Genomic DNA, 144179 nt, shown 5'->3' with positions numbered 1-144179 from the left:
CGTCACCCCGCCATCTTGCTGGACTCTCAAGCCGAGGGGGAATTGGGGTTTTTATAGGGGAGAGTCCCCTGCGGGTTCCCTGCAGTTTTTGGTGCTCTCCCTCAAACCCCCTGCCCTCCAGTTGCCTCTAATTATGCCCTATGTTGCCATTGATTTCAATGGCCCATAGGGTATAATGGTGGGATAGGGGACCCCGTGGCCCAATATTTTTGGGACTTGGAGGGTTTGTAGGGGAGAGTCCCTTGAAGGTCCCCTGCAAATTTGGGGGCTCTCCCTCAAACCCCCTCCCCTCCAGGTGGCTTCCAATATACCCTATTTTGCCATCGATTTCAATGGCCATAGGGTATAATGGGGCCGTATATTCGGAAATAGCCGCGCATCTACCGTATATACGGCTATTCCGAGTACGGTAATAGGAAATACACGGTATTCCGTATCTTTTTGGCCCCGTGTATTTCCGAATCCGTGTAATTCTGTTGGGGTTTTTTTTGCACACCCCTATTGCCCACCCCTAAGTTCAAGAGCTCTCAGATTGCCATACCCTAAATTGGCACTTACCATTCAGCCACTTCTGGGAGGTCATGTTGATGGTATCAAAATAGACTAAAAAATAAAGGTAGGGAAGAACCTTCCTCTTCAGGAAGGTATATTCATAGTGAGGCTCAGGAAGGTTCACAAATTCATCCAGGGCCTTCTGGCCCATCAGCCAAAGAGGAGGCAAGCAGGTCTCTCTCTCTCGGCTTGGCTTCGCGAACAAGATTTAAGAAGGGTGCAATAGTCCACGTCTACTGCAGGCTCGCTGGTGGCTGACAAGACCAATGCGGACAGGCAGGTCCGGCCACAGCGGCTGCAGGGAAAAGTCTGGTTAGGGTTGGTGCTGTAGCAATGCGATTCTTCCTCAATCTCCTTTTGTCCTCAAGACCAGCTATGCGTGCGTCCTCAAAGGAAGAGACAGCCTGGTGAATGGTGTGCCTCCATGCTTTGCGATCTGAGGCTAGGTCAGACCACTGGTGATGGTTGATGTGACAGGTGCCAAGAGATTTCTTCAAGGAGTCCTTGTACCTCTTCTTTGGTGCCCCCCTATTTCGATGGCCGGTGGAGAGTTCGCCATACAGGGCAATCTTGGGAAGGCGGTGGTTCTCCATCCTAGAAATATGCCCTGCCCAGCACAGCTGCGTCTTCAACAGCAGTGCCTCGATGCTGGTAACCTCCGCCCTCTTGAGGACTTCAGTGTTGGTCACAAAGTCACTCCAGTGGATGTTGAGGATGGTGCGAAGGCAGCGATGATGAAAGCGCTCAAGGAGTCGCAGGTGATGACGGTATAAAACCCATGATTCGGAGCCGTAGATAAGGGTTGTCATCACAACCGCTTTGTAAACATTGATCTTTGTGCCTTTTTTCAGATGCTTGTTGCTCCACACTTGTGCAGTCGGCCAAATGCACGGTTTGCCTTTGCCAGCCTGTTGTCAATCTCCTTGTCGATCTTGGCATCTGAGGAGATGATGCACCCCAGGTAGCTGAACTGCTGGACTGTCTTCAGAACTGATTCACCCACAGTGATGCAGGGAGGGTGATAATCTTCCTGGGGTGCAGGCTGGTGGAGAACTTCTGTCTTCTTCAGACTAACTTCTAGGCCGAATAGCTTGGCAGCCTCTCCAAAGCAGGACGTCATATGGTGCAGAGCTGATACCGAGTGGGAGACGAGTGCAGCATCATCAGCAAACAGTAGCTCTCGGATGAGTTTTTCCATTGTCTTGGAGTGGGCCTTTAGTCGCCTCAGGTTGAACAGGCTGCCATCGGTGCAATAGCGGATGTAGACACCATCGTCATCATCTAGATGTACTGCGGCTCTTTGAAGCATCATGCTAAAGAAGATCGTAAAGAGAGTCGGCGCGAGAACGCAGCCTTGCTTTACACCTGTGCCTATTGGGAAGGGCTCCAAGAGGTCGTTGCAGTGTCTGACTTGGCCTCGCTGGTCTTCGTGTAGCTGGATGATCATGCTGAGGAACCTTGGGGGACATCCTAAACGTTCCAAGATTTGCCACAGGCCTTTCCTGCTAACGGTATCGAAAGCTTTGGTAAGGTCGACAAAAGTTACATACAGAGCCTTGTTCTGTTCCCTGCATTTCTCTTGGAGCTGCCTGAGAACAAATACCATGTCGGTGGTGCTCCTGTTAGCTCTGAAGCCGCACTGGCTCTCTGGGAGGAGTTCTTCTGCAATGGTGGGCACCAGTCTGTTCAGGAGTATTCTGGCAAGGATTTTGCCAGCGATGGAGAGCAGGGTTATCCCCCGGTAGTTGGAGCAGTCTGACTTTTCCCCTTTGTTCTTGTATAGGGTGATGATGATTGCATCGCGAAAGTCCTGTGGTAATTTGCCTTGTTCCCAGCAGGTGACAAGTACTTTGTGAAGTGAGCTATGTAGTACTGTGCCCCCATGCTTCCAGATCTCTGGTGGAATTCCATCAGCTCCCACTGCCTTGCCACTTTTCAGTTGCTTGATGGCTTTAACAGTCTCTTCTAGGGTGGGGATCTCATCCAACTCTGTTTTCACTGGTTGAAGTGGGGTGAGGTGGATTGCTGAATCTTGAACTACGCGGTTGGCACTGAAGAGAACCTGAAAATACTCCGACCACCAGTTCAGTATGGATGCCTTGTCTGTGAGGAGCGCTTGGCTGTCTGCACTATGCAAGGGACTCTGAGCCTGATATGATGGACCATATACTGCCTTCAGGGCTTCGTAGGACCCTCTTAAATCACCAGTGTCTGCACACAGCTGGGTTCTCTCTGCAAGCTTGGTCCACCACTCGTTCTGAATGTCTCGAAGCTTGCGCTGGAGGTTGCTACATGCAGCGCGAAAGGTTGCTTTTTTCCCAGGACAGGAGGGCTGAGCAAGATGTGCTTGGTAGGCAGATCTCTTTTTCGCCAGTAAATCTTGGATCTCTTGATTGTTCTCATCAAACCAGTCCTTGTTTTTCCTTGTGGAGAACCCGAGGACTTCTTTAGAGATCTGCAGGACGGTAGTTTTTAGGTGTTCCCAGAGTGCTTCTGGAGAAGGGTCTGTGGGGCAACTGGGGTCCTCAATTCTTGACTGGAGTTTTGTCTGGAAGGCAGCTTTAACTTCGGCTGACTGGAGGCTGCCAACTTGAAACTTCCTCCGAGGGATACCTCCTCTCCTGGGTGTGGGTTTAAAGTGAAGATGGAGATTGCAGCTTACAAGACGATGATCCGTATGACATTCTGCACTGGGCATTACTCGGGTGTGTAAGACATCTCGAAGGTCTCTCTGGCACACCAGAATGTAGTCGATAAGGTGCCAGTGCTTGGACCGTGGGTGCATCCAGGTTGTCTTCAGACTGTTCTTCTGCTGGAAGATAGTGTTGGTGATGGTGAGCTGGTGCTCCATGCAGAATTCTAGCAGGAGGCGCCCGTTGTCATTGCAGTTGCCAGTGCCGTGTTTGCCAAGTACTCCTTTCCAGGCTTCCGAGTCTTTACCTACTCTGGCATTGAAGTCGCCAAGGATGATCACCTTGTCCTCTGTAGGGGTCTTCCGTACGAGGTTGCGTAGATCATCATAGAACTTGTTCTTTTCTGCAGGATCTGCTTGAAGGGTTGGGTCATACACACTGAAGAGTGTTGCATGCTGCTTGTTTTGAAGTGGGAGGCGCATGGACATGATGCGATCTGAGTGACCTGTTGGAAGGTTTTCGAGTTTGGAGGCAATGGAGTTCCTGACCATGAAGCCAACGCCAGAAAGGCGGCTCTCAGTCTTTGACTTACCCGACCAGTAGAGGGTATAGCCAGCACCGTGTTCTTGAAGACTACCTTCCTCAGGGAAACGGACCTCACTGAGAGCTGCTATGTCGATATTCAACCTGAGAAGTTCGTGGGCAACTAGAGCAGAGCGTCGTTCAGGGCGACCACTGCCTACTGTGTCAAGCATGGTTCTGATGTTCCAACACGCAAGCTTTAGTCTTTGCACACTTTGTGAGGCAGGTGCATGCCTTTTCTTTGTTGTTATTTTTTGACCGCAAGTAAGGATGCCCGTTGACCGCGGCTAGCCAACTGGGGGGGAGGAGACGAGCTTTGTTTAGGCCACCTTTTCTAGGCCCCTCTCCGTGTGGAGCAAGCAGTGCTGTCCCTAGATAAGGCTGCTTGGTCGTTCAGGGTGCTGCCGAAAAATGCTTTCGTCTCCGGGTTAGCATCAGGCGACCAATACCCTGAACCGCCTACATGCAGGATCGGGACTGTGGCTTCCAGTGGCACCTTCCACCTGCCGTTTCGCCCCTTGCCCATCGCTGCAGGACTTGATGCGTTGTGGGTTGTGTATGTGGATATGCCCTTCAGGCCTGCGCAGAGGAAATTTTTAGGTGAAGCGCAGTGTGCGCGGTACTGGCTCCACCCTTTCACCTGGGGGTCATCTGCCATGGCTCAGTAAGCCGGGACGCCGGCAGCGAGTCCTCCAGGTGGTAGGTGTTACATTAACGAGCTCTATCTGCCCGGGTTTGATGTTAGAGTTTTCCTTCTCTTAGGCTGGCGAGGTTGGTGGGCCCAGCCTGCCCATCCGGTTATACTGCCAGACAATTCGGTCGCACCATGACGTAGCAAACTCTGTGAAAACGGGGGGGGGGGGGGGGACCAGAGAGAAGGTGTTGCTACGGATGCAGTAATGCAGGAGAGGCCATTGCAGTGACCATCTGCCAGGCATAGCCAGACAGTGACCACGCGGCGTTCACTACACCGGGAGAGGAGAGGCTATGTATTGCGCATACACTTTCCCTGGGGGGGTAGGATTCCCAGAGGGAGCCCACCCCCCCCCCCCAGGCAAGCAGGTAGCAAAGAGGAAAAGGACAAGAGGATGCGTATCCTAGTAGGCTGTTGGATCTTTTCCCTGGACGTTGCTTGCCAGTGTCTCCTGCCAGAGGTGAGAGATTTCCTGCCTCTTGCTGCCGACAGAGAAGAATCATCCACCACCCCCTCCAAAGCTCTGCTGCAGTTGCTTCCCAGAGGAATGGCACACTGAAGACTCCCTGTGCTTTTGAACATCTGCCCAATTCCCTTGGGGCTAAATCACAGGTGCAGGTGGTGACAAACCCATTTAGCATAATCATCCCACACCCTCAGAGAAGGAGCCAAGAAGGAGCTTCTTGCCTCTTGGTAGGACTTTGACATTCAGGAAATTGTAAAGCCATTAGAGAATAGTGGCTAGGATAGGACTAGGATCAGGGAGATCCGAGTTCAAATTGCCCCTCTACCATGAACACTTACTGGGTGGCCTGGGTCTAGTCACACTCTCTCAGCCCACCCTACCCTACAGGGCTGCTTCAAAAATAAAACAGAAGCAGGAAATTTTGAATTTTTTGAGCAGTCAAGAATCTTCCTTCTAATAAAATGTAAAAAATGGTATTGATTTCTTTTTTTTTTCTTTTTTGTAATCAATCAATCAATTCTTTATTACAGTCCAAGGACCAGCCAGTTTGGAGCAAACAGAAAGCAGGTTTGTAAATGTACATAAAAATAAATTCTAAGTCAGTTACATTCCCTTAATCACACAGTTCCTTTTCCTAAGAGCTAATACACAGAATTTTGCTACTACTTGTGTTACCCGTTTCTGGCTATCCCTTAACAAGAATGTCTGCAATATGTCATGTCTGAGGTCAATATAGTCTTGCAAAGGTTTAAATTTAGAGAGTAGTGGGATAAGTATTTGACATCTCTCATCCTGATAGAGGGTACAGTGTAAAAGTATGTGTGATAGTCTCAATCGCATTACTCGAACAAGGGAAACAGTGCTGTTGGATAGGCAAGTTGGAAAATCTACCGCTTAGAACGGCAGAAGGAAAGGCATTAAAGCGGGCTCTTGAAAAAGTCCATCTGTGCCTCGCTTGAGTACCTTTTTTGTGGTCTTAGATGCTAAATATATTAACTGACTATTAGCAATAAAATATTTTTTCCTATTCTTTATCCTTTATCTTTTCAGTGGTATAAGTTTTGAAAATAGGCATTTCAATTCATATAACTTAGATTCCCCTTTTCCTCCTTTTAATGCATTTTAGTAAATTATTATTGATTGTGTTAAACATTTTTGTTGTTATATATTTATACATAGTTGATAGACAGATGATAGACATTTGAAATATTTGATATAGTCTAACATACATTGTAGCCAAAGCAATGATATTCCCAGTGGTATGGCTGTGAGCGTTGGACCATAAGGAAGGCCAAGCACAGAAGAATAGATGCTTTTGATCTGTGGTCCTGGAGAAGACTCTTGAGAGTCTCTTAGACTGCAAAAAGATCAAATCAGTCAGTCCTAAGGGAAATCAATCCTTTCTGAGGGTCCCCCCTCCTCTTTCCCACCTACCTACCTTTCCATTGAATAGTAGGTGCAGCTGCATAACAATCCCTGGATGAGCTCCACCACCTATTTTTCTACAAAATGACCCCTGCCTGGAGGGATCTGGTTTTATCCTTCTATGTCCCTTCACCTTTACAGCTTCAGGTAGAACAACATGGCTGATAGTGTGCATGATGGGTAAAAGAGTGCTGTACCTTGTGAGGAGAAACAAGAAGATAGAAAATAGAAGATATTGGATTTATATCCCGCCATCCACTCCAAAGAGTCTCAGAGCGGCTCACAATCTCCTTTCCCTTCCTCCCCCACAACAGACACCCTGTGAGGTGGGTGGGGCTGGAGAGGGCTCTCACAGCAGCTGCCCTTTCAAGGACAACCTCTGCCAGAGCTATGGCTGACCCAAGGCCATTCCAGCAGGTGCAAGTGGAGGAGAGGGGAATCAAACTCGGTTCTCCCCAGATAAGAGTCCGCACACTTAACCACTACACCAAACTGGCTCTCAATGACAAAAGTCGTTGCTGTTTCTTAACACAATTAACAATTAAAATCTTCACATACGGTTGTGCTAACTTCTGATGGCTAGTATAGTTTTCCAAAACAACTGAATCTCTTTCTCCCCAGATAAGAAATAATGATTTTAACACAGTTCACAGTGAGGAGGCACAAAGGCCTCAGGAATTCTCAGCGTCTCCTCCTGTTTCCAGGATGTTTTGGACTAGCACACAAAGACTTCGGGGAACTCGGTCTTTCAGGAGCTGGTGAAACTGGTAAATGTGGTTCATTCTGATTTTCCTGACTGCTTGCTTAATGGTTTACAGGATTTTTTGCCTCCTAGGCATATGTGTAGAAGAAATACCCTTGGTATTTGTTTTGGGGAACTAGAAGTATGTCAATGTGTCATTCTTTCATGGAGCTGCAGCGGGCTTTTCCAGTCACTGAAGTGTGCAGGACCAACTTTGCCTGGATGCTTCAATCACTCAACCTTTTTGGCAACCAAAGATGTTTTCTGTCTCTCTTTTGTGCATTGATATCCTGTCCTCCCTTCAAGGAATTCAGAGCAACATAGGTGGTTCTCCTCTTCCCATTGCATGCAGAGAACTGAACTACATATAGAAAACTTGCAGTATTATTATTATTATTGGAATTCTAGCAGGAGCTCCCTTGCACATTAGGCTACACACCCCTGATGTAGCCAATCCCCCAAGAGCTTATAAAAAAGAGCCTTGTAAACCCTTGAAGAATTGGCTACATCAGGGGTGTGTGGCCTAATATGCAAAGGAGCTCCTGCTAGAATTGCACCCCTGATAATGATGATGATGATGGCTTTTTTGTAGCACGAAATTTTTTTGCATATTAGGCTACACCCCCCTGATGTAGCCAGTCCTCCAAGAGCTGACAGTAGGCTCTGTAAGAAGAATATGTAAAGGAGTTCCTGATTTTAAAAAAATCCATCATTATTATTGTTATTGTTAGTGTTGTTCATAAAAACTCCATCAGTCTACAAGGGCTTGAGAAAGAGCAAATGGAGAAACACAGATCCATAGGGCCGGGGGTAGGGCTGGGGTGTGGTAAGATCTCCTTGGGGAGGGGCTGATTTCCAGGGCCACTGTTTCTGCCCAATCTACCTCCGCATGTCTGTACACAAGGGGATTGGATTGTTCCTAAATAGCACACATGAATTACATATTCCACAAGTTTATGGCCACAAGCAGTGGAATTAGGCAGTTATATCTTGAGGTTGGTAAAACTGGCTGCATCAAGTCAAGTCGTAGGGCAAGAGGTCAGTGCTTCATGTAAATATATATATATTGGGGAACTGTGTCCTGAGGAATGTGATATGAAGCCCACTGACCTTGTCTCTAATTATAATAAACCATGTTGGTCTCATCCCCACTTATGCATCTTTGCCTGAAACAGAGACCATATCAATTCAATATATGGTCTCCATGTATGTGGAGACCATCCCTACAGTCTGGAATACATTCTAGATACTCTCAATGACTGTGCCATGGACCAGATCTGAGGTGGCCAAACTGTGACTCAGGAGCCACATGTGGCTCTTTCACACATTTCTTGTGGCTCTTGAAGCCCGCCCCCCCCACCTCATCAGCCATATTGGAGAAAACATTTGTCTGTTTAAATCACTTCTTCAAGCCAAACCAGTTTAGAGAATGCTTTTCAAATTAAAGCTGCTTTCTTTCCAACTGTCTCTCCCTCTCCCATCTTCCTTCCTCCCTTCCTTCCTTCCTTCCTTCCTTCCTTCCTTCCTTCCTTCCTTCCTTCCTTCCTTCCTTCCTTCCTTCCTTCCTTCCTTCCTTCCTTCCTTCCTTCCTTCCTTCCTCCCTCCCTCCCTCCCTCCCTCCCTCCCTCCCTCCCTCCCTCCCTTCCTTCCTTCCTTCCTTCCTTCCTTCCTTCCTTCCTTCCTTCCTTCCTTCCTTCCTTCCTTCCTTCCTTCCTTCTCTCAAACATCTGACATTCATGTCTTGCGGCTCTCAAACATGTGACATTTATTCTATGTGGCTCTTATGTTAAGTAAGTTTGCCCAACCCTGGACCAGATGGTTACAGAAACTACCAGGGAAGGGGTGGTCCTGGACTTGGTCCTAAGTAATACTCAAGACCTGGTGAGAGGTGTAAATGTGATAGCACCTGTTGGGAACAGTGACCATAACATTATTGTCCAACATTTTTATAAATAAGGAGTTGCTCAAAACTACCAGCACAACCACTTTTAACAGCAATGGAACAGCACATGATCTGGCACTTTCATACCCTCCATTCACCCCCAGGAGACATGTGAAAGCTGAAATTATGCTTTCCGCCATCTTGAAAATTGTATTGCTTTATTTTTCTATGTTCTGTGTTATGTTCTATGCATATTATTGCTGGTTTATTTATTGTATATACCTTTGTTGTAATCTGCCCTGAGAAGGGCAGCCTTTAAAAAAAATCCAAATAAATAAATAAAATAAATGAACCAAAAACATAAGATAAGGGATCGAAAAGAGCTCCTAAAATATCCAGGAATTTCCCCACCTGGTGTAGGCAACCCTATCATTTTCCCTTTATCTCCCCCTCTGACTTCAGTTTTCATTCTCCTCCCCCTCCCTGCAGCCTCTACCTAGGAAAAGTACTGCCTTTCTTCACAGTGTGGAGGAAGCAGCTTACATCATTCTTCTCTCCTCCCTTTGATCTGAAAAACAACCCTGTGAGGCAAGTTATGCTGAAAATCTGTGACTAGTCCAAAATCACCCAGTCAGCTTCCACAGCAAGGACCTGGGTCTGGCAGACCCCACTCTGAAGCCCTAACTTCTATACCATCCTCAAACTCCACCATAAAATCTCCAGGAATTTCCTACCAACCTGGAAATGGCATCCCTAGTCAGGACTGGCCCCAATGAGTTCTTCCTCAAAGGCCGTTAGTGATACCTTTCAGACCATGCCCCGCCCCCGATAACATTGTTGGTATTAAGCATAGTACTTTATTCTCTCTGACAGACAACATTTATTGGCATGTCAAAAGTTATAAACTACTATAAAAACAGTACAAAAAATGGACAGAATTTGAGAGCAATTGGGCTGAGACATCTGTCACCCCCTTTATCACCAGGGCTGATTTGGCTGATCTGACTGGCTAGGTGGGTGTCCCCTACCTCCCTCACAACTCCATGTGTGTCCCTCCCGAAACTGCATAGGTGGTGGAAGAGGATGACCATCCCAGAAGGAGTGTACTGTTCTTTGGTCAAGGGTATACGATAACTGTGCTCCCCTGCTAGAACCTTCTGTCTCTCCCCCCCCCCCCCTCTCTTTCTTTGTATCTGGTCTGCTGCCACTGGACACCATTCTCCCCATGTCTGGCAGTTTCCAGCAAGCTTTCATTGCAGAGGGGTGATCTGAACTTGGCTCTCCCAGATTCTATCCTGACACGGTAGCTACTGCACTATAATGGTTAGAAGCTTTCCTCAGAACCCTACGAAAAGCCAAGAAGTTCTTTTTGGCTCCTTGTCTTAGTGTGTGGGCTGATTTAGGTAAATGGGGGGTTGTTTTGTCACTACTTGTACCTGTGATTAAGCACAGGGAGTCTTCAGTGTGCTTTGGAAAGCAACTGCAGCAGAGCTTTGGAGGGGGTTGTGGATGGTTCTTCTCTGTCGGCAGCAAGAGGCAGGAAATCTCTCACCTCTGGCAGGAGACACTGGCAAGCAACGTCCAGGGAAAAGATCCAACAGCCTACTAGGATATGCATCTGAAGACTCCCTGCTTGCCTCCTGTTTGGCTAGATGAATTTGTGAACTTTCCTGACCCTCACTATGAATATACCTTCCAGAAGAATTGGGCTCTGCCCTTATTTTTGTTTCCAGGCTGTATTGATATGATCAACATAACCTTCCAGAAGTGGCTAAATGGCAAGTGCCAATTTAGGGTGTGGCAATCATAACGGAATATGGAACAATTGATTGGTTTAGAATAGGAAAAGGAGTTCAACAAGGATGTATATTGTCACCCTGCTTATTTAATTTATATGCAGAATCTGCAGGGCCATCTTGCCCACTAGGCAGACTAGGTGGTTGCCTAGGGTGCCAGGATGGGGGGTGCCGAATTGGGCTTTCCCCCTCCCAGTGCCCAAGACAACTGTGTCTCTTCCCTACCACCACTGCTCCTGCAGCTGCCACCGCCACTACCAAGCTCTCCCTTCCACTGCACTTCCTGCCTGAAGCTCACTGCAATGAGGCTACTGGCTTTGAGGCAGCTGCGCATTTTTTGAAGCTAGCCCCGGAGGAGACTTTGCTCCCCTTCACTTCCAGTTCCAGGAAGGAGGGGGGAGAAGTCTCCTCCTGTGCTGGCTTCAAAAACGTATGGCTGCCTGAAAGCCGATAGGGCCCAGTCTCATCGCGGTGAGCGTCGGGAAGGGCACACACACAATGGAGGGCGGGCAGGGGATGAGGCACTGGGCAGGGTGTCTGCCTAGGGCGCCATGTGCCCTAGGGCTGGCAACGGCAATCTGACAGTTCTTGGACCGGGGACAGGGGGAAGGGCACCAGGACTGACTTCACAAAAGGCACTGAGAACCAAAAGTGTTATATATCTGTTGTTTGAGGCCTACAAAGCTATTTGCAACCTTTGTCTACAAGTGGAAACAGACACAAAGGTGTTATATTCTGGATGATTTCTGAGATTATTCTGAGCTGCCATGTAGTTGGGGGAAGGGGAACAAAGCAATATGTAAACTTTCTGCAAACCTGGGACTTCCTTCAGCTTTCTAGAGAAATTCCCAGTTTTCCCTACCTCTATATTGCTTATTTACTAATCCAAACTCTATGACCCCATTATTAGATAATACTGACATGCACGAACCCTTTAGAAACTCACACTTAACTCCCTTAACTGATTCCTACTTTGTCCTCTGGATTCTAAAATATGTCTCCAACATTTACCTGTTATTTTTTTTCTGTTGTCAACTCTTCTTCCCACCTGTTTCTTCAGCATTCTTCTCTCCTCCACTTCCCCTTGGTCACCTACTGCCCCCTCATTACTCACTCCACCCTCCCACCTCCTCTTCCTGCTACTTAACAGTTATGTCTTGAAACATAAGCTAATGTACCACAGGGCGATCGCTACAGAGGCGACCCAGGGAAACCCACGGGTCCCCGGATGTAGCTCGCTAGACGCCCCGCCCATCAAGATCTGTGGCGGGAAGTTTAACTGGCCAGGATTGGACTGGTCAGACAGGGGGCAGTTCTGGGGAATGTATATAAGTGGGACCCGGTCCGCGTGTTCTCCCTCTTGTAATGTACCACCGAATAAAGCATGTTGCCTTCAACCCGTCTCGCAACTCAGTACATTACATTAACAATCTGCCCACACAAATTTGACCACTCCTCCTCTTCCATGACTCTCAGTCTGGCCACGCCCCTAACAGCTCACTCTGCTGAAAAACTGTCATCACCTCCTTTCTGAAGCGGTTTCCCCTCTGTCAAGCATGTGTAATTCTGATCTATAATCAATGGGTTTAGGGCCTTCCAAAAGCTGGGTCTGGAGAATATCAGAGGAGACTGGGTCCTGTGTGTTTGTTATTCCTTCTTGTTTATTACCCTACTATAACCATTAGTTTGATGTAGTGAGAAGGGAGCAAGGTAATCAGTGCCTTCCCAGGAAACTTCTAAAGGGAGTATCAGCCATATGTATGGACTGGTAATTTCCATTCCATGGTATCTGAAGAAGCCTGCATTCACAGAAAAGATTATATATTCAGTAAAACATTGTCATTCTTAAAGGTGCTACAGGACTCAAACTTTCTTCACCTGCTACATGTCTTACTGTCCTTGGGCGCCATTTCTTTTTCACTGAGAGGTTCTATTTTTTCCCACTAGTTTTTCCAGTCTGCTACTAGCTTAAGGACTGTTTTATCGATATCCTTTTAGGCTGTAGCATGTTTTAAAAGCTGTTGCTGCTATGCCCCAACCTTGTGTTTCTGGCTTGTTAATTTCCCTGTTGGTAATTCTTATGTTTCTGTTGATGTGTTTTTACTTTTGATCAGCATTGAAGTCGTCTCCGGAGAGACACTATATCAGTTCTCTAAAGGAATAATAAGTCGAACTCGGAGATTATGCGTGATATTCAGACGCCAGTCAAGAAAAAAGTCATTTCCCATTCCTCATACGGGTGGAGACAGGAAAGAAACATCTGTAAAGGTGCCCATTTTGTGATGTCATGTGACTGTGCTGACATATGCTGTGAAAGTTGACTTCCACCATTGCATTCCCTGCAGGCTGCCATTGTATTCTTATGGCCATTATGTGTTACCTCAAAGACAGCAGAAAACATGCAATGGTCCACTTAGATACATACAGTGGCCCAGAGTGTTTCAAGTTTTTTTGTCCCCTGTTTCTTTCAGGAACGGCTTTTTTTGTAGCAGGAACTCCTTTGCATATTAGGCCACGTACCCCTGATGGAGCCAATTCTCCTTCAGCTTACAGTAGGCCTTATATTAAGAGCCCTGTAAGCTCTTGGAGGATTGGCTCCATCAGGGGTTTTGTGGCCTAATATGCAAAGAAGTTCCTGCTACAAAAAAAGCGCTGGGATCCTTATCCAAAACACTAGTCATGACATTATAATGAGATTTATGACTGACATTTCAATCCTATTTAGGCACTGCACTTAAACTATGAAGCACATGTTGAATGCGCTTCACATATTTCTTACAATGTCTGAGGCGGTAAACCAGAGCTTTCTCTCTCTCTTTTTTGAGCAGGAACACACAGGAACTCATTTCCAGCTGGCTTGGTGTCAGGAGTGTGACCTAATATGCAAATTATTCCTGCTGGACTTTTCTACAAAAAAGGCCCTGCGGTAAACTAAGCCTCAGTCTATCTGGAATGGTACTTTTTTAAATGGCTGAGGTTCTCACATTAATAGATCTTAATGGCTGTCATCAAATAGCCCATGAGGGCTGTAGGGTTGGACTGCTTGCCCCTTGAGAAAATGTGGCCTGGGTAACAAGCCCTTTACTCTTCCTCTTGAACCTGCTTCTTTCTGTACCTCCCATTTCCCATCTTTTACCATGTCCAATGGCACCAGCTGTAATTTTGTAAATGTTATGCAAAGAAAACCTTTATTGAATATATGAATGGGAAACAGAGAAGCAGTAACAGAAGCAATTACTTGATGGGAATTTTGGTTTATTATTCGTATAACATGCAGTAGAAGATAGGTCATAACTTTTTCGCAAGGAGGCACTAAGAAAAGGCGCTAAACTCAGAAAGATGCGAAGATGGCTGCCTGAGTACAGGTGTGTTTGAGCTGGAATTGGAACTTTGGCCCTGTGTTGAAGCTTCGGATGGGAAAGTTTTGCTCTGCTTCTTGCTGTGTTGTGGACTTCAAGACAACTGAAGGCCAAAGAGCTCTGTGAGACTTATGAGTCGTTCACCCTACAGAATCCTTTACTTGCAAATTGCAGCTAAGTATGGCCTAATTCACAATAGAGACGAAGTATGAGAGGAAGTTGAAAACTTATCTGCTATCCATTGTTGTAGAGTCCATTGTTTCCTAGGACTGGGACTGTTCTGCTTGCATCTTATGTTTACCTCAGTAGGGTAAATGGCAGTCCTTTCTCAGTAGATTAAATGGGGTGGGGGGCTAGAATTGGGATTATTAAAATGGAATGGGAATGAGGGCCCCTCCAAACCATATCAATCTACTAATAAAATGTGGTAGAGATATCTAATCACGGATCTTCTAGCATTCTACCAAGTTCTGCCTTTACCCAAGATGGGGGTCCAAGAGGCAGGAAGGACAGGGCATTGCCTAGAAAGCTGTCTTTGGAGGTGAGAAATACAGATTCAAATTCCTGCGCAGCTATTGCACCAACTGAATTTGAGGGAAGTTTTGCCCTCTCTCTGACTCTCACAGCCTAAGTCACCTCTCAGTTAATAGAACAATGTAAATTTGTTTGATTTTTATCCCATCCACTCTCCCAAGAACTCTGCCAATATGCATAGCTGGCCTTCCAATTGTTATCCTCACAAAATAATCCCTGAAGTAGTGAAGGGGTGTGGGAGGTGACTGGCCCACAATGAGCCAGTTTGCTTCGGAACCAAGTGAGGAATTCAGTGTTATAATCACTAGAACACATCGGCTGATTTTGCTTTAGAACCAACTTGGCTGCCTTGCATCACTCGATCTAGAAAGAAAAGGTTTGTTTTCTACATCGCTTAAGCTACGGAGCTGATTACCCCCACCAATTCCTTCTTATGAAACATAAATTGCTTCATCCATGTTCCGTGGAGGCTGTCAGACCAGTGTACCGCGGCATCCATCTCCATTGCAGTCAGAGCATGGGAAAGTGTCCGGCATGATGAGCATTTCTGACGTTACAATCATCTTTGTAGGGTACACAACCTGTAGGTAAAATTGCAGATTTGTTTAGCATGTTTCATTACAAAGGCTATTACGGATGTGTGGGAATGGGGTGGTGGTAGAAAGTGCCATCAAGTTGCAGCAGACTTATGACGACCTTGTAGGGGTTTCATGGTCAGAGATGGTCAGTGGAGGTTAGTCGTTGCCTGCCTGTGCATAGCAATATTGGACTTCCTTTGTAGTTGCCCATCCAAGTATTAACCAGGGCTGACCCTGCTTAGCTTTCTAGATTCCATGAGATTAGGCTAGCCTGGGCCATCCATGTCAGGGTATAGGAATGGATTATGGGCTCATAAACCTAATTCTACCAAACCCTTTGCAAGTATGGAAACTATATGATTAACGAAGCCTTGAGCCCTCTAGGCTTGATAGGAACCTGGAAGTTAGATAGTGAAAAGTGATGGAGTAAGCCAAGAACAGAAGATAAACCCTGCTGGATCATACCACTAGTCCATACCACTTTTGAGAATGCTACCATTGGGGTCCTGGCCTTTAACTTCCTGCCTAGTAACCTATTTTTTTCTCCCAGGACTTCACGTCTACATTACCCAACGTTATTGGTGCCAGCACACACTTTGACTGCTGAATCCTCCCCAGCACTATTTATTGACCTATGTAGACAGCATGTGATTTCCACAGCCTTCGTACCCGGCAGGCACCATGTGGTCAAAATGTCTGTCACCGATGCCACTCTCTAGATTCCTACCAATTTAATTAACTGCTACCAAAACCCACCCAACCTCAACCTCAGAGAGGATATTGGTCCATCTTTTAAGAAAGAGGTCCCTTCCAAAGGATAAAATCCCCCCTCCTCAGATTGATGCCCTCCGAACTATACGGCTGAGGACCTGTCTACCTTAGGGACTGTCTCTCCCCAGAGGGTACTCAGATCAGGAACCCAAAAATGGCTATTGATCCCCAGGCTGAGAGGTAAGATTCAAAACAACTCAAGAAAGAGCCTTCTCAATTGCTGCCAGGGGTCCTCTCTTGCTCCCCACTCAAGCAGAAGCCTCTCCCATCAGAGCCCTATGCCTCTAATGCCCTCACCAAAAGCTGTGCTTTACATCATCCTAGTTCTCTTTTGGTTCAAGCCAAACAGAAACTGATCCATGGTTACCCATGTGCAAAACTAAACAATGTTTTCCCTATGCCCTTAGCAGTTTTAGGATCATGCAAGATCGTGCACAGCCAAAGGCAGAGAAAAGGCAAACAGTGAGATACTTACTTGAAGGAAGAAAGCTCTCCATCCTTTTGCTGGCATTGACATTTCTTTCCTATAAAGATGTCTTTCCTGCACAAAGATCACAGAGAACAGACAACATCTCTTTACTATAAGAAAGAGCTGATTCTGTGAACTTAGGCAGATCATGGCCTAAGTTCACATCAGTGCTTGCATTCACATCAGGGTTGCATCAGTGCTTAGTTCTTGTGGCCCTTTCTTACACATCCAGGGAAATGCTGGTTGCCACTTTGTGGTCAGGCAGCAATTTTTCCTCAGTTCAGATCATCCAGGGATCTTGTTTTGTTTTTTGCCATCTTCTGGGTGGGCATGGAACAGGGGTCACTTAGTGTGTATGTGGTTTTTTTTTTTGGGAGGGGGTAGTTGTGAATATCCTGCACTGTGTGGCGGATTAGACTAGATGACCCTGGAGGTCCCATCCAATTCTATGATTCCATCCGAACATTTTTCTAGGAAGCTTAAAAGTTCCATAAGATGCAACTCTAAAACATGAACATAGCAGCTTGATAGGTAGCAATCTAAAACCCAACTGTGAAGCTACTACTTTTTTGTCTGCCAAGAACGTACAAGCAAAGGCAAAGTATAGGAAAATCCTTTTTCCACCTCCTTAACTTTGTGGGCTTATTTCTTTAACTAGTAATAAGGCCCTGTTGTGGGGAGAAATACAATGGGCACTAGAAATTTGCTGTGGGTGAGTGTCCTTGGTGGTGTTGGTGGAGCTGGGAAGGGAAGGGCATGATAGAGAGAGGCAAGGTAAGTCAAGAAAGCAGCTGTTGGGAAGGGGAATGGAGAAAGTGAGGAAATGTGGGGTAGGTTATCAGAGAAGGGGGTATCTTCAGAAAGAAGGGATGGGGGGCAAAAGAGATGGGGTAGATTGGTTTCCATCTCCACCCCACCCTGCAGCCTCTACCAAGGAAAAGTGCAGTCTTTCTCTACAGAGGGGAGCAAAGCAACTTACATCAGTCTCGTCTCTCCCTTTTAATCTGCACAGCAAGCCCCTGTGAAGCAGGTTAGCTGAAAGTCTGTGATTGGTCTGAAAATATCCAGTCAGCTTCCACAGCAAGAAGGTGTGTCTGAAAGACCTTGCTCTGAAGTGCCAACTGCTATGCCACATGCACGCACACACAAATACATATACACACTCAAAAAGCAGCCAAAATAACAGCACACAAACACTTTTGTGATCTCACTGGGACAAATTACTTATGGGAGCTGATATAGTGCCTCTCCAGAGAACTCTTCAATGTTGGTCAAAAGTATTTCAAACAACTTCTTCAGACTAACAGGAAAAGAAAAGCAGAGTAGCTTTGGGGGGGGGGGGGTGGACTCTGTGTTTCTCTTCCTTTTACATATTCACCAGGAAGATCCATGTGGCTCTGTCTGCTGTTTGGTTTCTCAAACGGGGGTGGGTGGAGCCCTCATTGAATTGAGGGAGGGCTTTCTGTGACTGTTTCCATCCTCCTCCCTCCCTCAGCCAATGGAGGGAAGGCTTTCTTTCTCTCCTCTGTCAAACAGTGCCTCAATACTCAGCCTATGGAATGTGACAGACCTTGAGTGGCAATTGATGGACCAAAGGTTGATTGAGTGCACACCACAGCTGATGAGGGAGCTGGAAAGTGCCACAAACATAGGGCTTGTAAATATATAAGATATGCCATGGAAAAGTGAAAAATAGTTTTGTGGGGCTTTCTGCCTGCCTTTCCTTGAGCCTGTCAAAGAGTGATGAGAGTGGCCATGCTGCAGTGTAGATTTAGAGATTATTTGGGGATTGCAAATAAGAAAAAGCAAGCTTATTCTCCCCAATCTTCCCAGTTCAGCAGCCCAAGTCACACAGCTATTAGCACACATAAATGACACCATCCCAAGGATGAAATTCCCAGGGATGGAAAGAGCTCCAGGTAAGGGGAGAAAAGTGAAAGACCTCGACCACCTGTTGTTTCCACTTATATTTGGTGGGTTCCAAGCTGTCATCTCAGCTGTCTCCACTGACACTCCCTGGTCCCAAATCAATAAGCCAGGTCAAGGAACAGATACTCACTGTTTCCCTCAATTCAGTCTGGATCCATTTTACAGGGTTGTTTTTAGAAGAGTTGCCAGCTGCTATCTCCATCCTGAAGTCTCGCCTAGGAATGAGAAAGGAAGAATAGGTTGTGTGTTATCTGCTGAGACAAATATTTGTCAGAGATTAAATACCACACTTTAATGTGGCTGGAAGAACCCTACCTGGTACCCCCAACTGTGTCAGCATGATAAGAATAGACTCTGTAGACATTGTAGGTACGTAGAATGATAGTCCCACTGGTGTTTGTCTAGAAAGAGAGGAGGACACCAGTAAGGAGAAATCAAAGATCTGTCCACATTTTAGAAGCTGAGCCTTTCTAGAAGGCTTGGCATGCCAAGATGGCTTGGTGATCTGGGTACTAGACTAGGACCTGGAAGTCCAGGTTAAAATATTCACTCAGCCATGAAGCTTACAGTTTGACCTTGGGCCCATCACCTTCTCTAACCCATCTCACAGAGTGGTCTGTGTGTGTCTATGTGCGGGGAACACTATCACTGTATACTTGAGCTCCTTCGAGCAAAAGCAGGACAAAGATGCAACAGTTGGTCCACAGGCTACAGGAAAGTCCCATAGCAGGCATGGGCAGTCATTTCAGAGGGTTTTGCGTGGGTAACCTCAAACAGAAAGATATGGCTTGTGTAGGGCCAACATAATCTCTTGTAAACTATGGGAAGCACTTTAAACAAAAACCAGACTACCCCAGACAAACACTATGCAGAACCATGGAGAGTAACAGCTTGAGCTCAGCAGATAGAGTAGCAGAGTAGCTTGCGGGGGGCAGGGGGTGGATTCTGCTGTGTCTCTTCCTTTACATACTCACCAGGAAGACCCAGGTGGCTCTGTCTACTGTTTGGTTCCTGGGCTTTTACCAGAACTTCCAAGTGACAGTGACCTGTATTCTACCACTTCTGAGGCCCATCTCCCGCCTAAAGAGTTTTCCTTGAGTGTAAGAACCCTAGATTGAAGAAGGCTTCTGCTGCCTAATGGAGGATTCCAGGGGTCATTTTGTAGAAAAATAGTCGTTAGCATAACTCATTAGCATATGCCCCACCATCCAAAAGATACCCAATGCAAGAAAGGAGAACCCCAGATGAGCAACGCCTGCGTGGGCTGGCTAGAGATCCAACCAGCCCAAGAAGGCCTTGCTTGCCTAGGGCACTCCTGGGCCGCTCCCCACCCCCCCAGTCAAAAGGCCAGCAAGCCACCTGCCACCCAAAATCACATAAGAATTGGAGAAAGGGTGGCGTGGGCTTCTCCAGGGGTTAATGAGGGCTGCTGGGGGTGTGGCAAAGCCCCTGGTGGCTGGCTGGCTGCGCACTCTCCTAATCCAGAGATTGTTATACAGCTGCATGTACTATTCAATGGATAATGTAGGTGGGGAGGAAGAGGGGGAACCCTCAGAAAGGTTCAGAAGCTGTGCTTCTGTGAGCTCCTGCTGAATCTGAGGTCTGGAGGATACTGATCAGTTTACTTAACCATGCATTGGAAGGATTTTCGGGAATAGCTAGTACCATCATCATTATATGCTGCTGAATGAGAAAGTTCTTGTCTAGGGAGTATGCACATTGAAAATTTTCAGATCCATTTGTGATCCAGATTTCAGGAATAGTGTGCTTTTCATCACCTTGAACTTTTGGGACCATTTTAACAATTCTTCCCCAATTCCCTCCAAGGGGCAGCAGGTGTATAGAGAGAGGAAGCTGGTCTCTCCAAACACCTGTTTGGCTGCATCACACTTCTCTTAAATTTTAAAGGCCATTATTTTCTGTGGAATTTTTGAGGCCAGGAGTGTATTTTTGCTTTGGAGAAGAGAGACCTTGGACAAGAAGCAAACAGGCACCAGGAAACCCAACTGCAGTCACCTTGGCACCTATTGGCATGCTCACTGATGAAAGTGATACAACTGCACAGGGCTTTTATTGTAGAAATAGTAGGGCAGCAAAAGGAATCTACAAAGCGACTATCAGATTCCTGCCTACATCTTTTTGCAAATGATTATTATGTAGGTATTTGGATCACCATTTTTATCTCCCAGGAGACTTTGGGAAGTCGATCCTTTTTGTATACCAATTTGACGTAGAAGGGAAGGATGAATGACAGGAGTTGTTCTTTTCCTTGAAACCCATAATCAGAGTTTGGCCAGATTCTGGAAAGGAACAGTTAAAAAAATATAGATATGAATCACTTCATTGCTAAGGTTCAAATAAATTGATCTTCCCTCCAGATTATATGTATTTTTGGGGTCTCTTCTCCCTTCTACCCCCACATTTATATCTTTATAACAGATAAGATCTCTACCCACCTGCGGCACACATTAATCATCCAGAGGCCTCAAAATTAGCCACTGGCTTCACATTGACAGTGAGAATTTGTTGGAATATTTGCAAGTTGTCAACAGTTCAGCCATGATAGGGTTAAAACTGATATTGTGTGTAAACAGCATGTTACGTAGTTAACCTAAGACCAATTAAAATTAGAGAAAGTTTTCCTGGACTACAGCGGGAAGTGTGTTTAGTATAATGCTGTGATCTTTAGTATATATTTGAAGATGTGCTTTTATTAACGCACTAATTTGCTTGACGTTTTATAGCAGAATTATCTGGATATAAGCTGGATTCAGGTAGCTGGCTCAAGGTTGTCTCAGCCTTCCATTTTTCCGTGGTCGGTAAAATGAGTACCCAGCTTGCTGGGGGGGAAAGTGTAGATGATTGGGGAAGGCAATGGCAAACCACCCCGTAAAAAGTCTGCCGTGAAAACGTCGTAATACGACCTCACCCCAGAGTTGGAAACGACTGGTGCTTGCACAGGGGACATTTCCTTTCCTTTTCCTTCCCCCTTTTATCAGTAGTCAAGGAGTTTGCTGGAGAAAAAAAAACCCACTGCCAGCCACCGCTTAAAATATTTAATGAAAGTCAATGCTGAGCACTTGGCTGGAGAGGGGGGAAGTGGAAATGTCAGTGCTTTGCAGCCTGAGTTTCACCCCATTGTTATTTAGAAATAACAAAAGGGGAAGATGATGGACCAGACTTTTTTTTTTAAAAAAGGCTGCTGCTGCCTGCACAAAGTAGGTTCCACAGCATTAGTCTCACCTATGAAATGTTTGTGGTCAGAGTCAATTTAAAAGGAAACCTTCCCCCCACCTCAAATACAAAATAGCCCAGCATCTTAACCAACCAAGCTAACTTACTTTTCTAATCTCCTATTTCAAAAGACATGCACAGTGTGAAACTGACCAATAAGAACAGACCAATTAGCCTGCCTGAGAAGGGGGGGGAGAAAGTTTGAGGAAATGTTTCTGCTTTTAAAGGCTTGGAAGTGAATTAAGAGGAAGAGGGGGAAATACTGCTCTGAAAAACCACTCTTGGAAACTACGGAGATACAGAGAAGTGACAACAGAATGCTGGGGAAAGGATGTGGAAGGAATTTCAAAATCCGATGGGAGAGTGAGGTGAGTGCACAAGTGAATAGGGAAGTGGTTTTTTAAAGTGACGGAGGTGGGTGGTGAGAGCCGTAGTAAACACAAAAGCAGAAAGGACCTGTGTAGCTATCTTTTAGCTTTTAACTGTGTGGCTGTTAAGATATAGCTTCAGTAAACTAGACTGCATTTCTTGTTTTCTCCAACATATACCCTTCCTATTTTCTGTTTTCTAGATAAACTTTCTGTCATTTAAAGCTCATCACAATATGGCAATATGACAATATGGCACTCCAGCCTCATTTTGGGCAGGAGCTCACAGAAGCGGAGCTCCAGAACCTCTACGTTTTACTGTGCTCTTTCTTTCTTTCTTTCTTTCTTTCTTTCTTTCTTTCTTTCTTTCTTTCTTTCTTTCTTTCTTTCTTTCTTTCTTTCTTTCTTTCTTTCTTTCTTTCTTTCTTTCTTTCTTTCCTCCCTTCCCCCCAAAAAACTTACTTCTGGGCTCAACCCCCCTTTGGAAATTTTTGCTGAACTCTTAAGATTTGACAAATTTGCTAATATTTCCCCCCACAAAAAAGGGGGAAAATAACCAAAACATATAAAGTAGACAGATGGAAATCATCCTGCCTCTCCTATTTCAAAGTAACACGGGTTATTGAGGAAGACTCAGCATGGGTTCTGCAAGGGAAGATCTTGCCTCACTAACCTGTTACATTTCTTTGAGGGGGTGAACAAACATGTGGACAAAGGAGACCCGATAGATGTTGTTTACCTTGATTTCCAGAAAGCTTTTGATAAAGTTCCTCATCAAAGGCTCCTTAGAAAGCTTGAGAGTCATGGAGTAAAAGGACAGGTCCTCTTGTGGATCAAAAACTGGCTGAGTAATAGGAAGCAGAGAGTGAGTATAAATGGGCAGTCTTCGCAGTGGAGGACGGTAAGCAGTGGGGTGCCGCAGGGCTCGGTACTGGGTCCCATGCTCTTTAACTTGTTCATAAATGATTTAGAGTTGGGAGTGAGCAGTGAAGTGGCCAAATTTGCGGATGACACTAAATTGTTCAGGGTGGTGAGAACCAGAGAGGATTGTGAGGAACTCCAAAGGGATCTGTTGAGGCTGGGTGAGTGGGCGTCAACGTGGCAGATGCGGTTCAATGTGGCCAAGTGCAAAGTAATGCACATTGGGGCCAAGAATCCCAGCTACAAATACAAGTTGATGGGGGTGTGAACTGGCAGAGACTGACCAAGAGAGAGATCTTGGGGTCGTGGTAGATAACTCACTGAAAATGTCAAGACAGTGTGCGTTTGCAATAAAAAAGGCCAACGCCATGCTGGGAATTATTAGGAAGGGAATTGAAAACAAATCAGCCAGTATCATAATGCCCCTGTATAAATCGATGGTGCGGTCTCATTTGGAGTACTGTGTGCAGTTCTGGTCACCGCACCTCAAAAAAGATATTATAGCATTGGAGAAAGTCCAGAGAAGGGCAACTAGAATGATTAAAGGGCTGGAGCACTTTCCCTATGAAGAAAGGTTGAAACGCTTGGGACTCTTTAGCTTGGAGAAACGTCGACTGCGGGGTGACATGATAGAAGTTTACAAGATAATGCATGGGATGGAGAAAGTAGAGAAAGAAGTACTTTTCTCCCTTTCTCACAATACAAGAACTCGTGGGCATTCGATGAAATTGCTGAGCAGACAGGTTAAAACCGATACAAGGAAGTACTTCTTCACCCAAAGGGTGATTAACATGTGGAATTCACTGCCACAGGAGGTGGTGGCGGCCACAAGTATAGCCACCTTCAAGAGGGGTTTAGATAAAAATATGGAGCACAGGTCCATCAGTGGCTATTAGCCACAGTGTATGTGTGTATATAAATTTTTTTGCCACTATGTGACACAGAGTGTTGGACTTGATGGGCCGTTGTCCTGATCCAACATGGCTTCTCTTATGTTCTTATGTTCTTAAGAAGTATGGTGGGAGTAAGGTTTTATTAGGACAACTGTAATTCAAGAAGCCTTTTAAGATAGATGCTGAGCTGATACAATTTAGTACACCTTCCAGTGATGTCACGGGTGTGTGGCATATGCAAATTTGTTATGCTAATGAGATGTGTTAATGCGCTCCAGCACCTCTTTTTCTACTAAATGACTCTTGATGGCTCTCATTTATTTCCTTTGCACTCCTTAATTAACTGAATAGAATTCCAACGCAAAACAAAAGGAACCAAACCATCCTGGCATACATGAACATCACTGCCATTTGCAATGGAAGCAAACAGGGATCATTTCATAGAAAAAGAGGTGCCGGAGCTTGTTAGCACAACTCAATGGCATCTGCTACAAACCCCTGACATCACTGGAAGGTGTACTGAATTATGTCAGCTCAGCATCTACCTTAAAAGGCTTCTGGAATTATAATTGTCAGAATAAAACCTTCTTCCCATCATACTTTTTAAATGACTTTTTCCTATATGGCCACAGTGGTATGAGGAAGATTTCCATCTGTCTGCTTGATGTGTTTTGGTTATTTCCCCATTTTTGTGGGGGGAAATGTTAAGAAGTTTGTCAAATCTTAGAGTTCAGCAAAATTCTCTCAGGAAGTTCGAACAGTGGAGCCCAGAAGCAAGCAACAATACAATTTAGAGGTTCCAAAGCTCTGCTCCTGTGAGCTCCTGCCCAAAATGAGGTCTGCTCACAAAAACAAACAAATAGAAAAAGTGTAGGCAGTGCAGAGAAGCCGGGTAGAAAATGTCTCCTCTAAGAAAAGGCACAGGGGGATTAACTACTTCCCTAACTAGTCAGAACTGTACCGGTTAGCAGGGCTTTTATTGTAGAAAAAGTCCAGCAGGAATTCATTTGCATATTAGGTCACACCCTGGGTGCCAAGCCATCCGGTACTGCGTTCCTGTCCATTCCTGCTCAAAAAAACCCCCTGCCGGTTAGCATTTTGGACTGGGAGCAATCATATCCGGGTTCAAGCCCCTGCTCCATTCAGGATGCTTGCTTGGTGATTTTGATCCAGTCACACATCCTTAGCTTGACCCTACCTCACAGGGGTTTTGTGAGGGTTAAATAGAGGAGATGAGAACAATGTAAGGAAGTTAAACAGGTTAATCCTGTTACGCTAATGATTAATTTGCTGCCACGAAAACATATACGCGGCTAAGGAAGAGGTTCAACAGTACTCAACAGACACCGCCCTTATGATACCACTATTTGTCACTCCTGGGTTTTCTCTATCAGGCAGGCTGTGGGATATCTTATTGAGAGGCAGGCGGCTTGCTTGATATCTCAGGATCCACCCACATGCTTTGCCAATGCTCCTTCATCTATAATCAATAAATCAGGGGTGTGGAACTCATTTGTTATGAGGGCCGAATCTAACATAAGTGAGAGACCTTGTTGGGCTGGCCATGTTGGGTTGGGCCATGTGTGTACCTATTTACAATTAGGTAGCAGAAATATACACTTTATAAAGGACACAGTTTTTTTTTTTTTAAACCCTCTTAAAATATGCTTAAAACATTAGCACTCATTGGTCTTAAAGGTGCTTTCTTTCTATTTCTCTCATGGGATCCAGGGAACTGGGCAAAGCAAGCTCTGGTTCTTTCCTTCCTTCCCCAGGGGACTAGGAGGGAGAGGAGCCTCAGCCAATAGAAGGAAGAGAGGCTTGGCTCAGAAGCAAGCTCTCCCTCCCCCCTTCCTCCCCAAGGGAGAAGCCTCAGCCAATGGAGAAAATAGAGATTTTGCTCTGTAGCTCCTGTGTGATTGAGCAAGCCTTGCAAAGCAAGCTGTAATGCAGAAGGAAGCAAGAGAGAGGGAGAAGGAAGCAGACAATAGCCAGTTGCTCAGGGGCCTGATGGGAACCCTCTGGGAGCCTGATTTGGCCCCCAGACTGCATGTTTGACACCCCTGCAATAAATGCTGTGGTCTGCTCTGACCTGGATGGCCCAGGCAAGCCTGATCTCAGCAGATCTTGGCAGCTAAGCAGGGTTAACTCTGGCAAATTCTTGGGAGACCTCCTTGGAATATCAGAGTTGGGAAGCAGGGGCAGGCTTCATTCAGGCACCCCTCTAAATATCCTCCAGGCCCCCGGCAGGGGTCTGTCACCAGAGGTCACCATGGCTTCCAGGTACACACACGCACAAATGCACATGCATATAAAAATACAAAAATAATGTTGTGGCCTGTCTTATTCCAAACATTTGGAGTTGTGAGTTTTTGTGACTCTCTGCAAGACCTCCCCTTGCCAAGCCCTGGGCCTGCAATGCTAGAGTGGCTTTTGTGGAATGGTTGCTGTTGATCAGTAGCCAGTAACCTAGCCAGGGTCAATTATGTAAGTTTCATAGAAGCAAGTCATGTGCAGTTGCTGTTGAGCTTGGATCTGATGAGTCCTCTCTGAAAGGCCGAAAATATAATTTCGTGGGATTTTTGCCATTCCTACAACTTCTATTATTTAGAAACAGGAAGGAAAAGTAGAACGTATTTTTGGAGTATAAACTTACTGAAGATATTTTGTACCTTCCAGTTGAGAAAAGTAATAACGTGAGTTGTCAGGCGGGAAGAACTCATCCCCTGATAAAATGATTATGTTCTTGGCTGTGTCTGCGTATTGCTCATTGTAGGCTAAAAGGGAAAATCCAAAGGTTAATTTCATGGAAAGTGCATGAAGAGTCCCACTCCAATCTCAACTCCAGATGAGCAGAATGGAAAAAGAGCCGTTGCACAAGACCGAAGGAGGTGCTGCTCTTTGCATCACGGATAGATTTAAATATGCTAAATAAACTCATGTATATATTCTCTGTGTTGATTTATGTATATAGTCTCTTAACAGTATAAATACCACTAATAAAAATATCATATGCTTTCATCCAACTCACTAGTACAAAAATTCATGCAAATTTTCTTACCAATATTACAAACTTCCACAGTGCACAATATCAAGCAAATTCATTCAACAATATAACCATCTATTAACATCCATCCGAAATGTGCTACGAGCCTAAACAGTCTCTTTCCAAAAATATAATTGGTACCTATAACGACGAAATGTAGAAGACAGTGCTTATAACAAGTATAATATTCCTCCCGACAGATTTATTAACTGCACAATCCTAACAATACCAAAAACTAATGTGCCAAAATAAACAGAACCAAAATCAAAGCAGAGAATCTCTGTAATGGGAATTGAAAGGGGGACATTTTTTCAAACTCAGTACTGCCCTGAGCCAGCTTTGGTGTGGAGGGTGGAATATAAATCAAATAAATAAATAAAATAAACAATCAGTTGCAGTGAATAGAATGCTCAGCAGAACAAGTGCTACTATGGCAATACCAGCAAAAACGGACTAATGTCAAACCAGAGAATCTCCACAGTAGAAACTAAAGATGAGGGCCATTTTTGCAAGTTTCAATGGACAGAATGTCCAGCAGAAGCAGTGCAAGCTTAACAGAACTGATGCCAGTCTTCAAAGCACAGACTTGCAACAAATTCAAATAGGGAACGAGGATTTTGCAAGCCAGCCTCAACCAGCTGCAATGTGCAGAAAGCCCAGCAGAACCCAGTGCCACTGTGTCACTGCAAGCTTAAAAGAACTAATCTTAAAGGAAAGATCCAGGCAAAGGGGAGAGATTTTGCAAGCTCTGAGCAAAAAAATGGGAAAGAACACAAAGGAACCGGGACAAAAGGGGGGGGGGGACCCTCTTGAAAATGACTCATTTGGAATTGACAAAAGCGGCATGGAAGCCCATGGAAATGCTTGATATACAGAAACAAGTTCAGGGGGAAAAAAAGGGAAAACAAAAACAGTCCTTGAGAGCCTGCAAATGCTTTCTACCAATGTTTCTAGTAATTCCCAGATATTTCCCAGATATTATCCCAATTATTTCTAGGATTCTTTTATTCCTAACTTAAGAACATAAGAGAAGCCATGTTGGATCATGCCAATGGCCCATCCAGTCCAACACTCTGTGTCACACAGTGGACAAAAAATTATACACACACACACACACACGCACATATATACACACACACTGAAGGAAGTTTTAGCTTGGATTGATTTAAATAATTGTTTTATGTCTCATTTTTATTGCTGTTTTATCTTATTTGGTCATTGTTTGACCCTAACCTGTGAGCCACCCTGAGCCTGCCTTTGGTAGAGAGGGTGCGATATAAATTAAATTAAATAAATAAAATAAAATAAAACAGTAATCAAATTGATTTAAAGAAAATATTCTTCTTATGTAATGTGGTTTCAATTAAATTTCTTATCTGAAGGCACTGAAAGAATGTTAAGGGGCTACTGTCAGTCTCATACTGAAGTTCTGAAAAAGATTTTACATTTTGGCCAATAGATTAAATGGCATACTATATACTTATATTGATATGGATCAAATATAAGGATGCATAAGGGCTTGGAACATCAGAAGGTTGTTTAATTTAATAAACCTTTCTGAAGATGTATGCCCACAATTTTTTTTCATTGACACAGAAAAGGCATTTGATAAAATAGATTGGGCCTTTATGGGAAATATTACAATTGATCACCTTGGCTTTTTTTGTAGCATGAACACATTTGCATATTAGGCTAATCCACCAAATACTTCTTAGTCTTGTAACTGAAATTTTGAGAACCAGTTTTGTGTAGTGGTTAAGTGTGCGGACTCTTATCTGGGAGAACCGGGTTTGATTCCCCACTCCTCCACTTGCACCTGCTAGTATGGCCTTGGGTCAGTCATAGTCCTGGCAGAGGTTGTCCTTGAAAGGGCAGCTGCTGTGAGAGCCCTCTCCAGCCCCACCCACCTCAAAGGGTGTCTGTTGTGGGGGAGGAAGGTAAAGGAGATTGTGAGCCGCTCTGAAACTCTTTGGAGTGGAGGGTGGGATATAAATCCAATATCTTCTTCTTCTTCTTCTTCTTCTTCTTCTTCTTCTTCTTCTTCTTCTTCTTCTTCTTCTTCTTCTTCTTCTTCTTCTTCTTCTTCTAGCATTGCTATATGACAACATCAAGTTATTAAAGACATTAATTGCCAACAAAACACCACTAATCTGGTATAGTAATATGATAATAATATTGTTATTACAAAAAAAGATTCTCAGATTTCCGCTCAGGATTGAAACAAGTTGAAAAAGGAGTTTGGTGCAGATTCCGGGGGAGGAAAATGTCAAGCTGAGCTGTCTCTCATAACGGGAGCTGGCTGGAACTTCTGTTCAGGGTAGTGGAGGTCAAATTAATGTCTACTGCCTACTTTTCTCAGACATTAGTCCAAGGCATGCAAGGGAAACTTTAACGAGATTTACCTTGGCTTAAAGAGAGCCCCGGAGGGGACTCTTTTGAGGCTTTGAGGGGTCTCAGGGGAAGTTGCATAGTCATCATCTTCAGAAGTATCCAGAATCATTCATTTGACATAAGCTCATCAAGATCCTAAACTTCTTGGACATTTTAAAACAGCTAAAGCTTGGAATGACCAGTGGAAACTTGGATAATCGGAAGAAAAAGTACAGAAGATTATTTTTTCAATCCGGAGCTATTTATAGCTTAAAGGGACAAAGTTAAAAGGTGGGAAAAGGGAATATAGAAAGCTTGGAAGAAGAGGGAAGGAAGAGGCAACATTTGGATTTTATAACTATAATGGACAGTGTGAAAAACTGCTAAAAAGTGGGAAGGAATTTATTGTTTTGTCTACTTGCGGTTTTGGAAAGAAAAGCAACATCGTCATACTGGAACAGACCTGCAGCACGTCTGAGAGAGACAGGAAGTACGTCAAGTATCGTGAGATCTTCTTGTGACTTTGTAGTAACCAGAACAGGAAGTAGTGAAAAGAAAACAAAAGAAAAGAAACAGCTATGAAAGTGCAGGAAGTAGAAGGGAAAATGAAAGTTTATGATGCCACCTTGTTGAAAATTCAAGAAAAAGTGACAATCCATGACTGCAAAATGATGGAAACTCAGATACGTTTGAGAGGAGTACCTGAAGTGGAGAATGGTGACTTGAAAGGATATATAATAAAAATAATTGCAGAATTCTTAGAGGAAGATCCTGAAGAGACTAAAAATATGTATGATTATATGTACAGAGTGAATTCACTTTTTGCCAGGAAAAATATTCTACCAAGAGATGTTGTTGTAAGATATATGACAAAAGAAATGGTGGGAAGGATCATGAATAAAATTTTTGAAAAGGCACTGATAGTGGGAGGCAGTAAAGTGAGAATCATGAAGGAGCTACCAAGGCTAGTGATAAATGATAGGAGAACATATAAAAAATTGACAGAAAACTGAGGGAAATTGGCACAAGATTCAAATGGATTATACCTGAAGGCTTGAGCTTTGAACTCCAGGGGAAAAGAGTCACACTTACAAATGCTCAGGAGTTGCGTAGATTTTTTGAAGAAAATAAAGAATTTGCACTATGATGGATTACAAATTATTGTCTTGGACTGTTAATGGACTAAATTCACCACAAAAAAGAAGGGCAACATTTCATTGGATTAAGAAACAAAATTGTAATATAATATGTTTGCATGAAGTACATATTAAACAAAAGGATTATAAATTTTTATGGAACAAACAATAGGGAGTAAATTTTTTTTTAATTAGCAGAACAGAAGAAAAGGGGAGTGGTTTTATATGTTAAACAAGAATTGGAGCCAAAATTAGTGTTTAAAGATAAAGATGAAAGATTTGTAGCAGTGGAGACAACTTTAAATGGAAAAAAGACATTGTTATTGGGACTGTATGCGCCTAATGGTGCAAAGGACGCTTTTTTAAAAGACATTACACAAAAACTTGATGAATTGACCTATGATCAAGTATTTTTAATGGGAGATTTCAATGGAACAGTTAAGAACTTATTGGATAGATCTAGAGGGAAAAAAATGATGGGAAGGAAGGGAAATTGCCGAAGTCTTTCTTTGAGTTGGTTAAACAAGAACATTTAGAAGATATATGGAGGAAATTTAACCCTGAAATGTGGGACTATACTTTTTTTTCAGCAAGACATAAAACCTTTTCTAGAATTGACATGCTGTGGGGAACTAAAGACTTAAGTCTTATAACAAAGAAGATAAAGATTTTACCTAAAATTGGGGCTGATCATAACCCAATAATGTGGATTACAAAATTGTCCAAGAAATTGAGAAGATGGAGATTGAATGAGGATTTGCTGCAGAATAAGGAAACAGTGACATATCTAGAAAAAGAAACTAAAGCTTTTTTCCAAGTGAATGATAGGGAAGATATTGAGTTTCAGATGGTCTGGGATGCTTATAAAGCAGTAATGAGAGGATTGTTGATTACCTTGAACAATAAAGATAAAAGAAGAAAAGAGAAACAATTATTGGACATTCAAAATGAAATAAAGAAGAAGGAAGGGGAGCTGAGAAAAAGACCAGGGAAAAAGAAAATTCTAAAAGAAATTACAATATTACAAACTCATCTAAGACATTTGTTGAATAAAAAAGTGGAATGGAGTTTGAAAAGACTTCAGCAAAAATCATTTGAAGGAGCAAATAAACCGGGAAAGTACTTGGCTTGGCAATTGAAGAAAAAGAGAGAAAATAGAACTATTAGTAGAATTGTGGTAGATGGAAGGGAAGTGGTCACTCAAGAGGGAATAAAAAGAGAATTTTTCAAGTACTACGCCAAACTGTTTAAAGGTGTTAAAGTAAAGAAAGAGAAGATAGATGAATATCTACAAAAGTTAAAAATAGATCCCCTAACTGAAAATATGAGAAAAGTTTTGAATGATCCAATTGAAAAGATTGAAATTGAAGCAGCAAACAACGCAATGAAAAATGGAAAAGCTCCTGGGCCGGATGGATATACAGTTAAATATTTTAAAACTCTGAAGGAGGAATTAATACCAAAATTGCAGAAGTTGATGAACATTGTGACGGAACCGGCCCGATTCTGCCTTCAGACCCGGTCCTGTCAACTCCCTCTTGAGTCGCCAACTCCTGGAGGGAGCTATTTCTCCTCCTACCACTTGGACTCGCTGCCACCACCTGCTCAGTCTAGGGGTTCAGTTTAGGGGTTCACCCCAAGCCTTCAGCTATGTGCTCCTCTGAGCCCACATTAGCCTTGCTGCTCTCAGAACCTCCTGTGAAATCTCCACTCTCCACCTCTGTCTCTTCAGTATGCACATCCTTTATGCTAGACAGGTTCCCTTCCTCGCTAGGAACATCTACAGCCTCTTGCTGCACTTGGGGAAAGCTACACCCCTTTTCCTCTTGGGAACACCCTCCTCCAGGGCTTGAGACAGGCTGGTCCTCCCCCTCCTGGGTGACTGCCCTCTCTTCGTCCTCAGTAACCTGGGCTATTTCCCCCTCCCTGGCTGGTGGTGAGGTGGCTTCCCTAAAGTTGCCTTCCTCCTCCCACTTTCCTCTGAGGGTTTGGCTGTGGGTTACAGCATTGATAAAGTACTGGCCAACCAATAAATCCCGGCCCAATAGCACTGGAACTGTCTGTTCCTTCATTACCCCACATTCAGAATAGGATTTACATTCTTGTGGAGCTAAACCCCTGAACTGCTTTCGGGAGTGGTTTGGCCCCAGTTTAAACCTTTTAAATACAGTGGCTTTATAGGCTGCAAAAGTTATCCCCCCATCTTCCATAGGCATGCTGTGATAGATGGCTGAAAGTTCTCCAGTCAGGATGCTACAGAGGTAAGACATATAGTCTTCCTCTGCAATCCCCCATTGTTTGGCTGCCTTCTCAAAGTTGGAGAGGTATATGGAGGGGTCTTCTCCCTCTTTGTACACTGCAAAGTCTTTGGGGGTGACTTTGATCTTTTTGCTTTGTTCAGCTTCCAGACGTAGCACCTCAAGCTCATGGCGACGTTGCTCTTCCTGCTCCCGTCTGCGGATCTCAGCTCTCTCTCTCTCCTCCCGTCTGCGGATCTCAGCTTGTCTTTCATTCCTCTGTCTGCGGATCTCATCCCTCTCTCTTTCCTCCCGTCTGCGGTCTCGGTCCGCCTCGATACGCATTCTCTCCAGTTCCAACTGTAGTCGCAAGATTGCTTCTGACTGGGTGGGGGGCACTTCTGCAGGTGCCCCTGAATGCTGATGATGCTCCAACAGGAGGTCTTTCATATCTGCTACAGTCATGTTGTCACACTCCAGCCTTTGCTTTGCGCACTCTTCCTGGAGCTGTGGCTTTGTCATCTTCAGGATTTCCAGTCTCTTAGCACGCTCCATCCTGACTAACTAAACTTTCCCTATTCCAGTTGACCCGAAAATAAAACAAAACCTCTGGGTGCTTGCACGTATCAAAAAACAAAACTGCCTGGCCAATCAAGTTCTCTGTTTGTTCTTATCCCACCGCTGCCACCAAATGTGACGGAACCGGCCCAATTCTGCCTTCAGACCCGGTCCCGTCAACTCCCTCTTGAGTCGCCAACTCCTGGAGGGAGCTATTTCTCCTCCTGCCACTTGGGCTCACTGCCACCACCTGCTCAGTCTAGGGGTTCAGATTGAGAGGAACAGGACTCCCAATCCCCCTCTCCAGCTATGAGGCCAGGCCTCAAGGCCCTCTGCCACCCAGTACTTGGGTATCACAGAGACCACAGCACTTCTTCGGGGAACCCCTGGAGGATTGGCACCTTATCCAACTGCATGCCTTCCCCGGGGCCCCCTTCTTAATGCAGCATGGTCTAAGGCGGTTGGGGATCTATGTGGTACAGAGTTGGACTGCCAGCATTCAAAAACAGCAAAAATATTTAATTAAAAGAGAAAAAGAAAAGAAGAGCAAACCAAAATCAGTTGCATATACAAAGTTAGCACAGCACAGCACCCACACAGCAAACAGCATGCCAAAGAAAAGATGGTTATAATGCATCCTACTGTCCCTGGTCTAAACTTGCCCCGCCTTGGGGATGACTTACTTGGTCTGACTGCCTGGGGGCCTCACAGGCAGGAGCCCCCATGCTCACAACCTCCTCCTTCGAGCGCCAGTTGAGAACTGCCTTCTCTTTCTGCTAACTCACATACATAGAACAAAAGAACTTCCTGCTGCTCTAGGAGGCTTTCTCCCTAGAGTTGTTGGTTTGGCTCTGGAAGGGAGGGGGGGTTGGAGGTAGGCTAGGCCAAAGCCTGCTTAGGAGTTTCATGTTCCCTCCCACATAAGATGGCGTTTCTCCACAAACATAATAAGAGTAAAAGGGAAAGTGCCAAATACATGGAAAGAAGCTGTTATTTCGTTGATACCTAAAGAAGATAGAGATGCCACGAATGTAAAAAATTATAGACCAATTTCGTTATTAAATAATGATTACAAAATATTTACAAGAATCTTGGCAGAACGGCTTAAACATCATCTGATAAATTTTATAAAGGAAGATCAAGCAGGGTTTCTTCCCAAAAAACAAATAAGAGACAATATTAGGACTGTTGTAAACATTGTAGAATATTATGAAAGACATCCAGGAAAAGAAGTAGCATAATTCTTTGCCGATGCAGAGAAAGCATTTGACAATTTAAGCTGGGACTTTATGTTTGTGGTAATGGAAAAAATGGAGTTGGGAGAAAGTTTTATAAAAATGATAAAAGCAATATACTCCGAACAAAGGGCAAGATTGTGTGTTAATGCAGACCTCACAGAAGAAATGAAAATTAGTAAAGGTACTAGACAAGGCTGTCCACTTTCACCACTGTTGTTTATAATTACTCTTGAAATTTTATTGATGCAGATTCAAGAAGAAAAAGAAATACAGGGTTTACGAATAAAAGGGTGTACTTACAAATATAGAGCGTTTGCTGACGACATAATGTTTATAAATGAAAGTCCCTTACAAGTTACACCTTTGTTGTTAGCTAAAATACAAGAATATGGGGAGTTGGCGGGACTTTGTATTAATAGAGAAAAATAAAAAATTCTGTGTAAAAATATGTAGATGAATAAGCAACAAGAATTACAGAGACTAACAGGCTGTGAAGTCACTTCTAAGGTAAAGTACCTAGAGGTGGAGATAACAATGAAAAATATTGATCTGTTTAAAAATAATTATGAGAAATTGTGGTGTAAAATGGACGAAGATATGTTAAAATGGAATAAGCTTAATCTGTCATTGCTGAGCAGAATTGCTGCAATCAAAATGAATATTCTACCAAGGATAATGTATTTGTTTCAAACTATTTCTATTGTGAAGGATGCTAAACAATTTGATAAATGGCGTAGGAAAATTTCAGAATTTGTGTGGGCTGGGAAGAAGCCAAGGATTAAAATGAAAGTTTTGTCAGATGCCAAAGAGAGAGGCGGATTTCAACTACCAGATTTAAAATTATATCATGAAGCAGTTTGTTTAGTGTGGATAAAAGAATGGATAACGCTGTTAAACAAAAAACTTTTAATGTTAGAAGGTCATGGAAATAAATTTGGCTGGCACGCGTATTTATATTATGGGGAAAAAAGGATGGATGGTCTTTTCTCTCACCATTATATAAGAAGCAATTTATTAAATACATGGATTAAATACAAGAAATATGGAGGTGAGAGAAGACCTTTATGGATAGTGCCAGCTGAAGTAATAAAGATAACGGCTGAGATAGGTAAAGAAAAGTGGTTGTCATATAGTCAATTGTTAAAAATACAAAGTGGGAAAACAGAACTGAAAACTGCTGAAGAATTGAGTTACAAATTTGATTGGTTTCAAATGCAACAAATAAAGAGCTTGGTAGAGAATGACATTAAAACTGAAGGAATAAGGAAAGAACAAACGGAATTGGAAAAAGTTCTGCTTGGAGATAATGACAAATTAATTTCAAAAGTTTACAAATTACTTTTACAATGGTCTACAGAGGATGAAGTAGTGAAATCTCAAATGATTAAATGGGCAATTAATGTTAATAAAGAAATAAAAATGGAATCTTGGGAATATTTGTGGAAGAACTCTATGAAACTCGCAACATGTCAAAGCATCTGGATCGAGGCGGCGTGGCGGTGCTGATGTTGTTAGACCTGTCGGCTGCATTCGACACGGTCGACCATCGGTTACTGACCCACCGGCTCGCCGACGCAGGGATTAGGGGGTTGGCCTTACAGTGGCTCTCCTCCTTTCTTGATGGTCAGGGACAAAGGGTGGCAATTGGGAGAGAGCTGTCCCGGAGGCACCCACTAGTGTTTGGAGTGCCACAAGGGGCAGTCCTCTCTCCGATGTTGTTTAACATCTATATGCGCCCCCTTGCCCAGATTGCCCGGAGCTTTGGGCTTGGGTGCCATCAATATGCAGATGACACCCAGCTCTATCTACTAATGGATGGCCGGCCTGACTGCGTCCCAGAAAACCTGGAGCTTGCATTGCAGGCCGTGGCTGGCTGGCTCAGGCTGAGTGGGCTGAAGCTGAATCCAACGAAGACGGAGGTCCTTTGTTTGGGTCACGGTGCCCCAGGAGGGGAAATTCCCTTGCCAGCTCTTGACGGTGTGCCAATGAAAGTGGCCCACAGGGTCAGGAGCTTGGGGGTCCTTCTGGAGCCTTCACTATCTATGGAGGCACAGATAGTGGCCACTGCCAAGTCCGCATTTTTTCATCTTCGGCGGGCAAAGCAGTTGGCCCCCTTCCTGGAGCGCCGGGACCTGGCAACGGTGATTCATGCTACGGTCACCTCCAGACTGGATTACTGCAACGCCCTCTACATGGGGCTGCCCTTGTGCCGAACTCGGTGGTTGCAGCTGGTGCAGAACGCGGCAGCTAGGCTGCTATTGGGGCTTCCAAGATGGGAGCACATACAGCCAGGGTTGCGTGAACTGCACTGGCTGCCAATGGTCTACCGAGTTCGTTACAAGGTGCTGGTCATGACCTTTAAAGCCCTATATGGCCGAGGGCCTGTCTACCTGAGGGACCGTCTCTCCCCATATGAGCCCCAGAGAGCACTGAGGTCAGCTGGTAAGCACCAGCTGAATATCCCTGGGCCAAGGGAGGCCAGATTAAAGACCACCTGGGATCAGGCCTTCTCTGTTGCGGCCCCACTACTCTGGAACCAACTCCCGGAGGAGGTACGGGCCCTGCGATGTGTAAATCAATTTTGCAGGGCCTGTAAGACATACCTCTTCAAAATAGCCTTCTCCCATGCCGAGCTAAGATAATGTCGCTGTGTATGTTTTCTGCTCTTCTACTGAATTTAAGATCTATTTAGCACCTTAATGTCAATTTTAATGTAACTGTATACTGATTTAAGATGATTTTATTGTTTATATGATTTTATTATATGGTATTGCATTTATATGTTGTGAGCCGCCCTGAGCCTGCTTGTGCGGGGAGGGCGGGATACAAATAAAAAGTTATTATTATTATTAAAGAAAATTATTTTAAGATGATGTATAGATGGTATATGACTCCTAAAAAACTGGCAAAGATGAACAATAAGATGCCTGACATGTTGGAAATGTAAAAAGCATGAAGGTTCTTTCTACCATATGTGGTGGACTTGTGAAAGAGCTAAAAAGTTTTGGCAGATGATTCAGCAAGAGATTTCAAAAATTTTGGGATATGAATTCAATAAAGTTGCAGAGATTTTTCTGTTGGGACTACAAATGGAAACATTTCCAAAAGAAGATAGAACTTTAATCCGGTACTTGCTCTCAGCTGCTAGGACATTGTATGTGCAGCTGTGGAAGCAAGAAAAAATACCAGAGAAATGGGACTGGATTATAAAAGTTATGACATGGAGTGAAATGGACAAATTAACAAGAACATTAAGAGATTACGATTTGGAAATTTTTAAGAGGGAGTAGAAGAAGTTCAGAAGTTACATAGAAAAAGAGTGGAAAATAAAGTGATATTGGACAGTTTTTGATAATGATTAAGTTTTAAAAGAAGAATACGGCTTTTAGTATTTCTGTTTTTATTTTTTTAATAGTTAAGTGTACCTTAATATCTGTTTTCTTAAGTAAACAAAACTGGCGGGGGTCACATAACGGGGGGAGGGGTGGGAGAAAAGTAAGATATGGGGAAGACTAATTGCTTTTTTAAGTTGTAAGATATTGATATTGTTATTCTTCCATATGTTACCAAAAAAATTGTTTATACTTGAAAAAGGAGTTTGGTGCAATTTTGGGCTTCAAAGTTAATAATATCAAGTTGGTATTAATGAGGATAGACCTAATTGAATTGTAAGAACAAGTTGGGATTGTACAGGTTGCCTTTTATGCCAGTATTCAATTATGATGAGTTTGCTGAGTCTTGGCAGACAGATGATTTTAAGGTATGGGAGAATTTAAAATTAACTAGAGTGGTTGATTTATTAACAATCACTCCAGTTCTTTCTTCTCTAGAAATTCACTGTGTATCCACAAGGATCATACATGCTTACCTATGGGGTCCACAAGACGAACCAGATCACTGAAACGGGGATTATCCAACTCTTGTGTTATATTCATCTCATAGAAGGGTTTCAGCATATAAGACCAGCCGCAATATGCTCGGTATTGGTGGTGGAAACTCTGTTGAAAAATTTGGATCATGAGTCTTGGATGCACACGAATATACACTCAGCAGAGTTGGATGGTGCTGCCCAGCAGTTTAAGAACTGGAGTTTTTAGAATAAGACCAGCCAGCCAATGTGGCAAACCAGGATGCTTTGGAAGATATTGAGAGCCCAATCTAGTGGGCTAGCCTGAATTTTGATGATTCCTCTATAGCTAGAAATAGATCGTGATGGTACCTACAGGACCGCCTCTCCCCATATGTGCCCTGAAGATCATTACAATCCACTTCACAACATTGTCTAACCATGCCTGGCCCAAAGGACATCCATCTTGCCTCAACCAGGGCCAGGGCTTTTTGACATGGACAGGTTCGAATCAGCTCCCTGCAGAGATTCAGATTCAGACTTACTACCTTTTCACAGGGCCTGTAAGATGGAGCTATTTCACCGGGCCTTTCGTTGAGGCAGTGGGCATCCATATCCCATCTACTTGGCCTCCTGTACTTCTGGTGATGCCATCTTTTTATTTATCTTTGAGCCTATAGCTTCATTGATGCCGATTGGAACTGCCACCTATGTTGTCATATTACTGTTTTACTGCTTTTATTATGCTGTTTTTTTTAATTTTAAACAATTTTATTGAAACGTAAAAATAGCTTACAATCCATAAGACAAGAAGTTTACCGTTAGGATCAACAGGAATAGCATTGTAAGCTTAGTAAACAAAATACATAACAAAAACGACCTTTAAAAACAAAATACAAACTGACGATAATAATATTTATAATAGTTATAACACAGTATTTAAAAATAAAATAAAATCGGGGAAAGGAAAGAAAAAAAAAGATGTAATACACTTGTAATTAACTTGAACTTAACTTGTTAAAAAAAAATTTATAGCAAAAGGAAATCCTTATACATTTTGTTTTTAGTATAAGAGTTAGCATAAAATGGATCGGTGTCAAGCTTTTCTAAAATGGGAAGCCAGGTTGCCAAATTCTTAGAGTAGGCTTGGTATGGGTCTTTGTGATCTATGGCTGCCTGAATTTTATCCATTACAATGTGTTCCCAGACTTTAAGTAGCCAATTATCAAGTGTCAAATTCAATGAGTTTTTCCAAGACTGCGCAATTGTGGTTTTAGCAGACGTCAGAAGTTTAACTACCAAGGATTTTTTAGAAGATGACAGACGAGTATCGGACCAATGATTAAGGAGTATCCTTGTTGGGTTGTCAGGGATCAAAACCCCTGTCAGGGAGGAGAGATGGGCACAAATTGAAGTCCAGAATGGTCTAATTTTGGGGCAGTCCCACCAACGGTGGAAGTAAGAGGCTTTGAGCCCACAGTTTCTCCAGCAGTCCGAGGAGCCTAACTGAGTCATGTGGGAAAACTGATTAGGAGTAAGGTACCAACGTGCTATTAGTTTAAAGTTTTGCTGAGATATATTTATAATGGTAGATTGTAGGGCATCACTAGCCCATATAGAGTCCCATTGGCCGGGAGAGAGAATGGTGTCACAGTCCTTATGCCATTGAGTGGTGTAAGAGGGTAAGGTTGCTTCGAGTTTGGACAATAGGATTTGATATAGCCGTGAGATGAGACTTTTAGGCATTCTCTCTTCGTGAAAATGAAGAACCAGGTGTTCATAGTCAGATGAAGGGCGGGAAAGTGAAGAGATCACTTTAGGGTCCTGAAGGAGGTGCCTGATCTGAAAGTATTCAAACCAAGGTACTGACTTAGTCAAAACTTGGTCCAGGTCATTTTTAGGTAAAAGTTGTTTAGAAGATGAAAGAAGGTTAAAGAAAAAAACTTTTGAAGAATCTCTCCAGACCTTAAAGGAAGAGGGTAGTTGGGCAGGGGGAAAATATTTTTGTGCTATATAGGACGAAATAATAGAGAGTCCTGGAGCCAGAAAGTGACGCTCTGAATCCCATACTGACAAGAGCGCCCTGAGGAATGGGTTTATGAGTTGCCACGATGGGCGTTCATTTTTCTTAAGCCATAATAGTTCGTAGTATTTCAGTGGGGTGAAGTGAGCTTCCTCTATGGGCGTCCACGGCGGCGGGGGATGTTGATACAATATTTTGGTCATCTGGGATAAAATAGTAGCTTTATAATACTTTGCCATGTCAGGGACAGCTAGGCCACCTTTTAGTCTTGATCGACATAAAGTTGATACTTTGATTCTAGGTTTTTTATATTTCCAGATGAAAGAGGTCAGTATTTGTTGCCAGGATTTTAACATGGGCTGAGAAATCTCAATAGGAAGAGCCCGAAATAGATATAAAAACTTGGGAAAAATAAAGGATTTAATTGTGTGGATTCTTTCCATCCAGGATAGTTGCAACTTATCCCATTGCTTTAGCGTGGTAGTAATCTCAGATGCCGTAGCCATGTAGTTAGTTTTTCATAGGCCAGCTATATTTAAGGGGATTTTCAGCCCCAAATAAGACCAGGAATCAAAAACCCAATGGAAGGGGTAGTTTGCTACTATGTCTTTTTTAGAAGTATCAGAAATTTTAATCGGGTAGAGAATTGATTTCGAATGGTTAACTGTAAGACCTGAAAGTTTACTATAATCGGACAGGAGAGAGGAAACGGCTTTTATAGACTGTAGTGGGTTTGTAATGTATAAGACTATGTCGTCGGCAAATAAACTTATTTTAAAAGTAAAATTTTGGACAGACGCCAGAGATCTCTGAAGAAAGCCATATCAAATTTGCGAGAGGCTCTATGACAATGGCAAATAGCAATGGTGCTACGGGGCAGCCTTGACGAGTTCCTCTTTCTAGGATAAGTGAAGAGGACTGTTGACCATTAATTTGTATAAACGCGGATGGACGGGAATACAGAGAATCTATAACCGTTTTAAACCTTGGTCCAAAACCCATGTAATGTAAGACTTTTTTTTAAGGAAGAGAGGTTCTACACTATCGAAGGCCTTCTCTATATCTAAGGCAAGAATGCAGGAATCGTAAGGCTGAAAAGTGCAATATTGAATTAAGTAAATTGTTTGTCTAGTGTTGTCCGTGATATCACGATTCGGGATGAATCCTGATTGGTTGGTGTGAATATAAAGCCCTATGATTGTATTCAATCTAGCAGTCAAAATAGAAGTAAATAGTTTATAATCGTTATTTAATAAAGAAATGGGGCAGTAAGATTTAACATTTAATGGGTCCTTGTCCTTTTTGGGAATCATAACTATTTTCGCCTGGGACCAGGAGTGGGGCATACAGCCGGAGTCCAGAACAAGATTGCAAACAGTGGTAAGGTGAGGTACCAGGAAAAGATTGAATTTTTTATAAAATTCTGAAGGTAGTCCGTCTCTACCTGGGGTTTTATTAATTTTGGAGGCCTTAATGGCATCAGCGACTTCAAGAGGAGAAATCGGAGAATCTAAAAAGGCTTGATGTTCATAAGACAGTTGGGTAAGGATCTTCTGGTTTTGAAAAAAGTGATCTATTAGGTGGGAAAGAGGATTGGACGAGGTATATAACTGTTGGAAAAACTGGTGAAAGGTGTCCAAGATTTTTTTATTTGATGAGTGTATTTTACCTGAGTTGTCTCTAAGACAATTAATCTGTCTTTCGCCTAGCTCTTTCCTGAGTTTCCACGAAAGTAGCTTCAACGAGCGGGGGTGATTATACCAGTATCTTTGTTTCATGAATAGTAGGTTTTTTCGGATATTAGATGTTTCTAATAAGTCTAATTTCTGTCTTTCAAGAGCTAGTTTTTGGTAAACTTTATTTGAGCAGGTTTGCTTGTGTTTTTGTTCCAAATGTTTAATATTGTCTAAAATAAGTTGTTTAAGTTCTAATTTTCTTTTTTTGTAGGCCGAATGCAAGGAGATACATTTGCCTTGCAGAACAGCTTTCATTGCATCCCACACAATTTCCTTGGAAACCCCACAATCCAAATTGTTTTTGAAATAAAGATTGATCTCTTGCTCTATTTGTGTACAAAATTCTTGGTTCAAGAGCAGTGATTTGTTTAATGTCCAATTAAATGAGGGCCTGTCCTGAGAACCAACATGCAGTGTGCACTCCAACCAAACGTGGTCGGAAAGTGTCCTGAGGCCAATATTGGTGTGGGAAACTTGGTTCAATAAAGAGGGAGAAATAAGAAAATAATTGATCCTTGTAAAGGTGTTATGTAATGCCGAAAAATAGGTGTAATCCTTAACCCCCGGGTTATGTACTCTCCAAATGTCACATAGGTTAAAATTATGAAGCACAGATTGCATAGGTGCTGAGGAAGAAGTCGGGGGAGAATGTGGCTTAAATGATCTGTCCCATTTGGGGTCTATGATTTGGTTAAAGTCCCCCCCTATAATGACTGCCCTTTCTTGGAAAAGGGCGAGTTTAGATAGCGTGTCTTTTATAAAAGTAATTTGTGAGGAATTGGGAGCATATAAAGAAACCAAAGTAAAAGGAGAATCGTTAAGCATACCTTTTATAAAGATATACCTTCCCTGGGGATCTACTTCTTGAGCCGACAAAACAAACCGAGTATTTTTTGAAAGTAAGATGGCGACTCCGCGTGATTTAGAAGAACCAGGAGCTACATACTGTGTGTGAAACCACACAGATCAAAGTATGGTGGTGCTTGCCGACTTAATGTGGGTTTCTTGTAGGAAAAGAAGATAAGGTTGCAATTTGGTCAAAGCAAATGAAAGCCGCTTAGCTTTGATAATATTGTTAAGGCCTCTGCAGTTAAGAGAAATTAACTTTAAATCAGACATAATTTAAATGCATTGAAGTATAAAAATGTTGTTAAAATCCCTATAAAACCTGTAAAACCCAGACTGGGACTCTGTATAACAATAATGAGAAGAAGTAAAAAAAACAAATAACAATGACAACATTTTCCCTGCTCTCACATCACAGAATGAACAAAGAGAGAACATTGGGGTGGGAGTACCAAGGTTGGTAACCTGACTGTAGAAATCCAAGTTCACAACAACAACCATATTTGTCTGGACCAAATTGAGCAAACACAAACCACTTTTCAGTATAAAAATAAAAATTTCCAAAAACCAAAACACCACTAAAAGGATCCACTGAATTCGTGGGTTATGGCCAGAGTATACCAAAACATACCAGTGCTGAACAAAAAGTACTGTCTGAAGAAGGCCATCAATAGACAACAATAAGAGGTAACTTTTCCCCCTAAAAAAACAAATCAACAATATTAACAACATAAATCTTACTAAACTGTTCATTGTTTCCAACCAGGAAACAATGCAACTTTACTCAGTATTTAAGAAATATACAATCTAATAGGGGAGCAAAAAGAAGGAACATCCCGGCTGTCCCCTTAACAATATGACAAAGTAAAAGGAGAGAAAAACCCGCTCCCTTAAACCAGAACAGAATGGCATGGGTAGTGTAAATACAACTGTTCAGTAGCAGGAGATGGAAGTAGCAGGAAGTGAACTGAACATCTATAGTGAACTCAGCGTCGTCTTCTTGGCTTGAAAGAAAATGGTGGGTTGGTTGGGCGGGATGAAGTAGCCCCACTTGAGTCAGGAGATGAAGGAGAGTCAATGTTCAGTTGTTTAAGAAGATCACAGCCGGAGGTGAAATCAGAAGCTGTTAGTCGAAGGCCCTGGTGAACAACCAGTATCTGGATAGGAGAAGCCCAGCGGAAGCGTATTTTATGTTCAAATAGTGAGTTTAGAATCGGCTTCATTTCTTTTCTATGCTGCAGGGTTTCCGGTGAAAGATCGGCTAGAACCAGGATCTTTTTTCCCTTGTAGAGTAGGCCCTCTTCAGATCGGGCTGTCTGTAAAATCAGGGTTCTGGTCCTGGAGTCTGGAACCGTGGCAAGTATGTCTCTTGAAAAGTCTTTTGACTTGGGCTGTAATGCCCCCAAACGGTAGGCAGAATCAATGAGAGGGGCGACTCCATCTTGGAGGTGGAGGGCTGAAGCAAGCCATGAGGCAATAAAGATTTTTACCTCCTGGTTCTCTTCCGCCTGTTCTGGCAGGCCTCTGAATTTCAGGTTTGCAGCCCTTAATCTGTTATCCAGGTAAAGCACCTTCTCATGGAGCCATAAATCTGAGCTTTGCAGGGCTTGTACAGCGTCATGGGCCACTGTAGCCATTTCCAGCGCTGAATCTGCAGTTTGAGTGACTGCTGATAGTGTTTCATTGATTTTTTTAAATTCTGATTGTATGGGGGTAATAGCTTTGCTGATTTTCTCCCCTATTGTGATTGTGTCCTCCAAGCGTGAAATTGCCGCTTGGAATGTTTGAGTTGTTAATAAAGAGCCCTCTTCCGAAGCGGGGCCAGGGGAAGGGCTGGACGCAATTTCAGAATGAGGTAAGGGCCCGGGGCTCGTTGGAAGAAAATTCAGTACCTGCTGCGTCGGTGCGGCTTTTGCGGGGGTTTTCTTGGCTGCCTTGGGGTTTCCTGCAGTTCGTTTGCCCATGCCAGGTAGAAAAAACAGCTGAGAACGGGAGCGGGAGAAGCGGGAAGGGACTGTAAGCCGGGAGCCGCCGCTTCAAGCGTCCGCCATCTTCCGCGTCGCCACGCCACCCCCCCGTCGCCGCGCCGCCCCCATTATGCTGTTTTAATGGTTTTAATATGTATGTATTGATTGTGTTTAAATTACATTGTTTTCTGCTCTGAGCCCACTCATGGGAAAGGGCGGAATATAGGTCAACTAAAATGAATGAGCCTCGTGGCGCAGAGTGGTAAAGCTGCAGTACTGCAGTTGGAGCCCTCTGCTCACGACCTGAGTTCGATCCCAGAGAAAGCTGGTTCAGGTAGCCAGCTCCAGGTTGACTCAGCCTTCCTTCCTTCTGAGGTCGGTAAAATGAGTACCCAGCTTGCTGGGGCAAAGTGTAAAAGACTGGGGAAGGGAACGGCAAACCACCCTGTAAAAAGTCTGCTGTGAAAACGTTGTGAAAGGAATGTCACCAGAGTCAAAAACGACCTTTTTAAAATTAATGAATGAATGAATTTTGTCGGTTTTCATGCTACCTTTGCGGTTGCACACACAGCAGGATTAATCCACCAGTGAAGTAATAACCCATTAATTTATTTTGCCTCCAAATACTCAGAACTAACTGGATTGAGCTACAGTTCCCAGGCAGCATTTCAAGAAACAGCAAACTGTTTCTGATCTAATTTAGAATGCTCATCATAAACATGAATGGGCCTGGCAATCAGTGATGCAAAATGCGAAGGAATGACATGCTGGTGAGGGAAGTCATTCTCACACTGCACCCTATTAGACTCACAACAATTGATGCTGCAGTGCTGAACAGAGTTACACAACTTCAAAGGCCATGTGGCTTGCAGGGGTGGCCAACGGTAGCTCTCCAGATGTTTTTTGCCTACAACTCCCATCAGCCCCAGCCAGCATGGCCAATGGCTGGGCTGATGGGAGTTGTAGGCAAAAAAACATCTGAAGAGCTACCATTGGCCACCCCTGCAAAGTATTTGAAAAGGTATAACTCCAAACAGGACTGCATTAACTAAGTAAAGCACATTTTTTTTTCAGTTTTATGTGCGTGGGCAGGGGTTGTTTTGTAGAAAAATGGGTGGTGGAGCTCATCCAGGGATTGTTATGCAGCTGCACATGCTCTTCAATGGACAAGGAAGTGGAACTCTCAGAAGGAGAAGGTGGAACTCTCAGAAAGATTCAGGAGCTCTGCTCCTGTGAGCTCCCACTGAATCTGAGGCCTGTGCTTGTGTGTGCACCTGGAAGTGACTGACTCCTGCTAGGAGCAGGAGGTGGCTGAAAAAAAACCTGCCTCTGCCCTCAGGCTCTGGTATTCCGAGGAGGTCTCCCATCCAAGCACTTTCCAGAGTTGACCCTGCTTAGGTTCCGACATCTGACAAGATCGGGCTTGCCTGGGCTATCCAGGACAGGATAGCAAAGCACATTTTAAAAGTTAAATTGGTACTATTTTCCTATAGAAGGCATTGAGCAGCTAGGGGGATGGAGACCAGGGCAGCTGTGAGAAACATCACACGGGTGTGTGTACACAAAACTTGTGCTATGCAATCCATCATCATTTGAAGCTCTCCAGTTTTCTTGAGGATTTGATGGGTCTCTTGCTATTCGCAGTGAAACTGAACTTTGCAGAGGCTTGGAGATATTTGCTTGCAATTGCGGTCTCACCTCAGTGAAATTCAGGAATTCCATGGCAACGGGTACAATTCCTTCAACCCTCTTATCAACAGCAGCCGTCAGCCAGGAGATCCAGCCACCCTGCAGGGAGAATAAAAAAGGGGTGCAAAAAGCATCTGAGATTATGAGAATGGCATGTGAGAGGGTAATGCCCATGTGTACAGCAATGAAAGCAAAATGCCTAATTACTGCAGCTGCTCATATCTGCCACTCGCACATACCAACGAAATGCCCGTCAGTGTAAATCTTTCAATGGGTATATGATATTTATTCTTCATATACTCTGTTATAGTGTCCATGGCTCTCACTGTGGCCTGCAAAGAGAGAACAGGAGAACAGTCACCTTCTGGGGAGCAAGAGATGTTTGCACAGCACAGGGGTGGCCAAACTGCATCTCAGAAGCCACATGTGGCTCTCTCACACACATGTATTATGTGGCACTGCTCTATTGGGCTGGCTTGAAGAAGGAATTTGTCTCTTTAAATCACTTCTCCAAGCCAAGCCAGACGATGGCTTAGAGAATGCATTTAATGTTGCTTTCTTTCCACCTCTCCAACCCTCCTCCATCTATTTTCCTTCCTTCCTTTATTTTTTATTTTATTTTATTTTGTGATTTTATGGTCCTCCCTTTCCCATAATGGGCTCAGGGTGGATTGCAACACAATAGGATTGTTAAATCCAACAATAAGGCAGTTAAAAAGTTAAAACAGTTAAAACCATTAAATAAATATTAAATAAGGCAGCGTAGATAGCATGAAGATAGTTCTCAGATAGAGACATAGGAATCCTTCCTTCCTTCCTTCCTTCCTTCCTTCCTTCCTTCCTTCCTTCCTTCCTTCCTTCCTTCCTTCCTTCCTTCCTTCCTTCCTTCCTTCCTTCCTTCCTTCCTGTCTCGTAGCTCTCGAACATCAAACATTTATTCTATATGGCTTTTATGTTAAGCAAGTTTGGCCACTCCTGGCACAGAGGTTGTCTGTATGGCACATCTTTACAGATGCAAGAAAAACAGAATCTCAGGAAATGTTTCTACTTAGGGCCCCATGTTATTCTAGAACTCTGCAGGATGTGTTGGGTTAACGTTGATAGGACAAGCAATTTGCTGCACACCAGAAGCATTTCTTTGTTTGGTGTGTGTGGGTTTCTTCAGATAAATATATTCAGAAGTAGGGATGGGCATGAACTGGGCCATGAGCCAAAACTTGAACTGAACTTTGCTGGTTTGAGGCTTGTGAGCTGAGGTTCATCACCCACCTGTTCGTTGAACAAATCTCCAAGCTTTTGTGCATGGCTCAGAGCTGCTCAGAAAGCAGAATCCAGAAAGCCTGGTGAAAAAATGCTAGGTAACGGTGGGGGTGGTGAACATATGAACATATGAAGCTGCCTTATACTGAATCAGACCCTTGGTCCATCAAAGTCAGTATTGTCTTCTCAGACTGGCAGCGGCTCTCCAGGGTCTCAAGCTGAGGTTTTTCACACCTATTTGCCTGGACCCTTTTTTGGAGATGCCAGGGATTGAACCTGGGACCTTCTGCTTCCCAAGCAGATGCTCTATCACTGAGCCACCGTCCCTCCCCCTATGGTGATGTTTTACAGCCTTGGAAACACAAACTGGGACCGTCAAAGCTTGACAGGAATGTTGCTAGCCAATAACAGAGTTCCCTTCCTGTTGCTTGCAATGGGAGGGGCCGATGTATACAAGTTTCTGATACATCCCCTTTTTTGGGGGGGGGGCACAGCCATCATCATCATCATCATACCTTTTATTAGTATACTCAGGCATAATATGAAATGAGGACAGATAAAATATACAATCTGAGATTGAGAACAATAAACTAATAAGAGTATAGCAAAACATGCCTAGCATAGATGCTAATGCACTTCTGAAATTTACTAACAGCCCTTGTGATTTCTATTTCATTGTCTTTCACTAGGCAGTGGTAGTTATCAGTGGTTCATGTGCAGAGTGCAAAAACAGGGAACTGCCACCAGGTTGACGCGAGGAAAGAATTTGAGCCTCACACCAGCACCTAGTGTAAAATAGTGTATTTACAACTATATACAAACAACTTGGTGCGGTGAATAACATATACTATACTGAGAGACAAAGTGCTTCGCCAGGAACTCATTCTCACCAGAGAGAGATATTGTCTGGCACTGCAGTCCATATATACAATGGTCAGCCAATCCTGGCAGTCCACACAAATGCTGACTCCAGCAGGTGCTTTCCCCAGATACAGTCCAGCTTCAACCGGCCTTCTTCCAAGGTTGCTCTGACCTGACACTGTAGATCCACCTGCTGCTCCATGCTGCATCCATGCTGTGGACTGAGGACTCATACACTAACACACCTCCTAGTCCAACAGAAACAGCATGCCCAGCAAATTTACAACTTTACAATGCTCATCAGTATTTAAACATTTTGTTCCCTTCTCCAAACCCAGGAATCTGCTCCATATACAAGTCCTGGTCCAGTGGGGAGTTCAGATAGGCAGTCTCGAAGTCAATGTGATATGCTCTCTGCTTCGAGCACCCAGCCTTACACAGAGCGGCTCTTAAGGTCTCAGCCTTTAGTGTTGGAGCATATACCTGCTTGTAATCAGAACCCTTCCTCTGTGAAAACCCCCTGGCAACCAGCCTAGCCTTTTGCTGCACTGCTCCATCAGCGGCTCTCTTGACCTTGTAGGTCCACCGGCAAGATATCACATTCCTATCGGCTGGCCTTGGCACCTTTGAGAACACCTTGTTCTTTAGCAGAGAGTCGTACTCTCGCTCCATGGCTGAGAACCAGGCCTGCCTCTCATCGCTTTTCAGCGCTAAAACCTCCTGGTAGGAGTCAGGCTCAGGCACAAACACATGATTAACCTCAGGGAACCCATACCTCTCAGGGGGAACACCCTTGGTCACTCTGGAGGACACGCGTGGCCCCTGGCTGGTACCGGGCTCGCTCTCTCCCAGAGACACCTCCTGGCTGGAAGATTCACACTCCTGCTTTACCTCCCGCTGTTCTGCCTCAGAGCTGCTCTCTGAAAACGGCAGTAAAACTGCACTTCTATTCTCAGAGCCATGTAGGCTATTCCAGTTACTGTGTTCATTGAAGCTAGCAGACCAGCTGTACGTTATCTTAGCTTCCCCATTACAGAACCGATAAGACTTGGTACTTGGCTCGTATCCCAGAAACGTTAGACACTTGGCTCGGTCACCTCCTTTCCTGCGGTGCTTCAAAGGTATATTCACCCAGGCTTTAGTACCGAACACGTTGAGAAATCTCAGATTGGGTAGCTTCCCAAACAACACTCTGTAGGGGATATTATTTGTGGCTTTTGTCCACAATCTGTTACAGACATAGGCAGCTGACTGCATAGCCTTCGTCCAATAGGAACAAGGGAGGCCTGCATCCTCTATCATGTCGTACATTATCCCTTGTAGGATGGCCCCTTTACGTTCAGCCAGACCGTTTTCCGAGGGAGTAGCTGGGTTTGCCAGCCTGTGCACAACCCCACGGTCCCTCACCCATGTTTCAAAACTCTTGGAGGTAAACTCTCCTCCTAGATCAGACTGTGGAGCCTTGATTTGTAAGCCTAGCTGCCGCTCTACAGTCTTTGCCCACTGGGAGAAACACTGAAACGCCTCTGCTTTGTGTTTCATGGTAAACACCCAGCAAAACCTGGAATGGTCATTGGTCACCGTCAGACAGAACCTATTCCCTGAATTGCTCTTTGGAAAAGGGCCCATAACATCCAAATGCAGCATTTCCAGAGCTTGCTTAGACACTCTGGAGCTCTGCCTTGCCACTGTGCATGCTTTACTCTTTACTTTCTTGCACACCTGGCAGTCAAGAAAACATTTACAGGGCTTAACCTTCAGGTCAGGCAAGAGAGACAGGGTCTTGTTTAGTGCATGAAAACCGCAGTGCCCTAGTCTACAGTGGAGCAAGTGCACACATTTATCATGTTCAGGAACATTAGATACCTGATCAACTCCCACAGACTCACTCCCCAGCACATAAACCTTATCCACCCTGTGGCCAGTAGCCAGTACCTTCTCCCCCCTCAGCACTTTACAACATTTGCGAGAGAACAGAACATCAAACCCTTGGTCATCAAGAGCACTGACACTCAGTAGATTAGATTTTAGAGAGGGTACACACAGTACATTTTTTTAACTGGCAGCCCAGAGAAGGAAAGCTAACAGTTCCTTCACACGCCACAGTAGCTGTTGAGCTATCAGCCAGCTGCACGTGGGAGAGTTTGGAAGCTTGAAAGTCTCGCAACAAACCTCTCGAGTTACAGATATGGCTAGTCGCTCCTGAGTCGAGTAACCACGGCGATTCAGCACACGCTGCAGACGTCACCAGCCGAGCTTGCTCTTCACAGCTGCTCCTGGAATGCTGACTCCTCTTCCCCTGCCGTTTCTGTCGTCCAACTTCTGTGCAGAAATGCAGGAGGTGAGATGCAGATCTACACCGGTAGCACCTCCTCACTGCCAAAGCTCTCGGCTCTGCCTCCGCCTTTGGCTGCTTGGCAGCAGCTGCACAAACAGGCACTCCTCCAGACGGATGCTCCCCAGCCGACATTCCTGGACAGGCAACAGCTGCCGCTCTCTCCTGGAAATCATACAGATGAGCGCAGACGTACTCCATAGTTAGAACAGCTGCATTCACAGTCTCCAGGGCAGTAACGAGTGGGGAAAACTCCACAGGGAGAGAAGATAACAGGATGAACACTCTGTCATCCTCTGCAATCACTTTGCCACAGGTTTCCAACTCGACAAAGCAGTCGGTCAGCTCTTTGATATGCTTCCTCACACACACACCGGCCGGCATGAAAGTGTGATACATTCTGCGAGTCAAGCCCATTAATGAGCCCGCAGTTGTTTGCATGTAAACTCCTCTCAGAGCATCCCACACTTCCTTGGCAGAGTCCTTGCCCCGAACATAGATTAGCTGGTCGTCTCCGACGCTTAGCACGATGTTGGCAAGTGCCTTTTCTGACAGGACAGTCTCGTTAGGAGTTAACACAACGGGGGGGTTACTCACATAAGTCCACAGACCTTCACGCTTCAGGAAGAATTCCATCCACAAACTCCACACAGCATAGTTTGTAGACATGAGCTTCTCCACCAGCACGGCAAGCTACTGTTGAGCCATCAGTCCGGCCCCAGCGGACAGCTGGCTGTCGTCCTCCCCCTCGTCGCTCTCGGAAAGAGATAGCTGGAGTTCCTCAGCACCGTCCTCCACGGCTTCTTTTGCCTCCGGCTCCACCTCAGCATCCCGACAGACCTCAGACAGCCCCTGCGCAGCGGAACCTGGCTGGGCCCATAACCCTGTCAGGGGTTCATGTGCAGAGTGCAAAAACAGGGAACTGCCACCAGGTCAATGCAAGGAAAGAATCTGAGACTCACACCAGCACCTAGTGTAAAATAGTGTATTTACAACTATATACAAACAACTTGGTGCGGTGAATAACATATACTATACTGAGAGACAAAATGCTTCGCCAGGAACTCACTCTCACCAGAGAGAGATATTGTCTGACACTGCAGTCCATATATACAATGGTCAGCCAATCCCGGCAGTCCACACAAATGCTGACTCCAGCAGGTGCTTTCCCCAGATACAGTCCAGCTTCAACCGGCCTTCTTCCAAGGTTGCTCTGACCTGAGCTGTCAGAAGCTGTCACTGTAGATCCACCTGCTGCTCCATGCTGCATCCATGCTGTGGACTGAGGACTCATACACTAACAGTAGTCAATCCCATTCACTAGGTTACAGGGAAGGAGAGAAAGAACAGAACAGCCCGTAACGGGCATAAAACAACGTAGACTGTTACAAAAAACACTGGGACACATCACAGTCACTCAAGAACAAAATTTTACAGCAGAAAAAGGGGAACTCACACGTCTTTATTACCCCATTGTGGGCCAAAAGGCCTCCAGAACACCCTGGAACAGGCCGGAACGGACATCAAACAACCTGGGCTGCCACAAAAAATACTGGATTGCATCACTGGCCCTCCAGAACAACATTCTAGAAAATAAAAAGTGAAACTCACAAATCTTTATTATCCCGTTCCGGGTCAAAATGCCTCTGGAACACCCTGGAACAGGCTGGGTCAGGGCTGAAAATGCACCCAGCATACTTTTGACTCCAAGGCCCCTGAACTGTCCTGTCTGGTTTGGTTTGGGGCTTAAATCATGGCCTTAAACTAATGTGGGTCAAGTAGCTGCAGGCTACACAGCCTAGAACGGGCTAAGAAAGGGGCTGGCAGTGGAAGGGTCCCTAAGGGTCCCCCACTCACACATCGGTCAGTTTGTTTGCATTCCAAAAATATTTAGCCAACTAACAATAGAACAGAGATGTCATATTAAAAGGAATAACTGGAACGTTTTATGCACTACTCCACATAGCCAGTCACATCCATTCAGACTAGTGGTGGTTGTCGCAGGTTTTCTAACATAACAAGTTTTCTAGGCTGGCTTGCAGAGATTCTTCTTTAACTGAACATGACAAAAAGTGAACCTTCTGTGGTATTTTCAACCACTTTACTATGCCACTTCTGCAGGACCACCTTAATCCATCTTAATCCACGCAGTGGATCAAAATAGTAAAGCAATGGGGGGATGTCCCTAGTGCACTGTGGATTAATTAATGTGAACAAAACCAGCGTTGTAAAGAATGGCTTTAAATGGTTGGAAAGTTAAATGAAGCACTGTTAGCTGAAGACAGGAAGGGTTAAAAAAAAGTGTACTCTTTCCGTGTTTTGTTTTCGAAAATTTTGTTCTGGAGTGCCAGTAATGCATCCAACCTTTTCTCAGTGATGCTATTATTTCTTGAATGCCCATCCTGTTGTGTTCTGGAGGCATTATGGCTCAGAACACATTAATAAATGTGCTAATAAAGATGTGTGAGTTCCACTTTATCAGTTCTAGAATATTGTTCTGGAGTGTCTGTGATGCATCCCCGTGTTTTTTTGTGGCAGCCCAGGTTGTTTGATGCCTGCTCCAGCCTGTTCCAGGATATTCTGGAGGCATTTCGGCTTGGAATGGGCTCATAAAGATGTCTGACTTCCAGTTTTTCTTTTCTGGAATCTTGTTCCTCAATATCTGTGATGCATCCCAATGTTTTTTTGTGCCAGGACTGAACAGGGATATTGGTTTTTTATCTCATTACAGATGCTAAACCCACTCTCAGAACTTCAAGAACAGAATGGAGAGGGGAATTGCTGAATTACATACTATTATGAAACTTGGAACAAACACCTCCCCAGGACTGAACAGAGATGTTGTTTTGTTTTTTTATCTCATTACATATGCTGAATCCACTTTCACCAAGTATGGCGATATATCCATAGCATTCCAATGTATTTCTCTTTTAGGATAGTGTATCAGAATAATGCTTTTGTATTGACATACTCAAACAAGGGATATTGTCTGTTTTACATACCCATCTTCCACTATATTTTAATGTATATTTTTCCTAATGGCAAACTAGAATGATGTATATATTTATGTTACATGCTAAAAGGTAAATTAGTTGGACAGGAAAAACTGGGAAAGAAATGCCTTCTTTTTGACCCAGGTTTATTAGTAATAGAATAATTAACAAGCATTCTCACATTCTGACATGTTACTGTTTTATGGTTTCCCACACTAATGCAACTGAGATCAAAGGTTTTCTGAATTTGTTAATTTCACTATTCTGCTATTGATTTTTAACTTTGTACCACTTGGCATTCCAAACCCCACCAGCTATATGAGGCTCTGCTTACTGTACCTCATTCCTCGTCTGAAGAAGTGTGCATGCACACGAAAGCTTACGTTCTGAATAAAACAAAGTTGGTCTTAAAGGTGCAATCGACTCCTATTTTGTTCTGCTAGTTCAGACCAACATGGCTGCCTATTTGGATCTATCTGCTTGAAAAGAGTTCCTTTGAACAGTCTTGAGAAACTATCATTTATTGCTTTATGACCTTTAATTGAACAGGGGTTTGTTTACTTTGTATAAAAAAACCAGGCCAAATTCATACCTTAAGTATTCAACCGTGATTGGAATGTCTGTCTCCCTCCATCCTCCAATATTCATTGAAGGGTATATCTCAAATAAACCTTCACCGGTCTAAATACTTTTATTTGCATATATTATTTATACTGGACTCTATAATCTACTTTCTCTTTATGTCCCCACTACTCCATTTGCCAGACTGGAGAAAACATTTATCTCTTTAAATCTCTTACAAACAGATGGGTGGCAGCTCAGAGAAGAATTTGCATTTAAATGTTGCTTTATCCCCTCATTCCATGTCTATTTGCCTTCCTTTCTTCTTTTTTTAATGCTTTGCACCCTCCCTTCCCCCTTCCCTGCATCGCTTTGTTGAAGCTTTAAAAACTCATATGCACATTTTGCTGCTCTCAGAAATCTGATGTTCATTCTATGTGGCTCTTACATTGAGCAAGTTTGGCCACCACTTATCTACACCAAGCAAAAACCATGAAGTTGGGTTACCACCTCAGAGAATGTAAAGGTTCCAAAAGGTTGGTGTGTGTTTGTGTGTGTGGTGGGTGTGGATAAGGGGTGATTTGGAATTCCCAGGCCTGTTGTCCTCCTCAACCGCTATTTTCAGGATTGGAAATGATCCTTTTTATTTATCTTCACAGAGGTCTGAGAAGAGCAGAACAGAGTAGAGCAGCTCTCATAGCTGAGACAGCTGGAGAAGTTGCTGGAAATTTCTGAGTTTTAGAAGACTTCATTCTGAGCTTTGTGGGGCTGCCTAAAATTCTGAGGTGTGATAGCTGGGGAACTGCTGTTTATTTGGTCTTTGTTTGCTCTTTGTTTGGTTGAGTGGGCTAAAGGAGAAAGAGATTGAGAGTGATAGCTGCTGATTGCTGAGGAGTGCCTCTGCTCCACCCTCTTTGCATTTTAAGCTGCGCCTTGCCAAAGGCGCGAGCTGAAGGGCGAGAGCTAAAGGGCTCTTGGCCTGTGGCTCTGCGCCTGGGGGCTTCCTAAGGACCAGGAACCCAAATCCCCGATTTCCTTGTTCTCCCAATAAGGTAAGTTGACCCTCCAGAAGGGGAGCCACTTAAACAAACAGCATTTAAAGAGGACTGTATATTTAAAATATATATATATATATATATATATATGTAATGAAGATTTATTTATTTATTTATTTATTAATTTCATTTATATCCCGCCCTCCCCCACCTTGGCAGGCTCAGGGCGGCTAACAGCAATCCATAAAAACACACCATAATAAATAAAACATTAGAATTACATTATAGAACAATAAAACATTAAAACATTAAATTAAAACCAGTCTAGTAGATACAATTATACTGCGGTATAGATCTTTGGACCGCATTGGCGGATCTTTAATTACCATTTTTCTTAGCAGTCCGAATATGCTGATTTAAAAAGGATGGTCTTGCAGGCCCTGCGGAACTGTTCAAGGCTCCGCAGGGCCCGCACCTCCTCGGGGAGTCGGTTCCATAGGGTAGGGGCCGCGATCGAAAAGGCCCGTATTCTGGTGCTCTGATATTTAACTTCCTTCGGCCCAGGGATAGTCATTAAGTTTTTCCCCGTTGACCTCAGTGCTCTCTGGGGTTCATATGGGGAAAGACGGTCCCTCAGGTAGGCAGGTCCTCGGCCATATAAGGCTTTAAAGGTAACGACCAACACTTTGTACTGGACCCGGTATATAATCGGCAGCCAGTGCAGTTCACGTAGTCCCGGCCATATATGCTCCCGTTTCGGGAGTCCCAACAACAGCCTGGCCGCCGCGTTCTGCACTAGCTGCAATTTCCGGGTCCGGCACAGAGGTAGCCCCAAGTAGAGGGCGTTACAGTAGTCTAGTCTTGAGGTGACCGTTGCGTGGATCACTGTTGCGAGGTCCCGGCGCTCAAGGAAAGGGGCCAACTGCCTTGCCCGCCTCAGATGGAAGAATGCTGACTTGGCAGTGGCTGCTATCTGGGCCTCCATCGATAATGAAGGCTCCAGTAAAACACCCAGACTCTTTACCTGGCGCGCTGCTTTCAATGGCGCACCATTGAATGCCACCATTGAATGAAGATAGAATGCCAGCAGGAGGTTGGGGGCTTTCCAGTGTTTTGCACTGAGTGTCACATGTATGACTATCTGCCCAAAGGACAGAAGTCTTGGGTGTGTGCTCGATCAAGCAGCTCCTGGTCCTCAAGGAACAAGTTTGTACCCTTGAGGCCGAGGTGACTGCCCTGCAGAAGCAGAGACGGTCAGTTAGGCACTTGGGGAAGACTCTCGGGGGCGTATTAGATGATCCCTACTCTGAATGTAGCAGCCCCGTTGCTGCCAGAGAGTGTGAGGGTCAAGAGGGAACAGGGCACCGTGCTGAGGATAAGGGGAATGCACCCTCAGAAGGTACCTCTTCTTCGGTTTGTGAGCGGGAATCCTTTTGCACCAAGGAACCATCCCTGAGCAGGCGGAGAGGGAGGGGTTTGGTAGTTGGTGATTCGATCCTTAGGCAAGTAGACAGCTGGGTGGCGAAACCACGTACTGACCGTATGGTGACTTGCCTGCCTGGTGCGAAGGTAGCAGACATTACACGTGTAGTAGATAGGCTGATAGACAGTGCTGGGGAGGAGCCTGTGGTCGTGGTGCATGTTGGCACCAACGATGTGGGGAAATGTAGTCGTGAGGTCCTGGAGGAAAAATTTAGGCTGCTAGGTGGGAGACTTAAGGCCAGGACCTCCAAGGTAGCCTTCTAAGAAGTGCTACCTGTTCCACGTGCAGGGCAGGAGAGACAGGCACAAATTAGAAGTCTCAATGTGTGGATGAGACAATGGTGTAAGGAGGAAGAGTTTAAGTTTGTTAGGCACTTTGGATGTTTTCTGGAACAAGTGGGAGCTGTACAAAAGAGATGGTCTCCACTTGTCCCCGGATGGAACCAGACTAGTGGCGCTTAAAATCAAAAAGGTGGCAGAGCAGTTTTTAAACTAAATCTTGGGGGAAAGCCGACAGGAGATGAAATGTCTCTGGTTCGGGAGGACTCGTCTCAAAGAGATGAAGGGTTGGCTGCTATTTTTCTACCAGGTAACAGACCAGAGTTGTCCACTGTGATGGTGACAAACACTATGGACTGTCTGCCAGAGTCTCGAGGTGGCAGGAGGAAGGTGGCGGGCCTAGCTTGCTTGGGAAATTATAGATGTTTGTATGCAAATGCTAGAAGTGTTCGAAGTAAAATTGGTGAATTGGAATATTTAGTGTTGGGAGAAAACATAGACATTGTGGGAATTTCAGAAACTTGGTGGAATGAGGAGTATCAGTGGGACACGGTGATTCCTGGATATAAGTTATATCGGAAAGATAGGGAGGGAAGGGTTGGAGGTGGGGTGGCTCTGTATGTCAGAGAGGATATACGGTCCAGTAAGACTGAGGTCAGAGAATTAGATTCACTTTTAGAAATGCTTTGGGTTGAAATAGAGGGCCCAAAAGGAGATTTACCTATGGGAGTTTGTTATCGCCCACCAAATCAAAAGAGAGAGAACGATTATAATATGATGGAAGGCTTAAAGATAGCAGCTAAACGTAAAAACTGTGTCGTAATAGGTGATTTTAACGACCCGCAGATTGATTGGGTCAATATGTGTTCTGGTCGAGAGAAAGAGATTGAGTTTCTTGATGCTCTCAATGATTGTGCTATGGAGCAGATGGTCTCTACCAGGGGTGGGGCGATCCTGGATTTGGTCCTAAGTAATGCCTAAGACTTGGTGAGAGATGTAAAAGTGATTGCACCGCTTGGGAGCAATGACCATAATGTTATTGATTTCACCGTTTGTATAAATAGGGAGTTGCCCAAAAAGACCGCCACAACCACGTTTAACTTTAAAAGAGGTAAATTCACTGAGATGAGGAGGCATGTGAGGAGGAAACTGAAAGGAAAGGTAAATACAGTCAAAACCCTTGGGGAAGCTTGGAGACTATTTAAAACTATAATCCTAGAAGCTCAGATAAAATACATACCACAAGTTAGGAAAGGCACAAACAGGCATAAGAAAAGGCCTGCATGGTTAACAAACAAAGTAATGGAAGCTGTAAAAGGTAAGAAGGACTCCTTTAAGCGGTGGAAAACCAGTCCAAGTGAGATTAGTAAAAGGGAACACAGTCTGTGGCAAATCAAATGCAAGACTGTGATCAGGCAGGCAAAAAGGGACTATGAGGCGCATATTGAAAAAAACATAAAGACCAATAATAAAAATTTCTTCAAATATATTAGAAGCAGGAAACCAGCCAGGGAGGCAGTGGGGCCCTTGGATGACCATGGGGTAAAAGGATTACTGAAGGAGGATAGGGAAATGGCTGAGAAGCTAAATGAATTTTTTGCCTCCATCTTCACTGTGGAAGATGAGAACTTTTTGCCCGCCCCAGAACCACTAATTTTGGAAGGGGTGTTGAAAGACCTGAGTCAGATTGAGGTGACAAAAAAGGAGGTCCTACAACTGATAGATAAAGTAAAAACTAATAAGTCACCGGGTCCAGATGGCATACATCCGAGAGTTCTGAAAGAACTCAAAGTTGAACTTGTGGATCTTCTGACAAAAATCTGTAATCTTTCATTGAAATCTGCCTCCATTCCTGAGGACCGGAAGGTAGTAAATGTCACCCCCATCTTTAAAAAGGGTTCCAGAGGAGATCCGGGAAATTACAGGCCAGTCAGTCTGACTTCAATACTGGGAAAGTTGGTAGAAACCATTATCAAGGACAGAATGAGTAAGCACATTGATGAACACGGGTTATTGAGGAAGACTCAGCATGGGTTCTGTAAGGGAAGATCTTGCCTCACTAACCTGTTACATTTCTTTGAGGGGGTGAACAAACATGTGGACAAAGGAGACCCGATAGATGTTGTTTACCTTGACTTCCAGAAAGCTTTTGATAAAGTTCCTCATCAAAGGCTCCTTAGAAAGCTTGAGAGTCATGGAGTAAAAGCACAGGTCCTCTTGTGGATAAAAAACTGGCTGAGTAATAGGAAGCAGAGAGTGAGTATGAATGGGCAGTCTTCGCAGTGGAGGACGGTAAGCAGTGGGGTGCCGCAGAGCTCGGTCCTGGGTCCCATGCTCTTTAACTTGTTCATAAATGATTTAGAGTTGGGAGTGAGCAGTGAAGTGGCCAAGTTTGCGGATGACACTAAATTGTTCAGGGTGGTGAGAACCAGAGAGGATTGTGAGGAACTCCAAAGGGATCTGTTGAGGCTGGGTGAGTGGGCGTCAACATGGCAGATGCGGTTCAATGTGGCCAAGTGCAAAGTAATGCACATTGGGGCCAAGAATCCCAGCTACAAATACAAGTTGATGGGGTGTGAACTGGCAGAGACTGACCAAGAGAGAGATCTTGGGGTCGTGGTAGATAACTCACTGAAAATGTCAAGACAGTGTGCGTTTGCAATAAAAAACGGCCAACGCCATGCTGGGAATTATTAGGAAGGGAATTGAAAACAAATCAGCCAGTATCATAATGCCCCTGTATAAATCGATGTTGCGGTCTCATTTGGAGTACTGTGTGCAGTTCTGGTCGCCGCACCTCAAAAAGGATATTATAGGATTGGAGAAAGTCCAGAAAATGGGAACTAGAACGATTAAAAGGCTGGAACACTTTCCCTATGAAGAAAGGTTGAAACGCTTGGGACTCTTTAGCTTGGAGAAACGTCGACTGCGGGGTGACATGATAGAGGTTTACAAGATAATGCATGCTATGGAGAAAGTAGAGAAAGAAGTACTTTTCTCTCTTTCTCACAATACAAGAACTCGTGGGCATTCAATGAAATTGCTGAACAGACAGGTTAAAATGGATAAAAGGAAGTACTTCTTCACCCAAAGGGTGATTAACATGTGGAATTCACTGCCACAGGAGGCGGTGGCGGCCACAAGCATAGCCAGCTTCAAGAGGGGTTTAGATAAAAATATGGAGCAGAGGTCCATCAGTGGCTATTAGCCACAGTGTGTGTGTATATATAAAAATTTTTTTGCCACTGTGTGACACTGAGTGTTGGACTGGATGGGCCATTGGCCTGATCTAACATGCCTTCTCTTATGTTCTTATGAATATTAAATATGGCACCATGAGATCTCCTGTTTTCCCCTTTAATTTAGCAGGAAATATAAGTATAAAGAAATGTAAAACACACCATTAATTAATAACATTAAACAGTAGAGAAAGGGAATACACACACTTTCCACTGGCAGGTCCCGAGGCTGGCAAACCACCTTTCTCCTTTTCCACTGGCAGTGCCAGAGGCTGGCAGACTATCTTTCCCTCCTGACAACTCATCTACACTCATGCCATAGATGGGGAGCAAAGGGGGAAACTCCACTTAAATTGTGGTCTGTGAAATTAAGGAGCAAAACCGTGCTGGAAATGGCTTCACTGCCGATCCAGGATTTTAACTGTAAATGATAGCCAAAAAGCCGGAGCAAGACAGTAGTGAGGCCAGTTTGTAATGTAGATGGTCAAATCTGAAAGGGTAGCATTACTGGATCTTTTGCCCAGTGTAGAATCCCCCATCAATGATCAAAAGCACATAAAAGACCACAATTGACATGGGCTGGTAATCTGGCAGAGCCACATGCAAAATGGATAGACATGCTATGGCCAGTCACATGATATGGGTCAGGCACAAGAAGTCTAAGCCATTTTTTGCTTATCTTTTTTCACGCATGAGCACACTGAGCTACAGATCCAGAAGAACATGCAAAGATTAGGCAATCTTGAATGAGATGGAGTGGACTCCCTGAGTCTGAGAGCCAGCCCTGCAGGAGACAAGAGGTGAGGGTTACCTTGACCATCGGGAATTGCACAAGCCAGTGTGGAGGTGCAGTTGGGTCATTCATAAACCTCCACCATGAATATGCAACTGTATCATATCCGGTGATGTTCTTGTATCCTAAAGGATGATCCTGGAAGATAGTGAAGATATTGGATTGGAACAGAAGCAATAAAAAGAAATATAAACTTGGAATCAGCTTTGGGAAAGGAAATACACCTTTCCTAGTCTGACAGTTAAAAGATATTGGTCCTTTAATATAACTAGTAATAAGGTCCATTATGAAGAGAAATACAGTGGGTGCTAGAAATTTGCTTTGGGTGAGTGTCATGGCCATGTGGGAGGGGGGCGGGGAGGAGAGGCAAAGATAGAGAGAGGCAAGTTATGTTGAGAAGGCAGCTGCTGGGAAGGGAAATTAAGAAGGTAGGGAAATGTGGGGTAGGATATCAGAAAAGGGGTAAACTGAGCAAAAAGGGTTGGGGAAAATGAGGTGGGAATAGATTGCTTTCCATCTCCTTCCCCATCTCTGCAGCCTCTACTAAGAAAACTACAGTCTTTCTCTGCAGTGGGGACCAAAGCAGCTTACATCATTCTCCTCTCCCCCTTTAGATATGCACAACAACCCTGTGAGGCAGGTTAGGTTGAAAATCTGTGACTGGACCAAAATCACCAAGTCAGTTTCCACCTGGGTCTGCCAGACCCTGCTCTGAACTGCCATGTGACACTGGCTGTCATGGGGAGGTTAGGCCAGGTTAGGTTGAAAGTTTGTGGGTGGTCTGAAATCACTCAGTCAGCTTCCACAGTAGAATGCTGGATCTGGCAGACCCTGCTCTGAAACGCTGATGGCCACATCACAGTGGCTGTCATGGGGGGCTGCTGCTGAATAAGAACAAGCAGCCAGGCCTAGTTAAGTCATGCCAGTTGGGTGGCATCAAGTCACCCAGTGGATGATGCCAGGTCTATGGTAGGAAACATAGAGGTGGAGACTGAAGTTATTCTGGTATCACATCTGAACTCCAGATAACAGATCTCTTTCTCCCTGAAGAAAATAAGTGCTTTGGAGGGAGGAATCTATGGCATTATATTCAGCTAGGGTCTCTTCCCTCCCCAAAGTCTAGTTTCTATAGACCCCAGCACAAAATCTCCAGGAATTTCCCACCAACCTGGAACTGGGAGCCTTAGTCAGGATTGGCCCAAATGAGTTCTCTCTCAAAGGCCGAAGTAGGCCTGGAAAGGACTTCCTCCCCCAGCCTTTACTGACAAAAGCAAGCTTGGTAGTAGAGTCGCCAGGTCCAACTCAGAAAATACCTGAGTACTTTGGGGGTGGAGCCAGCAGACTTTCCCATCCCCCTAATAAACAAATAAAGAAAAATACAGCAGTACAGTTCCTCTGAGCACTTCTTCACTTCCTTTTCCCAGCAGCTGGCTGTACTTCATTAAATGAAAGTGAACAGACACACACACTAAAAAAGCAGCCAAAATAAGCACAGTTTGCAAATACATACTTTTGTGATCTTATTGCAGCAATTTACTCACTGGAGCTGCTGAACAGAATCATAGAGTTGGAAGGGACCTCCAGGGTCATCTAGTCCAACCCCCTGCACAATGCAGGAAACTCACAACTACCTCCCCCTAAATTCACAGGATCTTCATTGCCATCAGATGGCCATCTAGCCTCTGTTTAAAAACCTCCAAGGAAGGAGAGCCCACCACCTCCTGAGGAAGCCTATTCCACTGAGGAACCACTCTAACGGTCAGGAAGTTCTTCCTAATGTTGATCCAGAAACTCTTTGGATTTAATTTCAGCCCATTGGTTCTGGTCCTACCTTCTGGGGCCACAGAAAAGAATTCCACACCATCCTCTATATGACAGCCCTTCAAGTACTCGAAGATGGTGATCATATCACCTCTCAGCCGCCTCCTCTCCAGGCTAAACATGCCCAGCTCCTTTAACCTTTCTTCATAGGACTTTGTCTCCAGACTCCTCACCATCTTCGTCACCTTCCTCTGGAACTTGTCTATATCCTTCTTAAAATGTGGTGCCCAAAACTGAACACAGTACTCCAGGTAATGTCTTTTTTTTTTTTTGTTGTTATTTATACTTTATTAAGTTTTCCATAAAGCATATCACGGACATTCATTCCGTTGAATGAACAGAGGCACTCATCCAACACCTTGTGCACCGCCACCACATATTCTCCTAATCTGAACTGCCTGAACTGATCAAGTTAATTAGATGCCGGCGTGCCAGTTCCCCAGCTCAAGAGCCCCCGGGTAAACAAGTCCCAGACTTCAAAATGCAGAGCTTTAAACATTAGATGCTTCTAGAAAAGCCGCCCAAATCTCTTCAAATTGTTGTTGTTGACATTGCCGGCGATATGCTATCCTTTCTTGCACAGCCGAAGCATACATTCCCTCTAGCCAAGTAGTAATTGTGCCGGTGAAGTCTTCACGCCACTGCAGCAGGATAAGCCGCTTCGCAATCATTATCGCACGTGCCGCCCATCTTCGCTGCCAACGAGTCAGTGACCAGGTCGTCGGGAAGTAATTCAGTAATATCTGCATGGCAGAAATAGACTGGTCAATGTTAAGTACCTTTTGCATCCATCGAGCAATCCCATCCCAGAAATTTTTTAACATCGGGCATTTCCACAGCATATGAACCAGACCCGCCTCTGAGCGTAGACACTGCCAACAAGCCGAGGATTCAGCCAAGTTATGCTTATACAGACGAAGAGGAGTCCAGTAAATCCTGAACAAAAGCTTTTGTTGAATTAAAATCAAGCGAAGATCTTTCGAACAATGGCGGAGACCACTACAGATAGCTGCCCATTGAAAAGGGTAAATAGGGCAGTTAATTTCCTCGCTCCATTGACATCGCAAGTCTTCCATAGAGTATTGCACATCTTTTTTCAGACATAGATATAAAACACGGACTGGCTTATTTTGTTCAATTGCATGTTCTAGGGTCTGCAGGAGAGGCGGAGCATCCGGAACTGCCAAAGCGTCTATGCCAAAAGAGGTAGACAGTGAATGCTTCAGTTGCTGGAATTGCAGCCATTGGTTAGCTGGTAACCCAAATACACTTTGTAGATCCTCAAAAGAAAGAAATACGTCCTCGTTGCTGTCTTTAAGCTGATTGAGAGTTAAGAGACCCCTCTGCGCCCACGACTTCCAAATCACGGGCCGTCCCCCTATCTTCACTTCAGGATTGCCCCATAGGGTCATCCGACTATGTATAAAACTGTCAAATCCGTAAATATCACCCAAATATTGCCATGTTTGTCTTGTCGCCCGAATTGATGGAAGAACCGACTCTCCCTGATAGTATGTTGATCCAAGCGCGTTCCATGTCGACAAAGGAGTAAGAACAGCAGTTTCCAAGTTCATCCAGGGAGACTCGACAAAATGTTTAAGTGGGGCCCATCGCTGAATACCAGCCAGCAAGTATGCCCGATGGTATAGACATAAGTTTGGCAAGCCAAATCCACCTCGGTCAAATGGTAACTGTAAGCGTGCCCACGACAACCGAGGGGGTTTTCCCTCCCACAGAAAATTCGCTAATATTGAGTTGATTTTTCGAAACCACTTCTGCGGTATATATTGATGGATACCACGCAACACGTAAAAAAAACGGGGATAGATGATCATCTTCAGAGCATTTATTTTACCCCAAAGCGACAAGGGGATAGCGGACCATCGCTCAAGTTCCGGCTGTATTTTCCCTATTACTTTGTTTAAATTTAACGATATGAGCATCTCAGGCTGTTTAGGAATAAGAATGCCCAAATACATAATAAAAGCCTCCTGAACTGAGAACTGCCCAATATCTCCCATCAATGCCGCTTCACCCCCGATCTGTAAAATTTCTGATTTTTGCCAATTAATTTTATAACCGGATAGCCTGCCGAAATTATTTGCCAGTTGCATAATCGCCGGTATCGATATTTCCGGCTGCGTAATGGTGAGCATGGCGTCGTCGGCATATAATAAAATCTTAAATGTCTGTGATTGGTGACGCATGCCATGGATATTATCATTTAATCGAACTGCCCAGGCAAGTGGCTCCAAACAAAGATCGAAGAGAAGAGGGGATAGCGGGCACCCCTGTCTGGTACCGCACCGCAGATCAATTGATGCCGAAAGGTGACCATTCACCCGCACCCTTGACGTGGCAGACTTGTAGATCAGGCACGTCCAATGAAGAAACTCTTTTGGGAAACCCATATATTTCAATACCATCTGCAAAAAAGATCTGTCAACCCGGTCGAAGGCCTTCTCTGCATCTAAGGAAATAAGGAGGGCAAGATCATCTTTCTGAGCATGAATCGCGGCCAAATCCGTGATGAGCCGAATATTGTCTGCACCAGAACGTCCTTGGATAAAACCCGTTTGGGATGGGTCAACCACCGAGGCGATGACCTTTTGAAGACGCTTAGCCAATATTGCCGTCAAGATCTTGTTGTCAATATTTAAAAGTGATATAGGGCGATAACTGGCGCAGAGATGTGGGTCTTTCCCAGGCTTAGGAATTAACGTAATCCAGGCTTCATTAAAATAGCATGATGGCATACCCTGATCAAAAATCGCTTGGTATGTAGCCAACAACTTCGGAGCAAGTTTCTCTGCAAACCGGATATACCATATCGGAGAAAACCCGTCAGGGCCCGGCGAAGAAATAGCTTTAAGTCCGTGAATCGCCTCCTTCACTTCCTCAAGTCTCAGTGGAGCCCCAAGTAGTTCTTTTGCTTCCTCACACAACTGTGGAAGACCCAGAGGACACAAAAAAGATTCCTGAACTGACGGGTCCACCGAAGTATGTCCTTGATATAAGGTCTGGTAGAATTGACGGAAGCATTCAGCAATCCCGGCAGAAGAGACGTGAGGTTTATCATCTTGATCCACAATTTGAGCGATCCATCTCTGCTCTTGCAGGGTTTTAAACTTGGATGCCAGAACCCTACCTTGTCTCTCTCCGGATTCCCATTGCTGTTGTTTGACACATGCATAAGCAAGTTCAACCTTGTTTGACCTAAGCATATTGAGCTGAAAATTTATTTGCTGAATCTGCCTAAATTGCGCCTCTGAAGGGCTTTGAAACTGTGCATCCCATAGGGCCCGAAGTCTGGACTCAAGATTCGCCTCAGTGCGGCGTTTTTCCTTTTGTTTTGCAGCAGAATAGGCGATAATTATTCCCCTTATCGTTGTTTTAAAAGCCTCCCATACCGTCAAGTAATGTTGAACAGAACCCTCATTAGTGGCGAAAAAGTGTTGAATTTCTGTTTCCATTTGTGCACAAAAAGCCTCATCGTTTACTAAAGAGTTATTAAAGTACCACGATGGGGACTTATCTATGTGTAGCAAGTTGTCCACTTCCATGAGCACCATGTGATGGTCAGAAAGAGTGGGTACTCCAGGTAATGTCTTACCAGAGCAGAGGTAAAGCAATACCATCACTTCATGTGATCTGGACACTATACTGTTGATACAGCCAAAAATTACATTTGCCTTTTTAGCCACCACATCACACTGTTGACTCATATTCAGCATATGGTCCACTAAGACCCCTAGATCCTTTTTGCACATACTACTGCTAAGATAAGTTTCCTCCATCCTATAACCATGCATTTGGATATTTCCAACATAAATGCAGAACATTTATCACTGCTAAAATTCATTTTATTGGTTTTATCTGAGTTTTCCAGCCTGTCAAGATCATCCTGTATTCCAGGGGTTGCCAACGGTAGCTCTCCAGATGTTTTTTGCCTACAGCTCTCAACAGCCCCAGCCATTGGCCATGCTGGTTGGGGCTGATGGGAGTTATAGGCAAAAAAAATCTGGAGAGCTACCATTGGCCACCCCTGCTGTATCCTATTTATCTCTTCTACTGTATTTGCAACCCCTCCCAATTTAGTATCATCGCCAAATTTAATAAACATGCACTCTGTTCCTTCAACTAAATCATTTATAAAGATGTTGAACATCATCATATATGACCCCTAGACCGCACAGTTGTTAATTATGCTTTGCTTAACAGTTGTAATTCTTTTACTCTGTATTGATTGGTTATAGTAATGTTATGCTTATTGTATGATTTAAAAAGATGTTGAACAAAGCAGGTTCCAGGACAGATCCTTGAGGCACTCCACTTGTCACTCTTCTCTAAGAGGATGAGGAACCATTCACAAGCACTCTTTGGGTGCAATCTGTCAGCCAGTTACAGATCCACCTAATGGTAACAGGATCCAAACCATCTTTTATCAATTTGTCAACAAAGATAGGATGTCTCTCTCTCTCTCTCTCTCGGCTTGGCTTCGCGAACGAAGATTTAAGAAGGGTGATGTGGATATGCCCTTCAGGCCTGCGCAGAGGAATTTTTTAGGTGAAGCGCAGTGTGCGCGGTACTGGCTCCACCCTTTCACCTGGGGGTCATCTGCCATGGCCCAGTAAGCCGGGATGCCGGCAGCGAGTCCTCCAGGTGGTAGGTGTTACATTAACGAGCTGTATCTGCCCGGGTTTGATGTTAGAGTTTTCCTTCTCTTAGGCTGGCGAGGTTGGTGGGCCCAGCCTGCCCATCCGGTTATACCGCCGGACAATTTGGTCGCACCATGACGTAGGAAACTCTGTGAAAAACAGGGGGGACCAGCGAGAAGGTGTTGCTACGGATGCAGTAATGCAGGAGAGGCCATTGCAGTGACCATCTGCCAGGCATAGCCAGACAGTGACCATGCGGCGTTCACTACACCGGGAGAGGAGAGGCTATGTATTGCGCATACACTTTCCCTGGGGGGGGGTAGGATACCCAGAGGGAGCCGACCCCCCCGACCCCCAAAGATAGGATGTGGAACCTTATAAAAAGCCTTACTGAAATCAAGATAAACAATGTCTATAGCATTCTCCTGATCCAGCAAGGTAGTCACTTTCTCAAAAAAAAAAAGATCAGGTTAGTCTGACATAACTTGTTCTTGAGAAACCCATGGTGGCTCTTAGTAATCACAGCCATCTTTTCTAAATGTTCCAGGACTGACTGTTTAATGACTTGTTCTAAAACATTTCCAGGTATAGATGTCAAGCTGACAGGTTGGTAGTTACCCAGATCCTCCCCTTCTTGAAGATGGGAACATTTGCCCGCCTCCAATCTTCTGGCACCTCTCCTGTTCTCCAAGAATTCTCAAAAATAATAGCCAGAGGCTCAGAAATTACATCTGCAAGCTCTTTTAGAACCCTTTGATGCAATTCATCTGGCCCTTCAAAGAAACTAGATGATTATGTACTACCCCTATGCTGATCCTAAGTTGCAACTCCATACCATTGTTATATGTTCTGTTTTTGCCATGTTGAGCACTGTCTCCCTCAGAAGGGAAGACTGAGGAAAAGTAGGAATTGAGCAGTTCTGCCCTCTCTTCATTACCTGTTACAATTTCACTTTCCTGCCCTTGCAATGGGCCTACCATGTCCTTGCTCTTTTTCTTACTCTGAACATAAGAAAAGAATCCTTTTTTGTTGTTTTTAGCATCTTTGGCCAGTCTAAGCTCATATTGAATTCTTTTCTAACTCTTTCTTTAGTCTTTCTAACTCTTTTTTTAATCACCTAGAAAGTCCCCTGGATAATGGTGGTAGAAGTGACTGTGAGCAGCATATCAGGAAAGGCTCTAAAGGACAGCCTGTCAAATATTTAAAGAGAGCAATCTCCTCTTTTCCAGATTGAACATTCACATGGCCCTCAGACTTTCCTCATAGGTTTCTTTGTCCAGGCCCTTGATCATCCTCGTTGCTCTCTCCTGCACCTGCTCAATTCTCTCCATTTTTTTTTTAAGTGAGGCTCCCAGAATTGCACAGAGTAGTCCAGGTGTGGCCTGTCCAAGGCAATGTAAAGTGGAGCTCCTGTGATTTTGATGCTATAGCCTTTGATACAATGCAGGATCATCTATCTATCTATCTATCTATCTATCTATCTATCTATCTATCTATCTATCTATCTATCTATCTATCTATCTATCTATCTATCTATCTATCTATCTATCTATCATCTGTCTGTCTAGCAATGTTTTATCTTTCTGTAACTATCCATGTTTATTTGAATGTAACTGCTATGCTTTAAAGTGTTACTAACCTGAACTAACCTAAGGCACATCAAAGTAGAACACTAGCTGGCGCCTCTGCGTGCCCCTTTCGGTTTTACTAACAAATGCAGGAATTTATTATTTGAATATAACGCCTCCAGGGACATGTTCCCAGGCCAAGCCTGGGCCCAGGAAGAATAACCGCAGGGAGATAAAGGAAAGGGCTGTGCGAATTTTCACATGTGAATACAGGACTGTTTAGTAATTGTAGCTTTGTTTAGAGAACCTTTGATGTGCCATGTTTAAGTATGCATTCCACTGGTACTCTGTATCAGTTCCAATACTTGGCTCAATAGAGGCACATGGATTATCAATAAACCATACTTTGTTTCAACTCAAGGACTGGTTCCTTTAAATCTGCTTGCTTGACATTTTGGAACTGATCCATTAATAAGAGTTTATCTGCACCGGCAACTTTTAAGCCAGATGGCTGGAAAAGTTCTGGATAACAGAGAACCTACTGAACCCTCTGAAAAAGCAGGAGTAAAAACTCCCCCCCTGGCACATCATCGGGGTCTGGAGAGTCGGCGGAAGTGGATCCCCACTTCACATCCAGGAGCTATTCATTACACCCCGAAGGTGGGAGCCCCATACCTCCACCACCCTGATGGACGAAGCCCTGGCGCGCCACAAGATCTTCCTGACAAGACCCACGAAGGGGGAGAAAGCCGGGAACCCCAGGGAACATGGGGACGAATGCCCCATTCGAGACGATGACGAGCGCGGAGAACTGAGGCCAAATGACGACCGCCACGATGGGTCGGACTCGGAGGAGGAGAACGGGAGCCCCCCGAAAGAACCAGGCATCCTAAAAACCATGAGTGGAGAGATGGCCGCCATGGGTCGAGAACTGCGGGATGAAATCCAAGCAAACGCCACCTTCATGCCACGAGAGATGCAGAGGCAGATCGACCGGCTGCTTCTGCTCGACTTCGGGAGGGCCCCACCAGCCCCAGCCCCCGCTCCAGCTGCACCACCAGCCCCACCAGCAGCGCCAGCCCCACGAGCGGCTCCACCAGTGGTCCCGGCAGTTCCAGCTTAGCCCGTGGCCCCAGCACCAGTACTAGTGCTTCCTGGGCCATGAGACTACGGGAGAGGCCTGGAGCTAGATGCCACCTTCGACGGTGATCTGGAAGAGATGGAATATTTCTCCATCCAAGCCAATAGCTACATGCATTATTGGGGGAACACGTTCCCAGATGACTTTACCCGGGTGGACTACCTCGGTTCCAAGCTGAAAGGGGCAGCCGGACGCTGGTACGTAAACCTATACAAGATGCGGGGCCCTGAACTCGATAGTGTGGCTGGGTTCCTACAAGCCCTGCTGGTCCAATATGAGGACCCCCTTCAAGAAACTCGGGCCATCACCAGGGGTTGAAATTGGTTCGCGAATACACAGCTGACATCAGGGCACAGTGCGCCAAAATCCGAGGATGGAGCGAGATGATGAAAATCGAGGCTTACCAGCAGGGCCTGAATGCCAGTCTCTTGGATCGGGCCCTTCAGCAAGCCCACCCCACAACTCTAGTGGGATGGGTGCAACTAGCCGGGGAAGTGGGGACCAACATAAAGCGAGTGGCTCTCTAACGCCAACTGCAGCAAGGGGGAAAAGGGGGACATGAGGCTCGGTCAGGGGGCAAAGCAGAGCCAAAGAAGGGATCAACCCCAGGGGGAACCACCAAGACCCCCACGGGTCGTAAATGCTTCTGCTGTGGCGACCCGGGTCATCTGGCGGCTAACTGCCCGGAGAAACGTCGAGCCTCCCCCTTACCCCAAAGCCAACAGCGACGGGGACCAAGAAGACAACAACCAAGCCCAAAGAATCAAGTCAAGGGAGCACTGTGACATCCATGGTGCTAGACGAGAATACTATAATTTGGACGACCTGAGTTAGAACATAAGAACATAAGAGAAGCCATGTTAGATCAGGCCAATGGCCCATCCAGTCCAACATTCTGTGTCACACAGCGGCCAAATATATAATATAATAATAATAATAATAAATTTTATTTCTACCCCGCCCTCCCCGCAAAGCGGCTCAGGGCGGCTAACAGTAAATAATATATTAACATAAATAGTAAAACATTAGATTAACAATTAAAATTACACATAAAAACCCGTTAATTCAATTAAAATACTTAATTTACATTACATTATATATATCTGGCAGTAATAGCTGTTCTGGCGCTGATTCTGCCAGTTTAAATGGTGTTAAAGATGGCGGTTCTTCGTTCATTGCAACTCAGCAGTCCGTATCATTATAGGCGCGTCTAAAAAGGGCAGTCTTGCAGGCCCTGCGGAACTGGTCGAGGTTCCGCAGGGCCCGCACCTCCTCCGGGAGCTGGTTCCACAGTGCAGGTGCCGCAACTGAAAAGGCTCGCACCCTGGTGCTTTGGAGCCTGGCCTCTCTCGGCCCAGGGATGGTCATTTTGTTTTTACTTGCTGACCTCAGTGCCCTCTGGGGTTCATACGGGGAGAGACGGTCCCTTAGGTAGGCAGGTCCTCGGCCATATAGGGCTTTAAAGGTAATAACCAACACTTTGTACTGGACTCGGTAGATAACCGGCAGCCAGTGCAGTCCGCGCAGCCCCGGCTGTATGTGCTCCCATTTCGGGAGCCCCAGTAACAGCCTGGCCGCCGCATTCTGCACTAGCTGCAGCTTCCGAGTCCGGCACAGAGGTAGCCCCAAGTAGAGGGCATTACAGTAGTCCAATCTTGAGGTGACCATTGCATGGATCACTGTTGCGAGGTCGCGGCGTTCCAGGAAGGGGGCCAACTGCCTTGCCCGCTTCAGATGAAAGAATGCTGACTTGGCAGTGGCTGCTATCTGGGCCTCCATTGATAATGAAGGCTCCAGTAAAACACCCAAACTCTTTACCTGGCGCACTGGTTCCAATGGTGCGCCGTCGAAGGTTGGGAGAGCTATTTCCCCTCCCTGGGCGCCGCGACCCACGCAAAGGACCTCTGTCTTCGCTGGGTTCAACTTCAACCCACTCAATCTAAGCCACGCCGCTACAGCCTGCAAGGCCCGATCCAGGTTCCCTGGGGCGGAGCCAGGCCGGCCGTCCATTAGTAGATAGAACTGGGTGTCATCTGCATATTGATGGCAACCCAGCCCAAACCTCCGGACAATCTGGGCAAGGGGGCGCATATAAAAGTTAAACAGCATTGGGGAGAGAACTGCTCCCTGAGGCACCCCACAATCAAGTGTGTGCCTCTGGGATCGCTCGCCCCCAATGGCCACCCTTTGTCCCCGATCGGAGAGGAAGGAGGAAAGCCACTGTAAGGCCAGCCCCCTAACCCCTATGTCGGCAAGGCGGCGCTTTAGTAACTGATGGTCGACTGTATCAAATGCCGCCGACAGGTCTAATAACATCAGTACCGCAGAGCCGCCCCGATCCATATATATATATATATATATATATATATATATATATATATATATATATATATATATATATATATATATATATATATATATATATATATATATATATATATATATATACACAAACACACACTGTGGCTAATAGCCACTGATGGACCTCTGCTCCATATTTTTATCTAACCCCTTCTTGAAGGTGGCTATGCTTGTGAACGCCACCACCTCCTGTGGCAGTGAATTCCACATGTTAATCACCCTTTGGGTGAAGAAGTACTTCCTTTTATCCGTTTTAACCTGTCTGCTCAGCAATTTCATCGAATGCCCACGAGTTCTTGTATTGTGAGAAAGGGAGAAAAGTACTTCTTTCTCTACTTTCTCCATCCCATGCATTATCTTGTAAACTTCTATCATGTCACCCCTCAGTCGACGTTTCTCCAAGCTAAAGAGCCCTAAGCGTTTCAACCTTTCTTCATAGGGAAGGTGTTCCAGCCCTTTAATCATTTTAGTTGCCCTTTTCTGAACTTTCTCCAATGCTATAATATCCTTTTTGAGGTGCGGCGACCAGAACTGCACACAGTACTCCAAATGAGACCGCACCATCGATTTATACAGAGGCATTATGATACTGGCTGATTTGTTTTCAATTCCCTTCCTAATAATTCCCAGCATGGCGTTGGCCTTTTTTATTGCAAACGCACACTGTCTTGACATTTTCAGTGAATTATCTACCATGACCCCAAGATCTCTCTCTTGGTCTGTCTCTGCCAGTTCACACCCCATCAACTTGTATTTGTAGCTGGGATTCTTGGCCCCAATGTGCATTACTTTGCACTTGGCCACATTGAACCGCATCTGCCACGTTGACGCCCACTCACCCAGCCTCAACAGATCCCTTTGGAGTTCCTCACAATCCTCTCTGGTTCTCACCACCCTGAACAATTTAGTGTCATCCGCAAATTTGGCCACTTCACTGCTCACTCCCAACTCTAAATCATTTATGAACAAGTTAAAGAGGATGGGACCCAGTACCGAGCCCTGCGGCACCCCACTGCTTACCGTCCTCCACTGCGAAGACTGCCCATTTATACTCACTCTCTGCTTCCTATTACTCAGCCAGTTTTTTATCCACAAGAGGACCTGTCCTTTTACTCCATGACTCTCAAGCTTTCTAAGGAGCCTTTGATGAGGAACTTTATCAAAAGCTTTCTGGAAGTCAAGGTAAACAACATCTATCGGGTCTCCTTTGTCCAGATGTTTGTTCACCCCCTCAAAGAAATGTTAGGAGTTAGGAGTCGTGGGGACCCGAGCGGGTGGGAAACGAGAACGACCTGCACTGAGGGGTGCCGGGAGGCAGGTCATGGATATAACGGCACCATTACGGGTGAGAATAACTGGATCCCTATTTTTCGTCCCATTGACTTTGCTAAATCGGCAGCTCAAACGCTTCATGCATGCCCGAGCCGTAATTGACTCTGGGTGCACAAGAGAAATTATCACCCCAAAGTTGGTGGATGCTCTGGGACTAATCTGAAAGCTCCTGCCCCACCCGATCCAGTTTGAGCAGATGGACAGGTCCATAATGCGAGGGGAGCCCTGCATAAAAGAGGCCCAGGGAAAGGAACCATTGGGACGTTGAAGTCTTTGTAATTACCCCCTCTTCCTCCTTTGACATAGTGCTGGGAGTCGGATGGTTAGCTAAGCACCAGCCAGACATACAATGGGAAGGATCAAACCATAGACTTTATTGACAAGAGGTGCGCACACCATCATTGGCTGGGGGATTGGGGACCTAATCCACCGCCCAGAAATGAAAAGATGTGTGTGTCCGTGGAAGAGGTCCAATCCATTCCCCGCGAGTACCGGGACTTGCGCAGGGTGTTTAGCGAGGAGGAGGCAAACGAGCTCCCCTTGCACCGGAGCACCGACTGCGCCACTGAACTAATCCCTGGCCAGGAGCTGCTCAAAGCCAAACTGTATTCTATGGGTTGGGCAGAAAAAGCGGCGCTAAGAAAATTCATAGATAAGAATTTAAAAAGGGGCTTCATTAGACCTGCCACCTCTCCACACGCCGCACCCGTCCTGTTCCGGAAAAAGAAGGATGGGAGCCTTAGACTTTGCACTTTTTTTCGCGAGATAAATGGGATTTCGATGTCCAATGCCTACCCCATCCCCTTGATCAAAGATTTGTTAAGCATGGTGTCGGAGGGGTCCATTTTCACAAAACTGGACCTGAGGAATGCGACTTTAGAGTGCGAATCAAAGAAGGGGATGAGTGGAAGACCGCATTTAACACCCCGATGGGACAGTTTGAATACCTAGTAATGCCATTTGGATTGCAAGGGGCCCCGGGAGTGTTCATGAATTTCATAAATGAAGTCTTGAGAGAGTACCTGTACAAGGGGGTGGTGGTGTACCTGGATGACATCATTATCTATTCAAAAGATCTGGCCTCCCACGTGCAACTGGTGAGGAAGGTACTCACTACCTTGTATGAACATAAACTGTATGCCAAAATGTCGAAGAGTGAGTTCCACCAGACGGAGTTCGACTACCTGGGGTTTCGTGTCTCCGGGAAGGGACTGGCGATGGACCCCGCAAAAATACAAGCAGTGCTAGATTGGGAACCCCCAAGAACACGTAGACAGGTACAATCTTTCATTGGGTTCGCCAATTTCTACAGGGGGTTCGTTCAGGGGTTCACCCAGGTGATGTTGCCCCTAACGGACTTGTTAAAGACTAAAGGGAAGGGACCCAAAGCGAAAAAACCAGGGGCAAAACTAGCTTGGACCCCCACTTGCCAGAAAGCTTTCGAACAGCTCAAACGCTTATTTACAAGTGAACCAGTGTTGGCCCACCCCGATGTGCTTAAGCCCTTCGTGGTCCAATGTGATGCTTCCGACGTGGCCGTAGGAGCCATATTAATGCAAAAAGACTCAGAGGGGAGGTTGAGACCATGCACCTATATCTCTAAAAAATTCTCATAAGGACAGCGCAACTGGTCAGTGAGGGACAAGGAAGCGTTCACTGTAGCTTTTGCATTGAAAAAATGGTGGTCCTGGCTTGAGGGAGCGAGGGTACCATTTGAGATCTGGAATGACCACAAGAACCTAGAAGCGTTTACCGGATGTAGGAAATTGACCGAAAAACAGATCCGGTGGGTCGGGTTCTTCGGAAAGTTTGACTTCACCCTCAAGCATATTCCTGGGTCGAAAAACTTTCTAGCTGATGCACTCTCGAGGCTGCCCCAACACGAGAGTCAAAGAGAGGAGGTGGTGGACTCTATCATTCCTCCTAGCGCCATAGCGGGCGCTGTAACCACCCGATCTGGGAAAAAATCACAAGGCGCCAGAACCGCGGGGGGGCAATAAACTGATCGAGGAGGCAGAGCGCGAAGGTGAAGGGAAGCCAGAAGGATTTACGAAAGGGGCCAGATGGTTTTGGCATTACGATTAAGAACATAAGAACATAAGAGAAGCCATGTTGGATCAGGCCAACGGCCCATCCAGTCCAACACTCTGTGTCACACAGTGGCAAAAATTTTTATATATACACACACACTGTGGCTAATAGCCATCGATGGACTTGTGCTCCATATTTTTATCTAAACCCCTCTTGAAGGTGGCTATACTTGTGGCAGCCACCACCTCCTGTGGCAGTGAATTCTACATGTTAATCACCCTTTGGGTGAAAAGTACTTCTTTTTATCCGTTTTAACCTGTCTGCTCAGCAATTTCTTCGAATGCCCACGAGTTCTTGTATTGTGAGAAAGGGAGAAAAGTACTTCTTTCTCTGCTTTCTCCATCCCATGCATTATCTTGTAAACCTCTATCATGTCTCCCCGCAGTTGACGTTTCTCCAAGCTAAAGAGCCCCAAGCGTTTCAACCTTTCTTCATAGGGAAACTGTATGTCCCCAAAACTCTGCGTAAGGAAGTCCTACAGCACTGCCATTGTAATAAGCTATCAGGCCACTTTGGGTATGTAAAAACCCTACACCTATATGCATTCCACTGCTACTCTGTATTAGTTCCAATACTTGGCTCAATAGAGGCATATGGATTATCAATAAACCATACTTTGTTTCAACTCAAGGACTGGTTACTTTGAAATCTGCTTGCTTGACACTCATACACACACACATACATACACACATATATACACACACATTTATACACACACACACACATATATATGATTTCATCTGAAATGCATTTGACAGCAAACTGCACCTTTAGGTTTTATTTTGTTTTGAATCAAAAAGTAAGTCCCCTGGATAATGGTGGTAGGAGTGACTGTGAGGAGCATTTCAGGAAATGACCTGTCTGGCCCAGAGGTGAAAGGGAAGCTTCAGCAAAGAGAAGTCCATTAGTACTTACATAGAAGGTGAGTGGTTGAGAAGGAAATGGATTCAGCATAGCTACGATCCTGCAGAGAAACAATAGGCACTTTCATACTGAGGAGAAAATTATGTCTCATTCAGTCTGTGGACATTAAAAGGAAGGGTGAGACCTTAGCCATAAAAGACAGTTGGGGACAAGACAATTAGATGAAATATGAAGCAGTCTCAGTTGTCCCCTAATCTCATATTATTGTATTACCTCCAGATACTTATGGTATTTTTAATTACAATTATAACAACATAGGGTTACAAAGTTTTGTCTCAGACTAAATTTCTCTGCTGTAGTAGATGGGTTAGTCTCTCTTGCTCATGTGGTTATAGTGAGGTCAAAAGGGAGGAGGGCAGAGAGTCTTGTTTGCCTGCGTAAGCTCCTTAGGAGAAAGGCACAAAATAGATTAAGAAATTTATCTTTTAAGGGCATGTGCATCTCTCATGATTCTTAATGCTCAAACTATTAGCATACATCTCTACTCACTACAAAAAGCAGCTGTCCTACGAGAAAATGAAATAACTTCTGCCATTTATTGACATTTTTTACATACGATTTTGATTGCATCACTGCTATAAGACGACGAAACGGGTTGAAAGGATTACTTGGAGCTGAACTATCATTTCGATCAAGTTGGAGTATAAGGAGACATGAATCTGCAAGTGTCACTTTTATGGGAATAAGAATTGTCAGTTCATGGCTCCAGTATGGTTTGTCCACTTCAGATTCTGGGAAGAGAAACACAGAATTCTGCATTCACGGCTCTCATCATCAGTGTTTCCTCTAAGCTGAGTTAGTGTGAGCTAACTCACAGTTTTTCAGCCTCCAGCTCACACATTTTTGTCTTGCTGCAGGAAAAATGGCCCCAGAGCAAGTTGATTTATGCAGTAGCTCACAACTTTAATGCCAGCAGATCACAAAGTAAGTTTTTTGCTCAGAAGTCTCCAGAACTTAGAGGGAATATTGCTCATCATCATCCCTGTTATTATTATTGTTGCCTTCATTGTCGTCGTCGTCGTCGTCGTCGTCATCATCATCATCATCATCATCATCATCATCATCATCATCATCATCATCATCATCATCATCATCATCAAAATCTGTATCCTGCCTTTGTCCTGAGACCCGGTTGGGACTCCGGCGGCCCCTCCCCCGAGGCCCCTATGAGCATCTGCCGACCTCCCCATACCCTGGAATCACCCTGCAATCTGGACCCCGGTTGGCTCACCCAAGGCACCCAGGCAGAAGATTAGGCAGAAGATGCCCGATAGGGTATCAACAGCGGCAGGGCCCAGAGAGCTGAGGAGCAGTTCACCACCATGGGAAATGTCTAGAGGGAGGGGCGAGCTCAGCCAAATGCCCGGTGAGTATGCCCGAGCCTCACCAGGGGAGGGATCCAGCAGGAAGCAGCGCCTGGATGGGGAACCAACCTCGCAGCTGATGCCGCTCGTCTGAAGTTGACTCTTGTGGGGCCCGAGGAGGAAGGTGAAGAGGGGCTAGGGAAAGAAGCAAGGGAAGAGGTGGAGATGCCCAATACCTGGGTGTCCCCACTGATAAAGGGTGCCGGGGCCAGAGCCACAGGGGAAGGAAAGGGAGGGGGTGGAGTATAAAAGGAGAGGGCCAGAAGGGGTCAAGGAGGAGAGGCACTGGAGGACTGGGCAGGCAAAAGAGATGGAGAAGCCAGTCCCAGCAGGCATGCGGAGACCACGAGGGTGATGTTCACCTGGTATCCCATGCATTTCTGAGACCCTGGTCCAGCTCCATAAGGCCAGGTGAGCAGGGGCGGGGTGATGGCCACTGCAGGGGATGGGCGACAGCATGACAGCCTTTCTACCCTTTCTACCCAAGGCTGCTTACAAGAAAATGTATAAAATCATATCATTAAAATACATATTAGAAGAACACAAATCAGTTATTAAAAGCCGGGTTTGGAAGGAGGGATCACTGAAGGAACTCAGACTAGACAAAGAAGGCTTCTCTCACTGGCATTGACAGAAAGAGGGAAATGAATATCCCTGGGGAAAGAGTTCCACAGTCTTGGTGCAATGGCTGAGAAGTCTTCAATGAAGGTGACCTAATTTCACAAGGTGAGGCACCTGAATCGTACCTGCAGAAGATAGGATTACTGGTCTGGTAGGTTCATAAAGGAACAACAGTCATAGAATCATAGAATTGGAATGGACCTCTAGGGTAATCTAGTCAAACCCCCTGCACAATGCAGGAAACTCACAACTACCTCCCCCTAAATTCACAGGATCTTCATTGCCATCAGATGGCCATCTAGCCTCTGTTTAAAAATCTCCAAGGAAGGAGAGCTCACCACCTTTTGAGGAAGCCTATTCCACTGAGGAATGACTCTAACGGTCAGGAAGTTCTTCCTAATGTTGATCCGAAAACTCTTTTGATTTAATTTCAGCTCATTGGTTCTGGTCCTACCTTCTGGGGCCACAGAAAACAATTCCACACCATCCTCTAGATAACAGCCCTTCAAGTACTTTAAGATGGTGATCATATCACCTCTCAGCCGCCTCCTCTCCAGGCTAAATATGCCCAGCTCCTTCAACCTTTCTTCATGGTCTCCAGACTCCTCACCATCTTCGTCGCCTTCCTCTAGAGCTTTTCTATACCCTTCTTAAAATGTGGTACCCAAAACTGAACACAAAACTGACTCCAGGTAAGGCCTTACCAAAGCAGAGTAAAGCGGTACCATCACTTCATGTGATCTGGACACTATACTTCTGTTGATACAGCCCAAAATTGCATTTCTCCTCCATGACTCCTCAGTACCAGTATAAGAAATTCTGACCCCCTGTAGATTGATAGATCCACTGAGTGGGGGTCAGGCTCAGAGTGAAGATATTATCCTACAAACCCAGATAGAACCCCAGGTTTTTTGCAAAGGTGCCACCCTAATGGAGGGGTAGTTGAAACCCCAAAACAGAAGTTTGTTGTCTGCATGTGTGATGGGAAAACCCCACACCTCTACCCAAGCTGCTGACTGATTGTGGACATGACAGATCTGCAGGTAGGCAGGAGATGTTGGCTGGAGGCCATGCAGACAGAAGGCTGAGTGAGTGGGGACAAGTGGTAGGAGAAATGGTTCTCCATGGTCTCAGGCTGAGGTCTTTCATATTGCCTCCTAACCTTATACCTGATCCCTTTTAACTGAAGATGCCAAGGATTGAACCTGGGACCTTCTGCATGCCAAACAGATGCTCTGCAAGTGAGCCACAGTTCCTCCACTAGGACAGGGAGGGAGATTATGCCTTATTCTGATTCAGATCATTGGTCCATCAAGGTCAGTATTGTCCACCCAGACTGGCAGCAGTCTTTCACATCCCCTGCTGCCTCATCCTTTTAACTGGAGATGTGGGGCACTGAACCTGAGACTTTCTGCACTTTAAGCAGACATTCTTTCACTGAACCACGGCCCTCTCCTTGTGTATCTTGGGGAAGGGTCAGTTTCTTAAAAAAAGAATTCCATTGCAGTGTTGGATGAAGTTCACCTCTCCCTCCCTCCCAAATTAGTCTTCTTAGCTGGTAGGCTGGACAAATATTTAAGCCAGGCTGAGGTTTGCAGGTTTTTAGAAAAAATTCCATAGAATCCTAGGTATAGTTTCACAAAGAAAAAAAATCAGGGGTTTACTTGTGTTTAGGTTATTTTGTGCTCTGGATTGTCCCTTATGCCTCTGATCCTGGTCTCTGACTCTGACCTTTGTATTTGTGCTTTTGGGTTGCCTCTCAAACTGGAGAGTCAGTTTGTTGTGGAGAGCCAGTTTGGCATAGTGGTTAAGTGTGTAGACTCTTATCTAGGAGAACCAGGTTTGATTCCCCACTCCTTCACTTGCACCTGCTGAAATGGTCTTGGGTCAGCCGTAGCTGTGGCAGAGGTTGTCCTTGAAAGGCCAGCTGCAGTGAGACTCTTCTCAGCCCTATCCACCTCACAGGGTTCTGTTGTGGGTGAAAAAGATTAAGGAGATGGTGAGCCACTCTGAGATTCTGAGTGGAGGGCGGAATATATATCCAATGTCTTCAATGCCAAATTTGCGGCTGTGATTGTTGTCTGTTTTGTGCTTTGCACTTTGACACCTGGAAACTGTATCTGTGTGCCACCTTGGTGGATGCTGGCCAGTAGGATACCTGGTGTGTCTGCCCAAACCCCTCATAGGAGGCAACTCTGGTGGGACCCAGGAATTATGGCATTCCAGAAATAACCCAAAGCCAGAATCAGGGTTTGTAACAGGGACATGTGAAATCTAGAATGTGTTCCCAAAATCTGAATCTGAAGGGCACACTAGTCATACTGATTCCATCTTTATGGTCTGTAATAACAAATGTACTTGCTACATGAGTAGTTTGTCTCTCTTCCATCTTTTCTTGGCCTGAGATTTACTGTGCCAGACCTGAGATTCAGGTATACATCAGAACAGGGCTCTTTTTTGTAGCAGGACCTCCTTAGGCATATTAGGCTACCCCCTCTGATGTAGCCAATCCTCCTGGCAATGAAAAAAGAATTCAAAAAGGAAGTTGGAGATCTTAGAAAAGATATAGAGGGTTTCAAGGATGAGATAAAAAATAAAGTTAAAGAGGTAGAGGGAAAAGTGGATACACATGCCTCTATCTTGTTAAAACCTGAAGAGAAGGTCATAATACATGATTGCAAGTTGATGGAAACACAAGTTCATCTGAGAGGGGTACCTGAAAAGGAAGAGGCAGATTTAATGGGATATATGGTGAACATTATCACTGAATATTTAGAGGAAGGCCCTGACAAATTTAGGAGTATGCTGGAAGGTGCCTACAGAGTCAGCATATGTGAAGGACAAAGACCTGCCAAGAGACATTGTTATAACACTAAGATCAAAAGATCTGGCAGGAAAAAATTTGAGCAAAGGTTTCCAAAAAGCTTGGGCTATAGAAGGGAGCAAAATTAAAATAATGAAAGAGCTACCAAGACAAGTGATTAGTTATAGGAAGAAATATAAGAAGTTAACCGACCAGCTGCGTGCAGAGGGCACAAGATATAGATGGATAATACCTGAAGGTCTTGGATTTGAACAACATGGGAAAAGGATCACAATAAGGAGTGAACAAGAGATGCATAGCTTTTTTGAAGAGAACAAAGAATTAACATCATAATGGAGTACAAACTATTATCTTGGAATATAAATGGATTAAATTCACCACAGAAAAGAAGAAGAACATTTCATTGGATTAAAAAACAAAAATGCAACATAATCTGTTTACAGGAAGTTCATATACAACGCAAAAACAGTAAATTTTTGTGGAATAGAAATTTGGGGCTGGAATTTTTTTCATTAGCAGAACAAAAGAAAAGAGGGGTAGTCTTTTATATCAAAGAACAACTTGAGCCAAAACTAATATTTAAAGATAAAGAAGGAAGATATATCGCTGTTGAAGTGACAATTGAGGTGAAAAAAACGTTATTATTAGGATTATATGCGCCAAACGGAGCGAAAGATAAATTCTTTAAAGATATAAATCGACAACTGGATGAAAAGACATATGATCAGGTTTTGATGATGGGTGATTTTAATGGGACAATACAAAATTGTGGGAAGGGCGGGATACAAATAATGAATAAATAAGAATAAATAAAAATAAAATAAAAATAATATTGACAGATCAAGCCAAAAGAAGAATGACAAAGAAGGAAAGCTACCAAATTCTTTATTTGAGTTGATTAAACAGGAGAACTTAGAAGACATTTGGAGAAAGTTTATAGTAAGAGACTATACATTTTTCTCAGCGAGACATAACTCTTTCTCTAGAATAGACATGTTATGGGGTTCCCAAAGCTTGGGCCTCATAACAAAAAAAATTGAGATTCTACCAAAGGTTTGGGCGGACCATAATCCAATATGCTGGTCTACAAAATTGCAAAAGAAAACAAGAAGATGGAGAATTAATGAGGATTTACTACAAGACAAAGACATTGTGGCATTCTTAGAAAAGGAGACTGCAGCATTCTTCCAAATAAATGAAATGGATGATATGGAATTTCAAACAGTATGGGACACTTATAAAGCAGTAATGAGAGGACTGTTAATCACATTGAACAATAAAGATAAAAGAGCCAAAGAAGAAAGATTGTCAGCATTGCAAAATGAAATAAATAAAAAAGAAAGGGATCTGAAAAAAAGGCCAGGGAAAAAGAAATTAATAAAAGAAATTACGATATTACAATCCCAAGTTAAGCAATTGCTGAACAAAGAATTAGAATGGAATTTAAAAAGTCTGAAACAGAAATCGTTTGAAAGTGCGAATAAACCTGGAAAATATTTGGCCTGGCAACTGAAGAAAAAGAAAGAAAATAAAACCATAAATAAAATTATGGTAAATGGGAAAGCAATAGTAGATCAAGAAGGAATCAAAAGAGAATTTTTTAAATATTACGCAAATTTATTTAAAGTTGTGAACATTAGGAAAGAAAAAGTGGAAGAGTATCTACGGAATATCCAAGTGGTACCTTTAACTGAGTATATGAAAAAGACTTTAAATGACCCAATAGAGAAAATTGAAATAGAGGCAGCAATAAAAGCAATGAAAGAAGGCAAAGCCCCAGGGCCTGATGGATTTATATCAAAATTTTACAAAACTCTTAAAGATGAGATAACACCCAAACTGATGAAATTGTTAAATACGATAAGAGAAGAAGGGAAAATTCCAAATACTTGGAGGGAAGCTGTAATTTCTTTGATTCCTAAAGAAGACAAAGATATCACAAATGTAAAGAATTATAGACCAATTTCATTGTTGAATAATGACTATAAGATTTATTCAAGAATTTTAGCAGAACGATTGAAGCAATATTTGATCAACTTTATAAACAAAGACCAAGCCGGATTTCTTCCTAAAAGACAAATAAGAGACAATGTAAGAGCTGTTATTAATGTTGTGGAATACTATGAGAAGCATCCAGAAAAGGAAGCGGCCTTATTTTTTGTGGATGCAGAAAAAGCCTTTGACAATTTGAACTGGGACTTTATGTTTGCGGTAATGGAAAAAATAAACTTAGGGAAACAATTTATAAAAATGACAAGAGCAATATATATGGACCAACAAGCAAAATTGTGCATAAATGCAGATCTTACCAAAGAATTGAAAGTAAGTAAAGGGACAAGGCAAGGATGTCCGTTATCACCATTGTTGTTTATAATGACCCTTGAAATTTTGTTACAACAAATACAAAAGGATAAAGAAATAGAAGGACTAAAAATTAGAAGATTCTCTTATAAGTATAAATCTTTTGCAGATGATATAGTGTTCATATTAGAGAATCCGATTCAAGTGTCACCATTGTTGTTAGCCAAGATAAAAGAGTATGGAGAGTTAGCAGGACTATATATAAACAAAGAGAAATCGAAATTCTTATGTAGAAACATGCAACCAAATAAAATAAAAGAATTGCAAAAGGTGACGGGTTGTGAGGTCACTACTAAAGTCAAATATCTTGGAATAGAGATAACAATGAAGAATATTGATCTATTCAAAAATAATTATGAAAAACTGTGGTGTAAGATGGACAAGGATTTGATGAAATGGAATAGGCTTAACTTGTCCTTACTGGGCAGGATAGCTGCAATTAAGATGGATATTTTGCCAGGAATAATGTATTTGTTTCAAACTATCCCGATTGTAAAAGATGCCAAACAATTTAACAAATGGCAAAGGAAGATTTCTGACTTTATATGGGCCGGAAAGAAACCAAGGATTAAGATGAAGATTTTAATAGATGCTAAAGAGAGAGGTGGTTTTCAACTCCCGGATTTAAGATTGTATCATGATGCGGTTTGTTTGACATGGATCAAAGATTGGATAATGCTGTTAGATAAAAAACCTTTATGGTTAGAGGCCCATGGGAATAAATTTGGCTGGCACGCGTATTTGTGTTATGGGAAGAATAAAATGGATGTTTTTTTCTCTCACCATTATATCAGAAATAGTTTACTAAATACTTGGATAAAATATAAGAAATATGGGGATGAGAGAAAACCGCTGCGGATAGTGCCTGCAGAAGTAATAAAAATAACAGCTGAATCCGATGAAGAAAGAGAGATGTCATATAATCAACTGCTCAAGATCCAAGGAGACAAAATTGAATTAAAATCCTCAGAAGAGCTAAATAATAAGTACGATTGGTTTCAAATGCAACAAATCAAAAGCTTGATGGAAAATGATATTAAGTTGGAGGGAATCAGACGAGAACTAACGGAACTGGAAAGGGTCCTGCTTGGAGATAATGAAAAATTGATATCAAAAGTATACAAATTATTATTGAAATGGTCTACAGAAGAAGAAGTAGTAAAGTCTCAAATGGTCAAATGGGCAATCAATGTGAATAGAGAAATACAAATGGATACGTGGGAGCACCTTTGGAAGAACTCGATGAAGATCTCAACTTGTCAGAGTATCAAAGAGAACTGTTTTAAGATGATGTATAGGTGGTATATGACTCCGAAAAAGCTGGCTAAGATGAGTAAAAAGATGTCGGATAGATGTTGGAAATGTAAAAAACATGAAGGTTTTCTTTCTTCCATATGTGGTGGACTTGTGAAAAAACGAAAGAGTACTGGAAGGTGATACAACAAGAAATCTCCAAAATTTTGGGTTATGACTTTAAGAAAACTGCAGAGACTTTCTTGCTTGGATTACAATTAGAAAAATTTCCAAAGGAAGACAGGACTTTAATTTGGTACTTGTTATCAGCTGCTAGGACATTGTATGTGCAGCTATGGAAACAAGAAAAAATACCAGAGAAATGGGACTGGACTATGAAAGTTTTATCGTGGAGTGAGATGGACAAACTAACTAGAACGCTAAGAGAATATGATTTAGATATATTCAAAAAGGAGTGGAAGAAATTTAAAGGATATATGGAGAAAGAAAGGAATGTAAAAAGACATTGGACAATTTTTTAGCATTAATGAGAAAAAAAAATTATATTGAACTTTGATCAGTTAGTAGTACCTTTAGTATTGAACTTAAATCTATAACTTCGGGGAAGTCAACATTGGAGGGAGGGGGAATTGAAATACCATATGGGTTAGTACTGAAAATTTATAATTAAGATTTGTAACCATATGTTATCAATAAATTGTTAAAACATGAAGAAGAGAGCAGTGAGAACTCAAGTGTGGCTCAGGAAAGAGCAGACAGAATGGAGGGAAGCTCTGCTTGGCAGTGTGGCAGAGCGATTTAGCTTTATCTCTGAGAGAAAATAGAGTTCCCAGTTATTGGGCCTGTCTCTGTTAAACAGCGGACACCGAAGAAGAAGAAGATGATGATAATATTGGATTTATACCCTGCCCTACACTCTGAATCTCAGAGTCTCTGAGCGACTTACAATCTCATTTACCTTCCCACACACACACAAACACACCAGACACCCTATGAGGTAGGTGGGGCTGAGAGAGCTTTCCCAGAAGCTGCCCTTTCAAGGACAGCTCTGCAATAGCTATGGCTGACCCAAGGCCATTCTAGCAGCTGCAAGTGGAGGAGTGGAGAATCAAACCCTCGTGAGAAAGTGCAGGCTGCTATGGGTGGAAAAAAGATCCAACATTGTGGCTAGTCAGTAAAAGCCTGTTGGTGCCTGAAAGCAGTAAAGAGTTCTCAAATTCACTGGAGAACCAGTATGGTCTAGTTTTGAAGACCCCGCTGGTCCGCATGGTACCACAATCCAATTCTATGCCCTTGGATTGGTGGCATCCTAGATGATCACCTAATTTGCCTAGTGGGCAGTTCAGTCCTGCTTCCACATAAAGCCTGCTGGTGACCTTGGGTCAGTTACAGTTCTCCCAAAACTCTCTCAACCAATGTTCTCTCAAACTTTGTGAGCTACTGACATTAAAGTTGTGAGCTACTGCAGAAATTAGTTTGCTTTGGGGTCATTATTCCAGAGCTATGACAAAAAAATGTGAGCTGGAGGGTAGAAGTAGATATTGGAAGATATTGGATTTATATCTCACCCTATACTCCGAATCTCAGAGTCTCAGAGCAGTCACAATCTCCTTTTCCTCCCCCCCCCCCCACAACAGGCACCCTGTGAAGTACGTGGGGCTGAGTGAGCTCTTGCAGCAGCTGCCCTTTCAAGGACAACTCCTACTCAAGCTATGGCTGACCCAAGGTCATTTCAGCAGGTGCAAGTGGAGGAGTGGGGAATCAAACTTGGTTCTCCCAGATAAGAGTCCGCGCACTTAACCACTACACCAAACTAGCTCAAAAAACTTTGAGCTAGCTCACGCTAACTCAGCTCAGTGGGAACACTGCTCTCAGTCTCATTTGTCTCACAAGGTTCCTGTTGTGTAGAGAGGAAGGGAAGGTGATTGTAAACTTTTAAAGATAAAGGTAGGATATAGAAGTCCACTCTCCTTCTTATAACAATAATAATACTTTTTTATTTATATCCCGCCCTCCCCGCCGAAGCAGGCGCAGGGGGGCTCACAACATTTTAGTTCAATACAATACGATACAAGATGATGATGAAGAAGAAGATATTGTATTTATATCCCGCCTTCCACTCTGAAGAGTCTCAGAGTGGCTCACAATCTCCTTTACCTTCCTCCCCCACAACAGACACCCTGTGAGGTAGATGAAGACATTGGATTTATATCCTGCCCTCCACTCCTAAGAGTCTCAGAGTGGCTCACAATCTCCTTTACCTTCCTCCCCCACAACAGACACCCTGTGAGGTAGATGAAGACATTGGATTTATATCCTGCCCTTCACTCCTAAGAGTCTCAGAGCGGCTCACAATCTCCTTTTCCTTCCTCCCCCACAACAGACACCCTGTGAGGTGGGTGGGGCTGGAGAGGGCTCTCACAGCAGCTGCCCTTTCAAGGACAACCTCTGCCAGAGCTATGGCTGACCCAAGGCCATGCTAGCAGGTGCAAGCGGAGGAGTGGGGAATCAAACCCAGTTCTCCCAGATAAGAGTCCGCACACTTAACTACTACACCAAACTGGCTCTCCAGTATAATACAATACAATACAATATAATACAATACAATAAAATCACTTAATTCAATGAATACTACATTATAAAACCATCTTTTACTGCTGCTTACACTAATCCCTACCCTTCCATCTAAGCCAGTGGCCCCTGGAACTTTTCTGAATGGGTAACTTCTAATCTAGAGGGAATCACTATTACAAAGCCTTTCATGGTCAAATATAGTGCTCCTCCTCCACTCCAGCAGCTGTTCCATACTTTTAATTGGTGCTTACCATTCAGCCACTTCTGGGAGGTCATATTGATGATATTATGGGTAGTGTATGGCACAACAATCTTCTTCAGGAGGGTATATTCATAGTGAGGGTCAGGAAGGTTCACAAATTCATCCAGAGCTTTCTGGTCCATCAGCCAAACAGGGGGCAAGCAGGCAGCAAAGAGGAAAAGGACCAAAGAATGCATCTCCTAATACGTTGTTGGACCCTTTGCCTGCTCGTCGCTTGGCAGTGTCTCCTGCCAGAGGTGAGAGATTCTTCTGCCTCTTGATGTTGACACAGATAAATCATCCACCACCCCCTCCAAAGTGCTGCTGGAGTAGCTTTCCAAAGGAATGATACTCTGAAGACTCCCTGTGCTTTTGAACACCTGCCCAGTTCCCTTGGGCCTGAATCACAGGCACACGTGGTGAGAAAATGACCATTCATATCAAGCCAAATATATTTTGGAAGGGGTTTACCAAGGGAACAAAAATAAATGCAGTTTCAAAATAACCCATAAATATATCAGCTATGCTGGGTGCCATAGGGCTACTCATAGCTGCTCCAAACCTAAAGTAGGGTTTAAAAAGAAAGAAAGAATGAGAGCCAAAAACTAAATTGGAGGAAATTTAACCACACGTTTGTCAAGAAAATCTTCCACATCTTGCTTCATGCTGGAGAATGTTTGTGTAGAGAGCTGACAGATTGGCTGAGAACAGACGGGCATTCTGGGGTGAATGGGAAGCGGCCGAAAGCAGGTCAGCTCAAAAAGAGCCGTCCCAGAGCCTCCACGCGGTACCAGGAAGGTGGCCCCACCCTGTCTTTGTGGTGCCTCAGAAGTGTTTCCTAATGGGGCAGAGCACTCCTGCACACAGATGCTCCCACCAGGTTGCCAGAGGGAAAAAGTTGGAAACAGCTTAGGGGTGTTTGGCGCTTCCACACCACCAAGTCTCACTTGCACCCTTCCCCGTCCAAATGGTGGGGAGGCAACTGATGGCCGGCTCAAAGATTTGCTACCACTTTGGAAGTGGTAGCTTTTTTGAGCCGGCCTCAGGGGCCTGGAGGACGGGGTGAGGACGGGAGGAGGATGGGTGGCAGATGTTGCCGTCTGCACAGATTTTTGGGGTCGACTTCAGAGGAGTCTCTGAGTTGACCCAAAGTGCCGGACTGTTATCAGCCATTAAAACTGCTCCATTTGGCACCTGCTTGCCTTCCACAATGTTTATAAAATGCTTTGTGTCTTTCATATAAGACAATTCTGACGCAGATGCGTTTGCAAAAACATCATTAGAGACTGCTAAACAATTATTATTCCATGTTGATTGCTTTTTTACCTGACCACATTCTCAAGGCTAATTTTCTTTTGTATCGATTGTAAACTTTTGTTAGAAGACTGAGGGGTTTTCTGATAGTGCAAAATGGTCTCTTTAAATTAGGGTTGCCAAGTCCAAATCAAGAAATATCTGGGGACTTTGGGGATAGAGCCAGGAGACTTTGGGGGTGGAGCCAGGAGACATTGGGGCGGAGCCAGGAACAAGGGTGTGACAAGCATAATTGAACTCCAAGGGAGTTCTGGCCATCACATTAAAAGGGACAGCACACCTTTTTAAATGCCTTCCTTCCATAGGAAATAATGAAGGATAGGGGCACCTTCTTTTGGGGCTCATAGAATTGGACCCCCTGGTCCAATCCTTTTGAAACTTGGAAGGTATTTTGGGGGGAGGTACTAGATGCTATACTGAAAATTTGGCACCTCTACCTCAAAAAACAGCCCCCCTAGAGCCCCCAATACCCATGTATCAATTCCCCATCATTCCCTATGGGAATCGTTCATGGAGGTGCATAATGGCTGTGGGGGAGGGGCTTCCCCCGCCAGCCAGCTGGCTGGGGGAGGGAGGAAGTCTGTAAAACCGGGGGATCCCCCTCTGGGACCTGGGGATTGGGAAGCCTACTTTAAATGGTAGTACCATAGAGCTTTCATGTTTTTATGTCGTATGTTTCCAGTTTGTCCTTGTGGATGTTTTTGTAAAAAAAATATTTCTTTCTAATGTAAATCTGTGTGTCTCTAAATCAGGACTAGGGCCGCAACCGTAAAGGGTGTTAAAAGGAATTGATGTAAGAGTGGTTCATATTTCAATCTGCATTTAATTTGGTGTTTTCTATGTTATTATAATTATAATAAAGCATGTTTGTCTCATCTCCACTTACATTCATTTGCTTCAAACAGATACTATATACATTCAGCATATGATCTCCACGAATCTGGGAACCACCCCTACAGTCTGGAGCATACATTCAGACAGGGCTTTTATTTTTTTTGTAGCAGGAACTCGGTTGCATATTAGGCCACACCCCTTGATGCAGCCAATCCTCCAAGAGCTTACAGGGCTCTTCTTTCAGGGCCTACTGTAAGCTCTTAGAGGATTGGCTGCATCAGGGGTATGTGGCCTAATATGCAAAGGAGCTCCTGCTCCTGCTAAAAAAAAAAAAAAAAGCCCTGCATTCAGATCAGGTGAATTGAGCCTATGCATGAATATATAAGCCCCCTTGTAAATGCCCATGTGAATGGGCAGGGAAAGTCCACTGGATTTTGGGCAGAACCACCATGATAGGTCCTGCTGCCTGCCGGCCTGCCTATCTCCATACACGCTATGTTGCATGTTTAGGACTTGTGTCACTCCCCACTATTTAAATAAGGAAGCAGAACACAAGCAGCATAACCTCCGATCCTACATGATATGCCCAAAAGGGGAAATGTCACCCTACAAAGTCTTCTAGCCAGTTTGGTGTAGTGGTTAAATGTGCAGACTCTTATCTGGGAGAACCGGGTTTGATTCCCCACTCCTCCACTTGCAGCTGTTGGGTTAGCCATAGCTATTGCAGGAGTTGTCCTTGAAAGGGCAGCTGCTGTGAGAGTCTTCTCAGCCCCACCCACCTCACAGGGTGTCAGTTGTGGGGGGAGAAGATATAGGAGATTGTAAGCCACTCTGAGTCTCTGATTCAGAGAGAAGGGTAGAGTATAAATCTGCAGTCTTCTTCTAGGCTGCTTATCATCATCATCATCATCATTTATTGATGCTCACAGACCAATTGATCATAAGCATGTAAAAGATACAAAATCAATCCAAAATACATTTAAATCATAAAATTCCCTATCTATAAAACATTAACACTAAACATGAATTTTAAGTATTCCTAATTATTAATTCTTTTCTCAGTTTGATTGTTTTGCTAATATAACATGCTTATTTTGTGTTACAAAATTTCTTAACATTTTCCTCGAAGCTCTTAAAACCAAGGAAACCCAAAAGAAATTTTACTACTCGATTGTAATGGCTGGATCAAAACCACTGAGCAAAAATTGATGCTTGCTTACTATAGGTAGGTCAATACCAGAAATTAATGGCTTAGTGAACTGTGTTCTTAAATGTGTGTACCTTTGGCAGAAGTAAAATATATGCTTTACAGTTTCGATAGAGCTGGATTCGCAGCCACATAAACGGTCAGAGTAGGGTTTTCTACCGTATCGTCCAGTTAGAACAGCTGTAGGCAAGGCATTAAACCTAGCTAAAAAGAAAGCTCTTTTGTAAGCTGGGATAGTCAGAAAGTCTATATATGGACAGTGGAATTTAAGACATCTAAAACAAAAAAAAAAGCAGGAGGGCACATTCGGTGAGCACGGGCAGCAGTGCTATTCAAATCTCACTGAAATAACCTTTTTTTTTTTTTTTCATCAGGGAGCGTGCTGCAGAAAGGGACATAGTCAACAATAAGGTGTTACCTAAACCTAAGTTTAGGAGTTGGGCATCTGCATGTTTGAACCAGTGATTAACATATGAGTCCCTTGGTAATGCACTTAATAGACTATCGGGGGGGGAGGGGGGAGATGCTTTAAGCGATAACCAAAAATTGCAGCCCGTGCTTTAGCCTTCAAGGATCAAATCCCTAGCTCAGCTCTAATGGCAATCCCTGCAACACAATAAGGAACAGCTAAAAGCTTTCTAAGAAAACTATGCAAAACGGTATCAAGATGATATCAAGACTTTCACCGACTAAGTCATCCCACAAGGGAACACCATAGGAAAGCTGGGTAACTACTTTAGCTTCAAAAAGCTTAAGAGTTGAGGGGATATGTTGCCCACCTCTAGAGAAAAAAAGCAAGATTCCATTGGTTGTTCTTTGGGCTTTCTCATTCATAAGGGCTATATGATTTTTCCACGTCAGATTAGATTGGAATTTCAAACTTTAGTAGTTATAGCTAGTTAACTGTTGCAATTTCTTCCCATTGCCAAACATGCATGGTGGGTCAGGATTTTTTTTGTAAAAACGACGATCTTAGATTTATCGTAATTAATAGTTAGACCTTTGTTTCTGCAATAGTTCCCAGATGCTGTCAGTAGACGTCATAATTCCACTGGAGACAGGGCTATCAGTAAAGTGTCATCAGCATACGCAAGTGTAGAGATGAGAAGATTTGTCAACATAGCTGCATGCAAGTTAGAGAGCCTATGTTTTCCTGGGAGATCATTTATAAGAAGATTAAACAGGGAGGGTGCCAAGACACAACCCTGCCTGACCTTCCTATGTATTGATTGTTAACTCGGACTCGCGCTTCAGATGACTCATATAGTGATTGAATCAACCAGAGTAAGAGAGTGTCTATACCATAGTTAACAGTACCAAATGCCGTCTTTAAGTCCATAAAGGATACGTAAGTTGAAGCACTGGGAAAAGCAGTGCATTTTTTAATAAGACGAGACAAGACAAAACAGTGGTCCAGGGTAGAATAACCTGACCGGAAGCCTGCTTGCTCAGGGACCAATATAGAATTGTCTGTCATCCAGCTGGTCAACTTGTCTAACAAATAGGATGCATGCAGCATCCCCACTGCTGAGAGAAGACTAATTGGATGATAGTTACTCAGATTTAGTCAATCCCCTTTTTTGTAGATCAGAACTATAAGGGCCTGCTTCCAACCTCCTGGAATTTTGCCTGACTCATTTACTAACGTAAAAACTTCTGCTAATATGGGGGCCCACTATCTGCAAGCTCAGGAAAGCTGGGCTCGTGACAAAATACTAGCTTTAGAGAATTTCCAATGAATTAATAACCTTAAATTTTGTGGCTTTCCTGAGCAGGCTGAAGGTACCTCTGACTTGATTTCATTTGTTTCTGCTTGGATTGCCTCTCCACTGCACTTAGAAAATGGCGTAGCCCCCCCTAATTAAATGATGGCACCTGGTTTTTTGGCCACTGTGTGACACAGCGTGTTGGACTGGATGGACCACTGGCCTGATCCAACATGGCTTTTCTTATGTTCTTATGAGCATTTCGCCTGAGTCCTTTATACACTGCATCGTCTCAGTCCTCTCCCAGACCCAGAGACATCACAGTGGAATTTGTTGATTCCAGAACCAAACAACACTTGCTTCAGGAAGCCTTCAGGAAGCCTGCTATTCTAGAAAGAAAAGATCCTAGACTTCCCAGATCTTTTGGCTGAATCACTGGAGAAGCATCGTGAAAGCCTATCACCACCAAACTGCAACAAGCCAACGTAAAGTATCACTGGAACCATGTAAGCAACATTCTTGTCTCCTATCAAGGCAAAACTTACTCAGCTGGTGACCTTGATAGCCGTCATCTTCTTCTGCGGTCTTTAAAGCTGGAACCACCCCCAGAAGCACCCAAGCCTACAATACGTTCATAGAAGACTAACAAGGTTCAGAACATGTGTGTTAGATGTTCAGGTTCTCCCCACTCAAGCAGAACCTGGAAACCTAACAGACATGTTCTGAACCTACTTTGTCTTCTATGAATGTATTGTAAAGATGGGGTTTCAGTGATAAATAAGCCTCCAAACTGAAGAAAGATGGATGAAACGTCTTGATATTTAGAACAGACATGTTTGGGAGGGCTTCCTTTAGTTCTATGAACTAAATACTGGAATATTGTTACTCCTTTGTGATGGGAAAGACTGTTTTTGAACTGTCTTCTGTAAATCCCCAGGTGGGGGAAGAGGATTCCCTGGTTTGGAGGCCCTCCTCCCACTTCAGGTTCATCAGAAAATAAGGGGGGGGGATATCTGCTGGGCACTCCATTGTGCCCTATGGAGACTGATTCCCAAAGGGTATAATGGAGAATTGATCCGTGAGTCTCTGGGGCGCTGTTTTTTTGAAGTAGAAGCACCAATTTTCCAGCATAGTATCAAGTGCCTCTCCTTAAAACATCCCCCAAGTTTCAAAAAGATTGGACCAGGAGGTCCAATTCCTTGAGCCGCAAAAGAAGGTGCCCCTATTCTTTATTATTTCCAAATGGAGAGAAGGCATTCAAAAGGCGTGCGGTCCCTTTAATGTGATGGCCAGAACTCCCTTTGGAGTTCAGTCATGCTTGTCACACCCTTGCTTCTGGCTCCATCCCCAAAGTCCCCAGATATTTCTTGAGTTGGACTTGACAACCCTAATGAAACTCCTGTGTGGGCCAGATGGAACAGAGACAGCAGCCACTGAAAGGATGGTCTAAGCCTGCTAGGGCTGGCAGGACTTGATGACCCTGCCTAGCAGTGACACAGTAGGTGGAAACAGGCCAGCATACCTTATTGCTGCTACTTAGAAGTTGTCATACTGATTCTCCCCCCCATCCCCAGAATATTGATTCTTGAAAAAGTTAAGGAGGCCCCCCCTCACTCTCATCACCTCCCCACTAGATGGAAGGAGGTGGACTCAGGGCAGAAGCTGCATCTGCCACTATTCTAATGCTGAAGAGGTTGTAGTAGGGTTGTCAAATCCCTCTGCTGCTATGCTGTGGAACTTGTTTCTTGTGCACAGTGTGATGACGCCGCCTGGAAGTGATGTCATCAAGCCCAGGACATCACACCAGGAATGTTCTAGGACTCACAATAAAAATCTGTGGTATAGAGTTTTACAGGGATTCCTAGAGTGTCACACTGGCAATGCTCTAGGATTTGTGGTAAAACTATGGTACCATAGAGTTTCCCACCCACAAGTCCTAGAGTGTCCCTGTCCCGATGTCTTCAGTGTGACGTCACTTCTTGGTGACATCATCGTGCTGGGGATGGCTGGATCCCTTGGTTGTAGGTTATGTTTATTTGCTGCCCAGTGTCTCTACATATATGTATGGACTGGTAATTTCCATTTAATGGCATCTGAAGAAGTCTACATTCACACAAAAGCTTATACATCCAATAAAACATCGTTGTTCTTAAAGGTGCTACCGGACTCAAACTTTTTTCACATGTTACATGTCTTACTGTCCTTGGGTGCCAGGACAAACCATTTCTTTTTCACTGAGAAGTTCTATCTTTTCCAGTAGTTTTTCCAGTCTGCTACTAGCTTAAGGACTGTTTTATGGATATCCTTTAAGGCTGTAGCATGTTTTAAAAGCTGTTGCAGTGTCCCAACCTTGTGTTTCTGGCTTGTTTATTTCCCAGTTGGTAATTCTTATATATTTCTGTTGATTTGTCTTATATATTTCTGTTGATTTGTCTTTTATATTTTTGTCGTTTTTTTCTTTTGACAACCATTGAAGTCATCTCTGGAGAGGCACTATATCAGTTCTCTAAAGGCATAAAAAGTGGAACTCGGAGATTATCCTTGATATTCAGTTTTTCCAGTCTGCTACTAGCTTAAGGACTGTTTTACAAATATCCTTTTAGGCTGTAGCATGTTTTAAAAGCTGTTGCGGTGCCCCAACCTTGTGTTTCTGGCTTGTTTATTTCCCTGTTGGTAATTGCTATATATTTCTGTTGATTTGTTTTTTCTTTTGATAAGCATTGAAGTCATCTCTGGAGAGGCACTATATCAGTCCTCTAAAGGAATAAAAAGTGGAACTCGGATATTATCCTTGATATTCAGACCCCAGTCGAGAAAAAAGTCATTTCCCATTCTTCATAAGAGTGGAGACAAGACTCAAACATCTGAAAAGGTGCCCCTTTTGTGATGTCATGTGACTGACATATGCTGTGAAAGTTGACTTCCACCATTGTATTCCCTGCAGGCTGCCATTGTATTCTTGTGGCCATTATGTGTTACCTCAAAGACAGCGGAAGACATGCAATGGTCCACTTAGATACACTTAGATACATACAGTGGCCCAGAGTGTTTCAAGTTTTTTTCCTGTTTCTTTCAGGAAGGGCTTTTTTTTGCAGCAGGAACTCCTTTGCATATTAGGCCACATACCCCTGATGGAGCCAATCCTCCTGCAGTTTACAGTAGGCCCTGTACTTAGAGCCCTGTAAGCTCTTGGAGGATTGGCTATATCAGGGGTGTGTGGCCTAATATGCAAAGCAGTTCCTGCTACAAAAAAAGCCCTGAGATTCTTATCCGAAATACTAGTGATGACATTACAATGAGATCTATGACTGATCGCCCTGGTGGATGACCTTCAGCGGCATCTGGATCAAGGCGGCTCGGCGGTGCTGATGCTGTTAGACCTATCGGCAGCGTTCGATACGGTCGACCATTGGCTTCTGGCTTGCCGCCTTGCCGACGCGGGGATTCAGGGGCTGGCCTTGTAATGGCTTTCCTCTTTCCTTGACGGTCGGGGACAAAGGGTGGTGATTGGGGACGAACTGTCCCAGAGACACACGCTTGATTGCGGAGTGCCTCAAGGGGCGGTACTTTCCCCGATGTTATTTAACATCTATATGCGCCCCCTTGCCCAGATTGCCTGAAGGTATGGGCTGGGATGTCATCAGTATGCTGATGACACCCAGCTCTATCTACTTATGGACGGCCGGCCTGCCTGCGCACCAGAAAATCTGGACCGGGCGTTACAGGCAGTGGCTAGGTGGCTTAGGCTGAGTGGGCTGAAGCTGAACCCGGCGAAGACAGAGGTCCTTTGCTTGGGTCGTTGTGGCCCGGGAAGGGAAATCCCCCTGCCAGTTTTTGACGGCGCGCCGTTGATAGCGGCGCGCAGGGTCAAAAGTTTGGGGGTACTATTGGAGCCTTCATTGACAATGGAGGCTCAGATAGCAGCCACTGCCAAATCCGCATTCTTTCATCTTAGGCGGGTGAGGCAACTGGCCCCTTTCCTGGAACGCGACGACCTAGCAACAGTGATTTATGCCATGGTCACCTCGAGGTTGGACTACTGTAATGCCCTCTACATGGGGCTACCCTTGTGCCGGACCCGGAAATTGCAGTTAGTGCAGAATGCCGCTGTCCGGCTGCTATTAGGGCTCCCAAGATGGGAGCACATTCGGTCTGGGCTTCGGGATCTGCACTGGCTGCCAATAACATTCCGAGTCCGGTACAAGGTGTTGGTCATTACCTTTAAAGCCCTATATGGCCTAGGACCTGACTACCTTAGGGACCGTCTCTCCCCACACGTTCCCCAGAGAGTACTACGATCGGGTTCACAAAACCTGTTAGTAATCACTGGGCCAAAGGAGGCCCGTCTGAAATCCACCAGGGATCGGGCCTTCTCGGTAACGGCGCCTTACTGGTGGAACCAGCTGCCGGAAGAGGTGAGGGCCCTGTGGGACCTAGGGCAGTTTCACAGGGCCTGTAAGACAGCCCTCTTCCTCTTTCACAGGGCCTGTAAGGCAGGCCTACAACGACTAATTGACACTGAGAATAATTTTTGGATGGAACTAAAATGCATTTAATAGACCGCTGGTTTTTATCTTTTTATGTCTTATTAATTATGGTTTTAACCTTATTATGTAAATGTTTTTAAGCTGAATTTTTGTGAGTTATAATGTTGTAAGCCGCCCTGAGCCACTTCGGTGGGAAGGGCGGGATATAAATCTAAATATAAATAAATAAATAAATCTCAATCCTATCTAGGCACTGCACTTAAACTATAAAGCACATTTCGAATGTGCTTCAAATATTTCTTACAATGCCTGAGGTGGTAAACCAGGGCTTTTTGGGGGGTTTTTTTAGCAGAAACATGCAGGAACTCATTTCCAGCTGGCTTGGTGTCAGGGGTGTGGCCTAATATGCAAATGATTCCTGTGGTAAACTAAGCCTCAGTCTATCTGGAATAGTACTTTTTTAAATGGCTGAGGTTCTCACAATAATAGATCTTAATGCCTGTGATCAAATAGCCCAGGGATGGCCAAACTTCCTTAACATAAGAGCCACACAGAATAAATGCTGGATGTTTGAGAGCCACAAGATGTCAGATGTTTAATAGAAGGGAGGGAGGGAGGGAGGAAGATGGGGATGGGAGGGATGGAAAGAAAGCAACTTTAACTTTAAATGCATTCTCCAAGCCACCTGCTGGCTTGGCTTGGAGAAGTGATTTGAAGGGAGAAATGCCTTCTCCAAGCTAGCTGACAGGGCAGTTGAGACTTCAAGAGCCACACAATATGTGTGAAAGAGCTACATGTGGCTACCCAGCCACAGTTTGGCCACCCCTAAAGTAGCCCATGAGGGCTGTAGGGTTGGACTGCTTGCGCCTTGAGAAAATGTGGCCTGGGTAACAAGCCCTTTACTCTTCCTCTTGAACCTGCTTCTTTCTGTACCTCCCATTTCCCATCTTTTACCATGTCCAGTGGCACCAGCTGTAATTTTGTAAATGTTATGCAAAGAAAACCTTTATTAAATATATGAATGGGAAACAGAGAAGCAGTAACAGAAGCAATTACTTGATGGGAATTTTGGTTTATTATTCATATAACATGCAGTAGAAGATAGGTCATAACTTTTTAGCAAGGAGGCACTAAGAAAAGGCGCTAAACTCAGAAAGATGCGAAGATGGCTGCCTGAGTACAGATGTGTTTGAGCTGGAATTGGAACTTTGGCCCAGTGTTGAAGGTTCGGATGGGAAAGTTTTGCTCTTCTTCTTGCTGTGTTGTGGACTTCAAGACAACTGAAGGCCAAAGAGCTCTGTGAGACTTATGAGTCGTTCACCCTACAGAATCCTTTACTTGCAAATCGCAGCTAAGTGTGGCCTAATTCACAATAGAGACGAAGTATGAGAGGAAGTTGAAAACTTATCTGCTATCCATTGTTGTAAAGTCCATTGTTTCCTAGGATTGGGACTGTTCTGCTTGCATCTTGTTTACCTCAGTAGGGTAAATGGAAGTCCTTTCTCAGTAGATTAAATGGGGTGTGGGGCTAGAATTGGGATTATTAAAATGGAATGGGAATGAGGGCCCCTACAAACCATATCAATCTACTAATAAAATGTGGTAGAGATGTCTAATCACGGATCTTCTAGCATTCTACCAAGTTCTGCCTTTACCCAAGATGGGGGTCCAAGAGGCAGGAAGGACAGGGCATTGCCTAGAAAGCTGTCTTTGGAGGTGAAAAATACAGATTCAAATTCCTGCGCAGCTATTGCACCAACTGAATTTGAGGGAAGTTTTGCCCTCTCTCTGACTCTCACAGCCTAAGTCACCTCTCAGTTAATAGAACAATGTAAATTTGTTTGATTTTTATCCCATCCACTCTCCCAAGAACTCTGCCAATATGCATAGCTGGCCTTCCAATTTTTATCCTCACAAAATAATCCCTGAAGTAGTGAAGGGGTGTGGGAGGTGACTGGCCCACAATGAGCCAGTTTGCTTTGGAACCAAGTGAGGAATTCAGTGTTATAATCACTAGAACACATTGGCTGATTTTGCTTTAGAACCAACTTGGCTGCCTTGCATCACTCGATCTAGAAAGAAAAGGTTTGTTTTCTACATCGCTTAAGCTACGGAGCTGATTACCCCCACCAATTCCTTCTTATGAAACATGAATTGCTTCATCCATGTTCCGTGGAGGCTGTCAGACCAGTGTACCGCGGCATCCATCTCCATTGCAGTCAGAGCATGGGAAAGTGTCCGGCATGATGAGCATTTCTGACGTTACAATCATCTTTGTAGCGTACACAACCTGTAGGTAAAATTGCAGATTTGTTTAGCATGTTTCATTACAAAGGCTACTACGGATGTGTGGGAATGGGGTGGTGATAGAAAGTGCCATCAAGTTGCAGCAGACTTATGACGACCTTGTAGGGGTTTCAAGGTCAGAGATGGTCAGTGGAGGTTAGTCGTTGCCTGCCTATGCATAGCAATATTGGACTTCCTTTGTGGTTGCCCATCCAAGTATTAACCAGGGCTGACCCTGCTTAGCTTTCTAGATTCCATGAGATTAGGCTAGCCTGGGCCATCCATGTCAGGGTATAGGAATGGGTTATGGGCTCATAAACCTAATTCTACCAAACCCTTTGCAAGTATGGAAACTATATGATTAACGAAGCCTTGAGCCCTCTAGGCTTGATAGGAACCTGGAAGTTAGATAGTGAAAAGTGATGGAGTAAGCCAAGAACAGAAGATAAACCCTGCTGGATCATACCACTAGTCCATACCACTTTTGAGAATGCTACCATTGAGGTCCTGGCCTTTAACTTCCTGCCTAGTAACCTATTTTTTTCTCCCAGGACTTCATGTCTACATTACCCAACATTATTGGTGGCAGCACACACTTTGATTGCTGAATCCTCCCCAGCACTGTTCATTGACCTATGTAGACAGCATGTGATTTCCACAGCCTTCGCGCCCGGCAGGCATCATGTGGTCAAAATGTCTGTCACGGACTCCACTCTCTAGATTCCTACCAATTTAATTAACTGCTACCAAAACCCACCCAACCTCAACCTCAGAGAGGATATTGGTCCATCTTCTAAGAAAGAGGTCCCTTCCAAATCCCCCCTCCTCAGATTGATGCCCTCCAAATTATACGACTGAGGACCTGTCTACCTTAGAGACTGTCTCTCCCTATATGTTCCCCAGAGGGTACTCAGATCAGGAACCCAAAAATGGGTATTGATCCCCGGGCTGAGAGGTAAGATTCAAAACAACTCGAGAAAGAGCCTTCTCAATTGCTGCCAGGGGTCCTCTCTTGCTCCCAACTCAAGCAGAAGCCTCTCCCAGCAGAGCCCTGTGCCTCTAATGCCCTCACCAAAAGCTGTGCTTTACATCCTAGTTCTCTTTTGGTTCAAGCGAAACGGAAACTGATCCATGGTTACCCATGTGCAAAACTAAACAATGTTTTTCCTATGCCCTTAGCAGTTTTAGGATCATGCAAGCATGTGCACAGCCAAAGGCAGAGAAAAGGCAAACAGGGAGATACTTACCTGAATGAAGAAAGCTCTCCATCCTTTTGCTGGTATTGACATTTCTTTCCTATAATGATATCTTTCCTGCACAAAGATCACAGAGAACGGACAACATCTCTTTATTATAAGAAAGAGCAGATTCTGTGAACTTAGGCAGATCATGGCAAGAAGGGCAGGAAGGGTTGCATGAGTGCTTAGTTCTTGGGGCCCTTTCTTACACATCCAGGGAAATGCTGGTTGCCACTTTGGGGTCAGGCAACAATTTTTCCTCAGTTCTGATCATCCAGGGATCTTGTTTTGTTTTGGTTTTGCCATCTTCTGGGTGGGCATGGAACAGGGGTCACTGAGTGTGTATGTGGTTTTTTTTGGGGGGGCGGTAGTTGTGAATATCCTGCACTGTGTGGGGGATTAGACTAGATGACCTTGGAGGTCCCATCCAATGCTATGATTCCATGCGAACATTTTTCTAGGAAGCTTAAAAGTTCCATAAGATGCAACTCTAAAACATGAACATAGCAGCTTGATAGGTAGCAATCTAAAACCCAACTGTGAAGCTACTACTTTTTTGTCTGCCAAGAACGTACAAGCAAAGGCAAAGTATAGGAAAATCCTTTTTCCACCTCCTTAACTTTGTGGACTTATTTCTTTAACTAGTAATAAGGCCCTGTTGTGGGGAGAAATACAATGGGCACTAGAAATTTGCTGTGGGTGAGTGGCCTTGGTGGTGTTGGTGGAGCTGGGAAGGAAACGGCATGATAGAGAGAGGCAAGGTAAGTCAAGAAAGCAGCTGTTGGGAAGGGGAATGGAGAAAGTGAGGAAATGTGGGGTAGGTTATCAGAGAAGGGGGTATCTCAGAAAGAAGGGATGGGGGCAAAAGAGATGGGGTAGATTGGTTTCCATCTCCACCCCACCCTGCAGCCTCTACCAAGGAAAAGTGCAGTCTTTCTCTACAGAGGGGAGCAAAGCAACTTACATCAGTCTCGTCTCTCCCTTTTGATCTGCACAGCAAGCCCCTGTGAAGCAGGTTAGCTGAAAGTCTGTGATTGGTCTGAAAATACCCAGTCAGCTTCCACAGCAAGAAGGTGTGTCTGAAAGACCTTGCTCTGAAGTGCCAACTGCTATGACACATGCACGCACACACAAATACATATACACACTCAAAAAGCAGCCAAAATAACAGCACACACACACTTTTGTGATCTCACTGGGACAAATTACTTACGGGAGCTGATATAGTGCCTCTCCAGAGAGCTCTTCAATGTTGGTCAAAAGTATTTCAAACAACTTCTTCAGACTAACAGGAAAAGAAAAGCAGAGTAGCTTTGGGGGGGGGGGAGGCGGGGATGTACTCTGCTGTGTCTCTTCCTTTTGCATATTCACCAGGAAGATCCAGGTGGCTCTATCTACTGTTTGGTTTCTCAAATGGGGGTGGGTGGAGCCCTCAGTGAATTGAGGGAGGGCTTTCTGTGACTGTTTCCATCCTCCTCCCTCAGCCAATGGAGGGAAGGCTTTCTTTCTCTCCTCTGTGAAACGATGCCTCAATACTCAGCCTATGGAATGTGACAGACCTTGAGTGGCAATTGATGGACCAAAGGTTGATTGAGTGCACACCACAGCTGAATAGGGAGCTGGAAAGTGCCACAAATATAGGGCTTGTAAATATATAAGATATGCCATGGAAAGGTGAAAAATAGTTTTGTGGGGCTTTCTGCCTGCCTTTCCTTGAGCCTGTCAAAGAGTGATGAGAGTGGCCATGCTGCAGTGTAGATTTAGAGATTATTTGGGGATTGCAAATAAGAAAAAGCAAGCTTATTCTCCCCAATCTTCCCAGTTCAGCAGCCCAAGTCACACAGCTATTAGCACACATAAATGACACCATCCCAAGGATGAAATTCCCAGGGATGGAAAGAGCTCCAGGTAAGGGGAGAAAAGTGAAAGACCTCGACCACCTGTTGTTTCCACTTATATTTGGTGGGTTCCAAGCTGTCATCTCAGCTGTCTCCACTGACACTCCCTGGTCCCAAATCAATAAGCCAGGTCAGATACTCACTGTTTCCCACAATTCAGTCTTGATCCATTTTACAGGGTTGTTTTTAGAAGAGTTGCCAGCTGCTATCTTCATCCTGAAGTCTCGCCTAGGAATGATAAAGGAAGAATAAGTTGTGTGTTATCTGCTGAGACAAATATTTGTCAGATATTAAATACCACAATTTAATGTGGCTGGAAGAACCCTACCTGGTACCCCCAACTGTGTCAGCATGATAAGAATAGACTCTGTAGACATTGTAGGTACGTAGAATGATAGTCCCACTGGTGTTTGTCTAGAAAGAGAGGAGGACACCAGTAAGGAGAAATCAAAGATCTGTCCACATTTTAGAAGCTGAGCCTTTCTAGAAGGCTGGGCATGCCAGGATGGCTTGGTGATCTGGGTACTAGACTAGAACCTGGAAGGCCAGGTTAAAATATTCACTCAGCCATGAAGCTTACAGTTTGACCTTGGGCCCATCACCTTCTCTAACCCAGCTCACAGAGTGGTCTGTGTGTGTCTACGTGCGGGGAACACTATCACTGTATACTTGAGCTCCTTCAAGCAAAAGCAGGACAAAAATGCAATACATGGTCCACAAGCTACAGGAAATTCCCAAAACAGGCATGGGCGGTCATTGCAGAGGGTTTTGCATGGGTAACCTCAAACAGAGAGATATGGCTTGCATAGGGCCAACATAATCTCTTGTAAACTATGGGAAGCACTTTAAACAAAAACCAGACTACCCCAGACAAACACTATGCAGAACCACGGAGAATAACAGCTTGAGCTTAGCAGATAGAGTTGCAGAGTAGCTTGCGGGGGGCAGGGGTTGGATTCTGCTGTGTCTCTTCCTTTACATACTCACCAGGAAGACCCAGGTGGTTCTATCTACTGTTTGGTTCCTGGGCTTTTACCAGAACTTCCAAGTGACAGTGACCTGTATTCTACCACTTCTGAGGCCCATCACCCGCCTAAAGAGTTTTCCTTGAGTGTAAGAACCCTAGATTGAAGAAGGCTTCCGCTGCCTAATGGAGGATTCCAGGGGTCATTTTGTAGAAAAATAGTCATTAGCATAACTCATTAGCATATGCCCCACCAGCCAAAAGATATCCAATGCAAGAAAGGAGAACCCCAGATGAGCAAGGCCTGCTTGGGCTGGATGGAGATCCAACCAGCCCAAGAAGGCCTTGCTTGCCTAGGGCACTCCTGGGCCGCTCCCCCCCACCCCAGTCAAAAGGCCAGCAAGCCACCTGCCACCGAAAATCACATAAGAATTGGAGAAAGGGTGGCGTGGGCTTCTCCAGAGGTTAATGAGGGCTGCGGGGTGTGTGGCAAAGCCCCTGGTGGCTGGCTTCCTGCCTGCTCTCCTAATCCAGAGATTGTTATACAGCTGCATGTACTATTCAATGGATAATGTAGGTGGGGAGGAAGAGGGGGAACCCTCAGAAAGGTTCAGAAGCTGTGCTTCTGTGAGCTCCTGCTGAATCTGAGGACTGGAGGATACTGATCAGTTTACTTAACCATGCATTGGAAGGATTTTTGGGAACAGCTAGTACCATCATCATTATATGCTGCTGAATGAGAAAGTTCTTGTCTAGGGAGTATGCACATTGAAAATTTTCAGATCCATTTGTGATCTAGATTTCAGGAATAGTGTGCTTTTCATCACCTTGAACTTTTGGGACCATTTTAACAATTCTTCTCCAATTCCCTCCAAGGGGCAGCAGGTGTATAGAGAGAGGAAGCTGGTCTCTCCAAACACCTGTTTGGCCATTATTTTCTGTGGAATTTCTGAGGCCAGGAGTGTAGTTTTGCTTCGGAGAAGAGAGGCCTTTGGGCAAGAAGCAAACAGGCACCAGGAAACCCAACTGCAGTCACCTTGGCACCTATTGGCATGCTCACTGATGAAAGTGATACAACTGCACCGGGCTTTTATTGTAGAAATAGTAGGGCAGCAAAAGGAATCTACAAAGCGACTATCAGATTCCTGCCTACATCTTTTTGCAAATGATTATTATGTAGGAATTTGGATCACCATTTTCATCTCCCAGGAGACGTTGGGAAGGTATTCCTTGCTGTTTTCCACCAATCTGAGGTAGAAGGGAAGGATGAAAGTTATGAAATATTTTCCTTTTGTTTCTTGAAACCCATAATCAGAGTTTGGCAAGATTCTGGAAAGGAACAGTTAAAAAAATATAGATATGAATCACTTCATTGCTTAGGTTGAAATAAAGAGATCTTCCCTCCAGATGATATGTATATTTTTGCTCTCTTCTCCCTCCTACCCCCACATTTATATCTTTATAACAGAATAAGATCTCTACCCACCTGCGGCACACATAAATCATCCAGAGGCCTCAAAATTAGCCACTGGCTTCACATTGACAGTGAGAATTTGTTGGAATATTTGCAAGTTGTCAACAGTTCAGCCATGATAGGGTTAAAACTGATATTGTGTGTAAACAGCATGTTACGTAGTGAACCTAAGACCAATTAAAATTAGAGAAAGTTTTCCTGAACTAGAGCGGGAAGTGTATTTACTATTTATTAATGCACTAATTTGCTTGACGTTTTATAGCAGAATTATCTGCCTTTGTTAAGCATCCTGAGAGCAGAGACTGTGGTCCATTCTGCATACACAGCTTACTTCTGATTTTCACTGGAGTCGAATTGGTTGGGGTTTACTTCTAATGCTGTGCCTGCATTCTGTATCTTTCTCTTTCTCTCCAATTTCTATCGAGAATCGTAGTGTATATATTCTACATACCAATGAGAAATTTTGGGTAGTGTTCTGGGCTTGGTTTCTCCTGATCGATTAGTTTCACACTGGGCATGTCTTTTGAAATAGGAGATTCTTCCAGCTGAATTTACTGTGTGGTCACTATTAGTGTCCCCCTCCCCCCTTTATCAGTGGCCCCGTGGCGCAGAGTGATAAAACTGCAGTACTGCCGTCTGAACTCTCTGCTCTTGACCTGAGTTCGATTCCAGCGGAAGCTGGATTCAGGTAGCCAGCTCAAGGTTGTCTCAGCCTTCCATTCTTCTGTGGTTGGTAAAATGAGTACCCAGCTTGTTGGGGGGAAAGTGTAATGACCGGGGAAGGCAATGGCAAACCACCCCGTAAAAAGTCTGCCGTGAAAACGTCGTGATACGACGTCACCCCAGAGTTGGAAACGACTGGTGCTTGCACAGGGGACCTTTCCTTTCCTTTTCCTTCCCCCTTTTATCAGTAGTCAAGGAGTTTGCTGGAGAAAAAAACCCCCACTGCCAGCCACCGCTTAAAAAATTTAATGAAAGTCAATGCTGAGCACTTGGCTGGAGAGGGGGGAAGTGGAGATGTCAGTGCTTTGCAGCCTGAGTTTCACCCCATGGTTATTTAGAAATGACAAAAGGGGAAGATGATGGACCAGACTTTTTTTAAAAAAAGGCTGCTGCTGCCTCCACAAAGTAGGTTCCACAGCATTAGTCTCACCTATGAAATGTTTGTGGTCAGAGTCAATTTAAAAGAAAACCTTTCCCCCCCCCCCAAATTCATAATAGCCCAGCATCTTAACCAACCAAGCTAACTTACTTTTCTAATCTCCTGTTTCAAAAGACATGCACAGTGTGAAACTGACCAATAAGAACAGACCAATTAGCCTGCCTGAGAAGGGGAGGGAGAAAGTCTGAGGAAATGTTTCTGCTTTTAAATGCTTGGAAGTGAATTAAGAAGAAGAGGGGGAAATACTATTCTGAAACACCACTCTTGGAAACTACGGAGATACAGAGAATGACAACAGAATGCTGGGGAAAGGATGTGGAAGGAATTTCAAAATCCGATGGGAGAGTGAGGTGAGCGCACAAGTGAATATGGAAGTGGTTTTTTAAAGCGACGGAGGTGGGTGGTGAGAGCCGTAGTAAACACAAAAGCAGATAGGACCTGTGTAGCTATCTTTAGCTTTTAACTGTGTAGCTGTTAAGATATAGCTTCAGTAAACTAGACTGCATTTCTTGTTTTCTCCAACATATACCCTTCCTATTTTCTAGATAAACTTTCTGTCATTTAAAGCTCATCACAATATGGCACTCCAGCCTCATTTTGGGCAGGAGCTCACAGAAACGGAGCTCCGGAACCTCTACGTTTTACTGTGCTCTTTCTTTCTTACCTCCCTTCCCCCCAAAAAACTTACTTCTGGGCTCAGCCCCTCTGTGGAAATTTTTGCTGCACTCTTAAGATTTGACAAATTTGCTAATATTTCCCCCCACAAAAAAAGGGGAAAATAACCAAAACATATAAAGAAGACAGATGGAAATCATCCTGCCACTCCTATTTCAAAGTAATTTAAGAAGTATGGTGGGAGTAAGGTTTTATTAGGATAATTGTAATTCAAGAAGCCTTTTAAGATAGATGCTGAGCTGATACAATTTAGTACACCTGCCAGTGATGTCACAGGTGTGTGGCATATGCAAATCTGTTATGCTAATGAGTTGTGTTAATGAGCTCCAGCACCTCTTTTTCTACTAAATGACTCTTTATGGCTCTCATTTATTTCCTTTGCTCTCCTTAATTAACTGAATAGAATTCCAACGCAAAACAAAAGGAACCAGACCATCCTGGCATACATGAACATCACTGCCATTTGCAATGGACGCAAAGGTTTGCTCACAAACAGGGATCATTTCATAGAAAAAGTTAATCCTGTCACTCTAATGATTAATTTGCTGCCATGAAAACATATACGCGGCTAAGGAAGAGGTTCAACAGTACTCAACAGACACCGCCCTTAAGATACCACTATTTGTCACTCCTGGGTTTTCTCTATCAGGCAGGCTGTGGGATATCTTATTGAGAGGCAGGTGGCTTGCTTGATATCTCAGGATCCACGCACATGCTTTGCCAATGCTCCTTCATCTATAATCAATAAATCAGGGGTGTGGAACTCATTTGTTATGAGGGCCGAATCTAACATAAGTGAGAGACCTTGTTGGGCTGGCCATGTTGGGTTGGGCCATGTGTGTACCTATTTAAGATTAGGTAGCAGAGATATACACTTTATAAAGGACACAGATTTTTTTTTTTAAAAAAACCTCTTAAAATATGCTTAAAACATTAGCACTCATTGGTCTTAAAGGTGCTTTCTTTCTATTTCTCCCATGGGATCCAGGGAACTGGGCAAAGCAAGCTATGGCTCTTTCCTTCCTTCCCCAGGGGACTAGGAGGGGGAGGAGCCTCAGCCAATAGAAGGAAGAGAGGCTTGGCTCAGAAGCAAGCTCTCCCTTCCCCCTTCCTCCCCAAGGGAGAAGCCTCAGCCAATGGGGAAAATAGAGATCTTGCTCTGTAGCTCCTGTGTGATTGAGCAAGCCTTACAAAGCAAGTTGTGATGCAGAAGGAAGCAAGAGAGAGGGAGAAGGAAGCAGACAACAGCCAGTTGCTCGGGGGCCTGATGGGAACCCTCTGGGAGCCTGATTTGGCCCCCAGGCTGCATGTTTGACACCCCTGCAATAAATGCTGTGGTCTGCTCTGACCTGGATCTCACCAGATCTTGGCAGCTAAGCAGGGTTAACTCTGGCAAATTCTTGGGAGACCTCCTTGGAATATCAGAGTTGGGAAGCAGGGGCAGGCTTTATTCAGGCACCCCTCTAAATATCCTCCAGGCCCCCGGCAGGGGTCTGTCACCGGAGGTCACCATGGCTTCCAGGTACACACACGCACAAATGCACATGCATATAAAAATAATGTTGTAATAATGTAAGTTTCATAGAAGCAAGTCATGTGCAGTTGCTGTTGAGCTTGGATCTGATGAGTCCTCTCTGAAAGGCCAAAAATGTAATTTCGTGGGATTTTTGCCATTTTTACAACTTCTATTATTTAGGAACAGGAAGGAAAAGTAGAACGTATAAACTTACTGAAGATATTTTGTACCTTCCAGTTGAGAAAAGTAATAACGTGAGTTGTCAGGCGGGAAGAACTCATCCCCTGAATAAATGATTATGCGCTTGGCTATGTCTGCGTATTGCTCATTGTAGGCTAAAAGGGAAAATCCAAAGGTTAATTTCATGGAAAGTGCATGAAGAGTCCCACTCCAATCTCAACTCCAGATGAGCAGAATGGAAAAAGAGCCGTTGCACAAGACCGAAGGAGGTGCTGCTTTTTGCATCACGGATAGATATAAATGTGCTAAATAAACTCATGTATATATTCTCTGTGTTGATTTATGTATATAGTCTCTTAACAGTATAAATACCACTAATAAAAAATATCATATGCTTTCATCCAAATCACTAGTACAAAAATTCATGCAAATTTTCTTACCAATATTACAAACTTCCACAGTGCACAATATCAAGCAAATTGATTCAACAGTATAAGCATGTATTAACATCCATCCGAAATGTGCTAAGAGCCTAAACAGTCTCTTTCCCAAAATATAATTGGTACCTATAGCGACGAAATGTAGAAGACAGTGCTTATAACAAGTATAATATTCCTCCCGACAGATTTATTAACTGCACAATCCTAGCAAAACCAAAAACTAATGTGCCAAAACAAACAGAGCCAAAATCAAACCAGAGAATCTTTGTAATGGGAATTGAAAGGGGGACATTTTTTCAAACTCAGTACCACACTGAGCCTGCTTCGGCAGGGAGGGTGGGATATAAATCAAATAAATAAAAAAAATAAACAATCAGTTGCAGTGAATAGAATGCTCAGCAGAACAAGTGCCACTATGGCAATACTAGCAAAAAAGGACTAATGTCAAACCAGAGAATCTCCACAGTAGAAACTAAAGATGGGGGCCATTTTTGCAAGTTTCAATGGACAGAATGTCCAGCAGAAGCAGTGCAAGCTTAATAGAACTGATGCCAGTCTTCAAAGCACAGACTCACAACAAATTCAAATAGGGAATGAGGATTTTGCAAGCCAGTCTCAACAAGCTGCAGTAAGCCCAGCAGAACCCAGTGCCACTGTGTCACTGCAAGCTTAAAAGAACTAATCTTAAAGCACAGATCCAGGCAAAGGGGAGAGATTTTGCAAGCTCTGAGCAAGAAAATGAGAAAGAACACAAAGGAACCAGGACAAAAGGGGGGGGCCTCTTGAAACTGACTCATTTGGAGTTGACAAAAGCAGCATGGAAGCCCATGGAAATGCTTGATATACAGAAACGAATTCAGGGGAAAAAGAAAGGGAAAACAAAAACAGTCCTTGAGAGCCTGCAAATGCTGTCTACCAATGTTTCTAGTAATTCCCAGATATTTCCCAGATATTATCCTAGTTATTTCTAGGATTCTTTTATTCCTAATTTAAGAACATAAGAGAAGCCATGTTGGATCAGGTCAATGGCCCATCTAGTCCAACACTCTGTGTCACACAGTGGACAAAATTTTTTTACACACACACAGACAGACACACAAACGCACTGAAGGAAATTTTAGCTTGGATTGATTTAAATAATTGTTTAAGGTCTTATTTTTATTGCTGTTTTATCTTATTTGGACATTGTTTGACCCTAACCTGTGAGGCACCCTGAGCCTGCCTTTGGTGGGGAGGGTGCAATATAAATTAAATTAAATAAATAAAATAAAATTAAACAGTAATCAAATTGATTTAAAGGGAAGAAAATATTCTTCTTATGAAATCTGGTTTCAATTAAATTTCTTATCTGAAGGCACTGAAGGATTGTTAAGGGGCTACTTTCAGTCTCATTCTGAAGTTCTGAAAAAGATTTTACATTTTTGCTAATAGATCAAATGGCATACTAGATATTTATATTGATATGGATCAAAGAGACTCCTTAAAAGGATGCATAAGGGCTTGGAACATCAGAAGGTTGTTTAATTTAATAAACCTTGCTGAAGACGTATGCCCACAAATTTTTCCGTTGACACAGAAAAGGCATTTGATAAAATAGATTGGGCCTTTATGGGAAATATTACAATTGATCACCTTGGCTTTTTTTGTAGCATGAACTCATTTGCATATTAGGCTACACTCCCCTGATGTAGCCAGTCCACCAAGAGCCTTGTAAGCTCTTGGAGGATTGGCTACATCAGGGACAGTATAGCCTAATATATGAATCATTTCCTGCTACAAAAAAAGCCAAGGTGATCAATTGTAATATTTCCCATTTTTTGACTTAACAAGAAGAGTAAGAAAGGGTTGCCCTCCCTCTTGCAAATACTTCTTAGTCTTGTAACTGAAATTTCTGGCATTGCTGTATGACAACATCAAGTTATTAAAGACATTAATTGCCAACAAAACACCACTAATCTGGTATAGTAATATGATAATATTGTTATTACAATAAAAGATTCGAAGATTTCAGCTCAGGATTGAAACAAGTTGAAAAAGGAGTTTGGTGCAATTTTGGGCTTCAAAGTTAATAATATCAAGTTGGTATTAATGAGGATAGACCTAATTTAATTGTAAGAACAAGTTGGGATTGTACAGGTTGCCTTTTATGCCAGTATTCAATCATGATGAGTTTGCTGAGTCTTGGCAGACAGATGATTTTAAGATATGGGAGAATCTAAAATTAACTAAAGTGGTTGATTTATTAACAATCACTCCTTCTTCTCTAGAAATTCACTGTGTATCCACAAGGATCATACATGCTTACCTAGGGGGTCCACAAGATGAACCAGATCACTGAAACGGGGATTATCCAACTCTTGTGTTATATTCATCTCATAGAAGGGTTTCAGCATATAAGACCAGCCGCAATATGCTCGGTATTGGTGGTGGAAACTCTGTTGAAAAATTTGGCTCATGAGTCTTGGATGCACACGAATATACACTCAGCAGAGTTTGATGGTGCTGCCCAGCAGTTTAAGAACTGGAGTTTTTAGAATAAGACCAGCCAGCCAATGTGGCAAACCAGGATGCTTTGGAAGATATTGAGAGCCCAATCTAGTGGGCTAGCCTGAATATTGATGATTCCTCTATAGCTAGAAATAGATCGTGATGATACCTACAGGACTGCCTCTCCCAATATGTGCCCTGAAGATCATTACAATCCACTTCACAACATTGTCTAACCATGCCTGGCCCAAAGGACATCCATCTTGCCTTAACCAGGGCCAGGGTTTTTTGACATGGACAGGTTCGAATCAGCTCCCTGCAGAGATTCAGATTCAGACTTACTACCTTTTCACAGGGCCGGTAAGATGGAGCTATTTCACCGGGCCTTTCGTTGAGGCAGTGGGCATCCATATCCCATCTACTTGGCCTCCTGTACTTCTGGTGATGCCATCTTTTTATTTATCTTTAAGCCTATAGCTTCATTGATGCTGAGCGTACCCAATTGGAACTGCCACCTATGTTGTCATATTACTGTTTTACTGCTTTTATTATGCTGTTTTAATGGTTTTAATATGTATGTATTGATTGTGTTTAAATTACAATGTTTTCTGCTCTGAGCCCACTCCTGGGAAAGGGCGGAATATAGGTCAACTAAAATGAATGAGCCTCGTGGCGCAGAGTGGTAAAGCTGCGTTACTGCAGTTGGAGCCCTCTGCTCACGACCTGAGTTCGATCCCAGCGAAAGCTGGTTCAGATAGCCGGCTTCAGGTTGACTCAGCCTTCCTTCCTTCCGAGGTCGGTAAAATGAGTACCCAGCTTGCTGGGGGGAAAGTGTAAAAGACTGGGGAAGGCAATGGCAAACCACCCGGTAAAACGTCTGCCGTGAAAATGTTGTGAAAGCAATGTCACCCCAGAGTCGAAAACGACTGGTGCTTGCACCTTTACCTTTTTAAAATGAATGAATGAATGAATGAATTTTGTTGGTTTTCATGCTACCCTTGTGGTTGCACACACAGCAGGATTAATCCACCAGTGAAGTAATAACCCATTAATTTATTTTGCCTCCAAATTCTCAGAACTAACTGGATTGAGCTACAGTTCCCAGGCAGCATTTCAAGAAACAGCAAATTGTTTCTGATCTAATTTAGAATGCTCATCATAAACATGAATGGGCCTGGCAGTCAGTGATGCAAAATGTGAAGGAATTCGGCCCCCACCCAGCCGAGTGGCCGATCGGCTGCTATAGGCTGGGGGCCGTCCATTCCCTCCCCTGAAGGATGGAGACAGTGGACTCTCCCTTAAGCTGATTGGGGGCGTGGGCGACCTTATAAGGCCGGCTCTGACTCCGGTGGCGCAGTTTGGAAAGCCACTCTTGTCCTGCCCGTCATGCAGTGCAGGGAATAGGCTGGTCACCTCATTAGGGGCCAGGTAGGAATTTTTCACCTTCAAACATATTGGCCAGTTTTGGGAGTGTTTTTGCCTACCTTGCACTGAAGGCGATGGGCGCTGGCAATTGGTTTGGGCGGTGCTGTTAAATAGATTGGTCACTGGCTGTTTACTGTTGGGAACATGTTGTGTGGGGTATTGGTGAGCTCCCGTGGCACTGCACCATTGGGGTGAATGGTGCCCCTGGGGTGACCATTAAGCTGTACGGCCCAAGGTTGGCTCCAGGGACCCTTAGGATCCCGTCACTTGGAGTTGTCCACATCCCAGGCTATACGGCTTGGGGGATGGTGGAGCTCAGGTGAATGGGATATTGTGCCTGGCCAGCCAGGTCTGAGCCGTTGGGTTGGCTCACACCCGGGGCTTGGGGCTCGCCCAGTTCTGGGTTAAGAAGGTGGTCTGGTACTGACCCCTGGCTTAACCTGTCCCCACTGTTTTCCCCTTGCCGTTGAATTAGTTAAATAAAGTGGCCCTTTAATCCATACCTGTGTCTGTCTCGTTATTCTGACTGGGGGGGCAATGACATGCTGGTGGGGGAAGTCATTCTCACACTGCACCCTATTAGACTCACAACAATTGACGCTGCAGTGCTGAACAGAGTTACACAACTTCAAAGGCCATGTGGCTCGCAGGGGTGGCCAAAGGTAGCTCTCCAGATGTTTTTTGCCTACAACTCCCATCAGCTCCAGCCAGCATGGCCAATGGCTGGGGCTGATGGGAGTTGTAGGTAAAAAACATCTGGAGAGCTACCATTGGCCACCCCTGCAAAGAATTTGAAAAGGTATAACTCCAATCAGGACTGCATTAACTAAGTAAAGCACATTTTTTTTTTCAGTTTTATATGCATGGGCAGGGGTTGTATTGTAGAAAAATAGGTGGTGGAGCTCATCCAGGGATTGTTATGCAGCTGCACATACTCTTCAATGGACAAGGAGGTGGAACTCTCCGAAAGATTCAGGAGCTTTGCTCCTGTGAGCTCCCACTGAATCTGAGGCCTGTGCTTGTGTGTGCACCTGGAAGTGACTGACTCCTGCTAGGAGCAGGAGGTGGCTGAATAAAACCTGCCCCTGCCCTCAGGCTCTGGTATTCCGAGGAGGTCTCCCATCCAAGCACTTTCCAGAGTTGATCCTGCTTAGGTTCCGACATCTGACAAGATCAGGCTTGCCTGGGCTATCCAGGACAGGCTAGCAAAGCACATTTTAAAAGTTAAATTGGTACTATTTTCCTATAGAAGGCATTGAGCAGCTAGGGGGATGGAGACCAGGGCAGCTGTGAGAAACATCACACGAGCATGTGTACACAAAACTTGTGCTATGCAATCCATCATCATTTGAAGCTCTCCAGTTTTCTTGAGGATCTGAAGGGTCTCTTGCTATTTGCAGTGAAACTGAACTTTGCAGAGGCTTGGAGATATTTGCTTGCAATTGCGGTCTCACCTCAGTGAAATTCAGGAAATCCATGGCAATGGGTACAATTCCTTCAACCCTCTTATCAACAGCAGCCGTCAGCCAGGAGATCCAGCCACCCTGCAGGAAGAATAAAAAAGGGGTGCAAAAAGCATCTGAGATTATGGTAATGCCCATGTGTACAGCAATGAAAGCAAAATGCCTAATTACTGCAGCTGCTCATATCTGCCACTCACACATACCAACGCAATGCCCGTCAATGTAAATCTTTTAATGACTTTATTATCATTGTTCTTCATGTAGTGTGTTATAGTGTCCATGGCTCTCACTGCGGCCTGCAAAGAGAGAACAGGAGAACAGTCACTTTCTGGGGAGCAAGAGATGTTTGCACAGCACAGGGGTGGCCAAACTGCATCTCAGGAGCCACATGTGGCTCTCTCACACACATGTGTTATGTGGCACTGCTCTATTGGGCTGGCTTGAAGAAGGAATTTGTCTCTTTCAATCACTTCTCCAAGCCAAGCCAGACGATGTCTTAGAGAATGCATTTAATGTTGCTTTCTTTCCACCTCTCCAACCCTCCTCCATCTATTTTCCTTCCTTTATTTTTTATTTTATTTTGTAAATTTAAAGTCTGCCCTTTCCCATAATGGGCTCGGGGTGGATTGCAACACAATAGGACAGTTAAATCCAACAATAAGACAGTTAAAAAGTTAAAACAGTTGAAACCATTAAATAAAAAATTAAATAAGGCAGCGTAGATGGCATGAAGATAGTTCTCAGATTGAGACATAGGAGTCCTTCCTTCCTTCCTTCCTTCCTTCCTTCCTTCCTTCCTTCCTTCCTTCCTTCCTTCCTTCCTTCCTTCCTTCCTTCCTTCCTTCCTTCCTTCCTTCCTTCCTTCCTTCCTTCCTATCTCGTAGCTCTCGAACATCAAACATTTATTCTATATGGCTTTTATGTTAAGCAAGTTTGGCCACTTCTGGCACAGAGGTTGTTTTTATGGCACATCTTCACAGATACAAGAAAAACAGAATCTCAGGAAATGTTTCTACTTAGGGCCCCATGTTATTCTAGGTGGTAAACCAATTTTATTATTTTTTGTAACATATTGAAAAATATTCATCAAACATATATTTTAAGATATTCTCTCTCAGCTTGACTTCGCGAACGAAGATTTAAGAAGGGTGCAGTAGTCCATGTCTGCTGCAGGCTCGCTGGTGGCTGACAAGACCAATGCGGGACAGGCAGATCCGGCCACAGTGGCTGCAGGGGAAAGTCAGATTTGGGGTTGGTGCTGTAGCAGTGTGATTCTTTCTCAATCTCCTTTTGTCCTCAAGACCAGCTATGCATGCGTTCTCAAAGGAAGAGACAGCCTGGTGGATGGTGTGCCTCCATGCTTTGCGATCTGAGGCTAGGTCAGACCACTGGTGATGGTTGATGCGACAGGTGCCAAGGGATTTCTCAAGGAGTCCTTGTACCTCTTCTTTGGTGCCCCTCTATTTCGATGGCCGGTGGAAAGTTCGCCATACAGAGCAATCTTGGGAAGGCGGTGGTTTTCCATCCTAGAAATATGCCCTGCCCAGCGCAGCTGCGTCTTCAACAGCAGTGCCTCGATGCTTGTAACCTCCGCCCTCTTGAGGACTTCAGTGTTGGTCACAAAGTCACTCCAGTGGATGTTGAGGATGGTGCAAAGGCAGCGCTGAAGAAAGCACTCAAGGAGTCGCAGGTGATGACGGTATAAAACCCATGATTCGGAGCCGTAGATGAGGGTTGTCATCACAACTGCTTTGTAAACATTGATCTTTGTGCCTTTTTTCAGATGCTTGTTGTTTCACACTCTTTTGTGCAGTTGGCCAAATGCACGGTTTGCCTTTGCCAGCCTGTTGTCAATCTCCTTGTCGATCCTGGCATCTGAGGAGATGATGCATCCCAGGTAGCTGAACTGCTGGACTGTCTTCAGAACTGATTCACCCACAGTGACGCAGGGAGGGTGATAATCTTCCTGGGGTGCAGGCTGGTGGAGAACTTCTGTCTTCTTCAGACTAACTTCTAGGCCGAATAGCTTGGCAGCCTCTGCAAAGCAGGACGTCATATGCTGCAGAGCTGATACCGAGTGGGAGACAAGTGCAGCATCATCAGCAAACAGTAGCTCTCGGATAAATTTTTCCATTGTCTTGGAGTGAGCCTTTAGTCGCCTCAGGTTGAACAGGCTGCCATCGGTGCGATAGCGGATGTAGACACCGTCGTCATCATCTAGATCTACTGCGGCTTTTTGAAGCATCATGCTAAAGAAGATCGTAAAGAGAGTTGGCGCGAGAACACAGCCTTGCTTTACACCTGTGCCTATTGGGAAGGGCTCCGAGAGGTCGTTGCAGTGTCTGCCTTGGCCTCGCTGGTATTCATGTAGCTGGATGATCATGCTGAGGAACCTTGGGGGACATCCTAAACGTTCCAAGATTTGCCACAGGCCTTTCCTGCTAACGGTATTGAAAGCTTTGGTAAGGTCGACAAAAGTCACATATAGACCCTTGTTCTGTTCCCTGCATTTCTCTTGGAGCTGCCTGAGAACAAATACTATGTCAGTGGTGCTCCTGTTAGCTCTGAAGCCGCATTCGCTCTCTGGGAGGAGTTCTTCTGCAATGGTGGGCACCAGTCCGTTCAGGAGTATTCTGGCAAGGATTTTGCCTGCGATGGAGAGCAGGGTTATCCCCCGGTATTTGGAGCAGTCTGACTTTTCCCCTTTGTTCTTGTGTAGAGCGATGATGATTGCATCGCGAAAGTCCCGTGGTAGTTTGCCTTGTTCCCAGCAGGTGACAAGTACTTTGTGAAGTGTGCTATGTAGTACTGTGCCCCCATGCTTCCAGATCTCTGGTGGGATTCCATCAACTCCCGCTGCCTTGCCACTTTTCAGTTGCTTGATGGCTTTAACATGTACTTGTTTAATGTTTAATATGTACTTGTAGAAAAATTATATTAAATTTTTGTTTTTTAATCCAATGAAACATTACTTTTCTTTTTTGCGGTGAATTTAGTCCATTTACATTCCAAGAAATTAGTTTGTAATCCATAATGTTTCTTCAATTATTCTGTATCTCCAATTTATTTGTTGTCCGCAAAAAAACCTTTCCATGCCTTGAGGATCTATTATTGTAATTCTCAGTCTTTTATACTCAAAGCTAAGACCTTCAGGTAGAATCCATCTATATCTTATTCCCTTCACCCTTAGCTTGTCTGTCAATATCTTCAATTGTCTTCTGTTACTTACGACCTTCCTTGGCAGCTCCTTCATTATTCTTACTCTGCTTTCCTCCACTACCATTGCTTTTTCAAATTGTTGACTTAAAATCCTTCCCACCATATCTCTTGTAGTAAATTTTACTACCACATCCCTTGGTAGCTTGCGCTTTCTAGCAAATTCAGAGTTAACCCTGTAAACATAATCATACAAATGTCCCATCACCTCAGGGTCCTCTCCCATATACTCAACGCTGATGGGACAAGCAATTTGCTGCACACCAGAGGCATTTCTTTGTTAGGTGTGTGTGGGTTTCTTCAGATCAATATATTCAGAAGTAGGGATGGGCACGAACTGGGCCATGAGCCAAAATTTGAACTGAACTTTGCTGGTTTGAGGCTTGTGAGCTGAGGTTCATCACCCACCTGTCCGTTGAACAAATCTCCAAGCTTTTGGGCATGGCTCAGAGCTGCTCAGAAAGCAGAATCCACAAAGCCTGGTGCAAAAATGCTAGGTAACGGTGGGGGTGGTGATGTTTTCCAGCCTTGGAAACACAAACTGGGATCCTCAAAGCTTGTCAGGCAATGTGGCTAGTCAATAACAGAGCTCCCTTCCTGTTGCTTGCAATGCGAGGGGGCGATGTATACAAGTGTTTGATGAGCGTGCATTCCCTTTTTTTGGGGGGGGGGGGCACAGTCATCATCATCATCATCGTCATCATCATACCTTTTATTGGTATACTCAGGCATAATATGAGATGAGGACAGACAAAATATACAACCTGAGATTGAGAACAATAAACTAATAGAGTATAGCAAAACATGCCCAGCATAGATGTTAATGGACTTCTCCTGAAATTTACTAACAGCCCTTGTGATTTCTATTTCATTGTCTTTCAGTAGACAGTGGTTACAGGGTTACAGGGAAGAAGAGAAAGATTTCCAAACAGTTCCCTCCAGGGTTTAGAATATAGCTGGCAGACCAGCAATATATATTGGATGGAATCTGGACTGTTTGCCCCACAAGGACAGACTCTCTCAATATATGTGATTTGGAGGAATCTGCCATAAAAAGAATTGAAGGAAAGGCATTCATCCTTGCCAACATAAATGCTCTCCATTGCTGGGTCCTTTCTAGATCACATGGATAGTTGGCTATTTTTTCAAGAGGTTGAGCAGGACCAAGTGCCTCGGGTGAGCATGTATAATATTGAACAGAACATAATTTAGTAAGTTCTTAATCAAAGAGCCTTTGTTTAATCCGTCTGAGATTATAGAATTCATCAGATAGGATGAATTCTTCCATTGCAATTCCTATGTGCTTGAGTTTATCTATAATTCCTTCCAACCACACAACATTGTAAGCATCTTTTTAAAGATAATTGAGCAGTTCAGCCCTATAATAACTTTGAAGCCAATATTTAAAAGTTAAGATCCATGCTTTGGTCGCTATAAGGTGCATATCCATTTCTGCACAAATTATAGTATAAGCGTCACAGTTGGGCACTCCAAGAAGTTGGCGCAAAAATGTGGTGCAAAAATGTTGGCACAAAAATGTAGCCTGAATATTTTCTATTTTCTTATTTAAGGCATTAATCCACAGGGGAACGCCACAGGGATAAGCTTTTAGCCTGAAAAATTTTGATTGCAGCAGGGAAATATTGGTTACTTTTATGGTAGTAAAAATGTTTGATTTGAGAGGAGGCAAAATTGGCTGTATTAAATGTTCTGTTACAATGAACTGCCCATTTGAGATTATAATTGAACGTTAAGCCTAAATATTTGTAGCACTTGGTTTGTTCGATTTCTCGGTTACCTATATACCATTTTTGCGGGTGCCAACTTTTTGAGAAAACCACAACTTTGGATTATAATAGTTTTTAGAAAGTGAATTTATTTGGCAATAATTATCCAAAGCTTTGAAATATCTCTGCAATCCCACTCCTGTGTGGAGAATAGTTGTATTGTCAGCACACAATACTAATGGAATTGGGAGATCGTTTAGTTTGAGTGGATGCCCGTTCGTGGATTTAAAGAATTGCGGTAAGTCAATTTAACAAAAAAAATATTTAAAAGATATGGGGCCACACACAGCCCTGTTTAACTCCTTTAAAAACAGATGTTTTCCTAGTTAAATGGCCTTTTGATGACTATTTAACCTGACAAATTGTATCTGTTTGTATTTTTTTTAAACAGGATTAGAAGGTGGGGCTCAATCTTTTGGTCTGCTAGTTTGCTCCATAACTTATTTCTATCCACCAAATCAAAAGCACTCTTTAGATCAATAAAGGCTGCGTAAAGTTTCTTCTTGCCTATGTTCATGTACTTATGTAGGGCACAGTCATTCAGGATGGAGCAAGTGTATTAGCATGAGAAAGAGCTTTTCTGCTGGGGTGAGGCTTGCTTTACCAGCCTACTCAGTCAGGGAGGGACTGGGGGAGGAGGGACAGAGAGGTGGAAAGAAATTAACTTTAAATGCATTCTCTAAGCTGTTGTCTGGCTCGGCTTGGAGAAGCGGCTATTCTTTTTGTTTGTTTGTTGTATTCTTGGAGCAAAAAGGGAGGGGAAATTGGGATTTAATTTGGTTTACTGGGAGTTTGCTGCTGTCAGTTTCCCCTTCCCTTTTCGTTTTAGTCTTTGGGTTGCAGTGCAGGGATTTCTCTTTGGGTGTTTTTGTCTGGAGGATTCCTCAGTATCACCTGATATTTCTCTGTCTAAAGCATTTGTTAGCCACCTTTCTCCCTTGCAGAACTAAAGGTAGCTTGCAATAAAATTAAAACAATGATAAACAGTGCAATACAAAGACTGTAAATAAAGCATCAATGATCAAAAGCACATAAAGGACCACAATTGACATGGGCTGGTAATCTGGCAGGGCCACATGCAAAATGGATAGACATGCTATGGCCAGTCACATGACATGGGTCAGGCACATCACAAGGGGCTGATGGTAGTTTTTACTTATCTTCTTTCACCCACGAGCACACTGATCTACAGATCCAGAAGAACATGCAAAGATTAGGCAATCTTGAATGAGATGGAGTGGACTCCCTGAGTCTGAGAGCCAGCCCTGCAGGAGACAAGAGGTGAGGGTTACCTTGACCATCGGGAATTGCACAAGCCAGTGTGGAGGTGCAGTTGGGTCATTCATAAACCTCCACCATGAATATGCAACTGTATCATATCCGGTGATGTTCTTGTATCCTAAAGGATGATCCTGGAAGATAGTGAAGATATAGGATTGGAACAGAAGCAATAAAAAGAAATATAAACTTGGAATCAGCTTTGGGAAAGGAAATACACCTTTCCTAGTCTGACAGTTAAAAGATATTGGAGAGCCAGTTTGGTGTAGTGGATAAGTGTGTGGACTCTTATCTGGGAGAACCGGGTTTGATTCCCCACTCCTCCACTTGCACCTGCTGGAATGGCCTTGAGTCAGCCATAGCTCTGGCAGAGGTTGTCCTTGAAAGGGCAGCTGCTTGGAGAGACCCATCCAGCCCCACCCACCTCACAGGGTGTTTGTTGTGGGGGAGGAAGGTAAAGGAGATTGTGAGCCGCTCTGAGACTCTTTGGAGTGGAGGGCAGGATATAAATCCAATATCATCATCATCATCGTCATCATCATCATCATCATCATCATCATCATCATCATCATCATCATCATCATCATATTGGTCCTTTAATATAACTAGTAATAAGGCCCATTGTGAAGAGAAATACGGTGGGTGCTTGAAATTTGCTTTGGGTGAGTGTCATGGTCATAAGGGGGGGGGAGAGGCAAAGATAGAGAGAGGCAAGTTATGTTGAGAAAGCAGCTGTTGGGAAGGGAAATTAAGAAGGTAGAGAAATGTGGGGTAGGTTATCAGAAAGTGGGGAGGTGACCTCAGCAGGTTATAATGCAGAGTGTACCATTTTCTCCAGGGGAACTGATATATGCCCATCTGGAGTGCAGCTGTAATTCTGGGGATTTCCAGGCCTCACCTGGAGATTGGCAACAATGGTTCCCCAGGAGGAAATGACTGGTTTGGAGGGTGGAGTCTATAGTGGTGCACCTTTCCTGAGTTCTCACTCTTCCTCAAATCCCACCCTCTCCAGGCTACACCTCTCTAATCTCCAGAAATTTCCCAACCTGGAGTTGGCAACGCTCTCTCCTTTACTGCCAACCATCACTCAACTTTGATCTGCCCCTCTGACTTCAGCTTTCCATCTTCTCTCCCCTCTCTGCAGCCTCTAGTTAGGAAAAAGTCTTTCTATACAGTAGGGATGGGGCAAAATAGGTGGGAATAGATTGCTTTCCATCTCCTTCCCCATCTCTGCAGCCTCTACTAAGAAAAGTACAGTCTTTCTCTGCAGGGGGACCAAAGCAGCTTACATCATTCTTCTCTCCCCCTTTTGATATGCACAACAACCCTGTGAGGCAGGTTAGGTTGAAAATCTGTGACTGCACCAAAATCACCAAGTCAGTTTCCACCTGGATCTGGCAGACCCTGCTCTGAACTGCCGTGTGACACTGGCTGTCATGGGGAGGTTAGGCCAGGCTAGGTTGAAAGCATGTGGGTGGTCTGAAATCACTCAGTCAGCTTCCACAGTAGAATCCTGAATCTGGCAGACCCTGCTTTGAAACGCTGATGACCACAACACAGTGGCTGTCATAGGGGGCTGCTGAATAAGAGCAAGCAGCCAGGTCTAGTTAAGTCATGCCAGTTGGGTGGCATCAAGTCGCCCAGTGGGTGATGCCAGGTCTAGGGTAGGAAACAGAGGTGGAGATTGAAGATATTCTGGTATCACATCTGAACTCCAGATAACAGATCTCTTTCTCCCTGGAGAAAAGAAATGCTTTGGAGGGAGGAATCTATGGCATTATATTCAGCTAGGGTCTCTTCTCTCCCCAACGTCTGGTTTCTATAGACCCCAGCACAAAAAACCCCCTTTCCCACCAACCTGGAAGTGGCAGCCTTAGTCAGGATTGGCCCAAATGAGTTCTCTGTCAAAGGCCGAAGTAGGCCTGCAAAGGACTTCCTCCCCCAGCCTTTACTGACAAAAGCAAGCTTGGTAGTAGAATTGCCAGGTCCAACTCAAAAAATACCTGGGTACTTTGGGGGTGGAGCCAGCAGACTTTCCCATCCCCATAATAAACAAATAAAGAAAAATACAGCAGTACAGTTCCCCTGAATACTTCTTCACTTCCTTTTCCCAGCAGCTGGTTGTACTTCATTAAATGAAAGTGAACACACACACACTCTCTCAAAAAACAGCCAAAATAAGCACAGTTTACAAATACATACTTTGTGATTTTATGGTGGCAATTTACTCAGTGGAGCTGCTGAACAGGATCATAGAGTTGGAAGGGTCCTCCAGGGTCATCTAGTCCAAGCCCCTGCACAATGCAGAAAACTCACAAATACCTCCCCCTAAATTCACAGGATCTTCATTGCTGTCAGATGGCCATCTAGCCTCTGTTTAAAAACCTCCAAGGAAGGAGAGCCCACCACCTTCTGAGAAAGCCTATTCCACTGAGGAACCACTCTAACGGTCAAGAAGTTCTTCCTAATGTTGATCCAGAAACACTTTTGATTTAATTTTAGCCCATTTGTTCTGGTCTTACCTTCTGGGGCCACAAAAAAGAATTCCACACCATCCTCTATATGACAGCCCTTCAAGTACTTGAAGATGGTGATCATATCACCTCTCAGTCACCTCCTCTCCAGGCTAAATATGCCCAGCTCCTTCAACCTTTCTTCATAGGACTTGGTCTCCAGACTCCTCACCATCTTCGTCGCCCTCCTCTGGAGCTTGTTTATATCCTTCTTAAAATGCGGTGCCCAAAACTGAACAAAATACTCCAGGTGACGTCTTACCAGAGCAGAGCTAAAGTGATAACATCACTTCATGTGATCTGGACACTATACACTTTCCTACCCTTGCAATGGGCCTACCATGTCCTTGCTCTTTTTCTTACCCTGAACATAAGAAAAGAAAAAGAAAAGCCGCCCTGAGCCACTCCGGTGGGAAGGGCGGGATATAAGGCTAAATATAAACAAACAAACAAACAAACAAACAAACAAACCTTTTTTGTTGTTTTTAGCATCTTTGGCCAGTCTAAGCTCATATTGAATTCTTTTCTAACTCTTTCTTTAGTTTTTCAAACTCTTTTTTTAATCACCTAATAAGTCCCCTGGATAATGGTGGTAAAACTTACTGTGAGGTGCATTTCAGGAAATTACCTGTCTGGCTCAGGGGTGAAAGGGAAGCTTCAGCAAAGAGAAGTCCATTAGTACTTACATAGAAGGTGAGTGGTTGGGAAGGAAATGGATTCAGCACAGCTACGATCCTGCAGAGAAACAATGGGCACTTTCATACTGAGGAGAAAATTATGTCTCATTCAGTCTGTGAACATTAAAAGGAAGGGTGGGACCTTAGCCATATAAGACAGTTGGGGACAAGACGATTAGATGAAATATGAAGCAGTCTCAGTTGTCCCCTAACCTTATATTATTTTATTACCTCCAGATCCTTTTTTAAAATTACAATTATAATTACATAGGGTTACAAAGTTTTGGATCAGACTAAATTTCTCAGGTGTAGTAGATGGGTTAGTCTCTCTCGCTCATGCGGTTATAGTGAGGTCAAAATGGAGGAGGGCGGAGGGTCTGCCTAAGCTCCTTCGGAGAAAGGCACAAAATAAATTAAGAAATTTATCTTTTAAGGGCATGTACATCTCTCATGATTCTTACTTCTCAAACTATTAGCATACATCTCTACACACTACAAAAAGCAGCTGTCCTACGAGAAAATGAGATAACTTCTGCCATTTAGTGACATTTTGTTACATACGATTTTGATTTCATCGCTGCTAGAATAATATCAGCCCCGTTGAAAGGACTAGTTAGAGGTGAAATATCATTTTGACCAGGCTGGAGTATAAGGAGACATGAGTCTCTTAAATGTCTCATTCTTCCGAACATAACAATTGTCAGTTCATGGCTCCAGTATGGTTTGTCCACTTCAGATTCTGGGAAGAGAAACACAGAATTCTGCATTCAGGACTCTCATCATCAGTGTTTCCTCTAAGCTGAGTTAGTGTGAGCTAACTCACAGTTTCTCAGCCTCCAGCTCACACATTTTTGTCTTGCTGCAGGAAAAATGGCCCCAGAGCAAGCTGATTTATGCAGTAGCACACAACTTTAATGCCAGCAGCTCACAAAGTGGGTTTTTTGCTCAGAAGTCTCCACAACTTAGAGGGAGTATTGCTCATCATCATCCCTGTTATTATTATTATTGCCTTCATTGTCGTCGTCATCATCATCAAAATCTGTATCCTGCCTTTGTCCTGAGACCCAGTTGGGACTCTGGCGGCCCCTCCCCCGAGGCCCCTATGAGCATCTGCCGACCTCCCCATACCCTGGAATCACCCTGCAATCTGGACCCCGGTTGGCTCACCCAAGGCACCCAGGAGATTAGGCAGAAGATGCCGGACAGGGCAGCAACAGCGGCAGGGCCCAGAGAGCTGAGGAGCAGCTCACCACCATGGGAAATGTCCAGAGGGAGGGGCAAGCCCAGCCAAATGTCCGGTGAGTATGCCCGAGCCTCACCAGGGGAGGGATCCAGCAGGAAGCAGCGCCCGGATGAGGAACCAACCTCGCAGCTGATGCCACTCATCTGAAGTTGACTCTGGTAGGGCCCGAGGAGGAAGGTGAAGAGGGGCTAGGGAAAGAAGCAAGGGAAGAGGTGGAGATGCCCGATAGCTGGGTGTCCCCATTGATAAAGTGTGCCGGGGCCAGAGCCACAGAGGAAGGAAAGGGAGAGGGTGGAGTATAAGTGGAGAGGGCCAGATGGGGTCAAGGAGGAGAGGCACTGGAGGACTGGGCAGACAAAAGAGATGGAGAAGCCAGTCCCAGCAGGCATGCGGAGACCATGAGGGTGATGTTCACCTGGTATCCCATGCATTTCTGAGACCCTGGTCCAGCTCCATAAGGCCAGGGCAGCAGGGGCAGGGTGATGGCCACTGCAGGGAATGGGCAAGAGCATGACAGCCTTTCTACCCAAGGCTGCTTACAAGAAAATGTATAAAATCATGTCATTAAAAATACATATTAAAAGAACACAAATAAGTTATTAAAAGCCGGGTTTGGAAGGAGGGATCACTGAGGGAGCTCAGACTAGGCAAAGAAGTCTTCTTTTACTAGCATTGACAGAAAGAGGGAACCGAATATCCCTGGGGAAAGAGTTCCACAGTCTTGGTGCAATGGCTGAGAAGTCCTCACTGAAGGTGACCTAATTTCACAAGGTGGGGCACCTGAATCGTACCTGCAGAAGATAGGATTACTGATCTGGTAGGTTCATAAGGGAATCAACAGTCATAGAATCATAGAAACAAAGAGTTGAAAGGGACCTCCAGGGTCATCTAGTCCAACCCCCTGCACAATGCAGGAAACTCACAACTACCTCCCCCTAAATTCACAGGATCTTCATTGCTGTCAATTGGCCACCTAGCCTTTGTTTAAAAACCTCCAAGGAAGGAGAGTCCACCACCTCCCGAGGAAGCCTGTTCCACTGAGGAATCGCTCTAACAGTCAGGAAGTTCTTCCTAATATTGAGCTAGAAACACTTTTGATTTAATTTCAACTCATTTGTTCTGGTCCTATCTTCTGGGGCCACAGAAAACAATTCCACACCATCCTCTATATGACAGCCCTTCAAGTCCTTGAAGATGGTGATGATATCACCGCTCAGCCACCTCCTCTCCAGGCTAAAGATGCCCAGCTCCTTCAGCCTTTCCTCATAGGACTTGGTCTCCAGACCCCTCATCATCTTCATTGCCCTCCTCTGGACCCGTTCCCGCTTGTCTATATTCTTCTTAAAATGTGGTGCTCAAAACTGAACACAATACTCCAGGTAAGGCTTTACCAGAGCAGAGTAAAGCGATACCATCACTTCACGTGATCTGGACAGTATACGTCTGTTGATACAGCCCAAAATTGCATTTGTCCTTCATGACTTCTCAGTACCAGTATAAGAAATTCTGACCGCATGTAGATTGATAGATCCGCTGAGTGGGGGTCAGGCTCAGAGTGAAGATATTATCCTACAAACCCAGATAAAACCTCAGGTTTTCAGAAAGGTGCCACCCTAATGGAGGGGTAGTTGAAACCCCAAAACAGAGGTTTGTTGCCTGCATGTGTGATGGGAAAACCCCACACCTCTACCCAAGCTGCTGATTGATTGTGGACATGGCAGATCTGCAGGTAGGCAGGATATGCTGGGTGGAGGCCATGCAGACAGAAGGTTGAGTGAGTGGGGACAAGTGGTAGGAGAAATGGCTCCCCAGGGTCTCAGGCTGAGTTCTTTCATGTTACCTCTTAAACTCCTACCTGGAGATGTCCTGGATTGGACCTGGGACCTTCTGCATGCCAAACAGATACTCTACCAGTGAGCCACAGCCCCTCCACTAGGACTGGGAGGGAGATTATACTTTATATTGAATCAGACCATTGGTCCGTCAAGTCAGTATTGTCCAAGCAGACTGGTAGCAGTCTTTCACGTTCCCTACTGCCTGATCCTTTTAACTGAAGATGCCGGGCATTGAACCTGAGACCTTCTGCACTTCAAGCAGATGCTCTTTCACTGAGCCATGGCTAGGGTTGCCAATCCCCAAGTGGGGGCAGGGGATCTCCCGGTTTGGAGGGCTTACCTCCAATTCAGGGTCATCAGAAAGCAGGGTGGGGGGAGGGAAATGTCTGCTGGGCACTCCATTATTCCCTTTGGAGCTTGATCCCCAAAATGGAGAATTGACACACGGTTATCTGGGGATCTGTGGAGGCTGTTTTTTGAGGTAGATACACCAATATGTCAGCATAGCATCCAGTGCCTCTCTTCAAAAGACCCTCCAAGTTTCAAAAAGATTGGACCAGGGGGTCCAATGCAATGAGCCCCCCCCCCCAAAAGGTGCCCCTATCCTTCATTCTTTCCAATTGAGGGAAGGCATTAAAAAGGTGTGCTGTCCCTTTAAATGTGATGGCCAGAACTCCCTTTGGAGTTCAGTGGTGCTTCTCAGACCCTTGCTCCTGGCTCCACCCCCAAAGTCCCCAGATATTTCTTAAATTGGACTTGGCAACCCTAGCCATGATCCTCTCCTTGTATATCTTGGGGGAAAGAACAGTTTCTTTTTTAAAAAAAGAAAAAATCCATTGCAGCATTGGACAAAGCTCACCTCCCCCTCCCAAAAATATTAGTCTTCTTAGCTGCTAGGCTGGACAAATATTTAAGCCAGGCTGAGGTGTGTAGGTTTTTAGAAAAAAATCCATAGAATCCTAAGCAGGCCCATAGCCAGAAAATTTTAGATTGGAGGGGGGCAGTGTATACATTTTTGGGGTGGATGGGGCCCAAAATGATGTCACAAACTTTTAAAAAACAGCATGTCATTGGTTACCATAGCATTCTTGCAAACTCTAGGAGTTGCCTTCTGCCCCATCCAGAAAGAGTATGGGGACTGGCACGGCTTCTCTCAGGCAGAGCAGAGCACGCGTCTTGGTGGGAAGAGGGGGATGCTGGTGTTTTCATCCTTCCCAGCTCAAACAGCAGCAGCCAGAGGCAACACCAGGCATGAGGAGGGGGGCAGGATTCACTGCAGACTGGAGAAAGTCCACTGGGCTTAGGGCTGCCAAGTTTATGGGCTGGGCAGGGGTTCTCCTGCCTGGGAGGTTCTCCACCTGCTGGCTTTCATTGGGCTGGTGGGGGGATCCTCCCCCGATGTCACTGGCACAGTGTCACACGCTGGCCACTCGAGGAGCTTCTAGGAAAACTTTCCCAGATGCTCTAGCAATTCGGAGGGGGGCTCTATGGTACCTATTGTACCATAGTGTTTTTCCTTCCAAATTGCTAGTGTCCAGGAAAACCATAGAGTTTTCCCGAAAGCTCCTAGAGCAGCTGACGCACGTGTGTGAAAACAGTCCCTCGCCAGAGGCTGCAGGGGACTTGGCAACCCTAACTGGGCTCTACCACCCCCTGGTGACTGTTTGGGTGTGTGCATGGGGCGGGGAGGGTCACCTGTCCACAGAGGAAGGTGCTGATGCACTGGAAAGGTAGCCAAGAGCAAGCTGTGTGGAGTGAGTTCCTTCAGGGTAGATGAGGGGAAGATTGGGGCCCTGGGCCTGCTCTGGGAGAGGGTGGATCCCCCTCCAGAAAGGAGACCCCTCCAGTAGACCCTATACTAAGAGCCCTGTAAGCTGATTGCTGGTGCTGCTTCTGTCTTGAGCTTCTGCTGTTAGGGTTGCCTCTTCCCAGAGCCTTCTCCCTCCTCCCCCTGCTACTGCTCTGGAGCCACTCGGAGGCCCTCCAATGGCAGGGGGGTTGAATAAAGTGGCCTGGCCCCCCTCGGCCCCACTGTAGCTACGAGCCTGATCTTAAGTGTAGTTTTGCAAAGAAAAAAAAATCAGAGTTTGCTTGTGTTTAGGTAGCTGAAGCTCAAAAATTTCGACCACCAAATGAGGAGGGAGTCTTCACTGGAGAAGACCCTGATGCTGGGAAAGACAGAAGGCAAAAGAAGAAGGAGACGGCAAAAGATGAGATGGCTGGACAGCGTTACTGACATAACTGACACAAATTTGAGCAGACTTTGGAGGATGGTGGAAGACAGGAGGACCTGGTGTGACTTTGTCCATGAGGTTGCAAGGAGTCACTCAGTTGTATGACTGAACAACAACAAAGGTTATTTTGTGCTCCGGATTGTCCCTTATGTCTCTGATCCTGGTCTTGTATTTGTGCTTTTGGGTTGCCCGTCAGATATTCTGCTGTGAGTGTTGTCTGCTTTGTGCCTGAACCTTGGACTTGCACTTTGACCCCTGGAAACTGTATCTGTGTGCCCGCTTGCTGGATGCTGGCCAGTAGGATGCCTGGTGTGTCTGCCCAAACCCCTCACAGGAGGCAACTCTGGTGGGACCCAGGAATTCTGGCATTCCAGAAATAACCCAAACCCAGAATCAGGGTTTGTAACAGGGACACGTGAAATCTAGAATGTGTTCCCAAAATCTGAATCTGAAGATAATTCATTTTTTTAAGGGCACACTAGTCATACTGATTCCATCTTTATGGTCTGTAATAACAAATGTACTTGCTACATGAGTAGTTTGTCTCTCTTCCATCTTTTCTTGGCCTGAGATTTACTGTGCCAGTCCTGGGATTCAGGTATACATCAGAGCAGGGCTCTTTTTTGTAGCAGGACCTCCTTAGGCATATTAGGCTACACCCTCTGATGTAGCCAGTCCTCCTGGAACTTACAGTAGGCCCTGTACTAAGAGCTCTGTAAGCTCTTGGAGGATTGGCTACATCAGGATGGAGTGGCCTAATGTGCAAAGGAGTTCCTGCTAAAAAGAAAAAGCACTGCGTCAGAAGGAATGATTTCTGTTTTGCTCCAGTACATGTTCAGCCTGCACAAAAGTGGAGGGCACGCAGGTGCTGGAAACTTTCCATGTGAACTGCTTCGGATAGCACTGTGAATAACATGTGGCTGTCCTGCCCTGAAGGGAAAATGCAGCCACTCAGTTGAGCCAATGGGAGTGCTGCTCCACCATCCAATCACCTTTCAGGATAGGGATGGAATGCTGGAAGGAAGCACAGCAGGAGTTAATTCAGGTCTGCCTCAAAGAGAGGGCAGAAAGAGTTAAGCTCTGCCTCAAGAAGAGAGCAGTGAGAACTCAAGTGTGGCTCAGGAAAAGAGCAGACAGAATGGAGGGAAGCTCTGCTTGGCAGCGTGGCAGAGAGGTTTAGCTTTATCTCTGAGAGAAAATAGAGTTCCCAGTTATTGGGCCTGTCTCTGGTAAACAGCGGACACCGATGACGGAGAAGAAGATATTGGAGTTATACCCTGCCCTACACTCTGAATCTCAGAGTCTCTGAGCGGCTTACAATCTCATTTACCTTCCCCCACACACACACACACACACACCAGATACCCTATGAGGTAGGTGGGGCTGAGAGAGCTTTCCCAGAAGCTGCCCTTTCAAGGACAGCTCTGCAATAGCTATGGCTGACCCAAGGCCATTCCAGCAGCTGCAAGTGGAGGAGTGAGGAATCAAACCCTCTTGGGAAAGTGCAGGCTGCTATGGGTGGAAGAAAAGATCCAACGTTGTGGCTAGTCAGTAAAAGCCTGTTGGTGCCTGAAAGCAGTAAAGAGTTCTCAAATTCACTGGAGAACCAGTATGGTCTAGTTTTGAAGACCCTGCTGGTCCGCATGGTACCACAATCCAATTCTATGCCCTTGAACTGGTGGCATCCTAGATGATCACCTAATTTGCCTAGTGGGCAGTTCAGTCCTGCTTCCACATAAAGCCTGCTGGTGACCTTGGGTCTGTTACAGTTCTCCCAAAACTCTCTCAACCAATGTTCTCTCAAAGTTGTGGACTCTCATGAGCAAAATTACTACTTTGTGAACTACTGACATTAAAGTTGTGAGCTACTGCAGAAATTAGTTTGCTTTGGGGCCATTTTTCCGGAGCTATGCAGCAACAGCAAGCCTTTATTGGCATAAAACAGATTTAGCAGTAAAAATAGCAATATAAACAATATAAAATCCTAGATAATAGAGTACATAGGGAAGCTAATATACATAAAATAAGTAAAATATAAATGATTTCAAGTTTAGCAAAATTAAATAATTAAAACAAAGAGAATATGGTCATTCCAGAACCATTCTCTGTCGGATTTCCATGGCCTGTTGAAGAAATCTAGCAACCGTTAAAGTTAACTCATTTAAAAGTTTGTGGACTTTGCCTGAGTCAGCACAGCCCAACATATCTGCTAAAATATCTTTCAGATATATACGACGAATATCATCATAAAGGGGACAGTTCAATAATACATGGGAAATAGTTTCAAAGCACTTGGGTTTACAAAGACAATGTCTGTTAGAGTACTCAATCCTGTTAAATCTACCAAATAAGATAGCAGATGGTAATACATTACATCTCGTTAATGAGAAGGCACGCCATTGCAGTGGAGCTTGCAGAGAGGAGAAATACTTGGTTCTCCCAGATAAGAGTCCGCGCACTTAACCACTACACCAAACTAGCTCAAAAAAGTTTGAGCTAGCTCACGTTAACTGAGCTGAGTGGGAACACTGCTGCTCTCAATCCCATTTGTCTCACAAGGTTCCTGTTGTGTTGAGAGGAAGGGAAGGTGATTGTAAACTTTTAAAGATAAAAGTAGGATATAGAAGTCCACTCTCCTTCTTTTACTGCTGCTTACACTAATCCCTACCCTTCCATCTAAGCCAGTGGCCCCTGGAACTTTTCTGAATGGGTAACTTCTAATCTAAAGGGAATCACTATTACAAAGCCTTTCATGGTCAAATATAGTGCTCCTCCCCCACTCCAACAGCTGTTCCATACTTTGAATTGGTGCTTACCATTCAGCCACTTCTGGGAGGTCATATTGAGGATAATATTAGTAGTGATTGGCGAAAAAAACTTCTTCACGAAGGTATATTTATAGTGAGGGTCAGGAAGGTTCACAAATTCATCCAGAGCCTTCTGGTCCATCAGCCAAACAGGGGGCAAGCAGGCAGCAAAGAGGAAAAGGACCAAAGAATGCATCTCCTAATACGTTGTTGGACCCTTTGCCTGCTCGTCGCTTGGCAGTGTCTCCTGCCAGAGGTGAGAGATTCTTCTTCCTCTTGATACTGACACAGATAAATCATCCACCACCCCCTCCAAAGTGCTGCTGGAGTAGCTTTCCAAAGGAATGACGCACTGAAGACTCCCTGTGCTTTTGAACACCTATCCAGTTCCCTTGGGCCTGAATCACAGGCACACGTGGTGAGAAAACGACCATTCATATCAAGCCAAATATATTTTGGAAGGGGTTTACCAAGGGAACAAAAATAAATGCAGTTTCAAAATAACCCATAAATTAATCGGCTATGCTGGGTGCCATAGGGCTACTCATAGCTGCTCCAAACCTAAAGTAGGGTTTAAAAAAAAAAAAAAGGAGAATGAGAGCCAAAAACTAAATTGGAGGAAATTTAACCACACGTTTGTCAAGAAAATCTTCCACATCTTGCTTCATGGTGGAGAATGTTTGTGTAGAGAGCTGACAGATTGGCTGAGAACAGACGGGCATTCTGGGGGGAGTGGAAGGCGGCCGAAAGCAGGTCGGCTTAAAAAGAGCCATCCCAGAGCCTCCACGCGGTACCAGGATGGCGGCCCCATCCCGTATGTGTGGTGGCTGGGCGCCTCGATGAGTGGAGGCGCCTCAGAAGTGTTTCCTAAAGGGGCAGAGCACACCTGCGCACAGATGCTCCCACCAGGCTGCTAGGGGGAAAAAGTTGGAAACAGCTTGGGGTAGCTTGGCGCTTCCACACCGCCAAGTTGCCTCACTTGCACCCTTCCCCGTCCAAATGGCGGGGACGCAACTGATGGCCGGCTCAAAGATTTGCTACCAGTTTGGAAGTGGTAGGTTTTTGAGCCGGCCTCAGGGGCCTGGAGGATGGGGTGAGGACGGGAGGAGGACGGGTGGCCGTCTGCACAGCCTTTTTGGGTCGACTTTGGGCCATCTGCACAGAGGAGTCTCTGAGTCGACCCAAAGTGCCGGACTGTTATCAGCCATCGAGTGTCATTAAAACTGCTCCGTTTGGCACCTGCATGCCTTCCACAATGTTTATAAAATGCTTTGTGTCTTTCCTAGACAATTCTGATGCAGATGTTTTTGCAAAAACGTCATTAGAGACTGCTAAACAATTATTATTCCACGTTGATTGCTTTTTTACCTGACCACATTCTCAAGGCTAATTTTCTTTTTGTAAAGATTGTAAACTTTTGTTAGAAGACTGAGGGGTTTTTTGATGGTGCAAAATGGTCTCCATAGAGCTTTTATGTTTTTATGTTTTTATGTCGTATGTTTCCAGTTTGTCCTTGTGGATGTTTTTGTAAAAAAATTATTTCTTTCTAATGTAAATCTGTGTCTCTCTAAAGCAGGACTAGGGCCGCAACCGTCAAGGGCGTTAAAAGGAATTGATATAACAGTGGTTCATATTTCAATCTGCATTTAATTTGGTGTCTTCTATGTTATTATAATTATAATAAAGCATGTTTGTCTCATCGCCACTTACATTCATTTGCTTCAAACAGACACTATATAAATTCAGCATATGATCTCCACAAATCTGGGAACCACCCCTACAGTCTGGAGCATACATTCAGACAGGGCTTTTTTTTTTTTTGTAGCAGGAACTCGGCTGCATATTAGGCCACACCCCCTGATGCAGCCAATCCTCCAAGAGCTTACAGGGCTCTTCTTTCAGGACCTACTGTAAGCTCTTAGAGGATTGGCTGCATCAGGGGTGTGTGGCCTAATATGCAAAGGAGCTCCTGCTAAAAAAAAAAAAGCCCTGCATTCAGATCAGGTGAATTGAGCCTATGCGTGCATGCACAAGCCCCCTTGTAAATGCCCATGTGAATGGGCAGGGAAAGTCCACTGGATTTCGGGCAGAGCCACCATGATAGGTCCTGCTGCTTGCCGGCCTCCCGGCCTGCCTATCTCCATACACGCTATGTTGGATGTTTAGAACTTGTGTCACTCCCCACTATTTAAATAAGGAAGCAGAACACAAGCAGCATAACCTCGGATCCTACATGGTATGCCCAAAAGGGGAAATGTCACCCTACAAAGTCTTCTAGCCAGTTTGGTGTAGTGGTTAAATGTGCAGACTCTTATCTGGGAGAACTGGGTTTGATTCCCCACTCCTCCACTTGCAGCTGTTGGAATGGCCTTGGGTTAGCCATAGCTATTGTAGAAGTTGTCCTTGAAAGGACAGCTGCTGTGAGAGTCCTCTCAGCCCCAAGCACCTCAGAGGGTGTCAGTTGTGGGGAGAGAAGATATAGGAGATTGTAAGACACTCTGAGTCTCTGATTCAGAGAGAAGGGTAGAGTATAAATCTGCAGTCTTCTTCTTCTTCTAGGCTGCTTATCATCATCATTTATTGATGCTCACAGACCAATTGATCATAAGCATATAAAAGATACAAAATCAATCCAAAATACATTTAAATCATAAAATTCTCTATCTATAAAACATTAACATTAAACATGAATTTTAAGTTTTCCTAATTATTAACTCTTTTCTCAGTTTGATTGTTTTGCTAATATAACATGCTTATTTCTTAACATTTTCCTCAGAGCTCTTAAAACCAAGGAAACCCAAAAGAAATTTTACTACTCGATTGTAATGGCTGGATCAAAACCACCAAGCAAAAAATGATGCTTGCTTACTATAGGTAGGTCGATGCCAGAAATTAATGCCTTAGTGAACTGTGTTCTTAAATGTGTGTAGCTTTGGCAGAAGAAAAATATATGCTTTACAGTTTCGATAGAGCTGGATCCGCAGTCACATAAACAGTCAGAGTAGGGTTTTCTACCGTAGCGCCCAGTTAGAACAGCTGTAGGCAAGGCATTAAACCTAGCTAAAAAGAAAGCTCTTTTGTAAGCTGGGATAATCAGAAAGTCTATATATGGATAGTGGAACTTAAGATATGTAAAACCAAAAAAAGCAGGAGAGCACATGCGGCGAGCACGGGCAGCAGTGCTTTTCAAATCTCACTGAAATAACCTTTTTTTTCATCAGGGAGCGAGCTGCAGAAAGGGACATAGTCAACAATAAGGTATTATCTAAACCTAAGGTTAGGAGTTGGGCATCTGCATGTTCGAACCAGGGATTAACATATGAGTCCCTTGGTAATGCACTTTATGGACTATCCGGGGGGGGGGGGGAGATGCTTTAAGCGATAACCAAAAATTGCAGCCCGTGCTTTATCCTTCAGGGATCGAATCCCCAGCTCAGCTCTAATGGCAATCCCTGCTACACAATAAGGAACAGCTAAAAGCTTTCTAAGAAAACTATGAAAAACGGTATCAAGATGATATCAAGACATTCACCGACTAACAAGGGAACACCATGTAAAAGCTGGGTAACTACTTTAGCTTCAAAAAGCTTAAGAGCCGAGGGGATATGTTGCCCACCTCTAGAGAAAAAAAAGCAGGATTCCATTGGTTGTTCTTTGGGCTTTCTCATTCATAAGGGCTATATGATTTTTCCACGTCAGACTAGATTGGAATTTCAAACTTTAGTAGTTATAACTAGTTAACTGTTGCAATTTCTTCCCATTCAGCTGCCAAACATGCATGGTGGGTCAGGATTTTTTTTGTAAAAACGACGATCTTAGATTTATCGTAATTAATAGTTAGACCTTTGTTTCTGCAATAGTTCCCAGATGCTGTCAGTAGACGTCATAATTCCACTGGAGAGAGGGCTATCAGTAAAGTGTCGTCAGCATATGTAAGTGTAGAGATGGGAAGATTTGCCAACATAGCTGCATGTGAGTTAGAAAGCCTAAGTTTTCCTGGGAGATCATTTATAAAAAGATTAAACAGGGAGGGTGCCAAGACACAACCCTGCCTGACCTTCCTATGCAATTTAAAGGAATCTGACAAGAGTCCTTGATTGTTAACTCGGACTTGCGCTTCAGATGAATCATATAGTCATTGAATCAACCAAAGTGGGAGAGTGTCTATACCATAGTTAACAGTACCAAATGCCGTCTTTAAGTCCATAAAGGATACGTAAGTTGAACCACTGGGAAAAGAAGTGTATTTTTTTATAAGACGAGACAAGACAAAACAGTGGTCCAGGGTAGAATAACGTGACCGGAAGCCTGCTTGCTCAGGGACCAATATAGAATTGTCTGTCATCCAGCTGGTCAACTTGTCTAACAAACAGGATGCATGCAGCTTGCCCACTGCTGAGAGAAGACTAATCGGATGATAGTTACTCAGATTTAGTCTATCGCTTTTTTTGTAGATCAGAACGATAAGGGTCTGCTTCCAACCTTCTGGAATTTTGCCTGACTCATTTACTAAAGTGAAAACTTCTGCTAATATGAGGGCCCACCAGCTGACCCTGTTATGGAAAAAATCCAAAGGTAGAAAGTCAGGACCGGGGGCCTTCCCTGGTTTCATTTTTATTTATCAAATTTTCTATTTTCCAGATGGTAACTTTAGGCCAGGAGGGTAATACTTGGACATTAATCTGAGGAAAATCCATTATTGGATGTACATGCATATAAAGCTCAAAGAAGTATTGGACCCAGTTTTGTGGATCAATAGTATTCCCCACTATGGGTTGATAGTTTGTTTTAGAAATCAGATACCAAAATTTCTTTCTGATCTTTCTCCTAGAGGCATTGATAAGAAGATCCCACTGTTTTTGCATATACTGCTATTGTTGTTTTTTTGTCTTTATTAAATTCCTATATTCCCTTTTAAGTTGAAGTAGGGATCCTAAGAGCTCGTAGTTCTCAGAAGACCTAAAACTCCTACCTGAGCGTTGAATAGCCTTCTGCAGCTATTGACAATTTTTCATCGTAGCACAAGTGCTTTCCCTTATGTTGGAAGGGGCACATAGGTACTTCAACAAGGCTGCTTATGCTACCTCTCTCCTCTCTCTACCTTTACATTAACTCCATGGTGCAGATTCTATCCAACCCTGATTTCCATTCAGCAAATATGGCAAATAGATCTATTGCCACAACTTTAAATGCAGATGACACTTGTCACAATCTGCAGTAAGGCTGAGACGAGCCCTTGAGGCACTTATAGTTTATTGTAATGAGGAATGTCTAATAATTAGCTTCGCTGAAATGGAGATACTTACCTTGTCTGCCTGGGTCTGTGTTTGAATCCAGACTGGTAGCTGTTGATTCCTCACCTGCCAACCACTGCTCAGAAATAAGATCGTAAATAGAAAAGGTGTCATGTTCCCTTGGGAAACGTATCAGGCTGTAATAGGAAGTCCAGCTGGAAAACAAACTTCTCTAAAAACTGTTTCATCATAAAATGTATCAGGCTGTAATAGAATGTCTAGCCAAATAATGGACTTCCCTGAAATCTGTTTCACTGTACAATGATGCAATACATGTAACAAAAAGTGCTTGTGCTTGCGTGTTGGGACAAGACTTTTTGAGGAGAAACCAGAGCTGAATAGCTTGAGAAGCCTGTGGAGCGGTCCCATTTGCCCCTTTCCTTGAGCTCCACAGATCCATCTTGGGCATGTGGAATCTGAGGGAGGAGTAAACAGGCCTCCCCCGTGGCTGCTCCTGGGGGGAAAGGGTGTATGAGGGAGCCCTTCCTTCTTCCTTGTAGAATTTGGAACTTTATGGAATGGTGTGGAGCAGCGGTCATTTTGTAGAAAAATAGGTGGTGGAGCTCATCCAGGGATTGTTATGCAGCTGCACATACTATTCAGTGGACAGGGAGGCGGAACTCTCAGCAGGAGGAGGTGGAACTTTCAGAAAGGTGCAGGAGCTGTGCTTTGGTGAGCTCCCACTGAATCTGAGGCCTGCTGTGGAGGTTGTTAATGACTAGTCCCTGCAGGTTGATGTAACTGAGTGCCCCTTTGCCCCTTTCCGATCCGACACCTCTGCTTTTAACCCATTTATAAATAGGGTCCCATTCCTCTTAACATTTTTGCACATTGCCGTTTCTTAATCTTGTGGACATTAGATCAGATTCTGCGGCTACCAACAACTTGTTAATAAATTCATCTCTATTGGGGGTTTTCCCATTTTTCCAATATTTGGCATACAAAATTCTAGCTGTGGTAACTATATACAATAACAGTTTCAGTTTAGAAAGAGGCAAGTTTTGTCTACAGATATTTAACAAATACAGTTCCGGCACATGGTTAATTTGCATTTTTAAATTTTTTTGGATCCAAATATTAACTTGTGACCAATATTTTTTAGCATGTTTACATTTCCACCATATATGAAACAGGGAGCCTTTAGCTTCTAGACATTTCCAACATTTGTTGGAATATGTGGGATAGATTTTTGCCAACCTATCTGGCGTAAGGTACCATCTATAAACCATTTTGTATAGATTTTCTTTCAATTCTGCTGGATTCATCAATTTTATGTTCCGCTTCCATAGTTTTTCCCATTCTTCCAAATCTATATTGTAACCAAAGTCCTTCAGCCAACGGATCCATGCTTCTTTCACGACCTCGTCCTGCATCTTAATTTGAAGTAACCAGTCATATACTTTAGAAATTATCTTCTGTTTAGATTCTAAGATAAGAACTAGATCAATTGGTGTGTTCGTAAAACCCTTTTCCTTATCTTTACGAAATCTTGACTTGAGTTGGCACTGGAGCCACCAACTTAACTTAGGAAGCTCCTCCTCAATCAGCTCATTCTGGTTGTTTAACAAGTAAGCATAGTCTTGTAAGATGTCCCAGTTGTACAAGTTTGGATGGGTCAGAGCTTCTATCGGAGATAACCACCTTGGAGTATAAGTATAGTGTACTTTAATTTCTTCCCAGGTCTTGTACAAAGATCTTCTTATTTCATGTCTAAAAAACCGGCCAGTTTTGATAGGAGCATGATACCACATATAGCTGTGCCAGCCTTCCCCCAGGCCAGCACCCTCAATGGTCAATAATTTTTTATTGTCTAGCTTACACCAGACTCTCAGCCAAGCAATGCAACAAGCTTTGTAATACAAGTTCCAGTCAGGTAAGGCTAGACCACCTCTTAGTTTACTATCTTGTAGGACTTTCAATTTGATTCTAGCTTTCTTGCCTTGCCAAATAAACGTCTTGATCATAGAGTTGAGTTGTTGGAAGAATAATTTGGGTAAGATAATTGGGATTGTTTGAAACAAAAACAAAATTCTTGGAAGAATGTTCATTTTTATTGTAGCAATCCTGCCTAGTAGTGGTTTCAAGTATGAAAAAAAGATAAAGTATTTGGGAATTCAGCTTACAAGTGATTTAAAGTCTTTATATAGAGACAATTATGAAAAAATATTGAAAGAAATCCGCAATGATTTAACCAACTGGAAAGATTTAGAAAATCATGGAGAATTGATCCACGGGTATCTGGGGCTCTGGGGGGGCCCCCTGTTTTTTAAGGTAGAGGCACCAAATTTTCAGCACAGCATCTAGTGCCTCTCCCTAAAATATTCCCCAAGTTTCAAAACGATTGGACCAGGGGGTGCAATTCTATGAGCCCCAAAAGAAGCTGCCCCTATCCATTATTTCCTATGGAAGGAAGGCATTGAAAAGCTGTGCTGTCCCTTTAAATGTGATGGCCAGAACTCCCTTTGGAGTTCAATTATGCTTGTTACAGCCTTGATCTTTGCTCCACCCCTATTGTCTCCTGGTCCACCCCCAGAGTCTCCTGGCTCCACCCCCAAAGTCCCCAGATATTTCTTACATTGGACTTGGCAACCCTACACAAATCTCTCTCAGAGCAGACGTATGCGTTCTTTCATCCATCTGTCTTTCTGCCTTTCTTTCTAGGATAGAATAGCTTGCTTTGGACTCTATTGCAATGGTATATTTTACACTCTGCCCAGGCACTGAGGCTGGAATGGCGTCTTTAGGACTAGGCTTCCCTCTTGCTCCCAGTAAATCCTCCCCTGGCAGATGCCAAGAGGTACCTTGCGACCCTTTCTCAGGATGATTTTGTTGATTCTGATTTGAGAGATACTTTAATGAGGATAATTAGCCAAAAGTCACATCAAAGTATTGCTCCTGGACTAGTATGATCGCCTGAGGCTTGAGCTCCGTTCTCTTCCCTCCAGATAGCATCTGCTATTAGGGGTGTGCATTCGGTTCGGCTGAACCGAATTAGCCGCCGAATCACCACTGATTAGGCTGTATACAGAATTGGCTGCAGCCGATGTCAATTGGGGCCCATTATGCAGCAGCCGAATACTGCTCACCGTATACTTCCGTATATATATTCGGAAGTATACGGAATTCAATGCAAAAGGTGGGAAAGGGGCTTCTGCAAACTCAGGGGAACTGCTTGCCTCCTTTCCCGCCTTTGGTAGCCTTTTCCCGCCTCTCCCATAGCCTCTCTGTGTTCCGGGAGGGGGGGGAGGGGGAAGAGGAGCCCCAGCAGCCACTCCAAAGCATGCATTTGCAAAATGCATTGCAAATGCATGCCTTGCAGGGCTGTTGTGTAGCTGATGGCCCAGCCATCAGCAACATTGTTGTTCTTTTGATTTTTTGCTTACTTGGGTATCCAAGTAAGCACTGTTGTCTGGCCAATCAGAGAGCAGTGCTATTTTTTGAAAGTGCTCTCTGTAGTGCCAGAGAACCTTTTTAAGGAGTCTTCTTGGGTGGACTCCTCCATTGCTGCTGTTTTGCTGTGTGTTGGTTGGTGTGAGAGATTGTGCTGCTGCTGGCTGTCCCTTGGCTTCAGCTGCTGCCTGTTGCTCTCTCACTCAGCCTTACCAGACTGGTTCTGTTTTTTTTTTTGGGGGGGGGTGTTGTTGACTGATTTGGCCTGTGGTTTCTTATTGGTAAAAAGGCCCCTTTTTTAGAGTTGAGTTGCTTGGCCTTTTTCTCCTGTTGTCCCTTTTCCTGGTTTGGGGTGGGGGTGTTGTTGACTGATTTGGCCTGAGCTTTCTTATTGGTGAAAAGGCCACTTTTTAACAGTTGAGTTGCTTGGCCTTTTCTCCTGTTGTCCCTTTTCCTGGTTTGGGGTGGGGGTTGAGGTGTTGTTGACTGATTTGGCCTGAGCTTTCTTATTGGTGAAAAGGCCACTTTTTTAACACTTGAGTTGCTTGGCCTTTTCTGATTCTGCTGGTTTTGTTTTGGTTTTTTAAAATTACCTCTGGTTGGTATGGGGGTTGGCGAAGGTGTGTGTGGGCTGTGTGGGCTGGGTCACTTTCATGTTTTTATAGAGTGATTTTTGGAATCTGAGTGTGCTCTCGGTTTGGCTAGGGCCACTAAATTGGCTGCCCCACTAATAAGGGTGTTTTTAGGGATTGTGTTTCTTTGAATTTTAAAACAAAATTAATCCAGTTTAGGGCTTTATCTCCTTTCAAAATTCAAGTAGGCCAGATAGGGGTGATTTAAAAAGATTTTAGGTTTCTCATAATAGGCAGCGTGACCACTAGGGCACATCAGGCTCCCTTTTAAAGAGACTAGGGTTGCAGCAGCAGTGCATCTGGCTTACAGCCACTGAAAGCCGGTGCATCTTTAGATTTCCATAGGGTAAACCACAGCTTCTCTCAAGTTATAGGGGACACCTGATTTCTAGTTTCTAGTTTCCACTGGTCAGAAACAAGATCGTAAACAGAAAAGGTGTCATGTTCCCTTGGGAAACGTATCAGGCTGTAATAGGATGTCCAGCTGGAAAACAAACTTCTCTAAAAACTGTTTCATCATAAAATGTATCAGGCTGTAATAGAATGTCTAGCCAAATAATGGACTTCCCTGAAATCTGTTTCACTGTACAATGATGCAATACATGTAACAAAAAGTGCTTGTGCTTGCGTGTTGGGACAAGACTTTTTGAGGAGAAACCAGAGCTGAATAGCTTGAGAAGCCTGTGGAGCGGTCCCATTTGCCCCTTTCCTTGAGCTCCACAGATCCATCTTGGGCATGTGGAATCTGAGGGAGGGGTAAACAGGCCTCCCCCGTGGCTCCTTCCCCTGGGGGGAAAGGGTGTATGAGGGAGCCCTTCCTTCTTCCTTGTAGAATTTTGAACTTTATGGAATGGTGTGGAGCAGCGGTCATTTTGTAGAAAAATAGGTGGTGGAGCTCATCCAGGGATTGTTATGCAGCTGCACATACTATTCAGTGGACAAGGAGGCAGAACTCTCAGCAGGAGGAGGTGGAACTCTCAGAAAGGTGCAGGAGCTGTGCTTCGGTGAGCTCCCACTGAATCTGAGGCCTGCTGTGGAGGATGTTAATGACTAGTCCCTGCAGGTTGATGTAACTGAATGCCTGGTTAGACACAATGTGTATTTTGGTCCTCGGTGTGGCCTATTTGTAGAAAAATAGGTGGTGGAGCTCATTCAGGGATTGTTATGCAGCTACACCTACTATTCAATGGACAAGGTGGGGAGGAGGAGGAGGAACCCTCAGGAGCTGTGCTCCTGTGAGCTCCTGCTGAATCTGAGGCCTGGTGGCCTGTATTTAGAGAACAAAGCTGTAGGTACCACAAATCTAGGGTAGCCAATCCTCAGGTGGGGGCAGGGGATCCCCGATTTGGAGGCCCTCCCCCCGCTTCAGGGTCGTCAGAAAGCGGGGGGAGGGGGGAAATGTCTGCTGGGAATTCTATTATTCCCTATGGAGATTTATTTCCTTAGAAAATCATGGAGAATTGATCCATGGTTATCTGGGGCTATGGGGGGGCTGTTTTTTAAAGTAGAGGCACCAAATTTTCAGCACAGCATCTAGTGCCTCTCCCCACAATATCCCCCAAGTTTCAAAATGATTGGACCAGGGGGTGCAATTCTATGAGCCCCCCAAAAGGTGACCCTATCCATTATTTCCTATGGAAGGAAGGCATTGAAAAGGTGTGCCGTCCCTTTAAATGTGATGGCCAGAACTCCCTTTGGAGTTCAATTATGCTTGTTACAGCCTTGATCTTTGCTCCACCCCTAATGTCTCCTGGTCCACCCCCAGAGTCTCCTGGCTCCATCCCCAAAGTCCCCAGATATTTCTTACATTGGACTTGGCAACCCTACACAAATCTCTCTCAGAGCAGACGTATACGTTCTTTCATCCATCTGTCTTTCTGCCTTTCTTTCTAGGATAGAATAGCTTGCTTTGGACTCTATTGCAATGGTATATTTTACACTCTGCCCAGGCACTGAGGCTGGAATGGCTTCTTTAGGACTAGGCTTCCCTCTTGCTCCCAGTAAATCCTCCCCTGGCAGATGCCAAGAGGTACCTTGCGACCCTTTCTCAGGGTGATTTTGTT

General features: G+C 44.3%; 2 protein-coding genes across 2 annotated transcripts; both read right to left on the bottom strand.

The window, feature by feature from the left end:
• Positions 1-26480: 26480 nt before the first annotated feature.
• Positions 26481-88713, bottom strand: LOC132569143 (autocrine proliferation repressor protein A-like). The gene is made up of 8 exons (XM_060235327.1): positions 88465-88713; positions 77772-77946; positions 77207-77255; positions 61338-61457; positions 46761-46853; positions 46531-46620; positions 38282-38411; positions 26481-26605 (listed from the first exon to the last, which is right to left on the bottom strand). Exons 1-8 carry the CDS (start codon positions 88649-88651, stop codon positions 26481-26483), a joined length of 969 nt encoding a protein of 322 aa, XP_060091310.1. The 5' UTR covers positions 88652-88713.
• An 11471-nt stretch (positions 88714-100184) lies between these two features.
• LOC132569142 (autocrine proliferation repressor protein A-like) lies at positions 100185-125256 on the bottom strand. Its single transcript, XM_060235326.1, has 12 exons — positions 125243-125256; positions 124691-124739; positions 121506-121625; positions 115414-115506; positions 115202-115291; positions 112141-112270; positions 109430-109550; positions 105582-105717; positions 103753-103838; positions 103568-103652; positions 101536-101601; positions 100185-100292 (listed from the first exon to the last, which is right to left on the bottom strand). The coding sequence occupies exons 1-12, from the start codon at positions 125254-125256 to the stop codon at positions 100185-100187; spliced, it is 1098 nt and encodes a 365-aa protein (XP_060091309.1).
• Positions 125257-144179: the final 18923 nt, after the last annotated feature.

This window comes from Heteronotia binoei, chromosome 3 (assembly GCF_032191835.1).
Source record: "Heteronotia binoei isolate CCM8104 ecotype False Entrance Well chromosome 3, APGP_CSIRO_Hbin_v1, whole genome shotgun sequence".
In the NCBI taxonomy this organism is placed as follows: domain Eukaryota; kingdom Metazoa; phylum Chordata; class Lepidosauria; order Squamata; family Gekkonidae; genus Heteronotia; species Heteronotia binoei.
Note: the sequence above shows the minus strand (reverse complement) of the source record. Positions and strands in the feature narration are given on the sequence as shown.

What these genes read in the sequence shown, in the direction of transcription:
- LOC132569143 (XM_060235327.1), bottom strand. Translation starts at nt 88,651, where the DNA reads ATGCATTCTTTGGTCCTTTTCCTCTTTGCTGCCTGCTTGCCCCCTGTT. An exon ending in CTCCCAGAAGTGGCTGAATG is followed by an intron (nt 77,947 to 88,464) that starts GTAAGCACCAAT and finishes TTCTCTTCCCAG; the next exon opens with AATCTGAAGTGGACAAACCA. An exon ending in AATTCCTGAATTTCACTGAG is followed by an intron (nt 38,412 to 46,530) that starts GTGAGACCGCAA and finishes ATTTTTCAACAG; the next exon opens with AGTTTCCACCACCAATACCG.
- LOC132569142 (XM_060235326.1), bottom strand. An exon ending in CATTGACGGGCATTGCGTTG is followed by an intron (nt 115,292 to 115,413) that starts GTATGTGTGAGT and finishes TTCTTCCTGCAG; the next exon opens with GGTGGCTGGATCTCCTGGCT. An exon ending in GAAGGTACAAAATATCTTCA is followed by an intron (nt 105,718 to 109,429) that starts GTAAGTTTATAC and finishes GTTCCTTTCCAG; the next exon opens with AATCTTGCCAAACTCTGATT.